The sequence below is a fragment of the Peromyscus maniculatus genome, chromosome X, assembly GCF_049852395.1.
Source record: "Peromyscus maniculatus bairdii isolate BWxNUB_F1_BW_parent chromosome X, HU_Pman_BW_mat_3.1, whole genome shotgun sequence".
Lineage (NCBI taxonomy): Eukaryota > Metazoa > Chordata > Mammalia > Rodentia > Cricetidae > Peromyscus > Peromyscus maniculatus.
Genome location: NC_134875.1, coordinates 74,159,372 through 74,303,550, shown reverse-complemented (window position 1 = coordinate 74,303,550; position 144,179 = coordinate 74,159,372). Strand labels below are relative to the sequence as shown.

Sequence of the window (144,179 nt, the reverse complement as noted above, 5' to 3'; positions counted from 1 at the left end):
TATAAAATACCCTGGGGTATCTCTAACTAAGCAAGTGAAGGACCTGTATAAGAACTTTAAGTCTCTGAAGAAAGAAATTGAAGAAGATATCAGAAAATGGAAAGATCTCCCCTGCTCATGGATAGGTATGATTAACATAGTAAAAATGGCAATGTTACCAAAAAGCAATCTATAGGTTCAATACAATCCCCATCAAAACCCTAACACAATTCTTCACAGACCTGGAAAGAACAATGCTCAACTTCATATGGAAAAACAAAAAACCTAGGATAGCTAAAAGAATCCTGTATAGAAAAGCAACCTCTGGAGGCATCATCTATATCTATATATCTATATATCTATATATCTATATCTATATCTATATCTATATCTATATATATATATATATATATATATATATAGAGAGAGAGAGAGAGAGAGAGCTATAGTAATAACAACAGGTTGGTATTGGCATAAAAGCTGACATGTAGACCAATGGAATTAAATTGAAGATCCTGACATTAACCCACACCTGATTTTTGACAAAGAAGCCAAAACTGTACAATGGAAAAAAGAATGCATCTTCAACAAATGGTGCTGGCATAACTGGATGGCAATATGTAGAAGATTGCAAATAGATTCATATCTACTGCCTTGCACAAAACACAAGAGTAAGTGGATCAAAGACTTCAACATAAATCCAGTTACACTGAACTTGATAGAAAAGAAACTATGCATTGGCACAGGAGATCACTTCCTAAATATAACACCAGTTGCACAGATACTGAGAGCAGCAATTAATAAATGGGACCTCCTGAAACTGAGAAACTTCTGTAAGGCAAAGGACATAATGAAGAAAGGAAAGCATCTTCAACAAATGGTGCTGGATGTTGGTATGCAGAAGAATGTAAATAAATGGGACCATGTGAAACTGAAAAGCTTCTGAAAAGCAAAGGACACTGTCAATAAGACAAAATGGCAGCCTACACAATGGGAAAAGATCTTCACCAACCCCACATCTGACAGAGGGCTGATCTCCAAAATATATAAAGAACTCAAGAAACTAGACATTAAAATGCTGAACAACCTAACTTAAAAAAATGGGCTGCAGAGCTAAACAGAAAATTTCAAGTGGATAAAAAACTTTTTTAAGGAATTGCTCAACATCCTTAGTCATCAAGGAAATGCAAATCAAAATGACTCTGAGATACCATCTTATACCTGTCAGAATGGCTAAGATCAAAAACACTGAAGACAGCTTATGTTGGAGAGGATGTGGAGCAAGGGGAACACTCTTCCACTGTTGGTGGGAGTGCAAACTTGTGCAGCCACTTTGGAAATCAGTATGGCCATTTCTCAGAAATTTTCAGGCGAATGGATGGAACTAGAAAATATCATCCTGAGTGAGTAACCAAGAGTGAAAAGGACAAACATGGTATGTACTCACTCATAAGTGATTACTAGATGCAAAGCAAAGGATAACCAGACTACAACCCACAGCTCCAAAGAAGCTAGCTAACAAGGAGAACTCTAAGGGAACACATGTATATCCCAAGAAGGGGAAATAAATGAGATCTCCATGAGTAAACTGGAGTCAGGGCTGGGGGTGAGCAATGGAGGTAGGGGATTGGGGTTGAAAACATACAGGAATGGGATGGTCGACCTGGAACAGGGATGGAGTGAGAAAGCCAGGAAAGAGATACCATGATAGAGGAAGACATCATGTCTATATGGAGAAACAGGGTGCTAGAGAATTTCCCAGGAATCCACAATGATGACCCTAGCTTAGACTACTAGCAATAGTGGAGAGGGTGCCTGACCTGGCTTACTCTGGTAATCAGATTGGCGAATACCCCATCCATGATCATAGAGCCTTTATCCAGTAACTGATGGAAGCAGATGCAGTGATCCACAGCCAAGCACTAGGCAGAGATCTAGGAGTCCAGTTTAAGAGAGAGAAGAAGGATTCTATGAGAAAGGGGCATCAAGATTATGATGAGGAAATGTACAAAGACAACCAAACCAAACTAGTGGGAACTCATGAATTGTGAAGCCTCTATGGGACTGGACTAGGCCCTCTGTGTAGGTGAGACAGTTGTGTAGCTTGACCTGCTTAAGGGGCCCTCTGGCAGTGGGATCAGGATCCATGTCTCTTGCATGAATGTGGTTTTTGGAGCCCAGTACCTACGGTGGGACTTCTCACACAGCCTTGAGGCAGCGGGGGAGGGGCTTGGACCTGTCTCAACTGCATGTAACAGGCTCTGCTGATACCTCATGGGAGGCCTGGCCTTGGAGGAGGTGGGGATGGGGGTTGAGTTGCTGGGTAATGCTGGGGGGCAGGAGGAGGGAAGAGGGGGATCTGTGGTTGATATGTAAAATGAATAAAACATGTCTTAATAATAATAAAAAGAAAAGAAAAAAGAACACACAGACTAAATATAAAAACAAGTTTCTGCTTCATAATTGACTGTTGTAATAACTGAGAACTATGATTTTGCAAAAGTTTTAATAGAAATTGGCATTTCTCAGGAATAATTGAAGAAAACTGTGCACAATATAGAAATTTTTACTTTTGTTTATTCAACTACCTCTGAGATGTTTTGCTATATTTTATTTCTTTCAATCGCAACAAAATCACATTGAGCAGATAGTGAAACAATAGACTAGAGTAAAGAATACAAACTAGCCTTGAAGTCTAAGAGTCCTTACTTCCAATTCAGGTACAGTGATTTCATTGTTGTTTTCCTGTTTTTAAAGTGCCTAAGGAGCTCACCTTCCTGGAACTGTTGTAAAGAATGAATGAATGTAAGATGAATTGCTAAACAGTCTGATCAAAAAAAAAAAAACAAAACCCAGAGCCAGATACTGTGGTGAAAACTGAAAGGTCAGAGGAATAAGACAAACCACAACCAATCTCACCTTATCCGCTCCTCAACCTCCAGAGAGAGCTACTTCCTGTATACTCATGCCTATATACCTTTCTGTGCCCTGCCATCTTATTTCCTCTCTCCACCCAGCTATATCACTTCCTCTTTCCGCCCAGCTCTATCACTTCCTGTCTGTCTGTACAGACCTTCAGACCTCTATGTTTAACTAGCACTGGGATTAAAGGCATGTGCCACTACACCTGGCTCTCTTCCCAGTGTTGCCTTGAACTTGCAGAGTTCAGGATGGATCTGTGCCTCCTGAATGCTGGGATTAAAGGCATGTGCTACTACTGCCTGACCTCTATGTTTAATATATTGGCTGGCTTTTTTCTCTGACCCCCAAATAAGCTTTAATGGGGTGCACAAATGAACTATCACCACATGAACTATGGGTTTATGTGTTAAATGTCTTTCATGAGGAAAAAATGTTACATGAATGCAAGTTTTCTTCACTTTGTTAGTTAAGCAAATATACACTAAATACCTACATGCTGTATAGCAGATTTACGAATTGCCAGCCTAAAAGAAACATTCCCACTACCTGGAAGATAGTAAATATAATAACTATACCGACTATCAAGAATATGAAGGCAAAAATTCTGCTTATTGTATTTGGACTACAATTTTTTCAGAGGGTGGTTCAAGACAAGGTTTCTCTGTATAACAGCTCTGGCTGACCTGGAACTCACTTTGTAGACCAGGTTAGCCTGAAATTCACAGGGATCTGCCTGCCTTTTCTCTCAAGTTCTGGGATTAAAGGCATGTGCCACCACACCTGGCTTGGACTAAAATTTTATCAATTATCTGAGTCTAGTGAGACAGAACATACTCTCAGGTAGACAGTTATATGAAGAGGACTTATTGCTTACAGATATACAGCAAGGTACTAAAGAAGCCTAAGATGCATTTTGGGACAGTCTTCCAAGGCTCATGTACATCACGTGGTGGATATTATCTTTAATGTATGTGTACTATTTGTACCATAGCCTAATAAACCCCAAAGCCAAACACCTTAAGTTTTATGCCTTGGGGTTAATATAATTCATTGGACAAAAATTTAACAGATGTCCTGTTTTTAAGGGGAAAGGATAAAATATGATTTATCTTGGACAGTTACCTGTAATTCTCAAGCAGTTACCTGCCTTAGAAGAAAAAGGAACAAGGCCCAAGCAGTTTGGGACAGTTCTTGCTTATGCGAGGATATTGTTATTACTATATTGAACAGTTTCTTTTTCAGAATCATAAGCAAGAAGAAGGGGAGACTGGGTCAGCGAAGGCTATCTGAAAACTATTTAGCTCATGCTACACATTGCGTTATGAACTGGTGATATACAGATACACAAACCTGCCATGGCAACTGAACTTTAAGAGGCAGCAGTAGAGTGAGGAAAGCAGACAAATTACACCCAGCAGTCTACCCAGTGGAAATGTCCAATAGGTCCATTAAGAACAATGAAGTACAAGGGGAAAGTATAAGAGAACTATTTTATTTCTTTTTGTTTTTGCTTTAATGCATTAAAGTGGATACTTTCCCTAAGGAATAGAAGTTTGCTAGGCAGAATATAAAGAGAAAGCAAAAATAACACTGTATATCTTCAATCTTAAACACCTGTACTTCTTCCAATTGAAGTTAAAAGCGTGTGGGAGCCGGGCAGTGGTGGCGCACGCCTTTAATCCCAGCACTCGGGAGGCAGAGGCAGGTGGATCTCTGTGAGTTCGAGGCCAGCCTGATCTCCAAAGCGAGTTCCAGGAAAGGCGCAAAGCTACACAGAGAAACCCTGTCTCGAAAAACAAACAAACAAACAAACAAACAAAAAAAAAAGCGTGTGGGAAAGTCGGGGTATTTTTTGTTTGTTTGTTTTTTGTTTTTGGTGTGTGTGTGTGTGTGTGTGTGTGTGTGTGTGTGTGTGTAGAAGAATGGTAGAATGATTGTCCAGTGCTATGTGTAAATATCAGTATCACTTCTGAACTCTGAACATGCAAGAACTTATCTCAAAGTCAATCTGTACTGAGGCCTTGGGAATTTGCTTAACTAAGTAGTTAAGAGTATCATAAAATTCACTGAAGAGATTTCAGATGTCTAAGAATGTGTCTATATGCAAATACACATTTAAAAAGTGATTGAATGCTCAAGTACCTTTGAACCCTTTTTATTACCGAATTATGTTTTCTTTAGAATGCATCATTGTGATGAAACTTAAAGTACTAAAACTGTCCTTACAGCAACCATTAATTTCATTCTTGAATTACTCCTTTAAGGATCTCACCAAATTTGAGGTCCATTGTTAAGCAGTGTTTTATATTTCAATATCTATTTTTTCAAATGTGAACTACTTGTTGAAATAATTAGTAGACTTGAGATGTAAAGAATTGCTTTTCCAGTGATTTCTCCAGCCCATACAACTCCTAACACAGATTAGGCACTTAGTAACATAGAAACCAGCTTCTAGAGGAGGAAATACCCCACAGTGACTTTTATTCTTTAATCACAAGTTCACCTTCCTGTTTTGGTTAGGCCAATATATGCCATTGTAAGAACCTTATCACTCACTGCAATTAAAATGACTCAATAATCAAAGGTCAACATTATTTTGAAGCATTAGATAAATGACTCAGGGAATATTTTAATTTATCTGCTCAAGGTGCTCAAAATTTTCCATTAAATAATACTAATAAAAAATAAAATACAAAAGTTTATTTCTGTTCATACCTGATGACTTAGATTTCTACGTAATATATTGTTATTTAGTATACAATTGAAGAGTTAAAAGCCTTGAATTAGATTTCTAGATCCAACCTGTTTCCTATAATGTTAAATACTTATCTAATCCCTCTGAGTCTTTCCTGCCATCCTCCTCTCCCTTCTACTTTCGTTTTCTTCTGTCTTTGAAGTTCGGGACAATATTTTCCTTACTGCAAAGATATTTTTTCACAATCAAATAAAATAATATATCTATTTCAAAGAACTACACAAGCATAGGTTTTATTACTCCTAATATGACATCTCAGAAACAAGACTATTAAGATTTTTTTCTTATCCAAGCTGTGTGAGCTACATGTAGGTTTCTTCAAATGTTATTCTATTTCTAGAGTGTAACACCTTGTAGTTTTAAAATTTTATGAACTAATGATCTGAATTTCTTCTGTACATTGCTACCAAATAGCAAAATCTCATAAAAATCTATTTTAGTGAAGAAAATTATTTTATACTTTACCATGTATATTTCATAGTACTTTATACTACATAGTACTTAAATAAATAAATCTGTTACATGAGTAAATGATTTTACTTCTTTCTGTTTTCTATAATTATAAATCTCTATGGCCATACCACAGTAAATGTACCCTATCTCATTGATAATTATCAATGATGACATAGCAAATGCTGTATGTAAGTTTTAATTCATGGAAAGAGCAATTACTTTCTTTTCATTCCTCAAAAACCAACTAAAAAGAAATACATGATTTAGCGAGTGTTAGAAGTAAACAAAAGAATTTTGCAAAGGAGCTAGAATATTGCTTCTTTGTTAAGAATTAAATCTTAGTAGTACTTGTTTATAAATAAATGAGTATTTAATTACAATAGTAATAACATAATACTCTACAAACCTATAATACACACACACACACACACACACACACACACACACACACACACACACAAAATAGAAAACCTCAAGATGGTCATCTTTAAAGCACATTAAAACAAAAAAGTGATATTTATCTGATTCATGAGAAAGAAATAGCGTAATTAGATAATATAGAAATTTGGTGATTAATCCCAAGGAAGTAAAAAATATTGATTCAGACTTTCGCTAAAGCAAATTTATCAGTTGCCTATTGTGTGCCATGTAGGTATTATATCAGATTCTTTGAAGATAGGCAAACAGATAAATCTCTGTTCTAAGTGGTTTCATTGTTGGTTCAGGGAAAGCCATGTGCTGAATTTAAAGTGGGAACAGCAGTTACTCGTTCAAGAGAATAGGATGTATATGCAATTAAAGTTCTTTATGAAAGCAAAGAGAATTTTGGTGGTTGGTTAAGTGGATCCAACGTTTAGAATGTTAGTGAATTAATATCAATACATAAAGCTGAAGCTATAGGCAGAAACTAGAATTTGAAAAAACTTGGTAAGCTTCTCAATAACTCTGACTTGAAGTGACTGAGAACCATTAAAGGAATCTAAGCAAAATAATTCCATGATAACTTGTGTGTTTTAGATAGGTAAATGCAAAGGAGAACCTGTATAATTACTAAATATCGAGTCACAGTGCAAATGTATGTAGTATCAGCTCCTTGGGTGGCTGAAGCAGGAGTAATAATTGAGCCCAAGAATTCAAGGCCCTTCTGGGAAACATAGCAAGACTCTCATGACAAGGAAGAATTGTGTTTTGAAATAAAGTAGTGCATGGAAAGAAGGAAAAGGACACATTCAAGAATGATTTATGAAGGACAGGTAAGTGAAGAGACTTGGTGACTATATGTGATGACAATGCAGGTAGTAGGACATAGGGAAACATGTTTTGGGAGAGTAATTTGAGGTGAAATGTCATATAGGAGGAGCAGATATGTATAAAACATTATGGATTAGAATTGTCATATCAAATTTGAGATGGTTTTGAAAATTTCCATGACAGATACCTGGGCTGAAGATAGATATGCCTTTAGAGAGATGGTACATGAGGACAAACACAGTGAGGTAACTCAACAGAGTGCTGGAATTGATATCAGAATGGAGAAGTACCACTATTTATGGACTAAATGGAAGGAGAAGAGCACACAATGAAAACCGAAAGATTGTTTATAGAGATATGAACAAAGAAGATCGCCATTTCTCATAGAAGACAAATGAGTTGACTTCACAGAAGGGAACAGTCATTTTTGTCAAGTGCTATAAATATTCAATGAAGATAAAGATGGGAAATTACCCAAGGGAGTTAATAACTGATAAGTTATACATAATCTTATTGAGCACACTTTCATTTTCAATGAAGTAAAGAGAATGGAATCAAACCGCAGTAGGCCAAGCAGTAAACAGGAGGTGAAATAGCTCAGTACCTCCTTTCCCAACCTAAAAAAAAAATGTCAGGAGACCACAGAAAATTTCATTAATTGCATCCTCATTACATATAATTATAATGGTAGGAGTTATTAAAGGAATTCACGGGAAAACGAGGAAGTACAGACAAGGAGTTAATAGTATTCTTCCAACTATCTGTAATATAAAGGAGATAAATTGTGATAACCTGAATGAGCAAGTGATGTAGAACCCCTGACAGTATTGGGTTTGTCAGTTTTACTCTTCCTTCTCCTTTTGCTCTTCATGCCCCCCTCTCTGAAAGGATTTAAACCTATTTAAATAGTCATATAAAAAAGTCAATGGCATGTAAGAGAGGGGCTAGTCAATGTTTATAAATAAGGATTGACTATGGAGCACAAGTGGAAAGATGGGATGTAGTAAGATTGGGAAACATCATTTCTAATGAAATGAGACTGAAGGAGATAAGGATGCAAGCCAAAGATTCAAAATTTATAGGTGAGGGCTGAATGGCAAGGGTCAGGAAGTTTTGCTTCATGACATCAATTACACTCCTTAAGAATTTTGCTTTGAATAGTGGAAGTCTGAGATAATAGAAGAAAATAGTTGAAGGAGAGGATTATGGTTAGGAATTCACGAACAGTCTGAGGCCAGAGGTCATTCTGTCTACTTATTATTCCTTTATTTTTATGTCACATTTCCAGCCTACAGGAAACTGAGTAAATTTGATCTTCAAAATTTCACCCTAATTCAACCACTTTTCACCAACTCTACTAGTACCAGCCTAATTTGATTCATCAGAATCTCTCTGTTACTACCTTTCCCTTCTTACTCCCATCCACTATGCCTACTCTCAAGAATTTCTTTTCCTTTTGTTTTCTGCAATGTGAATATAAACCTATATATAGATGTAGAGATATTTCTCATTTTTAGTCGTCTCTTATCCTCCTCAGTGTTTTGTTCAAAATTTCTTCTGGATCTCTGGGGTAATGTCAGTCACTATAGACAATTCTCAGCCATTGTTACTCCAAATACATCATTTTTTTTCAGTCTGTCTTCTTTTACTACTGTTTCAATTATGTATATTTCACATGTTTTTGGTAATTGCTCTACAAGTCTTAGGTACTCTGTTCTTTTTATTCATTTTCCCTTATTACATTTCCGTTTGGCAGGATTCTATCAACATATTTTCATAATATGATTCTTTCCTGAGCCAATCTATAGTTTAATAAGTCTACCAAAGCTATTTGTCATTCATTTTACAATATTTTATATGTAGAATTTTATTTTTATTCTTCCTTAGGGTGCTTATTTCTATGTTCAAATTACCCACCTATTCTTGAATGCTATCTCCTTTTTACAATGGGACTTTTATCATCTTCATAATGGTGGTTTAAGTTCTTGGCTTGATAATATCAACACCTATGCCATATCTGATTGGAATTCTGATGTTCACTTTTTCTATTCAGACTTTACTTTCCAGTCTTTTATCATGACTTGTAAGGTTTCATTGAAAACTAGAAATTCTATCAGATAAAATCTCCTCCTGTCTCTGCTTTTCTCTAACCTGGTATGAGTCTCCCAAAGACTCATTAAACTAAGTCTGTGTCTTAAAACTGATGAGTAATTAATTACTATTACACTTTAACCTCATTGATGAGGTATTAAGATATTGAAAGTATGACCTCCCCCAAACAGGATGCAAGGGTCCTAAGTTTTCTATAATTGATACATTATACTTGTACAATATGATATCATCTCAGGCATTTGTCATGATGTTGTGTCAAAAACATTCAAAGTGCCGGATGGTGGTGGTGTGTGCCTTTAATCCCAGCACTCGGGAGACAGAGCCAGGCAGATCTCTATAAGTTCAAGGCCAGCCTGGTCTACAGATCAAGATCCAGGGCAGGCACCAAAACTACTCATTGAAACTCTGTCTCAAAAAAAAAAACATTCAAAGAAATTTCTTTAATTTATTTTAAAATCTCTAATATATTCTTTTTGACTATAGTATCTCTCCACTGTGCTAAATATCCAATACTAGGATCTGCTCCTCCTAAGTTTTTACTCAGTAACTGACCTTTCCTCAAGTCCCTCTGCCACTTTCACACTCCACTTTTATAAAATCAGCTACTTTACCTCCCTACACAATTGAGAACATATAGTGCTTATCCTTTTAGTATTTGCTGTGAGATGTCTTTCTGTATGCTGTGAATATATGTTGTTCTGAGTGATTGATAAATAAAACTGCTTTGGCCTATGGCAAGGCAGCTTAGAGGCAGGTGGAAAATCCAAGGAAAGAGACAGAAAAGAGAAAGGCAGAGTCTGGAGAGACGTGAGCCTGCTGCCCAAGGAGCAACATGCCAGCAGACCAGTAAAGCCATGGAACATGTGGTACAAATAGGAAAAAATAGAAATGGGTTAATTTAAGATATAAGAGCTATCTAGCAAGAGGCTTGCCATAGGCCATAAAGTTTGTAAATAATATTAAGCCTCTGAGTGATTGTTTTATAAGCAGCTGTGGGACCACGGGGCTGGGCAGAACCACAGAAAACTTCTGACTACATTTGGCTGCTCAACATGTTGGCTTGAGTTTCCACCTAAAATCTGAGAGAACTTAATAAGAGATTCTAAAACAGAGCCAAAAACAGCTTCCTACTTCATGTCTCATGTGGGCCGTAAGACGCCACAGTATTCAGGCTTGAGCACAGCATAGTAGATTCCTGCTTTGGTACACAGAAGTGTCTCCAAGCTGCACAGCACATTGCATGATGGTTTTAGCTTTTACTTATACAGACAAAAAGGGTTTATGGGCCAGCTGCATGCTACTTGATGGCAGCATGGACCCCAGAGTTGTCAGGGTAAGCATGACTCTCCTGAGTACCTCCACCATGTTGAAAAGCTCAAGTGAGTGGAATCACAGCCAGGGCTGCCACTTCAATCTTAGCCAAACTGCAGTTTGCAATGATCAGAAAAGGGTTATAGATACACAAAACATAGATTCAGATGGAATAAACCTCTAAATTGTTTACAGTATGTGTAAAAATGTACATAGGCTTGGAAGAGAGAGGAAACGTAGGATAAACAGTTATATAAAGAAATAGATAATTTTAAAAAATAGTCTTTAACGAGACAGTAAAAGTAATATAAAAAAAGGCAGGTAAAGATGGAAATCACACAGAGAGTCTGGGTTATATTGTCTTTGGGATTTTTTTTTTCGAGACAGGGTTTCTCTGTGTAGCTTTGCGCCTTTCCTGGAGCTCACTTGGTAGCCCAGGCTGGCCTTGAACTCACAGAGATCCTCCTGGCTCTGCCTCCCGAGTGCTGGGATTAAAGGCGTGCACCACCACACCCGGCGTCTTTGGGATTTTTTAACTGCAGAAAGATACTAGATTATAAAGGCTACTCAGTTAAACCAATATGTATATTTTAAAGGTATCTCGACTTCAAAATGCATGTCTAAGGATACATTGCTTTGGAAAAGAGGTTCTGCTTCTGTTTCCACAGAAGATGACAACCTGTGGATTCCTTCCAGATTAATATGGTTTCATCAAGGAAGACCCCTGAGAGGTTTCCAGATGATCCAACATCCAGAACAGCTTCCAAGGCAACTGGCTCAGAGAATTCAGCCTCCCAGACTACTCCAGTCAGGACTTGACCATAACTCTAAAATTTTCTTTGTGTCTTCATTAGACTACCAGTGCCCCCAATCAGCAGGAAGGAGCCTAGAAAACTATCCCCACATTCCCAAAAAATGGATTATGGATGTTTATCTTTGTTAGGGGTTGGTTACAAATTGTTATTTGTCATAGTCAATCTCTTTCTAAAAGAAAAAAAGGGGATATGATATAGATATGATAGGATAAAAGGGTAGATTATTGAATCTACTTTTAAAGAGCAACTACTTGTTTAAAATGTTTTACATTGCTATGGATTTTAGTTTATTGATACAAATTTAAAATTAATTTTGTCATACTGTATGTGTATTTCTAATTTTGTTTAAGGTATTATGTTATACAGTTCATTTAAAATTTTAATATATAATTAAGAAATACAGAATAATTCGTCATTTATCATAATCAAACTTATAGTCACATTAGTTAAGTTTTTAGGTATACATAGATATATTTCAATTAGATAGTAATCTTCAAACACTTCAAAGACCCACAGAATATGGCATTTAAAATGTTTCAATAACTTTGATTTTCTGAACATTGAGACATGTCTGAAACTGTCAGCACCAATCTACTTCAGAGAAGATAATGGGCATAGAAGAAACTCAATATGGAATTTGCTTTCTTTATGGCAAAACTTGGCCATTCGGGCAAGAAACTATTCTTGCCTTGACTGACAAAATGTTGTATCGACTAGACATGCAGGACCCATGGAAAAATGACCATTAAATTTTGCCAAAACAAGGTGAAATGGTCCTTTAGGTTCCTGCTTCACAGAGGAGACTGCCAGACATTCTACAGAACACAGGGAGAAGCAACTGAGAAATTCTAGACCTATAGGCTGAAGATGGATGCCCTAGCATTGCAGAGAAACTTTGAATGACTGTCCAGGCAGCCAGCTATCTCTGTAATTCTAGATTTTTGCAAGTTGCTTGCAAAGTACTTCTTGTCTACTTAGGTAATATTATATCATTCTGGAGTCTTTGATGTAGTTGAAGACTAGATAGTTATAATTATAATTTTCTTTGGTTATGATAAAAGATAAATTAGATATGAAACTTTAGACTCACAAATATAGGATAGATGATAGAATATTTTCTTTAATTTTGCCAAATATAAATAGACTAGATATTGTAATTATAGTTATTGCTTGATAACTGTTCTAGTATATGTAATTTTGCTATGTTAAAGTTAAAACCTTCCTGTTTGATTAGATAGAAAGGGGAAGTGCTATGGGATGTCCTTCTATATGCTGTGAATATATGTTGTTCCCATTGTTTGATAAATAAGCTGCTTTGGCCTATGGCAAGGCAGCTTAGAGGCAGGCAGGAAATCCAAGGAGAGAGACAGGAAAGAGAAAGGCAGAGTTTGGAAGACATGAGCCTGCTGCCCAAGGAGCAACATGCCAGCAGACTGGTAAAGCTATGGAACACATGGCAAAACATAGATTAATAGAAATGGGTTAATTTAAGATATAAGAGCTAGCTAGGAAGAGGCCTACTATCATAGGTCATATAGTTTGTAAATAATATTAAGCCTCTAAGTGATTATTTCATAAGTGGTTGAGGGACCACGGGCCTAGGTGGGACCAAAGAAAACTTTTGACTTCAAGTACTATGTATTTTTACTGAAAATAGATTTTTCATACCATATATTCTGATTAGAGTTTTTTCTGCTCAAACTTTTCCCAGATTCCCCCCAAACCTACTTCCTTTCTTTTTCTCTCTCTCATTAGATAACAAAAAGGTATCTAAAAATTTTTAAAAATAAAGACAAACAAAGCAGATTAGGACAAAACAAAGAAGCACACAAATAAGCAGAAAAAAGAGACAAAGAAAAGCAGAAGAAACACATACAGATGCAGAGACACCCTCCCCCAGAAATTCCTTAAAAACGAAATCTGAAAGGAAAATATACTAAGTAAAAGACCCATAAGATTTTTAAAAATTTCCAAACAAAGTATAATGAGACATAAACAAACAACAACAATAACAAAAAAAAAACCAAACTCAACAGCAACAACAACAAATCCCTAAATCCCATTGAGTTCTTTTTATATTGACCATTTCCTGCTGGTCATCTGGCCTGGTTTGGAATGTTATCTGTATACCCAATGATACTCCATTGTAGAAAACTAATTTTTTTCCTTTGTGATCAGTTATCAATTGTAGATAGCCTCTGGATAGGGGATGGGGGCTTGTGTTCACTTCTTCTATATTAGGATCCATCTGGTGTAGACTCTTGCAGGCCATGGGCATGTTGCTAGGGTCTCTGTGAGTTCATATAAGTGTCAAACCTGTTGTGTCTAGATTGTCTCCTTGGTGTCTTCCATGCAGCTGGATCTTATGATCTTTTCATCTCCTTCCTGTGAAGTTCCCTGAAGTTACATTAGATAGCTAGAGATGTCTAGTCAGGCTTTTACTCTCCTATAATTTGGAGGGTCCTTTTAGTTTTCATTCCTATTATATATATTTTAAGAATCTTCTACTGTTGGTTTGCAAGTGATCCCTTAAATGACCCTTAGTGTTATCTAGCTCTCATACTCTCTCCAAACCCCTCTCTTTCCTCCCCATCTTCATTTAATTCTCCCATTCTCTACATTTAGTATATTGATTATTATATTTCATGCAAAATTTTTTTCTGGTCCAGTCTATTTGGTAGTCTGTATGCTTTTTGTATGTTGATAGTCCCTCCATTCTTTAGGCTAGGGATATTTTCTTCTATAATTTTTTTTGAAAATATTTTCTTGCAGATTTAGTCTTTTGATAGTGTCCCAGATTTCCTGGATGTTTTGTATCTGGAAATTTTTGTACTCAACATTTTCTTTGACTGAAGTATGCATTTATTCTACTTTTTTCAATGCCTGGGAGTCTCTCTTTCATGTTTTGTACTCTGTTGGTGGACTTACCTCTGAGGTTTTTGACATTAAAATTTTCATTTCCAGTTTTACCTCATTTTGTGTTCTCTTTAGTGATTCTGTTTCTACTTTCATGTCTTGAACTGTTTTCATCATTTCATTCCACTGTTTGTGTTTTCATAGATTTCATTGGGAGTTTAGTCATTTTGTCTTTAAGGTCCTTGAGTATATTCATAATAGCCATTTTGAAGTCCTTGTCTTGTGCCTTAGCTATATTGCTCTTCTCAGGGCTTACCGTAGTAGGGTTTCTGGGTTCTGGTAGAGACATATGGTCATGAGTGTTTAATGAGTGTGCTTTCAGGCTAGTGCATAATCATTTGGGTTTGGGGGTGTTTGCAATTCTATGTGTTGCTATCTAAGCTTGTCTTTGTTGGGTAAGTGTCCTGTTCCTTTGTTTCTGTTGCACTATCATAGGACAAACTGTATTGGTTGTGTGTTGCCTTGTAGGGGATGCTTCTGACTCCCTGCTAAGGGTAGCCACTTGGAGGTTCCCAGTTGGAACATGTTTCTAGGTATTGGGGGCAGATATGATGGAACAGGAATTGTCTAGAAACGGGGTTGGGAAGTTGTCTGAAAGAGTCCCTGGGAGAAGAAAATCTGGTTCTGCCATGAGATTTGAGGGAGTTTATAGAAAGTAGAGTCAGATAGGGAAGAAAGACCCTTGACATTTCATTTAACATCATGTCTCCCTCTGGATGCAAATGGCAGGATTCCAATTACTTTTTCTGGACAAAGAGTATTTTGTTTATACAGATCACAGTTTATCTATTTGTGAAGTAATAACTATAATTTGTTTAGATTTTTTTTCAGCTGACAGAAATGAAAAGAGGGTGTACACATCGCTTAAACATTCTGATTCTGATTCTTTTTGTAAATTTGCCTAATAGAATTGTTATATGATATGGTAGTTCTACCTTTCTTTTAGGAGTCACAATAGTGTGTTTTATAATGGTTAGAATTTTTCATTCCCAAAAGCAGTGTTTAAGATATACCCTTTTCCTACATTGTTACTAACATCTGCTTTTTGTCTCTTTGATGATAGTCTTTGAAAGTAAGATGGGATGATATTTTATTACAGTTTTTGTTTCAATTTCTCTGATGTCTAATGTCTTGGAACATTTAAAATTACATTTATTGGTCATTTGTGTTGCATCTTTTCTGAAATATCTATTCAGATAATTTTCAGTCAGATTTCTGTTGTTGTTGAGATGTATGACTTCCATTTAAAATTATTTTGTTACATTTATAAGTTTGCTTTGTGTGTTCGTGTGTGTGTGTGTGTGTGTGTGTGTGTGTGTGTGTGTGTGTGTGATCAGGTGTGTGATCAAGTGTGTGACATGACACTCATGTGGAAATCAAAGGACAATTTGTCATCATTGGTTCCCTCCCTTCCAGCATGTAGGCCCTGAAATGTCCTTTACTCACTGAACAGTCTCACAGGCCCTGACTTCTATTTATAGTCTAGATGTTAGTCTCTTACGAGATTAATATTTTGGAAATTTTTCCTATTATCTTGGCTATCTCTTCACTGTTATTTCCTTTATTATATAGAAACTTTTAAGTTTGTGTATTTTCTATTTTGTTACCTGCACTTTTGGAATTTTTCCCAAAGAAGATATTGTCTATATTGTCAATGGAAGATCTCAGAAAGAAGCTTCACTTTTATCTCAACCTTCTGAAAGGCTGATTAACTGATTAGAACATCAACACTTGTGGGGAAGTTGGGATGTTGCAGGTCCAGAGCCTAATTACAATCCTGGGCTATCTTCAGCACTCGTTGTCATGCTTTTCTCTCCATTGTGTCTGGCCTAACATCCTTACAAGAATCAGATAAAACTGTTTCAAATATGTTAACTTAGCAGTCCACTAGCTTACAACAACCTGAAAGCTAAGAGTGGTGTCCAATAGAATCTGAGGCTTATAATAGGTTTTCCTACTTTGCTATCCAGGCCAAATTAGTGCTGGCTATGCTCCTGTATTAAATTGTCATACAGCTCACATAGTTTGCAAGTTTGATGAGCTTAGAGAAAAGATGGATCTCTCTTATGGTAAGAAGCTAGAAGATGGCCCCAAATTCTCAAAATCTGGTAATGCACCCATTGTTGATATGGTTGTAGGCAAGCTGATGTTTGTTGAGTTTCTCTGACCATCTTTCACTGGGTTATTTTGCTGTTCATCACATGAGGCAGACAGTTGCTGTGGGTGTCATCAAAGCTGTGGACAAGAAAGCTGCTGGAGCTGGTAAAGCCACAAAATTTGCCCAGAAAGCTCAGAAGGCTACATCTAACATCTGCCTCTCAACTCTTAATCAGTGGTGAAAGGTCTCAGAACTATTTGGCTCAATTGGCCATTAAATTTTAATAGTAAAATACTGGTTAATGATCACAATGCATCATAAAACAACATTGCTGGTGACAGCAAAAATAAGTCACCGATGGAAGGAGCTGGGTTTACTGATCAGATGAGTTTCTTCAGAAGGAAAGGAGAATGTTCTGTAGACCATTTTTGTGTATGGGGTTGTGTTATTAGTTTTCAAAAGTTATTAATTTTCAAAATCAGTGCTTTTTAATAGAAACAACTTGACCGAAAATCTGTCACAGAGTTTTGAGACCCATTAAAACAAGTTTAATGAGAAAAAAAAATTGTATGGCTTATTGTCAGGTTTTTTTTTCTTTCAGAAAACATAGCTTAGACAAAAGAATAGAGTCTGAATCCTGGAAAAATATGAATCTATTAGTGTTTAAGATGAATTTTAAATGGAGGGGAGGCTAGAAAGCATGGTAATTGGTTCCCTACAATGGTGGTGTTGCTTATACTATTTGCCAGATATTGTTCTAATATAAATATATGTATATTTAGATAAATAGATATAGGTATAGAAATTTGATTATTACCATAATTCAACAGGGTAAATGGTATATATAATTACTCCCATTTTACGGAAGGGTAAATTGACATTTACTGCTTGTCTTAGAGTTTCTATTACTGTGCAGAGACACCATAACCATGGCAATTCTTATAAAGGAAAACATTTAACTGGGGTGGCTTACAGTTTCAGAGGTTTAGTCCATTATCATCATGGTGGGACATGGTGTTATGCAGACAGACCTATCTATATTTGATCTGCAGGCAACAGGAAGTGAAGTAACTCACTAGACATCATTTGAGCCTAGGAGACATCAAAACCCATCCCCCACAGTGATACACTTTCTACAACAAGGCCATACCTTCTCCAACAAAGCCACACCTCCTAATAGTACCACTCTCTGTGAGCTTATGGGGGCCGATTACATACAAACTACCACAGTGCTAGTATCAAGGGAACCAATATATGTTGTCAGAATATTGCAGAGACAGAACATTGGACACTGGAGTCTATACACTTAAAACTATCAGTCTTGTCTCCTTTTGAGTAGGAATTCACTAAACATCCTGATGATTATTTCAAAGTATGCTGAACATAGTTAAATCTGTAAAGAGAAAAAACAAGGCTAAAGTTACTTATTGCAGTCTTGACCTATTTTCATTAATCTTAGAAAGACTTCTTAAATTACTCTTGCCCCCTTATGATTTATTGATTGATTTTCCTTGTTAATATATAGTTAAAATGAAAATTAAAACTAGATACATGTCCTTAATCCTACAAAAAGATCAAATCTTAGTGTATCACAATGCCTTAATAAAATACCTGAGACTGTGGACCAATTAGAGTAATGACTTCCTGGATATGACTCCAGTAGTACTGGAGATAATCCCAATAATTCACAAATGGGTTATTGCTGTGGGATGGTCTGTATGTCAAATTGCTCTCATTGGTCAATAAATAAAACACTGATTGGCCAGTGGCTAGGCAGGAAGTATAGGCAGGACCAACAGAGAGGAGAAAAGAAAGAACAGGAAGGCAGAAGGAGACACTGCCAGCCACTGCCATGAAAAGAAGCACGTGAATACGCACGCCTGTAAGCCACGAGTCACGTGGCAAGGTATAGATTTATGAAAATGGATTAATTTAAGCTATAAGAACAGTTAGCAAGAAGCCTGCCATGGCCATACAGTTTGTAAGCAATATAAGTCTCTGTGTTTACTTGGTTGGGTCTTAGCAGCTGTGGGACTGGCGGGTGATTTGTCCTGACTATGGGTAAGGCAGGAAAACTCTAGCTACAGGCTATATCAAAATAAGTCTTCTTTATTCTTGCACAGCAGGGAAGAGAAAGACCTACTGGTTAGGAGAAAGTCTTTGTTAGCTATTCGTTTCACACAAGCTAAAATCTACTGTGTATACACACACACACACATACATACATACATACATACATACATACATATATACATAAAATCTGAAAAGAAAAATGAACATCAAAAGGAAAGGCAATGCAGCTAATAAACAGTTACATGAGCTAAACATAACCTTCAAAGGAACCTTGATTGCGTATGGAGAGATGGCTCAGTGGTTAAGAGTACTGGCTGCTGTTACAGAAGACTAAAGTTCAATTTCCAGGAGCCACATGGTAACTAGCAACTCTTTGTACTTCCTGTTCCAGGGAATTCGGTGCCCTCTTCTGAGCTCTGTAGGAACCAGGCATGCATGTGTTGTATAGACACACATGTAGGCAAAACACTCATATAGATTTTTTTAAAAAAAAATCTTTATATTCCCCAAAGCAATATACAGATTCAATGCAATAACCATCAAATTTCCAATGCAATTCTTCACAGAAATAGAAAAAATTCAAAATTCATTTGAAAGAACAAAAGATCTTGAATAGTCTTAATCCTGAGCAAATGATGATGATGACAACAGAAATATCACCACACTTGATTTCAAGTAATATAGAGCCATGGTAACAAAACAGCATGGTACCAACAGATAAAAAGACATGTAGATTGATGGAACAGAGTAGATGATCAAGATACCAACTTATGTATCTTTAGCCACATGAGTTTTGGCAAGACTGCCAAAAAAACACACTTTAGGGAATAAACAGCTTCTTCAACACATGACATTGGGAAAATTAGACATTTCTACATAGAAAAGTCAAACTATATGTTTAGTTTTTACCATAACAGACACCTGAAAATCTGAAGTTGTTAGAGAGAAAAGTAGATTGTACATTTCAAGACACAGCCATAGGTAAAGACTGCCTGAATAAGAGCCCTGTAGCTCAGAAGCATGGTCAACAATTGAAACTAGAAAGTAAAATACAGCCAAGGAGAAATAAGTCATTAGATAGTTTATAGGATGAGATAAAATCTTTGCCAACTAACTACACCTCTTACAGAAGACTGCTATCTTGAATATACAAATAAAAAACTAAATGAGAAACACAAAACCCAAGTACAACATGGGCTAATGAACTGAATAGAGAATTCTCTAAAGAAGAAATAGATATGGCAAAATAGGTGTTCAATATTCTTAGTCATCAAGGAAACACATTTAAAAACTTTTCTGAGATTCCAATTCATGCCAGTCAGAACAACTATCATTAAGAAAACAAGTGAAGTGTATGCTAGCAAGGATATGAAGAAAGACAAACACTTCTTCACTTTTGGAGAGAATGTAAACTGGTAAAGTGAGACAGATAACCATAGATAATAGTCAGTAACAGGGACTTCACTTGGTTTGGGCTATGTGATCATTCCACTTCAAATAATGTACTTGGTACCTTAGGACTCTCTCCTGTATGTACTATCCACACACATTACTTTCTAAACCTAATAATCTGTCAGCAACCTAGGACCTCTACTTGCATTCAGCAAAATGCATACCTCTCTGTGAATAATGGAATATTTCTCTTTTATGACCATAAAATTTATTACAGTTTCTATTAAATATATCTGAGTGCAAAAGTGTGCATGTGTGGCATTTCAGCTCCAACTGGTTTTGAATGAATTCACAGTAAGTTAAAACTGTGTCACCAACTGAACTTTTAGGGAAACTCTATCCGTATAATTAAATAAGATGCACTATGCGTAGTAGAGAAATGCTTATATAACATAATGTGTCAATCAAAATGGAGAGCTACTCAAACTGTATCTGTAGTAACCAAATTCTTCTTTCTTTTGAATCCTGTAAAGGAAATCCCAAGCAGTAATTCAACTCTTGAGTACCTTCATTTATATGGCCTGATGTTGGTCTTGACAATGTATGTTCCATTCTTGTTTTTAATCTAAAAATACTTTCCTTACCTCCTTCCTACCTATTCAACTTCAGACTCTCTCTCTCTCTCTCTCTCTCTCTCTCTCTCTCTCTCTCTCTCTCTCTCTCTCTCTCTCTTAAAACCAAAATTTAAAACAGCAACTACTAAAACAGAAAAAAAGTATTAAGACAAAAAAATACAAAAGCAAAACAACACCCCCTGCTTTCACATATGTGAAAGAAACATTACTAAAGCTTAAATCACACATCAAATCCCACACATTAATAGTGGGAGACTTCAACACTCCACTCTCATCAATGGACAAATCTGCCAGACAGAAACTTAACAGAGAAATAAGGGATCTAACAGATGTTATGACTCACATGGACTTAATAGATATCTACGGAACATTCCACCCAAACACAAAAGAATATACCTTCTTCTCAGCACCTCATGGAACCTTCTCTAAAATCAACCACATACTTGGTCACTATTGGAGCCCACTTTTAAATTTCCTAGTAGCTTTACCAGCAGGTCTGCATAAAGAAAATGATTGGACCATGGGCCTGAGTGCAGGTGTCTGAGATGGTCTGCTCTTGGCTGTGTTGGGGGGGAGGTCTTTTGCTCCACCCCTTGGCATTCCTTTAAATAGCCTAGGGCAGAGAGAGTCAGGGCCTGATGGATTCAGATCCAGGCCCTCTCGAGTCTATCCTGTATTTTCTATCACTTTCTCTCCCCTCTATCCTTCTAACTAATATTTCCTGCTGTTCCTACTCAAGAGTACGCTGGGGAAATGTGGGGGTAAGGGATGGTCCCCAACAAGTCACAAAGCAAATCTCAACAGATACAAAAAAATTAGAATAACTTCCTGTATTCTATTGGACCACAATGGCTTAAACTTAGATTTCAGCAACAACAAAAATAATGGAAAGCCTACAATCACATGGAAACTGAATAATGCTCAACTGAATCACCAAAAGTTCAAGGAAGAAATAAAGAAATTAAAGACTTCCTAGAATTCAATCAAAATGAATGTACTACATATCCAAACTTAAGGGACACTATATGAAAGCAGTGCTAAGAAAAACATTAATAGCACTAAATGCCCACATAAAGAAATTGGTCCAAGAAAGGCACAAAGCTACACAGAGAAACCCTGTCTTGGAAAACCAAAAAAAAAAAAAAAAAAGGAAATTGGAGAAATCTCACACAAACAACTTAATGGCACACCTAAAAGCTCTAGAACAACGTGGCAAACTCACCAAGGAGGATCAGATGCCAGGAAATAATCAAATTTAGGGCTGAAATCAGTAAAATAGAAATAAAGAGAACAATACAAAGAATCAATGAAACAAAGAGTTGGTTCTTTGAGAAAATCAACAAAATAGACAAGATGTAGCTGAAGTTTTCCTGTGTCCCAACTGGCCCATGGTCAGGACAAATCTCTCTCACCTGCCAGTCATGCAACCGCTTGAACCCAAATAAACACACAGAAGCTTTTATTAATTAAAACTGCTCAGCCATTAGCTCAGGCTAACTATTGACTAGCTCTTACACTTAAATTAACCCAAAATTCTTATTTATGTTTAGCCACATTGCTTGGTACCTTTTCTCAGGTCTGCCTTCACATCTTGCTTCCTCTGTGTCTGGCTGGTGACTCCTGACTCTTCCCAGAATTCTCTTCTCTCTAGTTCCACCTATACTTCCTGCCTGGCTACTGGCCAATCAGCATTTTATTTACTAACCAATCAGAGTAACACATTAACAGCATACAAAGTGATATCCACAGCAACAAGCCATTATTCAAACTAACAAAAAGACAGAGATAGAACATCCAAATTAAGAAAATCAGAAATGAAAAGGGAAACATAACAACAGACAACGAGGAAATACAGAAAATCATCAGGCCATACTTCAAAAATCTGTACTCCACAAAATTGGAAAATCTAAAAGAAATGGACAATTTTCTGGATAGGTAGCACATACTAAAATTAAATCAACACAAGATAAACAATTTAAATAGATCTATAACCCCTAAGGAAATAGAAATAGTCATTAAAAATCTCCCAACCAAAAAAGCCCAAGACCAGATGGTTTCAGTGCAGAATTCTACCAGAATTTCAAAGAACAGTTAATACCAATACTCTTCAAATTGTTACACACAATAGAAACAGAAGGAATATTAGTAAAATCTTTTTATGTAAAATGAAAAAAATAAAATAACATAAAAAATTAAAAAAAAAAATCTTTTTATGAGGCTACAGTTACCCTGATACTCAAACCACACAAAGATACAACAAAGAAAGAGTATTATAGACAAATCTCCCTCATAAACATTGATACAAAACATGCTCAATAAAATATTGGCAAACTGAATCCAAGAACACATCAAAGAAATTATCCACCATGATCAAGTAGGCTTCATCCCAGAGATGCAAGGATGGTTCAACATACAAAAATTTGTCAATGTAATACATCATATAAACAAACTGAAAGAAAAAACCCACATGATCATCTCATTAGATGCTGAAAAAGCCTTTGACAAAATTCAACACTCCTTCATGATAAAGATCTTGGAGAGATCAGGAATACAAGGAACATACCTAAACATAATAAAGGCAATTTACAGCAAGCTGACAGTCAACATCAAATTAAATGGAGAGAAATCTAATGTGATTCCACTAAAATCAGGAACAAGACAAGGCTCTCAACTCTCCCCATATGTATTCAATATAGCACTTGAAATTCTAGCTAGAGCTAGATAAATAAAACAACAAAAGGAGATCAAGGGAATACAAACGAAAAAAGAAGAAGTCAATTTTTCATGATTTTCAGATAATATGATAGTGACCCCCAAATTTCTACCAGGGAATTCCTATAGCTGATAAACACCTTCAGAAATGTGGCAGATCCAAAACTAACTAAAAAAAAATCAGTAGCTCTCCTATATACAAATGATAAATGGGCTAAGAAAGAAATCAGAGAAACATAGCCACAAATAATATAAATTACCTTGGGGTAACTCTAACTAAGCAGGTAAAAGACCTGTATGACAAGTTCTTTAAATCTCAAGAAAGAAATTGAAGAAGATATCAGAAAATAGAAAAATCTCCCATGCTCAAACACAGGTAGGATTAACTTAGTAAAAATTGCAATCTTATCAAAGCAATCTGCAGATTCAATGCAATCCCCATCAAAATCCCAACATAATTCTTCACAGACCTGGAAAGAACAATGCTCAACTTCATATTGAAAAGCAAACAACCCAGGATAGCTAAAAACAATCCTATAAAATAAAGACACCTCTGGAGGCATCACCATCCGTGACCAGAAGCTCTCCTTTAGAGCTATAGTAATAAAAACAGCATGGTATTGGAATAAAAACTGACATGTGGACAAATAAAATCAACATGAAGACCCTGACATTAACCTACACACCTATGAGCACCTGGTTTTTGACAAAGAAGCCAAAACTGTACAATGGAAAAAAGAAAGCATCTTCAACAAATGGTGCTGGCATAACTAGCATAACTTCAACATGCAGAAGATTGCAAATAGATCCATATCTGTCACTGTACATAAAACTCAAGTCCATGTGGATCAAAGACCTCAACATAAATCAGTTACACTGAACTTGATAGAAGAGAAAGTAGGAAGTAGTCTTGAAGGCATTGGCCCTGGAGACTACTTCCTAAATGTAGCACCAGTAGCACGGACACTGAGAGCAACAATTAATAAATGGGACCTCCTGAAACTGAGAAGCTTCTATAAGGCAAAGGACATGGTCCATAAGACAAAATGGCAGCCTACAGAATGGGAAAAGATCTTCAGTAACCCCACAGCTGACAGAGGGCTGATCTTCAAAATATATAGAGAATTCAAGAAACTAGACATCAAAATTTTGAACAATCCAATAATAAAAAAAAAAAATGGGCTACAGATCAAAACAGATAATTCTCAACAGAAGAATCTCAAATTGCCAAAAGACCTCTAAGAAATTGCTCAACATCCTTAGTCATTGGGGAAATACAAATCAGAATGACTCTGAGATACCATCTTATACCTGTCAGAGTGGCTAAGATCAAAAACAGTGAAGACAGCTTATGTTGCAGTGGATGTGGAGCATGGGGAATACTCCTCCACTGTTGCTGGGAGTGCAAATGTCTACAACCACCTTGGAAATCAGTATGGTGGTTTCTCAGAAAATTGAGAATCAATCTTCATCAAGTTCCAGCTTTACTACTTTTGGGCATATACCCAAAGAATGCTTAATTATACCACAAGGACACATGCTGAACTATGTTCATAGTAGCATTATTTGTAATAGTCAGTACCTGGAAACAATCTAGATGCCCCTCAACCAAAGAATGGATTAAGAAAATGTGGTGCATACACACAATGGAGTACTATTACTACACAACAGTAAAAATCAATGACATCATGAAATTTTCAGGCAAGTGGATGGAAGTAGAAAATGTCATCCTGAGTGAGGTAACCCAGAGTCAGAAGGACAAACATGGTATGTACTCATTCATAAGTGGATGCTAGATATAAAGCAAAGGATAACCAGACTATAATCCATAGCTCCAAAGAAGCTAGCTAACAAGGAGGACCCAAAGAGGTACTTGTGAATTGCCCTAGGAAGGAGAAATAGATGAGATCTCCATGAATAAACTGGGGCTGGGGGGGCAATGGAGGGTAGGGGATGGGGGCTGAGAACATAAGGGAAGATGGTCAAGCTTGAACAGGGATGGAGTGGGAGAGCCAGGAAAGAGATACCATGATAGAGGTAGACATCATAGGGATAGGGAGAAACTGGGTGCTAGGGAAGTTCCCAGGAATCCATGAGGATGACCCCAGCTTAGACTACTAGCAATAGTGGAGAGGATGCCTGAACTGGTTTACACCAGTAATCAGATCAGTGAATACCCTAACTGTTATCATAGAGCCTCCATCCAGTAACTGATGGAAGCAGAGGCATAGATCTACAGCCAAATACCAGGCCAAGCTCCAGGAGTTCAAAGAGAGAAGAGGGATTCTATGAGCAAGGGGCATCAAGATCATGATGGAGAAAGTACAGAGACAACCAAACCAAACTAGTGGAAACTCATGAAATTTAGACCAACACCTGTAGAGACTTCATGGGACTGGACTAGGCCTTCTGCATATGGGAGGCAGTTGTGTAGCTTGATCTTCTTAATGGGCCCCCTGGCAGTAGGATCAGGATCCCTGGTACATGAGCTGGCTTTTTGGAGCCCACTATCTATGGTGGGACGCCTTGTACAAACTTGAGGCAGGGGGAGGGTCTTGGACCTGCCTCTACTGAATGTACCAGGTTCTGCTGACTCCCCATGGGAGGCCTTACCTTGTTGTAGGAGAGAATCGGGGTGGGGGGGGGGGGAGGAGGGAAGAGGGGAATCTGTGATTGGTATGTAAAATGTATAAAAAAATTCTTAATGAAAAAGAAAACTTGATCCATCTTTCTGATTCATCTAAGAAACATACCTTACCATCAAAATATACATTATTTTAAGTTAAAAGGGTGGGAAAACATATTCTAAGCAAATAGACCCAAGAAGCAAGCAGGTGAGGCTACTTTAATGTCTGACAAAACAGACTTCAAAACAAAAGTAACAAAGAGACAGGAAAGACCATATATACATTTTAAAAGGAAAATCCATCAATGGTATAAAGCAATTTTAAACATCTGTGCCCCAAACAGGGCACCCAAGTTCATAAAAGAAATACTACTATGGCTAAAATCATATATTGACCCTCACTGATAGTGGGTGACTTCAATACCCAATTCTTTAATAGTTTATCCAGACAAAAACAAAACAGAGAAATCCTGCAGTTAAAAAAGGCCATTATTAAAATAGACCTAGTAAATATTTATTCCACCCAAACAATAAAGAATATACTTTCTTCTCAGATTCTCTTACAACTTTATCCAAATTTGGTCATGTATAAGGACACGAACCAAGTCTCAAAGGTTATATGAAAATTGAAATAACTCAGTGTATCCCAACACACCACCATGGATTAAAGCTGGGTATCAATAACAGTAGAAATGGCTAATAGTAAAATAACCCATGGAAACTGAACAACTCACTACTGAATGAAAATTGAGTGATGAAAATGGAAAAACTCACTACTGAATAAAAATTGATTCGAGATAGAATCCAGAAGGGAATTAAAATTTTCAGAATTGAATGAAAATGAAAACACAGCATATTAAAACACAGAACACAGTGAGAGCAGGTCTAAAAGACACATTTACAGCACTGGGTGACTACATTTAAAAAAAGTTGGAGAGATTTCATATTAGTAACTTAACAATACATCAGAAAGTGTTAGAAAAACAGAAACAAAATAATACTCCAAAGCATAGAAAGCAAGAAATAATCATATATAGGGCTGAAATAAATGAAAAAAAAACCAGCAACAACCAAATGATACAAAGAACAATGAAACAAATGACTGGTTCTTTGAGAAAATCAACAAGACTGACAAACCTTAGCCAAATTAACAAAGAAAAATGGAGAGAGAAGATCCAAATTAATAAAATTAGAGATGAAAAGGGAAACATTACAACAGACAACAAATAAATTCAGGAACTCATAAGGATATGTATTTAAATGCTGTATTCTGCCAAATTAGAAATCCTAAAAGAAATGTATGAATTTTTGGATATATATGACTTACCAAAGTCAAATTAAGATGAAATGAGCATTTTAAATAGATTTATAATACCTAGTGAAATACAAATCCAGATGGATTCAGAACAGAATTCTACTAGGCCTTCTAAAAGAATTAATGTGAATACTCTTCAAATTATTCTGCAAAATAGACACTGAAGGAATACTGCCTAATTCTTTTTATTGAGGCCACAATTACCCTGATACATAAACCTCACAAAGACCCAATAAAAATTACAGTCCAATATCCCATATGAATATAGATGAAAAAGTCTCAGTAAAATACTGGCAAGCCAAATGCAAAAATTCATAAGAGAGATTATCTACCATGAAATAACTTGGCTTCATATCAGAGATGGAGGGATGGTTCAACATACATGAATCAGCCAAGGTAATGTAACACATAAATAGTCTGATATGGGGCATTTACCCACCAACCTCACAGTTCCCCAGAGTTTTCTTGAGTGAGAGCAACAGGAAATATTAGATAGAAGGATTTAGAGTGTGGAGATAAACAGATAGAAAATAAAGGATAGCCTCAGAGGGCCTGGAACCTATTCCAAGTAACCCTGACTGTCTCTGCCCTAAGGTATTTATAGAAACACCAAGGGGTGGAGCAAAAGACCTCCCTGCAGCACAGCCAAGTGCAGACCATCTCAGACTCCTGCACTCAGGCCTGTAGTCCAATCATCCTCTCTGTGCAGACCTGCTAGGTTAAGCCATGACGAACCTGAAAACAAGCTCCCACAGGTCCCCCTTTCTTAATATATAAAAAATAACTCATTATTAAAAACTCATAGCAATCTTCATAGGTGTTAACCTCCCAGTATGGGAGTAGAGGATGACAAAGATGGCATTTCTTTTTTGGATTGGGTTCAAGGTGACTGACTATAGCAGTCTTCAGCTGCATTAAACCCTTTCTAAACCAAAAACTCTTAATGCAATTGCAAACTTAAAGAATCCCTTAGCTTCCTCTTTACCATTAACAGGTTAACAGAAATATTGCTGTACATAGTTACAGTTCTTGCAATCTTACATCGCAAAGAAAACTCTTAACAGAACCATCTGAATTAACATAAATGGTGCTATATATAGTTAACAATTTTCTCAGTCTTACAACTTTAAGTCTTAATAGGACCATTTGAATTTTCTTGCTAACAGGACACAGGAAGAACTTGTGATGTTTTCACGTCAAAGTTAAATATTTCCTTAACTTCAAACCAGGGCACATTAATATCAATAGGTTAACATAATTTCTGCAAACATACATTCAACCTTAATTCACTCATAACTCTTTCTTTATAATTTTTTTAAACAAATTCTTGAACCTAGTTAGAAAAACCCAAACTTACACAATTCCTACAAACCCATATTGAAAAGCAATATTCTCAATCTAACCATTAACACTTTAAAAACTTTTAGCAAAACATCCAAAATCAGTTTCTTAATAAAACTCTTTACACTTTAAAGTAATCTCTTAGTATACCCATTTGCATTTCTTATTAACATAACATTAATTCACTCAAATAACAAAATGATTTTTAAGTTAAATAAACCAAGGAATATTACTTCTCCTTTTTCTTTATAATTTTTTTAAACCAAAATCTCAAGCCTAGCTAGAAAACTTAAACTTTTCCATTTAAACAGTTCCATTTATAACACAAAACTAGTTCCATAAGTAATTCCATTTTTCATAAACAGTTCCATAAAACAGTCCCATTTTTAACACAAAAACAATTCATGAATCAGTTAATAAAGCATATATGCATACACAAAACTGCATCTTGAGTCTGGGTAGAAACAATAAATTTCTTCATTTAAACAGTTCCATTTCTAACACAAATAATTCCAGAAAAAGGTTCTTAAGTCATTACTATAAGTAAACTCAAAATTGTCCCATAGCAATGAAATTACTATTGTTTATTTCATTTCTTAAGTCCCCAAATTCAAACAATAAATTCTGGTATTAGCCTTCCAAATATGAAGAAATCCATAACAAAGACCTTTTTGTAGTTTTATCTCATTTTTTAAATTCAAAAAGTTCAAAAAAAAGTAAATTCTGGTATCAGACTTTTACTTCCAAATATGAAGAGACGTTTTGCAACCAAAATTTTGCAGTTAACAATTTTAGTTCAAACAAGCGTCTCTACAACTTTTATTCTCAAGCCAGAGACCTTTTTAGTTACACTAATATTTTAAACCGCACCGATTTTTGCTGTTAGCTCAGGGTTTTCTGTGTTGCGTTGATTTTTTCATGGATCTCAGCTGCCTTCTTGTCTGTGGTTGTTATGGTATCCATCATTCTTAGCTTCTTAGCGGCTTCTGGAGCTTTTGAAATTCACTCAGACTGTCTGCTTTGCAGTCTGCTAGGATACTAACTTCTGTACCTCAGGTTTTTTTTTAACCATATACATTAAGCATAGACTAATACTCAACATTTACCCCTTTCACAAACTCACATATAACATATTTATATAATTCTTACTTACTTATATCATTAAGGAAACTCTATAAGACTACCTTAGCAAATATACTTATTTACTTCTTATATTCATCTTATATTCTTCTTATTTAAACTTACATTTAAAAACTAGCATCTTTACTTCTTACAAGTTTATTACTACATGTCTTAGGACTACCTTAAATACTTCTTGCAAGCTTATATTCTTTTTTAAAAAAAGATTTATTTATTTATTATGTATATTGTGTTCTTTCTGCATGTACTCCTGCATGCCGGAAGAGGGCACCAGATCTCATTACAGATGGTTGTGATCCACCATATGGGTGCTGGGAATTGAACTCAGGACCTCTGGGAGAGCACCCAGTGCTCTTAACCTCTGTGCCATCTCTCCAAACCCTAACTTATAGTCTTAAAGAAATTCTATAGATTTTACAAATTATAGTCATAAGAACTATAAAGCAAACTCTACAGGGCTACCATTAGCATATACTCCTTGCAAGCTTATATTCTTTAGCATAGATCTAACTTAGCAAACACATAAAGATTTCTTAACACTTAGAAGAGATTTAACATTTTCTAACAAGACAGAATAATTCTATTTCTTACCCTTAATTATCATCACTATCTCTATTAGAAAGATTCTCTTAACTAGACAAGAAGTATGCAAATCATTTCTAAAGTTCAGAGCTTATAATTCTGAAAGTTCTTAAGAAACAGGAGTTTAGTTCTTTAATGGCTCTCTCAACTCTGGGATTCAGTGACTTCTGTTGCTATGCATTTCAAATGTTTTATAACAACTCTATTAAGAGCTATGTCAGTTTACAGCAAACCCAAAAAGAAAGAAAAGAGAAGAGAAGATAAACCTTGTAAGAAATATTCTGTTTCTGAATTGCTTACCTGGCAACTCAACTGTCAGTTTCCCAACAGGAGAAGATAGTTGTCTAAATTGGTGTCAGGTTCCAGACCTGCAGCTTTCAGTAGGTCTGAAAAAATTGCTGAAACTTAGTTATAGTAGTCTCAAACTCCTCAGCAGTCTGGAGGCCTCCTTATACTCCTACTATCCCAGACTGCAAGATGGAACCCTTAATATTAAGAGCTTTGTTTTAGCTGCTTTTTGCACTCATCATCAAACTCTGATACAATTTTCCCCCTTCTTAATTTTTTTAAAGCTGTATTTGCCATGAGTTCTTTAACAATGCTGTTTCTGATAGATTTATATTAGCCCAATATTTCTTAGCAAGATTCAAGAACATAGTTCCTTCATGAAACATATCCTTCATTAGCTTACTCTGAGAAAAAGCATTTTCATAATTTAGTATTTTTACTTCATTAGCTTTAACTCCTGATGTTATTGTTAGCAGCTGTGATATTTAGCATTGATTTCTCATAAGGAACTTTTAGGTGAAGCAACTCTATTTCATAAGACAGCTAGATTTTCTGAAGTTTGTTTCCCATCTATAAAGCAGTCATTTATTTTTGAGTGCCCATTTCTTTGTCTCCTTATTAGATTTGCAAAGGAATCATTCATTGCAGGTTGTTTGTTCAAAAGGCAAAGAACTTTTTTATTTTCACATAAGTTTCTTCATATCTAAAACATTGTTCAGTGTATAAACTGCTTTCTCAAGGATTTTAAAGTGGCTTTTTTGCTCTTATAGGTAGCTTTTTTCATCCAACTACCGTAAAAACTTTGCACAGCTATTAGGGTAAATAAGGCATTTTCTCAAGGAGCCGGTAAAGCCAAAAAGCTGCACAGAGTTTCGTATTCTTACAGTCTTTCCTTGGAACTAACATTCAAGAAACTCTAGATGATTTTCCTCCTTATTCTTTTAAAAGCTGTATTTTAAATTTACTATGAATGTATTTTCAAGCTGACAAAAGTCTTTCAGGGCAATTTCGCCATATTTAGCAGAAAAACTACCTTTCCCAGGATGCATTTCTCTTATATCAGTCTTTTGTTGCAAGCTACATTATGGACTTCATTTCCCATAGTTTTATTCGGGTCTAAAAGTCAACTTCTAGTTCTCTTTTACTGGGCTTACATTCAAAGTTTTTTGCCTGGGAGGTTTGAACCAAGCTTTTTGCATTTTCAATTATGGGACATAGGGAGATTTCTGTTCTCAGACACTGGCCCTGGATCAGAACCACACCTGCTTCATTATCATTCATTGAGGTGGGCATTCCTGATCTCAACTTTCCTCAGGGCTTATGTTTGCCTTAGCAAGTCAGTGAAAAACAAAAGCATTTACAACAGAGCTTTCCCATAGGTCCTTCAGAGAGATTTTCTCCCACTGATAGACCTTTATCTGATTTTGCTTGTTCCTTCCCCCCACCCCCCACCCCCAGATGCAGAGCTTCAGATATCTCAGGCTGTGGCTCTGTTCCTCTGCTAGCTGCCCCTGTAGGTAGGGGCTCCCCCCTGCCCCCCCCCCCCGAATCTGCCTCAAACCCTTAGCAGCTTTCATTTTCTGGGGAGGAATCTGTCCCTTCTCCATTTCTTCAGAGTCTTTCTCCCTGACAGTTCCCAGTTTGGTTTCAGTTTATCCCCTCTGTCCCAGAAACATTTTCTGACACTAAAGTGGCGGCTTTTCCTGTTACTGAAGATAGGGGCTTTAGTCTGTCTTTTTTTTCAGGGTCTGTGTGGTTTGCGTACAGACTGAAAATCAATCTTTTCTTCTTTTAATAAGGGTCTCTAAGCTCACATTAGGACAGATGCACTTCCCTCATCAGGCCTTTCATTTGACCCAGTCCCCCAGTGGGTTGCATTTGTTTGTCCATGTGCTCAAGGACAGAGCAGAAGCAATCACCCCTTAGGGCTACACTCCCTCATCTCACTGTGAGTCAGTTGAAACAAAGCTTTTTTCAGAAAGATGCTTTCTCTTATAGAAAAGAACTTTACTACTTGTAAGTTCTACTGCTGACCTGGCTGGGCTCTTTACCCAGACAGCGTTCCTGACTTGGCAGCACAACTGCTTCAGACAGTTCAGCTTTATTGCTTTCCCAGAAAGGTCTTTTCTCTGATAGGACAGCTACTCTCAGAGAGATTTCTTTTTGCAGCTGTGGACACTGCATAGGCCCACCTAACAACCAGGGACTTGTGCTGTGGATATCACTCTATATAAATAAAACACTGAAGGCCAGTGACCAGACAGGAAGTATAGGCGGGACAAAGAGAGAGAAGAATTGGGGAAACAGGAAGAAGGAGGAGAGACATTGCAGCCACTGCCAGGACAAGCAGCATGTAAAGACACCGGTTAGCCACAAGCGATGTGGCAAGGTATAGATTTATAGAAATGGGTTAATTTAAGATATAAGAACAGTTAGCAAGAAGCCTGCCATGGCCATACTGTTTATAAGTAATATAAGTGTCTGAGTGATTATTTTATACGTGGATTGTGGGACTGCGGGGCTTGGTGGAACCTGGGGATAAGCCCTCCAGCAACAAATGGCGCCCAACGGCTCGAGTTTCCACCTTAAACCTGAGAATATTTAATAACCAATTCTAAACAGAGCCAAAACCAGGTTCCTGCTTCATGTCTCATACAGGCAGCTAGACACCGTAAAATGCAGTTTGAACACTGGCGGGTTCCTGGCGTGTGCGTTTGACCGGCAGTATGGTAGGAATGAGGCATCTGCCTACGACACATTACGCTGTGTGGTAGATTTAGTCTTTACTAGTATTTAAAAAAAAAAAGGTTTCTGGGCTACACGCTGCTTTGATAAAAGCTTAGACCCACTATTTCTGAGACTTGATGACTCACAGAACTGGCAGAAAACACCATGTTGGTAAGCTGAAATGGGCAGAGCCATCAGCCACAGTGCCGTTTCAGTCTTAGAATACTGCAGTTTAAATCAATAGATTCACAATGCATAGGCTTCAAAGAGACAAAAAAGATAAATTAATATAAAAAAAGCCACATAAAGATGAATATTACACAGACAATCTGGATTGTGCTGTCTTTGGAATTTTTAACTACAAAAAAACATTTGATTGAGCCGGGCAGTGGTGGCACATGCCTTTAATCCCAGCACTCAGGAGGCAGAGCCAGGTGGATCTCTGTGAGTTCGAGGCCAGCCTGGGCTTCCAAGTGAGTTCCAGGAAAGGCGCAAAGCTACACAGAGAAACCCCGTCTTGAAAAAAAACAAAAAACAAAAACAAAAACAACAACAACAAAAAAAAAACCAACAACAACAAAAAAAACATTTGATTGAAAAAGATGTTGAATTAAACCAATATGTATATCTTAAAGGTAACTTGACTTCAAAATTTGGATATAAGGATATGTTACTTTGGAAAAGAGGTTCTGCTTTTGTTTTCACAGAAAGCCAGAGGCTATGGATTTGTTCCATATTAAGATACATCAGGTTTGACCAGCCAAGACCCCCTGAAAGATCTCCGGTGACACCATGGCCCAGATGATCCAACATCCAGAACGGTTTCAAGGCAACTGGCTCCCACAATACAGCCTCAAGGACTACCCCATAGGCCTAAAATTTTCTTTGCATCCCCATAAGATACAGTGCCCCCCCCCAGCAGGAAATCGTAAGAGATGCTATGCCCAAATTCTCAAATATACCAAGCTGGCATTAGAGGTGGAATTGGCTCACTCCCCCTCTAAACCCAGACATACTGCTTTTAAAAAAAGGTTAAGAGATTCTTGTGTCCCAAATCAGAAGAGCCCTCTGGTGTGGGACAGAGAAAAACCAATATTTTTATTTAAAACAAGTTGATTATAAATGTGATCTCTTTCTAAAAAAGAAAAGGGGATATGATATAGATATATAGGAGGATATAGAGATGTTAAGATAAAAGGGTGGTTTAATCAACCTACTTTTAAAGAACAACTTGTTTAAAATGTTTTACATTGGTATAGATTTTAGTTTATGTTTAAAATGTTTTACATTGGTATAAATTTTAGTTTATTGATACAAACTTGAAGTTAATTTTGTTATACTGTATATATATATATATATATATATATATATATATATATATATATATTTCTATTCTTGTTTGAGGTATTATGTTTATGCAACTCATTTAAAATTGTAATGGATAATTAAAAATAGATTAATAATTAGTCATCCATGATAATCATATTTGTAGCCAAGTTAGTTAAGTCTTCTAGGTATACATAGATATATTTCAGATAGATAGGTAATCTTCAAACACTTCATAGACCTAGAGAATATGGCATTTAAATAACTTAGAATTCTGTTGACGTGAGACACAATTGCTCCTGGCTGCACCAAATTGATCCCGAGAGAATGTTGGGCTTCTAAGACATTTCCATTTGGAAGTTTGTCTTTTTGGCACAAAATGGCCTACTGGGCAAAGAACTGCCCTTGCCTTGATGGCTGACAGTACAAATGCAATGCTGTCCTTTCTGGACAAGCAGGACACAAGGAAAGTGACCACTGTACTCTGCCAAGACAGGGTAAGATGGTCTTTCAGAATTCCTGCTTCTGAAATGGTCTGTCAGATACCCTAGGCCTGTAGCCAATTCGAATGCAACAACAATGCTGAGAAACATTAGGTGACTGTCCAGGCTACCAGCTGTCTTGGACTACTTTTGCAAGATTCCCGAAAGTTGTTTGCATCCATCTACCATTTCCCAGGTCTTTGATGTGGTTAAAGACTAGATAGTTATAATTTCCTCAGTTATAATAAAAGATAAGTTAGATATAAAACCTTAAACTCACAAATATAAGATAGATAGGACATCTTTAATATTGTAACTGTAATTCTTGCTTGATAATTGTTTTGTTATATGTAATTTTACCATGTTAAAGTTAAAACCTTCCTTTTTAAAAAAAGAAGAAAAGGGGAAGTGCTGTGGATATCACTCTGTATAAATAAAACACTGATGGCCAGTGTGGGGCGTTTACCCACCACCCCCACAGCTTCCCAGAGTTTTCTTGAGTGCGATCAGCAGGAAATATTAGATAGAAGGATTTATAGCAGAGAATGTTGCGGAGATAAACAGATAGAAAACACAGGATAGCCTCGAGAGGGCCTGGAACCTATTCCAATGGGCCCCGACTGTCTCTGGCCCAGGGTTTTTATAGAGACGCCAAGTGGTGGAGCAAAAGACCTCCTCCCCCAGCACAGCCAAGTGCAGACCATCTCAGACACCTGCACTCAGGCCCGTGGTCCTGATCATCCTCTATGAGGACCTGCTGGGTAAGCCACGAGGAACCCAAGAACGGGCTCCCACAGGCCAGTGACCAGGCAGGAAGTATAGGTGGGACAAAGAGAGAGGAGAATTGGGGAAACAGGAAGAAGGAGGGGAGACACTGCAGCCACCACCAAGACAAGCAGCACATAAAGACTCTGGTAAGCCACCAGCCATCTGGCAAGGTATAGATTTATAGAAATGGGTTAATTTAAGATATAAGAACAGTTAGCAAGAAGCCTGCCATGGCCATACAGTTTATAAGTAATATAAGTGTCTGAGTGATTATTTTATATGTGGATTGTGGGACTGCGGGGCTTGGTGGAACCTGGAGAGACGCTCTCCAGCAACAGACTTGCAGGAAAACCAGCAACTGTACTGTTCCTGCTGGCTTTAGAATTTTTTTGTTGTTCATTAGCAGTTTTCTCCTGGGTCCTACACCTTCCTGCCTCAGATCTGTGCTCCAGGAAGTTGTTCAAAACTGCAGGAACTCTAGTATCCCCGGAATGCATTCAAGCTAGGAGGTATTGGCTAGTTGCTTCTCAGTTGTTGGTTAGAAGCTAGGATACAATGCTTAACAGAGTTTGCATTCTTCAGGAGATCTTTGCATAAGGTCAATTAGGAGCACCCTTTCATTTGGACAAGTCCTCAAACAAAACTCTTGATGCCTCAATTCAGCTGTAACTGAAAAGCTTGGCTTTTTTGCTTTTCCCATGTAAACAGTTTCCTGCCCTATTGGGCTCCTTGTGGCTCTTTACCTACACTCTCCCAAGTGTTTCCTCAGGGTATTCTGACCCACTGCCTTTTATTAGCTTGAAGAGACAGAGCTTAGAGGAGAGGTTTTTAGGAACTTGTCCCTGCCTCCTGCGTTGCAGGGAGAATTTTAAAGCTTGAAAGAAAGAACTTAGAGAGGTTTTGCTGTCTTAAGATGTTTATTGTTTTCCCTTAGAGCTAATCACAGGTGATTCTCATACTAACGTCTTCAGGTGATTCTAATTTTTGTCCTTCTGCGAGAGAAAGTTAAAGGCTTTAGTTTTTAAGTTTTTTAAGAGAGCTTTTAGTTTGAGAAAGACAAACACTTTTTAGAGAGATTTTTTTCACCAAATTTTTCTTTTTTCTTTTCTTTTCTTTCTTTTTTTTTTTTTTTTTTTTTTTTTTTTTTTTTTTTTGGTTTTTTCGAGACAGGGTTTCTCTGCGTAGTTTTGCACCTTTCCTGGAGCTCACTTGGTAGCCCAGGCTGTCCTTGAACTCACAGCGATCTGCCTGGCTCTGCCTCCCGAGTGCTGGGATTAAAGGCGTGTGCCACCACCACCCGGCAAATTTTTCAATCAAAGCTTTTTAGTTTAAGAGAAAGATTTTTTTTCCCAAGAGAGAGAAAGACCAACTTTCCCCAAAACTTCTGAACTTTAACCTTTTAGCTTCTTACACCTGCATTTTTGCCTCAGGGTGAAATCACTTTCTCCTGCCGCTTGAACTTAGTGTTTTAGCTGTCCCCAGGCCAAAAGCTTCCATAGGAAACTTTTTTCTGACTGATAAGCTGAAAGAAGAGCCTTTTTACTACCAATAAAGCTTAAGGATTTTTTTTCCCCAGTTTCCGTTCATAGCCCCAAAGTTAGAAAATTGAAGAGTTTTTCTGTCTAGTTGCCTTACTTATCTTTAATAATTTTTCTTTATACAATCTTACACTTTTAAGTTTTCCTACAGTATATTACTACACTCTACATTATACTTATTTTCCACAGATAGAAATTAAGAGATAGAAGATAGAAATCTTGATAGAGGAGATTTTTGCGCTGCAATATTAGACATCCTTCCAGTCCAGTTTTTCCTTTTCTCTCGAGGATAAACCCCCCTGCCCTTATTAATATATATTCCATTACAACACTGGACATACCCCTTTTTCCACTGGCAGGATCTGACTCAACACTTTCAACAAAAACTCTGTATAAAACTATTATTTTCCTTAGTTTTTAGTCCCTATTCTTTTTGTCTCTAGTCCCTATTTCTTTGTCTCTAGTCCCTATTCATTTGTCTCTAGTCCCTGTTCATGGCACCATTCTGTGAGATGATTACCCACCGACCTCACAGTTCCCCAGAGTTTTTTTGAGTGAGAGCAGCAGAAAATATTAGATAGAAGGATTTAGAGTATGGAGATAAGCAGATAGAAAATACAGGATAGCCTGGAGAGGGCCTGGAATCTATTCCAATGGGCCCTGACTGTCTCTGCCCTAAGGTATTTATGGAAACACCAAGGGGCAGAGCAAAAGACCTCCCCCCAGCACAGCCAAGTGCAGACCATCTCAGACACCTACACTCAGACCTGTGGTATAATCATCCTCTCTATGCAGACCTTCTGGTAAAGCCATTAGGAACCTGAAAACAGGTGCCCACAGTCTGAGTGACAAAAAAAATGATCATCTCACTACTAAGAAGAAAGAACTTTGACATAATCCAACATCCTTTCATGCTAAAATCCTGGAAAGACTGAGCATAAAAGGGGCATATGTCAACATGATAAAGGCAAATTACAGTAAGCCCACATTCAGCATCAAACTAAACACAGAAAAGCTCAAAGTATTTCCACTAAAATCAGCAACAAGAAAAGGATTTCCACTCTCCTCATGCCTGTTTAACATAGTACTTGAAGTTTTGGCTAGAGCAATAAGACAGCCGAAGGAGATCAAGGGATACAAATCAAAAAGGAAGAAGTCAATGTATCACTATTTGCAGATGATATGATAGTATACATGGAAAACCTAAAAAGTCTACCAATAAATTTCTACAGCTGATAATCATTTTCAGAGAAGTAGCACGATACAAAATTAACACAAAAAAATCAAGAACTTTTCTATGTAAAAATGACCAATGGATTGAAAAAGTCAGGGAAACAGTGCCTTTCATAATAGCCTCAAATAAAATATCTTGAGATAACTCTAGCAAACCAAGTAAAGGAGTTATATAATAAAAACATAAAGACATTGAAGAAGACACCAGAGGTTAGAAATATCTCCCATGTTCATAGATTAGTAGGATTAATATTGTGAGAATGATCATCCTACCTTAGGGTTTCTATTGCTGTGATGAGAAATTGTGACCATGGCAACTCATAAAGGAAAGCATGTGATTGGGGCTGGCATATAGTTCAGAGGTTTAGTCCATTATCACCATGGTGGGCATGGAAGCATGCAGGCAGATGGTGCTGGCAGAGATCTACATCTTGGCAGGCAGCAGGAAGAAAAAGGAACAGTGAGCCTGACTTGGGCTTTTGAAACCCCAAAGTCCCTCAGTCACAGGCTTCTTCCAACAAGGCCACACTCATTACAATAAAGCCATACCTCCTAATAGTGTCACCCTCTATGAGCTTCTGGGAGCCATTTACATTCAAACCACTAGCCTACCAAAAGCCATCTGCAGATTCAATGCAATCTCCATTAACATTCTAACACAATATTTCCCAGGAATTAAAAGAACAATTTTCAGCTTCATATGGAAACACACACACACACACCAAACAAACAAACAAACAAACAAACAAACAAACAAACAAACAAACAAAAGACTAAATAAAACAATTCTGAATAATAAAAGAACATCTAAGGGCATCACCATTTCCAATTGAATAGAATTGATTACCCACCTAAAAAGCTAATAATTTTACAGCCACCTGATTTTGATAAAAAAAAAATACAACACACATTGGAAAAAGGCTGCATATTCGACAAATGATGCTCATCAAATTATGACTACATATAGAAGCATGAAATTGAGTTCTTTTTTTCTTACCCTGCACAAAACTGAAGTCCAAATGGATCAAAGGCTTCAATATAATACTGAATACGCTGACTCTAAATTGAGAAGAAAGTAGATAATATACTTTAAATCATTGGAACAGGAAAATATTTTCTGAAAATGACTGCAATAATGCAGATATTAAAACTAACAATTAAGAAATATGAATCTAAAGAACATTTGTGTACAGCAAAGGACAGAATTGCTCTAGTAATAAGGCAGGCTATAAAATATGAATAAAATTTTTACCAGCTCTGCACTTAAGAGAAGGTTAGTATCTAGAATATATGAAGAACTCACAAAATTAAACAAGAAAACAGGGGGTTGGTAGGGAGATAGCTTGGATCTAAGAGAAGTTTTGGGAAGAGAAAACCAGGATCAAAATATAAAAATACATGGTCCATCCAGCCAAACATTAGGCAGAGAGAGAGAGAGAGAGAGAGAGAGAGAGAGAGAGAGAGAGAGAGAGAGAGAGAGAGAAAGAGAAAGACCTTAGAACTCAGAAAGAGTGTAAGAGCCAGAGGAGATGGAGTACAACAGGAGAAAGGGGCCCTCTAAATCAACTAAACAAGGTGCATATGAACTCACAGAGACTGAGAGCACCAAGCACAGAGCACCCATGGGTCTTTACTAGATCCTCTGTGTATGTATTATAGCTTTCAGTTTAGTATTTTTATGTGACCCCCTAAGAGTGTGAATCAGTGTGTCCCTGATTCTAATGCTTTGTCTTAGATCTCTTTCCTTCTGTTGGTTTGCCTTGTCTGCTGTGGGATGTTCTGTATGTCAAATGTGTTGCTCTGATTGGTTAATAAATAAAACACTGATTGGCCAGTAGCCAGGCAGGAAGTATAGGCAAGACAAGCAGAGAAGAGAATTCTGGGAAGTGGAAGGCTGAGTCAGAGAGATGCTGCCAGCCGCCACCGCCATGAAAAGCAAGATGTAAGGTACCAGTAAGCCATAAGCCACATGGCAACTTATAGATTAAGAGAAATGGGTTAATTTCAGATATAAGAACTAAATAGCAAGAAGCCTGAGCCATTAGGCCAAACAGTTTAAATAATATAAGCGTCTATGTGTTTATTTTATAAGTGGGCTGTCAGACTGCTGGGGCTTGGTGGGACCTGAGAGAAAACACTCTACCTACACTTGTCCAACTTCAATGTGGTGGTTTTTGTTTTGTCTTATTATATTCCATTTTGTTATGTTTTCTTGTTATCTCTTAGAAGCCTGGGTTTTTTTTTTCCTAATGAGAGACAGAAAGGGAATGCATCCACATGGGCGAGGAAGTGTAGAGGAACTGGGAGGAGCAGAGGGAGAGGAAACTGTATAAGAATATGTTGTATGAGAAAAGAATCTATTTTTATAAAAGGGGAAAATGAACTTGAGTTCCATTGAAATAAATCAGTAGGTAACTGCTTGCTGACTAGATTATATAAATTGGGTTCCAGAACACACATGTTAGAAGAGATTGACTCTTGCAAATTGTCCTTTGACCTCCACATTCACAACTTAGTGCATGCACAACACACACATACACCACCACCACCACCACCACCACCACCACCACCACCACCCCACATTAAATAATAAATAAAAAATGTAAAAAGTAAAAATAAACTTGAAACACACAATTCTGTATATAAAGTGAGGTTAGTATTTTGACTGAATGAAAGGTACTATATATCTAATGAATCACAGACTTGCTATTTAATTCTTAAAAAGGCTTTATTACACATGCAAAGCGCATAGTTGAATAAAGTATTATTTCCTTTGGATATTTTGTCTATCATTTGCATCAACATGTTTTAGTTTAAAATGCAGACATCTGATCATAAAGCATATGTGATATTTCTATAATCCCTGTTCTACCAGATGGAATATGCAAAGTGAAGTTAAATTGTTTTTCAGCTTCCTCAAAAATTTCTCCTATTTTACTTGATCATAGTTTCAATATATTTTAGTTACTGAAATTGAATATGATTCCAAAAAGTTTTAAGTAACCAGGAAAACATTATTACAAACCAAATTTTAAACAAAAAAGATGAAGAGGAATCATAATTATTTTAAAAATAGTGTATTTTTGCAGAATACACAATATCCAAGTTCCTATTATTAAGGAATATTCTAACTATGACTTCCTGGGTACAATATTTAACATCCTTGGGTCACAGAGGTAGGATTCAAACTGTGTTTTCTCCCAGGAGTATCACACTGTACAAATCATACTATAAGGAATCTTAAACAGTATGTTGACATACAAGAGAGTAACTTTGTAACTCAGAAATACCATTTAAGATAAATATAACTGAGAAGACCAGGTACCCTGCCTGCAGACCTTCTCTGTTCTCTGTGTTACCCCAGCAAATCCAATCCTTCAGGCTCATCCCAAGTACTGCAGCCTCCCTTCCCCCTCTCCCTGCCTCCTGTGAATCCCACAGACTATCTCATCTTGATCTCCCAGAAATCAGCACCTAGATTTATAATCACTCCTACCCCAAATGCTTAGATGCCAGCATAAAAACACAATCAATAACAGCTGGGACAATATGTTTCCACTAGAGCTCAGCTATCCTACAGCACAGTCCGCCCTAAATATTCCAACACAGCTGAAACACAAGAAAAAGACCTTAAAATCAACTGTATAAAGATGACAGAGGTTCTTAAAGAAGAAATAAATAAACCCCTTGACAAAATCTATGAAAACACCAACAATGGGATGAAGTTAATAAATATCTCAAAGAAAGGAATTAAAAATAAACAATTGAAGGAAATGAGTAAACTTTTAAAGACCTGAAAATGGAAATAGAATAAAGAAACACAAACTATGGGAATTCTGGAAATGAAAAATTAAGAATTTGACCAGTAATATAGAGGTGAGCTTTGCCAACAGAATACAGGAAAGGAAAGAGAAGAGAGGCATTGATGATATGATAGAAGAAATGGGTACATTGGCAAAAGAAAATGTTAAATCTAAAAAAATTCCTGACACAATGCATCCAGGAAATCTAGGAATCTATGAAAAGCCCAATTCAGGAAACTATATATCAAAAAAAAACACAAATAATCTAATTAAAATGTGGGATAGAGATCTAAACAGAGAATTCTCAATAGAGAGAACTCAAATGGCTGAGAAACACTTCAAGAAATGTTCAGCATCCTTAGCCACCAGGGCAATGCAAATCAAAACATCTAACACCTGTCAGAATGACTAAGATCAATAACACATTTGACAACTCATGCCGGTCAGGATGTGGAACAAGGGGACCGACCACTCCTCCATTGCTGTTGAGAGTGCAAATTTGCACAGCCACTGTGGGAATCAATATGGTGGTTCCTCAGAAAGTTGGGAATCAATCTACCTTAAGATCTAGCTATGCCACTCTTGGGAAATACCCAAAGGACACTTCATCCTACCACAAAGACACTGGCTTAACTATGTTCATTTTGTCTTTATTCATAATAACCAGAAACTGGAAACAGTCTATGTGGGGGTCCTCTTTCCCTCTCAGCCTGTCAGCCACCAGGATGAGAGAGAAAGAGGCAGTAGCAGTGACAGAAAGCTTTTTTTTCTTTTTTTTATTAAGAATCTTTTTTATTCATTTTACATACCAATCACAGATCCCCCTCTCCCTTCCTCCCGCCCCTCCAAATGCCCCACCCCCAACAGAAAGCTTTGTATGTGGCCCATGAGCACAAACGGAGACAGCACTCAGGGAGACGGACTTCAGTGAATCAATTCAACTTTATCCCAGAGTATAAGAAACATATAGGCTTAGGGAGCCTAGGGACAAACCTTAATTTGCATAAAGTGCCATGTTCCTATCATAAGGCTCCTAGCACAAGTTTTCGTTATCATATGTGCAGCAAGGGCATCTTCTAGCAGGATTCCGCGCCAGGTTTCAAGCTAAAGATAAATCAGGCATCTGGTTTAGAGACATGCATCTGGTTTAGAGACAGCTTTCAGATAAGGTCAGTCCTCCAGGCCCAGGGACATTCTCCAGATAAGGGCAGATAAAGACAAGAAATTCTGTTAGAGAGAGGGAGCCCCATGTTGCCGATCTATTGAGATAAGCTGCTAGGCCATGGCGAGATTGCAACCTCTTCCAGCCAGCCATGTCTTCTAACAAATCTAGATTTCCCTCAACTGAAGAATGGATAAAGAAATTGTGGTACCAGAATCAACTGACAGGGAGTCATGGGGGTTCGAAGAGATTAGGGAGCCTGTACATATAGGTCCTCTACATATATGTTTCAGCTGAGTAGCTTGGTGTTCTTGTGGAATTCCTAACAGGGGAAGTGGGGCTGTCTCTGACTCTTTTGCCTGCTTGTGGGACACCTTTTTTCCTATTGGATTGCCTCATCCAGCCTTGAAGTTGATGGTATGTGCCTGGTCTTATTGTAGTTTGTTATGTCATGTTTGGTTGATGTCCCTTGAAGACCTGTTCTTTCCTGAGGGGAGGCAGAGAAGTAGTGGATCAAAAGAGAGGGGGGAGTTAGGGTACCCCCCTTACGAGGGGAAGAGGAGGGAGGAAAAACTGCAGTCAGGATGTAGTATATGAGAGAAGTATAAAAGAAAAAAAGGAAATATGGTACATTTACACAATAGAGTATTGCTTAGCTGTTAAAAATGACAACATGAAATTTGCAGAAAAATGGATAAAACTAGAAAAGAATAATTCTGAGTGAGGTAACACAGACCCAAAAAGACAAGTAGGATACTTAGTCACTTATAGGTGGATTTTAGTCATTAAGTAATGATTACCAAGCTACAGTCTCTTGGTGCAGAGAGGTTAGATAAGGGCAGGCGGGGTGGGGGGGTGCTCTCGGATGGATGCAATTATCTCCCAGGGAAGAGGAAGTAGAATAGATTTTGCAGGTGAATTGGGAGCAGGTGAAGGCAGGAGTGGGAGGGATCAGGTTGGGGTATGGGATGGAGGGAGAGAATGCAGGGAGAGATGGCTGGGACAGGGCATTTTGGAGGTGGTGTGGAAACCTAGTGCAGTGGAAACTTCCTGAAATCTATGAGGATGACCCTAGTGAGGACTACTAGTAATGGAGGATACAGAGTCTGAACTGGCCATCTCTTGTAGCCAGGCCAGGCTCCCAGTGGCAGGACTAGGTGAATTTGCTTGAGTTGATGACTGAAATAGTCATGTAGAGATCTCCAAACAACCTAGGCTGATCATCAGACAGAGGGTTGCTCTCTGGAAACTGACAGCTTAGAGCAGAGCCTCTTTGCCAAGAACAACATGCACACAGATCATTGAGTGCAGAGATCAAGCTGGTACCTGCATGGAGCCTTCACCCCTATGTTCTAATTTCTTTGTTGTGAGAAGGTACTCTGCAGGCTATTTAATGGGAAACATGGACACCAACTTAGTCACATAACTTTTGACCCATACAATCTGTCCTGCCTGCAAGATGTGCTGGAGCAATGGCGGCACAGTACTTATGGGATTGGCCAACCAATGTCTGATTTAGTTTGAGGGCTACTTTACTAGAGTGAGTCCATGCCCAGTACTGCTTGGACGGCCAGGAAATAGAGACTGGATAGCCCAGAGACCTAGGGTAGAAACAAACATGAATGCCTCCCACCCCAAATCAATGAAATGATTCCTAATGATAGTTCGCTATACTCATAGATTGGTACCTTGTCCATTTTTTTTAATAGAGAGGCATGCTCCATCAGTAGATGAGAGCAGATCCAGAGACTCACAACCAGACATTATGTAGAGAGAGAGTCTAAATTGGACATCTCCATTAAGTCCCTTCCCTCGGAGATTGGCGATCTCACAGAAGAGGGGGCAGAAAGATTGTAGGAGTCAGAGGGGATGGAGGAGGATTCCTAGGCTGAATCAACTAGGCAGGGCTCATATTGGCTCATAGAGACTGAAGCAGTAAGCATGAAGCCTGCATGGGTCTGTAACAGGTCCTCTGCATATATGTTGTGGCTGTTAGCTTGGTGTTTTGGTGGGACTCCTAATTGTGGGAGCAGGTGTGTCTTTGACTTGTTTGCCTGTTCTTGGGACCCTTTTTATCCTATTGAGTTGCCTTGTCCAGTCTCTGTGTGAGGGCTTTTGTCTTGTTTTATTGTATTTTAGTTTTTCCTGTTTGATTGTTGTCTCTTGGAAGCCTGCTTTTTTCTGAAGGAAAAAGAACGGAGAGTAGATCTGGGGGAGGGGCCATGTGGAGGGGGGCTGGGACAAGTGGAGGGAGGGGAAACTGTGGCTGGGATATATTGTATGACAGAAGTATCTATTTTCAATTAAAAATAAAAATATAATTGCTTTTGTCTTAATGAACTACTTACATTATCAAAGTCCTGAAGAGTTAATTTTACAAATGGAATGCAAACTTTAAATGGAGTGAGACTACTTAGTGTATACTGTACTGTATAGTATATTGTACCATTTAACAAGAGTCATTTCATTTAAAATGTAATAATAAAAGAAAAATAGGGTTATAAAAAAGCAGATGATTGGAGTGCCAGTGGTGGGATGGGTTCAAGTGAAGTGCTTATAAAACAAATTTCTCCTTGAAATAATCATTAGAATACTTATGACCACTGTTTGTTAAATTGGTTTTGAGATGGTTATTTGTAGTTATTTTCTTTGGACTTTTGGATTTTGATCTCCCTACTATAAAAATACAAAGTTCTTTTCATTTTTTTTCTCAGTTGCTCGGATTTCACTATATTCTTCATACTCTCTTTTTCATTATCATTTGAACATTTTTCCATGATCTCCTATTCTCCTAGATGTATTTTTTCATATTTCATCGCCATTTTCTACCTTAATCTCTACTGTCACTGGCTGCTAAGTACCATTAGTTTAGTCCAAAGAGTGCTGTATCAAGACCTCTACTTGCATCATAATGGAGAAATAAGAGCTGCTCTAGGAAAATAGATTTTCTTTTGCTGTAAATCTTATATTTTTAACAACCGTGTGTAAATACTGATCCATTCTTCTCAACTATTCTGTCCATTTTGCAGCAAAACCAAACATACCAAAGGTTTACTAACCTGAAGGTGAATCCTCTCTAAGAATGCCTGCAAAGTCTTGGAGTTCTCTTTCTTTCACTGCTTCCAGTGATTTTCTTAGGAGCCATTTTCTCTTCTGAGATAATATCCACATAAATAAATCTGAAGTTTCCAACTTTATGATTCAGCATTCCTGTCCACATTCCCATCAGTGTTTTGCAGATAATGTCTATGATATCTTATCTCCTTTCTAGGGACAAAGACAAATACAAATCAAATTCCAAATCACCATGATGCTATAGTAAATTGTAAAAAGAAAGGAACTGTTCAAAGCTTAGAGTATTGTGGGTAATGTGCTAAAGGTATTTAAGGATTACAGAAATAGACATGAGCTCTCTTTTTCAATGAAAGTGTTATTTTTAGTGAAGAAAACACCAACATAATTGATTATGTTTTTCATTTCTTTATCATACCAACTCACTAACTTACATTTGTAGGACAATATATATGATAAGTTAAATATACTTATTTTATGCTAGCTACATATGCATTAGGTAAATAGAATAGTCATATTATTTAAGTATTAAAAAAGAAACAATTATGTTAAATGACTTCTCAAGAGCTGAGAAGAAGTTGAGGACAGGGTCAGAACTTGAGTTCAAGTGTGTGTGTGAGCTTAAAAAAAAGATCCCTTCTCATTCCCACTTCTAAATCAATGTACGGATAAAGCATCAAACCATCAAAAAATGGGTCATTAGACTAAACAGAGAGTTCTCTAGAGGTGAAATGCAAATGGTTGAGAAACATTTAAAAATATTTTCAATGTCCTTAGGCTTTAGGGAAATGCAAATTGAAACTGAGATTTCATCTCACTCTATTCAAAATGGTCAAGTTTCAAGAAGTGATGACAAAATGCAGATATGGATGTGAGGGAAAGGAATCACTTATTCATGGATGGTGGGAGTATAAATTGGTGTATCAACTATGTAAATTGAGTGGAGGTTCCTCAAAATGCTAAAAATAGATCTACCATATGGTCCAGCAATAACATCTTTGGGTACAGACTCAAAGGACTTCATATCATACTCTAGATCTACCTGCTCATCTCTGTTTATTTCTTTCCTACTCACAATATCCAGGAAATGGAAATAGCCTAGTGTTCCATTAACTGAATGAATACCTATTGAAAATGCTGTATAGTTATTCAGAAAAAATGAAATTTGCATGTAAATGGATGGATCTAGAAACAATCATTCTGAGTGAGGGAACCCAGACCCAGAGACAAACATGTTTTTTTTCTCATCTGTGGATGTTAACTTTGAATCATCAGATATGTGTGTTTCATTTGAAATACTCATAGAGTCAGGAAATTACCAAGTGGTCATGGAGAGTGGCTTTTGATGAAGGGGAGATAGAAAACACTGGTATAAAGGTTATAAAAGGATCATGGGAATAGAAAGGTTTTAACTGGGTTGGGGAGCGGAGCATAGGGTAGAAGAGGGAGTATAAGGAAGGGTAAGCAACACTAAGGACTTTCAAAAATATATAGAAACCTCCTACTGCAAAGTGTGTGTGTTTGTGTGTGTGTGTGTGTGCGCGCGCACGCGCGCGCGAGTGCGTGCTGTGGTATATTCTGTATGCTGTGAATATGTGTTGCTCTGATTGATTGATAAATAAAATGCTACTTGGCCAGTAGCCAGGCAGGAAGTATATGCAGCATAAGCAGACAAGGAGAATTCTGGGAAGAGGAAGGCTGAGTGAGGAGATGTCAGCCTGTCGTCCAGGGAGCAGCATGTAATGGCACACAGGTAAAGCCATGGAAAACATGGCAACATATAGATTAACAGAAATGGGCTGAGTTTAACTGTAGGAGCTAGTCAGTGGTAGGCCTGAGCTAATGGCAGAGCAGTTTTAATTAATATAAACCTCTGTGTGTTTACTTGGATCTGAGCGGCTGTGGACTGGGCAGGACACAGGAGAAAAACTTCAACTATGCGTGCGTGCATGTGTGAGTGCGTGCGTGCGTGCGTGTAAAGAGTCAAATTAGAGCTACCCTATAAGGGTCAGTAATACCTTTACCAGCTAACAAAGAAAAAGCCCATTGCCAGGAATTGTTTATTTATTTTGGAGCTGTCCAGTGATAACCCATGGATTCCCAAATGTTACTGTCTATTGCCACTGCTTTTTGGTTACCTTCCAGAACTTGATGATAAAACTCCATTGCTGAAGAAATAATATACTTGATTCATAGAACATGGCAAAATCAAGCTGGTACATACCTTGTAGCTTCATCCCTATTGGCTAGCTTTCATAGAGTTGGAAGGTGAGATTAAAGCTACCAGAGGAAAAAAGCAGATACCAGCTATGAACCATCTGAGTTATAATAATGACTGGCCTGGCAAGACATGTCCACTGGTGCAATAGTAGAACAAACATCAAGGGAGTAAACTACAACTTTCGGTTTAGATTTAAGTTCCACTCTACAAGGTGAAATACATACCTGTGATCAGTTTGGGGCCAGGAACCTATGGCTAGACCGGACTACCACTGTTATTCTGCTAAATTGACATAGAATTAAACCAACTCTTTATGACTTATCATTATATCTATAGATCATTGCATCTCCAAATACCCTCTGAAAAGTTTCTATTTGCAGTAGATGGTGATTAACATGGTGACCCACAACTGGCCAAGATTCAGAGAATAAGAGATTACAGAATGCCCAGCCTCAAATGAAAGATATATACCAACCCTCCCATCCAACGCCTTGTGGATCATTTTGGAAAAGGCGGAAGAAAGAGTATAAGAGGTAGAAGAGGTAGATGACTCCATGGAAATATCTTTTGGACATGGCAGGACAGCTGTACACATGAATTCCCAGTGGTTGCAAATATATGCCCAAAACCTGTGCAAAACCAAGCCCGATAAAATCTCAATGTAGAAGGGCAGCTGGGATTACAATCACACCCCATCCCTGGAGACATTGCCAATTGTTAGCTGTTGGGAAAGGGAAAGACAGTTTTCTCTAAACCCCTGGTAATTTGACCATGATCCAATAGATGACCACACACCCAATAATGTTTGGGAAGCACAAATTTACCTTGAAGGATTTAAAAATATAAGATGCAAAGTTGTGTGGATAAAGAAAGGGAGGATGAATTTGGGAAGTGTTTGGGAAGGGAGATGAATATGATCAAAATAGGTTGCATGAAACTCTCAAAGAACCAGTAAAAAAAAAAAAGTAAAGTTGTAATACATTTTCAAAGTAAAATATTGGATTTTAATCTACATTAAACTGATACTATTTCTATGAGGAACTCCAAGCCCCATTTTAATTTCAATTAAGTTTTACATCAACAAAATGTAAGTTCACATTTCAATATATTTCCACAGGTGGAAACCCAATCAAGAAATTTCATTACTACCTCCTTGTTCTTTGCAGTTTTTAGTGGCTACCCCTCTAAAGGCTATCAGCATTAGATGTATGTAATTTTGAACTTATATTTGCCCTACTTTAAATTTTCTCTCTTCTCATCCTCGATCTAGATATTTATTGACTGTTTTTGATGTTTTTAGTTTATTTAAGGATCAAGGCAAAAATATATCATATGTTTATTCCAATGACAAACTTTTGTTCTGAATTTTATTATATTTATTCCATGAAATAAAAAATAATAGCAGTAGCCACACTCAATGAGCACTTAGTATGATCCTCATAAGTGCAGTGTCACTTGTTTAAATATCTCAACAACTTATGAAATAGTTATTATAAGTTCCACTTTTATTTTACTTCCTAATAATAATTTTTATTCTTTGAAAGTTCCATACATTTATATAGTGTATATTGATCATATCCATCTATTGCCACCTTTCTTAGTTCCCCCACTCCATCACCCTACCAGTTTCATGTTCTCATTTTATTTTATTTGTTATCAATAACTCTCTGGGTCCAATTAGTGCTGTAACTATACATACTGATAGGTGGCCATCCACTGTTACATGAGCAATCTATCAATGGCCACATCCCCCAAAGAGTTATACTCCCTTTCCCAGTAGCCATCAACTGCCAATAGTTCTTCAGTTAGGGGTGAGAGCTCATCATTCCCTCTCCCATCTATGCTCTATTTTAAGCAGTCTTGATCTTGTACAGGTCTTGTGTAGGTCACCACAGCTTCTGTTAGTTGATACATGCAATAGTCACATCATGTACAGAAGTCTGTATTTCATAGCTCTCCTACCCATCTGCTAGCTTACTTTCTTTTTGTTCCCTTTCCATGATAGTCCCTGAGTGAGAGGATGATACAGATGACCCATCCAAGCTTAGTAGCACTCAGAGTTCCTAATACCTGGCACTTTGAACAGTTACGAGTCACTAAATTTACCACTACGCATTGCAAAAAGAAGTTGCTTGTAGAAGGCCCCAGTGACCTGTCACTAGACTATGTAAGCAGAATTCTTGAATGACAACAGTAATTTGTAAGTTCTGAATCATGTAGGGCTGGGATTTGTCTTAAAGTCCATTAAAAAATAATTGTGACGGCACACACCTCTAATCCTAACACTTGGTAAGCTATGTTAACTATTGTGTGAGGCCAACTGGGGACATATAGTGAGTCTCTGTCTCAAAAGAAAATTGCAGTGGATAATGCAGAGGAAAATCCCATAATAGGAAGAGAATTAAATTCTATTATTTGTAAATTTTGTTACAAATAACAGAATTTTATGTTTATTTTTGATATATATATATATGGATATATATACACAAGAACTTTGCTTTCACCATAATAGAATCAAACAAATAAAATTGCTTATACTAAAAATGAGTATTTATATTTTCATACTAATACACTAATATCATAAAGTATGTATCTAACTGGCATGGTATTATAATAAAAACAGCTTACTATTAAACTATTAAATAATTTTTTCATAATAAATTATACAGAATTAGGATGAGCAAAGTAGGTAAAAATATTTTTTATTCAGGGTAACAAGAAGTTTCCTCCTTGAGCTCACAGTATTGCCATTTTATTAATAGTCAGAAACCAGGAGTAGGATATAAAATAAAAGAATGGATAAATTCCAAATAGGAAATAGTACATAAAATATATTTGCCAGTAAGCAGGAGAAATAATAAATTTTTGAGATATAAAAGGGTGATACAAGGTGAACTACAGTTTCACTTGGTAGAAGATATATAGCAGATATAGACACTATAGTGCTAATATCCTGATGATGCAAACGTGTGTGTGTGTGTGTGTGTGTGTGTGTGTGTTGTGCGTGTTGTGTGTCTTGTGTGTCTGTGTATAAAAGAGAGGGCCAGAGAGAGAGATACAGAGAGAGATATATTAGGTTTTAGTGAGAAAGAAATATTGTGGCCATGTCTAAGCTTAAGAAATTAATATTGTCAATTATACATTTACTTGATATAATAAAAATCACATGAATTTCTATAAAGTGATGGTTGAAAAAATAAACAATGTAATCATATCTGTCTATAAAATAAATCCTAAATTTTTTTCTAGGCCAGAAACTATATTTCTTTTTCTAAACATTGCCTGTTAGAGTGAAAAGTTCAGTGTCCCAAATGAATTACATTTGCATTTGCTGTCCTAATACTTCCCTCTTCATCCCTTTATTTTCTCTCCCTATCAGCTCTCCTTACCTGTTTCTGTCTTTATTGCATTTTCTAATTTCTCTTTTTCTTATTGCCAATGTTATACACAATTGTGTCTTCTGATTCTTGCTTAGCAATCCCAGTAGCCATGAGGTCAGAGATTCTAAGCAGTGTTGAAAATTGTATTCATAGAAAAATGTTCCAAGTAAAGATTCTTCTTTGGCAATAGTAAAACATTATGAAACATAGTATAAAGATAAACAGATAGTTTTAGGAAATAATACAGAGTTGAGGATAAACACAAACAGTATACAATTCATACAAAAATCTTAGAAGCAGGAACAAGCAGGTACCAGGAACCAGTAAGTCTGCAATGAAAAGTTAATTAGCAATTTACACAGTCTGAAATGAAAAAGTTCAAAATCCATCTTCACTTATCTCCTATATAAGCCACTCACAATCTCTGTTTGCCAGCTGGATATCATAACCAGCAGGAGATCTAAGTTCAGTTGTTAGGACTGCTAAGGGTTCTGCATTTGTCTCACAATGGCGGATTGCACATTTATGCTGACTCAATTTCTGTTCATCTGCTGTTTTTTGATGGTACACTGCACACAACGTAAGAAATTTTTACTTGCTTTATTTCTATAGGTTGAAGATTTAATGAATTAATTAGGTTTCAATGTCCAAGCCTTAGGAATTAACCAGCATTTTAAGCAAAAGTTCTGCTATTAAAAATTTGCAATTTCTGGACATATCTTTTATTTGAGATGTTTACTTTCTGAAGGATGTTTTTCTTCTGAAGCTAATGTGTTTCTTTCTGATTCTTTTAGATAAACATGAAATATGAAAAATTTTGTAGGAAAAGAAGTTAAAATTTTAGTTGAGTGGATGCTGGAAATAGATTTAGGCTACTTATATTTAACAATTTGTTTTTCAGAATGTGTAAATGCTGTAATTTGTTTTTCAGAAGACTTTCAAAGTGCAATATATTAAGTTATATACTTATTTGTTATAATAAAATCATATAGATTGCTATAAAGTGATGGTTAAAGAAATAGAGGATGTAATCATATGTGTCTATAAAATAGTCTAAAATTGTTGCCAAACCAAGAACTATATTTCTTTATCTGAACATTGCCTGGTAAAAACAGATAGGGCTTAAATTTCCCCTAAACAGCAATATTTGGTTCAGTAATTGTGGTAGGGATTTCTGTAATGTGCAGTTAGAGGGAACATTTTGGTCAGCTAAAGTTGCTTTCATATTTAAAAAATGAGAATCAAATTTTCAGTGTACTCTACTGTACTTTTGGTTTTGCTTAATAATTCCATTATGTTTTGTGATGTTTCTCTTTTGTTCCTTTGAATAATATATTTGAATAGTAAAATCAGGAAATGTTTGGTTTCCTTCTTATGGAGTGCCCAGGGTCTGGGGGCAAAGCTATGTCTGGTGTAGGATATCTGAGGGAAAAGATCTACTTACACTATGTTTTTATGTCTGTTAACTTTATTCCTCTAAGACAAAATTACATCAATTCAGCTATAGCTCCACCAGGCATTCAAGGCAGGAACAACTCTAGACATATCAAGCTCTGTATTCATCTACTTTATTTCTCTGGGATGAAATCCTGTCTCCATAACTGAAGTTCCATCCAGCTCCCTAGCTCATAGTTCAGCTAAGGACTAAACTCTTATGCTTCCAGCTTCATCTTTGTCCTCTGTATCCTCTATCTCGATCTCTGCCACTCTCTACTCTTGGCACTCAGAAAATTCTACCCAAGATCTGCTTACCCTCTACCGAACCACTGTTGTCCTCTCTTCTCTCTGACCATGATGTTCTGTCCCTGTCTACAGAAAATGCCTGCCCTTTCTTTCCCTGGACACATGGTTCCCTGCCTCCTCAAGAATGTTGTTTTACCTCTCACCTTGATATGCAAAAACCTCTTTTGTTCTCAGTCAAAATGCTCTGGAGAACCACTAGGCCTCCTCAAGGCAAGGGGATGGTCGCAGCTTCATTAGCACAAGAAACAAAGCTAGGCCTCTCTGTGGGCTTGTTTCCTACCTAAACTCAGTGGGGCTGTTAGTAATTTAGTAGGTTCAGCAGGTCTGGAGAGCTGAACTGTTTACCAATTGGTCTAGGCATGCAAGGATTTCATAGCAGAAGACAGCTGGAATATTAAAGGCTGGGTAACACCAAATATTCATAATAAATATCTTTGCCCTTTTACTGACTCTTGGCCAGTCAAAGTTCAGCTTTAATACACAGCTGAATCTCTATGATATATTCTTGCATCCTGCAAGACCTTCTGGGTTCTACAAGTCTGATCTTCATTATCTACCATCTCCTGTGACAAACAGATACTGTGATTCAGACAGTTGTGAAATCTCACTCTATAAATATTTTGTTTTTGTGTCTGTGCTGGTGGAGGATCAAAATAATTCACCATTTGGTGGGGGAATTAAGATTTTTGTGCTTTATGGGTCCTATGATTTGTAACAAGCTTTCTTCACTTATTTTCAGACTCTAACCTTTTTCTCAGTTCTCAGTGGGAATGAGTTACTGCAGCCATAAGAATAAGTCTTGGCAGAATAAGTTTATTTGGAGGCCTTGAAAAAAATCATTCCGTATTGGGGCTGACGTGCCTGTTACTGTTGGTGGCTTAGTAGTTGGGGTACTTTTTCAAAATATTATTTTTGAAAATAGATTCTTTTCTCATACAATACATCCTGATCACAGTTTCCCCTCTCTCCACTCCTCCAAGCTACCCCTTTCCTCCCCTCTGCCCCTATCCACTCCTCCTCTGTTTCCCTTCAGAAAAGATCAGGCTTCCAAGAGACAACAGCCAAACACAACAAAACATACAATGAGTCAAGGAAAGGCCCTCACACTGAGGCTGGACAAGGCAAATCAATAGGAGGAAAAGAGTCTCAAGAGCAGGAAAAAGAGTGAGAAATACATCCAATGGCTTCTTTAATCTACCTGTGTATATCAGTGTTGTTTTGTCAGGAAGGGGATGCAGTTGTTTTCCAGGATAATAGGAATAAATTGAGGTTAAGCATGCCAGCTGTATACTGCCTCTACCTTTGGATAGGATGCTTTTGTTTCCTATCCAGAAGAGTATACTCAAATTTTGTATGAAAAAAACATTAGCCTGGCCTAGAGTCAGGAGACAGCAAGAGGTGGGTGATTAGGGCATGGGTCCAAGGTTCCCGGTTCCTGTGTAGTTAACCTTTGGCCCTGGCCCTGACTTGTTTCCCTGACGGCTTTGGCCTCTCCTGCTCTTCAATGTGCACTTCTCAGCTGTCACTGCAAACACTCCACTCTCCACCTTCCCTGCTGCTGCTGCAGCATCTCCAGGCCTATTGCTATAGTGCCCACCTGAATGTCAGTAAATAGCAGCTGAAGCACAAAAAAAGAAAAAGAAAAAGAAAAAAAAACATTATATAACCTTTTGCCCATAATGCTATGGTTCAACTTTTAAAGTCATATTTTCAAAATAAGCAGTTTAAAATAGTGTAAAGAAAAGATATTTGGATATTCATCATGAATTTTGAGGCCTAATCCTTATCAAGATAATGTTTGGAAATCTTAAAGTAGCATAAACTTATTTTCATTTTGTATTTAAAATTCTTTTATTCTTTAATGAAAATATAATTTCATTATTTTCCCTCCCATGTCTGTTTCCTCCTGCTCCTTCCCACATGAACAATTTTCTTAACACTCAGAACTTTTGACATGTGTAGTATGTACATTTGAAACATTTTTTTTCCTGTTTTTGAGATGGTTTTAAATTTTACTGTTTACAGCCAACTGTACATCTGTGAGAGACTTTGATGATTGTCTAGGAAACACAACAGATTTCTGCCCAAAGGACATTGTCTGTGCATGCAAAGATGGAAAGCCTTTCTGCAAGTAAGTAGTATTTTATGCTGTAGAAAAAGGAAACATGGAATATTGTAAATAATTTTGTCTGTTTTTATTTGTTTGGTATATGCAATGATGTAACACTTGAAAATAATAATGTAAACAGAAACAGCTTCTATGCACATGAGACAATGGTTGTGGTCTTCCTAGATGCTTTCTTTTGAATTTGTAAAATTAATACCATTTAGATTTGCTTTCTGCAGATAGTCATTTTACAGCTAGATTTTATATTCTTAGTAAACTATTTTATAACTCTAACAAACAAGGAAAAATTAGGTGTGTATCATTTTATTCAGTAATGAATAAAAGTCTTTTGTTTGTAAATCTAGATATGATTTAGATATATTATGACATATGAGAGGCTTTCTTTTTTTCCAGTTTTTAAAGCATCAAAGTATGTTGAGTCATAATTTTTTATTTTAAAATTCAAACAGATTTTCTATTTTTTCTAACCATACAAATAAGAGTGATTAGAAGAAAAGATAGTATATGAATAAGAAAGCTTGCCTCATTGACTGAAAAAGAGGATAGATAGACAGGGAGGACCAATAATGAAAATGAATAATAACATCACTGTGTATAGAAAAAGGCTCTGAAGTTTGAAAAATTTTATAGTTGGACAAGTGCAGATAGATTATGCTGTAGACATTACAAATGACTGTACTTTCATTTCCATATATGTACTATTTTATCTCTCTCCTTTATATAGATGTATTCAATGAATCAATCATTGAGTAGAAGTGTTTGCCTAGTAATACAAAATACTGGAATCACTGAAAACAATGAAAAATGATTTTAAACAGTAAGGCATTGAAGTTGACCCTGGTGGCATGTACATGTATTCTCAGCAGTTCTGGAGTTGGGGGCAGAGGGACCACTTAATCCCATGGGTTCCAAGGTACTCTTGCTGCAAAAGAGCAAGAGCCATATCTCAAAAACAGTAACAACAAAATGAAAACCTTTCCTTTTTTCTGCTTTTATTGAACATAGACTACTTTCTCTTACAACATATCTTGATTACAGTTTCTCCTCCTTCTACTCCTCCCAGTTCCTCCCTGCCTCCCATCCCCTCTGGATCCACCTCCTTTCTGTCTCTCATTAGAAAAGAAAGGGCTTCTGAGAGATAACAATAAAACATGACAAAATAAAATGTAACACGATGAAGGAAAAACTATCATTTTGAAGTTGAACTTGGCAACCTAACAGGAAGAAAAGAGTCCCAAGGGCAAGCACAAGAGTCAGAGACCTATCCATCATTCTCACAGGAGTCCAATAAAAATGCTAAGCTAAAAGCAATAATATATATATACAGATGACCTGGTACAGACCCATGAAGGGCCTGTGCTTGCTACTTCAGTCTCTATGAGTTCATATGAGCCTTACTTAGTTAATTCAGGGGGTCTTATTCTCTTGTTGTCCTCAGTCCCCTCTGTCTCTTAAACTCTTTCCATGTCCTCTTCCTTGGGATTCCCTGAGATTCAAGGGGAGGGATTTGATTGAGATATCCCATCTAGAGTTCTGTGTTTAAAGGTCTCTCTGTGTACTGTCTGGCTGTGATTTTTGTATTTGCTCCTTTCTGCTTCAGGAGGAAGCCTCTCTGATAATGACTGTATAAGGCACTGGTCTATGAATGTAGCAGAATATCATTAGCAGTCATTTTATTGATACTTTTTTAGACTAATAGTGTTTGGTTTTACCCTAGGTCTCTAGGATATGGAGTCTGTTGTTCTTGGCTACCTTAGCAGTGTCGGGTATGGGTTCCTTCTCATGGATTAGGCCTTAAGTTAAATCAGATATTGGTTGGTTACTCCCACAAGTTTTGTGCCACCATTGCCCTAGCATATTTTTCAGGAAGGATAGATTTCAGGTCAAAGGTTTTGTGGCTGTGTTGGTGTTTACATTTCTCTTTCAGTAGTTTTCAGAGTACCTTCCCACACCAAAAAGGCTAGAACATAGGGGTGAAGGTTCCATGTAGGCATCAACTTGATTTGTTCGTGTGTGTGTATGTATGTGGAGTCCTCCATGATAGGGCCCTGATGTAAGTTTTCAGAGAGCAGCCCTTTGGCTTAGCAACAGCCTGGGTTGTTTGGGGATTTCCATAGGATCATCTTTGCCAAAAACTCAACTGAATGCGACCACTGGAAGCCTTGCCTGGCTACAAGAGATGGCCAGTATTAAGATTCTGTATCCTTATGACTAGGAGTCCTCATTAAGATCACCTTCATACATTCCAGGAAGTCCACACATCCCCAAATGTCCCCCAATTCCAGCCTTTTCTCTATTTACCCCATCTCTCCACAACATGACCTCCAGCTTCCATCCTCCTAGAGCCCTTCTCTTTACCTCTCTGGGTTTAGGGGATTACAGCTTGGTTATCATTTACTTAATGACTAATATCCACTTATAAGTGAATATATACCATATTTATCCTTCTGGGTCTTAGTTATCTCACTCAGGATGATTTTTTTTTCTAGATCCATTCATTTGCCTGAAAATTTCATGATGTCATCTTTTTAACAGATGAGTAATACTCCATTGCGTAAATGCACTGTGCTTTCTTTACCCATTTTTCTGTTGAGGGTTGTCTAGGTTGTTTCCAGTTTCTGGCTATTATGAATAAAGCTGCAATGAACATGTTTGAGCAAGTGTCCTTATGGTAGGAAGGAGCATCCATTGGATATATGCCCAAGGTTGGTATACCTGGATCTTGAGGTAAATCAATTCCCAACTTTCTGAGGAACCACATATTAATTTCCATAGTGGCTGTACAAATTTGCACTCCCACCAGCAATGGAGGAGTATTCCTCTTACTCCACAACTTTGTTAGCAGGAATTGTCACATGTGTTATTTATCTTAGCCATTCTGACAGGTGTTAGATGGAATCTCAAAGTAGTTTTGATTTGCATTTCCCTAGTGGCTAAAGATACTGAACATTTAAGTGTTTAATTGAGTTCCCTCTATTGAGAATTCTCTTTTTAGATTTCTACCGTACTTTTTTTTATGTTTTGTTTATATATATATATATATATATATATATATATATATAATTTTACAATACTATTCAGTTCTACATAATAGCCACAGATTCCCTTGTTCTCTCCCTTCCTGCCCCCCCTCCCCCCAGCCCACCCCCCATTCCCACCTCCTCCAGATCAAGGTCTCCTCCAAGGACTGGGATCGACTTGATAGACTCAGTCCAGGCAGGTCCAGTCCCCTCCTCCCAGATTGAGCCAAGCGAGAAAGAGGAGGGTTTATATGAGCAAGAATTGTTGAAACCAATGTTGGATAAAGCACAGGGACAAATAACCAAATGAATGGAAACACATGAACTATGAACCAAAGGCTGAGGGGCCCCCAACTGGATCAAGCCCTCTGAATAGGTGAGACAGTCTATTGGCTTGATCTGTTTGGGAGGCATCTAGGCAGTGGTACCAGGTCCTGGGCTCATTGCATGAGTTAGCTGTTTGAAATCTACCACACTTTTTAATTAGAATATTTGGTGGGTTTTTTTTTTTGATATGTAGTTTCTTGAGTTCTTTATATAGTTTGGATATCAGCCCTTGGTCAGATATGGAGTTGGTAAAAACTTTTCCAATTCTGTAGGCTGCAGCTTTGTCCAATTGACCGTGTCCTTTGCCTTACAGAAGCTTACAGTTTCATGAGGTCCCATTTACTATTTGTTGATCTTAGTATCTGTGCTATTGGTGTTATATTCAGGAAGTCATCTCTTGTGCCAATGTGTTCAAGGCTATTTCCCATTTTCTCTTCTATCTGGTTCAATGTGTCTGGTTTTATGTTGTGGTGTTTAATTCACTTGGACTTGAGTTTTGCGCAAGGTGATAAGTGTGGATTTATTTGCATTCTTCTATGTTTGACCAGTATCATTTGTTTAAGATGATGTCTTTTTTTCAGTGTGTATTTCTGTTTTTTTATCAAAAAACCAAAACTTTTAATGATAAACTTTTTCATAATTATATCTTGCATATTTATTTTTTCTCCTTTTTATTTATTCTTTGTCTTTACATATCATGTATCTCCATCCCATTCTTTTCTGTCTCTTTGTATCCACCCTTTGCCCTTGCAACCTCTCTCCCAAAATAAAATAAAGTAAAATTTAAGAGAAGAAAAAAAGATAAAGAAAAAAATCAATCTTATCATGGAAGCTGTAGTGTGACAAATTGTACCCTTTTATTCATATATCTTTATTTGCAAGTGTTCATTGCAGAGTGTCATTGGTCTGGTTCAAGGGGTCTGTTTTCTGCTACACTATCAATACCATTACTGGAATTCCCCTTGGTTATCCTGCTGTTATCTTGTGTTGTGGAGATCCTGCAGGTTTGGGTCTGCATTACTGGCCCCTTCATGTGCTTCAGCAGATCATAAATGGGGTGCATGTTGGGGTGGGCCAACTCATAACCCTGGTTATGGGCCTGGGTAGTTGCAGGGTTAGTCAGCACACTCCCTTGTCCTTGTCATCAGGGTAAGTTCTTGTCCCTTGTCCCTTGTCATCAGGGTGAGTTCTTGTCCCTTGTCATCAGGGTGAGTTCTTGTCCCTTGTCCCTTGTCATCAGGGTGAGTTCTCCTGCATTGTACTGTTGAGTTCACCCTTTGCAGCAATGAGCTGTGGGCTGGGCCAGTTCTCCTGCTTTTGTGTTCCTAGTGTCAGACCTCACACACCTACACCTTCAGGGTCAGCTCTACTCTGTTGCCCAGGCAAGGTATAGGAGCCACTCTTCTGAGTGCTGAAGCTAATGTGGGGCAGGGCCAACTCCTGTAGTTGTTGTTTTTTACTCTTTGACTCTTGGGGGCCTGCCACCCAACTCCCAAATAAATACACAGAGGCTTATTCTTACTTATAAATGCTCAGCCTTAACTTGGCTTATTTCTAGCCAGCTTCCTTAACTTCAATTATCCCATCTACCTTTTTGCCTCTAGGCTTTTACCTTTCTCTATTTCTGTATATCCTTTCTTTACTTCTTACTCTGTGTTTGGCTGGGTGGCTGGGTGGCTGGGTGGCTAGCCCCTTCTTTTCTCACCCCTCCTCTGCTCCCCCTCTTCCAAGATTTCTCCTCCTATTTATTCTCTCTGCCTGCCAGCTCCACCTATCCTTTCTCCTGCCTTGCTATTGGCCATTCAGTTCTTTATTAGACCATCAGGTGTTTTAGACAGGCACAGTAACACAGCTTTACAGAGTTAAACAAATGCAACATAAAAGAAGGCAACACATCTTTGCATCATTAAACAAATATTCCACAGCATAAACGAATGTAACACATCTTAAAATAATATTCTGCAACACGCTCCTATTCTTATGACCTCAGTGCAGTTCTCCCACTTGCCTTTGGCATTGATGCAGGGAAGGGCATCTCTCCCCTGTCCATGCTGCCATATGACAAATGAGTAAGGGGACAGCTCTCCCATGCTCACAACTTCTGGGCTGGCTCACCCACACCTCTGCCAATGGGGCTGGCTCTATTTTTCTGCCCACATGATGTGCAGAGCCTGCTCTCCTGAGGGTTGCAGCTGTTGGTGGGCAATGACAGCTCTCCCTCTCTTCTGATCTCAGGGCCAGCTCTCCCACCCACCTCTGGCGTTGATAGGGGAGCATCTCTCTCCCTCACCCATACTGCCACATGACAGGTGAGTAATGGAGACAGCTCTCCAATGCTCACAACTTCAGAGTGGGCTCACCACACCTCTGCCAATGGGGTTGACTCTATTATGTTGCTCGTGTGAGGTGCAGGATCTGCTCTCCTGAGTGTTGTAGCTGGTGGTGGGCAGGGGTAGCTTTAGCACTCTTTTGACCTCAAGGCCAGCTCTCCCACCTGCCTCAGGTGTTGATGGGAAGGGGAGACTTCTCTCTCCCACTCATGCCACCATATCCAGATGAGGGGCAGGCCAGGTTTCTCATGCTCACATTCCTGGGTCATCTGACCTGTGTCCAGATCAACCTGGTCAGCTCTGCTGTGTTGCCCTGATGAGTACAGGTCCCACTATCCTGAGTATTGCAGCTGATAACAGGGTCAACTTCCCTGCCAGCTGGAGGTGTTAGGGTCAAGGGGGGAGGAGGGAATGATAACCCTTTTTTAAAAAAAAAAATAAAATAAAATATAATGGCATCATTTCTCCCCACTCTGCTGTGGGACGGTCTATATGTCAAATTGCTCTGATTGGTCAATAAATAAAACACTGGTTGGCCAGTGGCCAGGCAGGAAGTAGGTGGGACAAGGAGAGAGGAGAATTCTGGGAAGCAGAAGGCTGAGGCGGAGAGACACTGCAGCCGCCGCCATGACCAGCAGCATGTGAAGATGCCAGTAAGCCACCAGCCACGTGGCAAGGTATAGATTTATGGAAATGGATTAATTTAAGCTATAAGCACAGTTAGCTAGAAGCCTGCCAAGGCCATACAGTTTGTAAGCAATATAAGTCTCTGTGTTTACTTTGTTGGGTCTGAGCGGCTGTGGGACTGGCGGGTGACAAAGATTTGTCCTGACTGTGGGCAAGGCGGAAAACTCTAGCTACACCACTCCTTCTTCCAACTCCTTCTATCCCTTTCCCTACCATTTTAAATTCCTGGCCTCTTCTTCCTTATTATTATTACCTTTCAAATGTTCTTTTAAGATTAAAGTGGTAATAAATAGCATATTGTAAAATTATACCCAGGGAGTAAGAAGTAAATGTAATACATTAACAAAGGAGTATATTATAGCAATTTTATAATTTTAATAAGATATTTTAAATTGATAGTAGGATTATGGAGGCAATTATTCAACATTTTGACTGACAGCCAACCACACTCTTTCTCCTTAATCTTTATTATAGTTACCCCACCTCATTTGTCCTAAAAAGAGTTTAAACTTGTTATTTGTCACATCATATTAAGGTTACACATATTTTAAGGTTTTCAGCACTAAGTTGCTAAGAATAAGAATAACATCAATTTATTTTCCTGTTGGATCTCATCTTGTACTGGGTTTTGGGTTGCCCAACACAAATAGACCTTTCACTTTCCTTCATTGCCCACATTTTGGAACTACCTGGTCTTTACATATGAGGACTGACCTAAGGTGCCATGAGACCAAAGAAAGAGAGGCACAAAGATGTATGATAAAGTGAAAGAGTTTACCTCTTGTTAGAGGTCAAGGTAGAGGATTATTCATAATTTCATTAAGACCGGTTGGATCTTCACAATTTGGTTCAGGAGGGAAGTAAATATAGGTAAAGGCAAAGATGACTTGATCAAAGGTAGAATTTACTTGATCTATAATAAGCTAACATTGAATTAAGTCATTTCTGTGGCCAGGATAAATTGTAATACTCACCATATCTCTAGACTGTATTTTTCCCCATTTATAGTTTGTTGGGAAGCTATGCAGACAAAACTGAGTTATGATACTCTAGAATAATTGTGGTAGTTAAGAATCAAGATGATTATAATAATGTTAAGCTCAATCCATGCTTGCCACTCCTCATTATCAGCTTTTATATTCTCACATGCCACCTCTTTCTTTGATATAGTGTAGCCATTTGTCAAACTTGTAAGTAGAATTTACAGCAACATTAGAGTTATATACACAGAAAAGACAGGGCAGTTCTGATAATAAAAATTGCTGTGGATATCATTCTATATAAATAAAACACTGATGGCCAGTGACCAGGCAAGAAATAGGTTGCCAGGCAGAAAGTAGGTGGGACAAGGAGAGAGGAGAATTCTGGGAAGCGGAAGGCTGAGGGGAGAGACACTGCAGCCACCGCCAGGACAAGCAGCATGTAGAGACTCTGGTAAGCCACCAGCCACGTGGCAAGTTATAGATTTATAAAAATGGGTTAATTTAAGATAAAAGAACAGTTAGCAAGAAGCCTGCCACGGCCATACAGTTTATAAGTGATATAAGCGTCTGAGTGATTATTTTATACGTGGATTGTGGGACTGCGGGGCTTGGGGAACCTGGAGAGAAGCTCTCCAGCAACAAAAAATAATCATTTTTCCCCATCAAAAGCCACAGGACCAAATCATTGTCTTATCACTTTTTGTATAAGATAAACATTTGTTGATAAAATTCCTCTCAGGGAGAGAAATTATACCCCTACTCTGAAGGTCCAGATGACAAACCAAAGCAGAATTCACCAGAGTTCACTCTGGGGAAACAATGAGTTTATTGGAATTACTTACAGACCATAGGTGAGGGGTTACAGAATGTGGATGCTCTTCTTCAAGAGGATGTACTTGGAAAGCCTTTATCCAATAGGGAAGAAAGCTTCCCTGTATCCTCATAGCTGGTGTCCGTCTCCTTGCTCTTCCTGGACTTTTATACTCTAGCTCTCCATGAGGGCATGTACGATTAAGGCAGAGTTATGTACAACAGGTGGTAGGGATCAGCTAGACATTTGGGTGATGGTCCTGTGACACTCTCTATTCCTCTATGAAGGGATATCAACAGTCAACAAGCCCAGCTGGGATAATCTTTTGTAACGGGATTTGGATGAACATGCAGTTGCTTGGATCAGAAGGCTGCCACACAAGATAATACCTAATAAAGTATTGAGATTCTACAGACTATAGCATTAACAATAAAAATAGCAAGATTTTAGTTATGGATAGAAGAGTAAATGTTTAGTAGCAAATTGTAAAGGTAACTGTGTGCCATCCATGTACATTTAAACAATGCTGTGCAATAATTCCTGTTAGACAATATGCTGGCAGGTGTAGTGGAGCATATAGCACATGCTAGCCAACATGATGGGGCCTGTTAGTAGTACCTAAAACTAAATATAAAGTGTCATACCAGGTTAGGAAGGCAGCTGTAATACTCCAATGTATTTTCTTTGACCCACTCAGTATGTAAGCTGTGTGAAGAGCTCTAAAGTTCACCCAGATCAACATAAAACTTCATGAAGGCTGGAGATTTCTCACACTGTGGCAAAAATTAGCTGATGATTCCAAGGAGATGATGCTATGCATAGTCCCATTGAATTATTGTTTCACTGAATATATTGCTTTTTGTGTTCATAACAGACACATTTTACCTGTTTGTTAACTCTGATTTGTAGCATCTACAAGTAAAGTTTGGACATAGTTCTTTGGCTCAAAAGCCAAAACACACAACCATGCATAAAAGGCGGGCATAGTGGCTACATAAGAGTTTAAATTTGTTAGTGGTTCTTCAAGGAATTCAGGCCAGCTAAACAAGATGAATTTGTCCAATGGGACTTATTTATTTGTTTTTTTAGGAAAAATTTAAATTCAGTTTACATACCAATCACAGATCCCCTTCCTCTCTCCTCTTGTCCCTCCAGCTTTCCCCCTAACTCACCCCCCCATCTCCTCCCACAAGAAGGTGAGGCATCCCATGGGGAGTCAGCAGAGCCTGGTACATTCAGTAGAGGCAGGTCCAAGCCCCTCCCCGTGCCTCAAGGCTGTGTGAGGTGTCCCACCATAGGTAATGGGTTCCAAAAAGCTGGCTCATATTCCAGGGATGGATCCCTATCCTACTGCCAGGGCCCCCCCAAGCAGATCAAGCCACACAACTGCCTTGCTTATGCAGAGGGCCCACCCAGTCCCGTGGAGGCTCCACAGGTGGTGGTCTAAATTTCATGAGTTCCCACTAGTTTGGTCTGGCCATCTTCACAGGCCTGCACATCATGATCTTGATGTCCCTTGCTCATAGAATCCCTTCTCTCTCTCTCCTCAACTGGACTGGCTTACCCTAGAAATCAGATCAGTGAATGCCCTGTCTTTATGGAGCCTTTCTCCAGTAACTGATGGAAGCAGATGCAGAGATCCATGTATTTGTTTTTTAAGACTTAATTTTTATTTCCTGTATATGAGTGTTTTGCCTGCATGTATGCATATCAAATGTGTGTAGTGCCCATAGAAGGAAAACGAGGAAGTTGGATCTCTTGGAACTGGAGTGATAGACAGATGTGAGCTTCCACATAAGTACTGGGAAATGAACCCTGGTCATAATCTTTTATAATCTTTTTTTAGATGTATTTATTTTTATGTGCATTGGTGTTTTGCCTGCATGCATGTCTGTGTGAGGGTGCCAGAAACCCTGGAACTGGAGTTACAGATAGTTGTGAGTTGCCTAGTGGGTGCTGGGAATTGAATCTGGGTCCTCTGGAAGAGCAGCCAGTACTCTTAACCATTGAGCCATCTATCCATCCCCGCCTCTTTTAGAACCCCAGTTCCTCAAGAAAAGCAAGTGCTCTTAATTGCTAAGTCATCTCTCCAGCTCCACAAGTTTTAGGTTAATAAGCCTGTTTTGTTTTGTTTTTTATTTATTCTAACTCTACTTCATGACAGATATATAGTAGATAAAAGTGCCCTGGCACAATATTGGTCACAATACCCTGCAGAATGAATGCTAGGCCATTCATTTTTGATGTGGCACAGGTACCAGTGAGCCACACTTACATTTTAAATACCTCTGAACCTGGAAGTGTGGTTACACTGTTTTATATGCCATTGTGCCATCCAAAGTGTGACACCTCAATACAACTGCTATTATAAATAAAACGGCTATTGTCCAGCTGCTATTACAGATAACCAGTGCTTCAAACCCAGGCCCTTGTCAGACATACTACCCTGGCAGTAAAACTCTGGACATTAGCTACTCTGCTTTTTTATTTTACTCTTAAAATGGGTGACATCAATAGTGAGTTGTACTATAGTGTCAGTCCAGATGCTTGGCTTCCCACTCTTCAACCTTCTGTATATCAAGCACCTCCTGGTTTAGGGGTCAACCCTTCTTAAATTCTTCATACCATAGGTACTAGGGTAACCAGTAGGTGGTGGTGAGACAGTTTCATAGGTAACAGTTCCATCTTGGGAATCAATAACTACTGAAAAGGACACTTGCCTGTTATGAATATGACTACAACTTATTTAGAGGTCTTCCTTATAGCATATTGGAGCTGATGAAATAAGGCATTTACTCACCTCTATTATGAGTAGAATGGTTCACATTATTGATAACAGAGTCTCAGTCTCTAGTAGGCAGTGTACACTGTTAGAAACTCCAATTCTGAAAGAGTACATCTAGCTTCAGTTTCTTTTTTCAGCTATTACTAAAAAGCCATGTATACCTCTTGTTCTTAACCTTACCACAAAGTCTGATTCATGCCAGCTGCTGTACAGATGACCTCTAGCTGCACTGGCATACCTGGCAATTCCCAAAACTTGCTATTAGGTAGTGAGCTAGGTGAGAAATTTTTTGAAGCCCATAGATATCCTAGGAGCCAAACAAAAGCCTGTAAAACTCATAGTATCCTGGTCATTGGAAAGTTTGTGTATAATGTTGCATGTTGTCTGAAATGAAGCTGTCTATATCTGATGAAGCTCCCACACCTAGGAATTGTGTAGATGGCCCAAGACTTTGAATCCTGAAGTAGGCAACCCATAACTTTCTATGTAAGTGAATAATCATTCAAAATATATTAATAACAAACTATATAAATAGTCCCTGAAAAAGAATAGCTTATATGTTTTATGATGTAGTCTCCATTAGTTGGGATATCCATACATACATACATGTGTGTGTAATGGAAATAGATAATATCTAGTATCAGTTATGAACCTGCATTCTTCCTTTCCAAATGAAGGTAACTCAATGTTAAGAGTTTGATTCAAAGAGTGCTGACAAAGTCAAAGGAGGGTTTTTTCCAAGCAGCTGGAAAATGTTAGATACTGTAACGGAAGTAAGAAATACTTAATTCCCAATAGTCAACAATTAGTCTCAAAGTTTCAGCCATAATTTTTACTGGGAATGCAGGACTATGGAAGATGTGGTGAGAGATTTATAACACCCCAGAATACTCTATTTTGTGGTCTCTCCCATTTGAGCTGTCTACCTGAAAGCTCGTGCTACCTGGTATCAGGAGATGCTTTGCTTTCCCTCTCTGTGCCAGAGTTGACTATCTGATCCTTGTGTCTAAATTCCCCCACCAAAGTTTGTAATGTTCTCCTAGTTCTCAAGGACTGGAGAGGTTTCATCACAATCATGGAAAACTTCTGGTTGCCCCTGACAGCCATCAATTTAAAGCAATTGTGGGCCCACTCTTAATCATTTCAAGTCAGAGCAATCCAGGCTGAACATCAGTCAGTGCTGGAATGTGGAAGCTCTTCTTCCTCTGTGTGAAGCAGAACAAAAATTTGCAACTGTTTTTTAGACTTAAGTTCCTTCCAAAAAAGAACCAAGATTGCATTTGAGGTTATCAGTAGAAAGTAAATCATAGCACATCTGCTTTCTTGTTATCTTAACTGGCCCTTACTTCTTTTTTTGCTCTTCTATTCTTAATTGCTTCTTTTTCCTATCAAGCCTTGTTGCAAATTACTTTTGTCCTGGCCATTTTTGATCTTTCCCAGGCCCAAAGTAGCCTCACCCATACAATAAATATTCTGGCTGACTATCAGGATAAAGTTTGTGTGGGGGATTACACATTATCAAAGAGCATTTTGTAACAGCTATTTTTCACTGTGGCTATAAAAATGGCTTTATCATGCCCTTGACAGATTTGAGCACAAATTAAGCTGAATGCTCAATTCCTGCATAATATACTCCCTTCCTCTATATTTTCCCATGGGGATTGTCCTTGTCTTGGAAGATCCTGTCCAACTGGTCATGCCTCTATCCTGCCCAAGATGATCCATTAAGTAAGGACAATATTTCCTTAGATTTGACAGTCATTATGAACATGATACCTAGGGATGCAGAAAAAATAATATAACTATTTTCTCAGCTTCATTTCTTCTTAAAGAAGTGTCATTTTCTTCCTTGCTCCAGAGACCCATAATCCAGGCAGTCAGATTCTCATGGGGCCAAATGTTAAGCTTTTGTAGTATCTAACTCTTCTGGATAATACAAACTTGAACAGTTGTAGTTTTTTGACATGAAGAACTTTTCCTATATTTGCATGTGTTCTGCTTTTTCTGTCTTCTATTAGTTGTCAGGCAGAAAAGCAAAGCTCCGAAGTGTGTGTGTGTGTGTGTGTGTGTGTCTTTCAATCTCAAGTTCCTCCTCATTCTTCTCTTCCCAGGTATCTGAACTCTTTGCTGCTATTCTGATCATGAGAAAGAAGCTCCCATTTTCTCCGCTCATTACTTTCCTCAAATAAGTGATCTGAAGTTTAAATTTTGGCATCTTCATTTACTACTTTCTTAGTTATTTAAGAAACCAAGAGGGGGGAATCCTCTCTTTATTATTTTTGTTTGCTTGGGAGAGAGAATCTAACTATATATCTCAGAATAGCCTTGAACTTGTGATCCTTCTGTCTCTGCCTCCAGAGTTCTGGAACTACCATCATGTGCTACCATGCTCAGTGCCTATCTCCTTCAAATTATAATTCATTTCCAATTTCTTTGTTCTTTCATCTGTAGCCAGATCGGCATCCACAACCAAATAAACTGCTCAAAGAAATGGCCATCACCAGCCTACTGAATAGAAAACAAACAAACAAACAAACAAACAAACAAACAAACAAACAAAAAGCCCCTCAAAAAAACTTTGGATGTATCTATACATTTGCTAGATTAGTGTCTAGAATATACATGAAAATAAAAATTTTAAACACTGAGAAGAAATCAACCCAATTAAAAGTAGAGTATGGAGCTGAGCAGAGTTCTCACATGAAATACAAGTAACTAAGAAATATTTTAAAAAATATTTGTCTTTGGGGGCTGGGTTACCTCACCCGGGATTATTTTTTTCTAGCTCCATCCATTTACCTGCAAATTTCATAATTTCTTATTTTTTTAACAGCTGAATAATATTCCATTGTGTAACTATACAATATTTTCATTCCCCATCATCTGTTGATGGACATATAGGCTGTTTCCAATTTCTGGCTATTATAAGTAGAGTAGCAACAAACATGGATGAACAAGTATCTCTATAATGGGCTGTAGAGTCTTCTGAGTATATGTACATGAGTGAATCTTGAGGAAGATTGATTCCCAGCCTCCTGAGGAACCACAGCACTGACTTGCGGAGTGGCTGTACAAATTTACATTCCCACTAGCAGATAATAAATATTCCCCTTGCATCTTTACCAGCATTGCTATCCTTCATTTTATTGATCTTAGTCATTGTGACTGGGGCAATATAGAATCTCAAAGTAGTTTTAATTTGCATGTCATTGATGGCTATGGGTGCTGAATATTTCTTCAAGTGTTTCTGACTCAATTGGGTTTCATCTTTTGAGAACTCTTTGTATAGTTATGTACCCCATTTTAATTTATTTGTTTTCTTGATTGTTTGTGTTTTAGCTTTTTTGTATACTGTAGATAATAACTCACAGATGTATAATTGTATAATGTCAGATGTGTAATTGGTAAATGAGAGGTACACTAATCTGGGTAGAGAGACACTAAGTTAGAGGTTTGATGCTGTATCCATATAGCAAAATGGTAATAGTAGATTCACTATGGAGCCCTTGAGCTCCCCACCCATGGGTTTTGGCCAGATCTCTAGTGTTAGGCATGTGTCTTGTACTATGGGGTGGGCCTTAAATGCAATTGAAAGTGGTGTATTAACTCCATGACATCTATGCCACTATTGCGCCCATTTTCATATCTTGTATGAAGTTGTAGTTTACAACTAGGTAAAACTGGTGATGATTTTTTCCCCCACAGCAGATTACATAGTACCTTCTGGTACTATGAAACCTAGCCATCCAAGAAAGAAGCTTCCAATCAACATCAACATGATTTTTCTATGTCCTGTGATGAAAGTATGTGGTTTCTTCAATGATAAAGTCTGACCACCAAGTTCTGCCTGTCAACAAAGTGCAATATTAATAGCCTGTATTGTTTTGGGAACTTTTTGGTCACCTCTGACAAACAACCTGAGGGGAAATATTCCACACTTGGCATTGGGCTTTTTATTTGGCAACCTTTGGATTTTAGAAAGAGTATAATCCCCTGTATATATAGGGTGACTCCAACTAAACTTTTATATGAATATTCTCTCTCTCTCTCTCTCTCTCTCTCTCTCTCTCTCTCTCTCTCTCCTCTCTCTCTATGTATGTATGTATGTATGTATGTATGTATAAATATAGGTTCTTATATAGCTTTTCAAACATTCTTTTTTTTTTATTCAGGGTCTCACTATGTAGTTCTGACTGGTGTCAAACTCACTATGTAGACAAGGTTGGCTGCAAATTCAGAGGGCAGCCTGCTTCTGCCTCTCATGTGCTGAATTAAAGGCATGTACCACCATGTCTGCCTCTCCAAACATTCTTAGTATTTGTTATCCCATATCTTACCCTCTCCTCTGGCCTATTCCCCCATCCATTTCTCCACCTAAACCTCCATTACCCTTATCCCACATTTCATATAACCAGTGTTCTACTATGCCATTATCTTAAGATATTTCTTTTTCCTCCCCATGGTCTTTTTCTAGTTTCCTAGATTCTACAAGTCCTCCAAGGTAGGCATACAGATCTAAAAATTTGATGGTAATCATGAAACACTCCAACTTTAAGTAGGTGGGATGAAGACAAGAAACTAAGAAAGGTATTTAGAGATAAACAATGAGCTAGAAAAATGCATAAATAAAAGAATGTTCTGGAAGTCAAGTGAAAATTCAGTGAAGGGAGAGTGATCAGCTATGTTAAATGTTGCTGATAGGATAAGCAAAATGAGGGCTTAAATTAGCTTTAGCACCATGTGGCTAGAGATAAGAAATGAATGAGCTCCAGGAGTCCAGTTGAAGAGAGGGAGGAGGGATTGTATGAGCAAGAGGGGGGGGTCAATATCCTGATGGGAAACACACAGAGATAACTGACCCAAGCTTGTGGGAGCTCACAGACTCTAGACTGACAGCTAGGGAGCCTGCTAGGTGCTCTTCGTATTACTGCCTAACCTAATTGTCATCAGAGAGGCTTCATCCAGCAACTGTTGGAAACAGATTCAAAGACCCACCATCAAACATTAGGCAGAGCTTGGAGAATCCTGCTGAAGAGAGGCAGGAAGGATAGTAGGAGTCAGATGGTTCAAGGACATCACAAGAAATGTCACAGAATCAACTAACCTGGGCTGATAGGAGCTCAGAGACTGAACCAGCAACCAGGGAGCCTGCATGATACTAAACTAGGCCCTCTGCATATATGTGACAGTTGTGTAGCTTGGTCTTTTTGTGGGACTCCTTACAGTGGGAACAGGGGCTGTCACTGACTCTTTTGCTGGCTTTTGGGATGCTATTCCTCATACTGCATAGCCTTGCCCAGCCTTAGTACATGGAGAGTTGCTTAGTCTTACTATAACTTGATATGCCATGTTTTGTTGATATTCATGGGATACCTGTCCTTTCCTGAACAGAGAAGGAAAAGTAGTAGATGGGGATTGGGAGGCAGAAGGGAGGTGTGGAGGAGTGACTAGGAGAAGAGAAAGGGGAAATTGCAGTCAGGATGTAAAAATAAATAAATAAATAAATGAATTTTGAAAAAGAACAGAGTCAGAAAGTTACTATTCTAAATATTTGAAATATTTATTTGTATTGAATTCTCACATTAGTCTTGAGTAGCATATAAAATTATTTGTTTCATATTGTCATTATGGAGTAAAATCTTTATATAAATATTTATTTATTTGACACATGAATCTCTGTATTTAGCATGTAAAATGTGGTATTTTAAAGACACATACATTGTAATATGGTTAAATCTAGTTAATTATCACATGCATGATCTCACTTTTTTGGTGAGAAGATAATAGCCACTCTCTTACAATTTTTCAAGATGATAATATACAATCATTAAATGCATTAATCATGCTGTAAAATCAATGTTTCTTATTTAATTATAATTCTATATTTTGACCAACAACTTCTCAATGTAATCCACATTTTTAATCTCATTCACCAGAAGTTGTATAAGAAACATCAGTGTTAGTTAGAGAGTATATTAATGGTATCAATCCCCCTTAATCCATCCTACTTTACTTAACCCCATAGCACTTCTCAAATTTAAGCACGGTAGATAAATTACTATTTTTGCTTACTTTTTCCTACTTCTCTCTGCTATATTGTAAGTTAATTGAGCACATTGATCATTTTGTTTTATTCGGTGTATTCTCAAATATTGAGAATATCAAATATTCAGATATTTTCAAATATCTGGAATAATATTTAGGACATAGTAGATATGTGTTGAATGAGGGAAATATTATTATAAAATAAATAATTCATTTGTTATTTATGCTAGGCTAAAGAAGAAATATATTCTCACCAAAGTCTTTTTCCAGAAAGAAACGTATGCAAACTCTTCTTTGACTTCCTTAAATGGATGAAAGTATATTACATACTAAAAGACACATCTTATAAGTAGATGACTATTAATTTGAAACCGGCAAATACATTTTCTTAAAGAATCATATGCTGGGCAGTGGTGGCGCACACCTTTAATCCCAGCACTCGGGAGGCAGAGCCAGGCAGATCTCTGTGAGTTCGAGGCCAGCCTGGTCTCCAAAGCGAGTTCCAGGAAAGGCGCAAAGCTACACAGAGAAACCCTGTCTCAAAAAATCAAAAGAAAAAAAATGAATCATAGACCATCAGCGCTATAAAAGATTATAATAACCATCTAATAAATTCCTTCATGTCAACCATGCAGTAATATTTAATGTGTTGGAACAACACAAAAAGGCCACAAGTAGCTTACTTATTAATCACCTTTATTTAACAATGGGGTAATCTCCTATCAGTCCTTTAGGAGACAGTGACGAAATCTCTAAAGACACTATGTCAGCAAACTCTTCCTTTAGTCACTCCCAGGGAGACATGACAAACCCCATTCTCCTGTCTTCACAAACCTGTAGACATTTCTATGTGGGTATATGCCACATCAGTTTCTGGTCTATGCACCAGAGAACCATATTTACATTATTTGGCTGCATCCCAAAACTTATAAAAACATATGTAGTTCATAAATGAGTCACTTCTTGAGAGAGAGAGAGAGAGAGAGAGAGAGAGAGAGAAAGAGAGAGAGAGAGAGAGAGAGAGAGAGAGAGAGAGAGAGAGAGAGAGAGAGAGACTGACTCTGGAGTCCTGGGAAAGATGGGGGCAGGCTTATTTTTCTGGCAGTCTATTCTCTTCTCATGTTTCTTCTTGCATTTGTTGTGGTGTGGTAGAATCAGTCTGTTAACTTGTCTTAAAGAAGTGAGTGAGGGATGGAGGAACACAGTCTGCCCTTAAAGAATGGGAAGCTTACACTGAGTGGAACTCTTACAGAAGCCAGAGAGCTAGAGGAGCCAAAGCAGGGCACTGGTACAAGCAGTGAGCAAAATGTGGATAGTTTTGAAAGCATTCTTAAGACACCTTTCTTCTCTCCCTGTTCCCAAGTGTTAACTGCCACATCTTCATTAGCTGATGGTTAGAAAATCCTGAAATCTTACAGCTTTGGTATTATAACTTAATGTGTTCAAACCTGTAAGTTTAGAACACTTACTCAAATGGAAAAATGGGATGAAGTCAATCTCTTAAGAAGGAGCTTAACGAGAAATTTTGTGGTCGAGCAACAATAAAATGTTTGATTCACTCATATGAGATAACTTGTATTCCCATTGTGTGAGATATTTATTTTATCTACCTAGATGTCAAAATTTCAGAGGCCAGTTGGGAGACTACTGGTACATGGGGGACAAGTGTGAACAACTCTGGAACACTGTGGACCTGATTTTAGTAGCAACATTGCCTGGAATAGCACTGGCTTTAATTGTTGGTGTGGCAATCCAGATTATCCACTACTGTAAAGGGAAGTCAAAGAAGAAGGGAGATCATCACAGGTAAAAGATTTCTAAGTACTTCAAAGAAAAGTAGATAGTCTTTCATTTGATCAGCAAATTAATCAAGATATAGTGAATGGCATTTACCATGCATGCAATGTGTATGTTTTCTTTCCTATTTATCAATATTATAATTCAAAGTCAAATTAACACTGCCAAAGTACACATATTTAGTTTAGAATCTCAGTAGGGAAAAATCTAAAAGTCCCTTCTCCAGATAAAACTCAAATGCAATTGACAAAATGTCCCATTTTAGTGTTTTCTTTCCAGTAAGGCAATGCTTGTGTGCACCGTGCATTCCACCCTGGTGGTGTGGGAACAAATGATCAGGCACTGCTGTGCTAGTTCATCCAACTCCTTTATACCAGCAGCAATATCCAAGACACCAAATATGAATCTAATAGCCTTGTCTTCGATGAGATTCTGTCTTATTTAACTAATTGCACCTCCCTGAGCTTTAATTTCCTCATCCTCAAAATTGAGATGTTTATAATCAGACCTACTCACTTTAGAGACGGTCGGGATAATACTAAAAGCAGCAATCAGGTATTGGCTGTTTATTATGCATGGCAGGATAAGTTACAAATATATCATAACTATTAATTCATTTGATCCTCTCAACAAGCCTATAAAATACTGATGAGACTACCAAGGCATAGAAAGATCAAATAACTTGGTGAAAGTTGTGGTGCTGAATCTGGTTACTAGGCATAAATTCCATGCTATGCTAATGGAATCTGATCAACTAAAACAGTATTAAAGGTGGTATGCCTTGCTGAATCACCTTTATTTCTTTATGTAAAACAAACTCCATCCTTTATAGTTTTCAGTGCTTCTGAACTTTAGAAATATGTGGTTTAAATACCAATGTATAATCTCATGAACTTTCTATCAATTAAAATAATCATCTGCTTTACTTTATCATTCCTCTGTGACAAGATAATGTTACCTTCTAAGCATCATGGGGATACTTTGAAATATTATTTTAAAACTGGAACTAACTGATACTGTTTGCCTCATTTTGATAAGAACTGGCTTTCAATTTGCAACAAAGTCAGCAATTTGAACTGTCATAGGTATTTGTCTGTTGAAAGCATAAGATTAAACTCACCAATTATTTTATCATTTTAAATTTCCAATCTCTGTGCCATTATTCATATTCTTTTAAGTGCTATGTGGTGTATTCGTATACATATGTGTATTCATATGTGTATTTATGGGTATATATAATAAATGTTAATCAACATTAATGTAAATTCAAATTAATATGAAGAATTTCATATTATCAGTTGATATAAGCTGTAACCCCCCCCTTGGACACTAAAGAATCATTATAAGTAACATGTAGGTCACTTTAAAAACAGTCTCTGTAATTTCCCTATCCCAAAGTTCTTTGTTAGATTTATCATTTTTATATATGTGCATGTGTGTCTGGGTATACAATGTGAGGGGGAATGTCCATAGACACTAGAAGAGGGCATCTGATACCCTGTAGCTAAAGTTATACACAGTAGTGAGCTTCAAGACATGGGTGTGGGGAACTGACTTTGGGTCCTTCAGAAGAGGAGCAAGTGCTTTTAACCACTGAGCACTTAATTACAGTCCTCTATACCAAAGTTCTTAATCAATGGACATATATTCCAATTCTCTTTCTTCTGTGACTCTGTGACTTTGAGTAAGCAAAAGCTCACTGTTTCCTCATTTATAGAAAGAGGAGTATATATCTCACTTCTTGATTAGTCAGTGATTTAAATTAAATAACTAATGGTACTGAGAATGACAGAATCAAGATAGTAGTAGCCTTCATAGGATTTGAGCTCATTTCTGGGCTTTCTGTGTACTTAAGCTACTCTATTTTCTTTCACTTAACATGATTTTTAGTTTGAGTTCCTTTTTATAGCTCTTTTATTATCTGCATTGTAAATTGATGAGATAACTCTGAATCTACTCTGTGAAATTATTTAGCTTAGTGGAGAATGTAAAAATTATTGAGCTTAAATAGAGTTCACATCTCTTTCCCACAAATCATTACCTAAGAGGAGAGTTTCTTTAAATTTTCTTAGCCTTAAGTTTCTCATTTATAAATTGAATTTAAAACACCCAACTAGCAGACTTTCTATAATATTCTAATGAGAATGTGTAATTCTTTGTGTAATATCCTGCTTTCTAAAATTTACTTTCAATTGTATAATAAATAATATAGATTAATGGTTGGATAGGAAAATGGATATATAAATATGTATATGTTAATAAATGCAATAAAATGGTAATGGTTGAATCAATTTTGGGAGATATATGAATAATTGCTGAAATTCCTTTTGACTTTGCTATATGCTTGAAAGTTTTTACAATGAAATGTATAGAATCAGATGGAGTAAAGCACCTTGACGATAAAATAGATTCGATGGATTGTAGCTTTTATCAATTCTTTTTCTTGAGTACAGTCTTAAAATGGGAACATTCATAGTGTATTATTTAAAAAATTATTAAGACATTGGTATAATAAGTTATGCAAATGTTTTTCCATAACTGAATTGCGTTTTTATTTTTATGTGCCAGAGAAGAGAGGAATATGTCAGAACTTCGACCTCACCATAATTCTACATATGGTTTTGATACTGATAGGAATCTTCCTCAACCTAATCAAGGCGAGGTAAACACTGAAACTCATTTGTCAAATAAACTAGGTTTACAGAAGACATCAAAGAGAAAAATGCTATAGAGAATGAAAGCAGAGCATACAAATGTTAAAAGTAAATGTTATCAAAAGATAAAATTGCAAAACTATGGGATGTTTGGTGCCAGGTTAGATACCAATTACCAACAGAGTACAGGCCAGGTCTACAGCAGTGACACTGCAAATGCTCTCTACCTCTTCTTCCCATCATTTTCTTCCAGGTAGAATCAAGTTAAAACAGATATTAAAGACAGGCTTGGAGAAAACTAAAATACATAGTAAAAAGGAAACAAAAGTTGCCAGAGGAGGGCAAGGAAGATATGAGTAAAAAGAATTTGCTCTAGACATGAAAATCTTATAGCTAACAGTATATTTTCAAATGCACAGATCATTTAAAAGAAGTCATGTATTGGTGAAATTATTAAGGCAACTCCACGATGGCTACCCACTACAGTCATGTGGAGATCTTGGAGAATCAATGTATTTAAGGAGTCACTCTGAATAAAAAAATAAATAAATAAAAGGGACCTTGCTGTCACATTAGACCGAAAGTATAAGAGGTGTCAGAAGTACTGTTGTTCAAACAAATCATAAAGTACCACTGTTGTGGTTTGAAAGAAAATGCCCCCCAGAGGGAATGGCACTATTAGGAGGTGTGGCCTTGTTGGAGTAGACCTGTGTGGTCTTATTGGAGGAAGTGTGTCACTATGGGGGCAGGCTTTGAGGTCTCTTTTCTCAAGCTTCACTCAGTGTGACAGTTAGTCAACTTGCTGCTGCCTTCTGGTCAAGATGTAGCCAGCACCATGTCTGTCTGCATGCCACCATGCTCCTCATCATTATGATAATGGACTGAACCTCTGAAACTGTAAGTCACCACCTCAATTAAATGTTTTCTTTGTAAGAGTTGCAGTGGTCATGTTGTCTGTTCTCAGCAATAAAAACCCTAACTAAGGCAGATGTTGATATCAGGGACTGGAATATTGCTATGATGCTATGATAGGCCTGACCAATCTTTTGTTTGGAGTAGTATAGACTTTAGTATTTTGGTTTAGGAAAGACTGAAATGCTTTAAGCACTGCTTAATGGGCCATACTAGTGAGATCATAGAAGACAAAGTTGCTGATAATGATTTGAAATGTCAGGAGCTGGCTCAAGAGGATTCAGAGAAGAATTTTAGTATGTTGCCTAGAAATAGTTCTTGTGATTGTTAATTCCACCAATAGATAATAAAAAACTACCACATTTTAAAACCAAATATGAAGCAAGCTTTACTTAAATACTGGCTAAATGGATGGGTTCTGACCAGGTCCATACCCAGGCTCCCAGGAAATGGCCTTGAATCACAATTTACAGCAGCTTAAGAAGGAAAACCCATAATTTATTGCATTTCCCGTCATGTCCAATCATGGGTAAGCATACATCCTGATGTACCTCTAGCCTGTGAATCTCCCACCCATACATGATCAAGCACATCAGCATAGATGAGTCAAACTTGTTTAGGGGGATGAAAAGCATGTGTCTTGTTATCTCCCATAAACAATAGCCTCCAACATTTCAGGAACTATCTGCCTTTGGGTAAGGAGCTTGCAGATCAGAGATATTTTTGTTTCATGAATCTCTTAGGCATAGTAATTAAAACTTAAAATGTAACTTTGGCTCTCACATTCCCTCATTGAGTTGTATCCTGAGTCACATTGTTGACTCTGTAATGTTACCTGTTTATATTGGGATTTAATAACCATCAACTTAATGCTACCCAGACAGGAATTATCATTTAGTTAAGACATCAATGATGCAAGAGCCAACAGCAATTAGCAGAAGCAGAAAAGCCCTGTGATGACTGACAGAGTTACTATTTAGAAGGAACCTAGAAATGAGAATGGGGACCACTTATTTCATCTCAGGTCCCCAATGATAGGGAGTTTCCTTTTGATCTAATATTACAGCTTGTTGGGGGACAATGGGTGATGTACTCTCTTATGTAATTACTTCCTGCTGAAATTTGGACATTTTTGTTAGGGCCCAGGAAGGCTGGAATGCTAGTCAAAGGCAAGAAGGGAATTCAGGCAATGGAGTATTCATCAGAAGCATCTGATTCACTGACCCAGCTGGAGAAACAGGAAGCATTTATATCAGCTGAATTGGTCCATATCAGCTTTCAGCAAGTCCAAGGCTCACAAGCATTTGGAGCAGGTTATAGTCAGCAGCTGATGCTTGGATGTGTCTGTCAGCCAAGTGGAAACCTACTGAGTCAGATATAGACTAAAAACAGAAGTTAAAATTTAGGAACTTAAATAAAATTCTTACACTTAGAACTTTTAGCCCCATAGTCTTAGTAACTGAGGAAGTGGGGAATCTCAAAGACCAGGAGAGAGAAATACCACCCTCAGGAATAGCCAGGTGGGGAAACTTAGGCTGTTATTATCTAGAGTCCTTTTGATCTGTGAGAAGTGGATTCAAGTCTCATGACTCCCCAGATTCTCTGAAACTTATATGAATTTTTAGTTTACAAAAAGACATAAAAGTTTTAGATATATTAACATTATCAATCTGTACTGAATTCCATATTGTAGAAAAAGCAGGTAACAGGTGTCTGTAAAAAAAGTTGGAGTAGGCTCACAACTTTGAGTCCCAGCAAAAGGTATAGATTTGGGTTTAAAAGCATGCACATTTTCTTTGTGTCCAGAGAGCTAGGTATAGATTGTACAGAGATGTCTTCAGCCTGGTGAGAAAGTACCTTTAAGTTCATACTTAGAAGACAACCAAAGAAATCTAAAATCTCGAGTTTGTGACTGAACTCCATTGATCAATGTCAAAACATGGAACTTTTGAAGTCCTAGTGTAACAATAGCATAGAAGGGAAAAGAAATCTGAAACATTTACCATTTTTACAACTTGCATTTATATCTTAAATCATTTTCCAAGACTCTCAAAACTTGCATAGACTTTCATATCCTCAGACCCTTATGTATCTTGAAACATTTTTAGACCTTAGAAACTTGCACAGACTTTAACCCTTTTTTCTTCTATCTAATAATTTACAAGAGACATAAGCAATTATATCTGAGAACAGTCATTTTAAATCATGTCTCTTTAGTGGAAAATTACATCTGAAACCTGTTTATCTTTTCATAGGAAGCCTGTTAGCAAGGCAAACCTGACTACTTTTTCTCTGCAGGAGACCTAGTAGCTCTAGAAAAAGTAAGGTTTGATTTTTTTTTTTACATATGAAATAAGCTAAAGAGGTGACTGTAACCTTGGGGAAGAACTTGGTTGCCTGTTGCTGCTAAGCTGACAACACCATCAGATCTGAGAAGAATAAATTATAGCACAAAGTATAATCCAAATGGCCTATATATCAATTAACATAACAGAGACTAGTCCATTACCTAGATAGCCATCCCAGGTTCCTGTGGTCTTCATGACATGGCATTGGAAGTAGAGGTATCAGTACAGCATCAGTCTTTGTCTGCCAGTACGAGAAGATGAGAGGCTTTCATGTGGAGGAGGAACATGGGAGATATTGACCTTACTTTGTCTAGCCAAAGTAGGGCAATAAACTCTTCAGTGTCCTGCTTCTCCATAGTTTTGGCCTGGTCCTGGTAGCAGATGCTGCATTGGGGCAGTCTTGCTGAGTGGTTAGTGTTACCAAACTCAGGTAGAGTCATTGTGTTGCTCCATCATCTTCCTTGGAGACATTGATGTCACTGCTAGGATCTGAGAATCTCTGTCATAGTATGCTTTTTCCATTAAACATTTTAAATGCCATATTCATCAAATCTCTGACAAGTTTGAAGACCATTATTTTACAGTTAAGTGTATCTGAGCTAAATGAACCTAGGCTTAATCATGAAAACATAACTAACGTGACTACAAGTTTGATTATTATAGACAACTAACTACTAATCTGTATTTCTTAATTATATATTTCATTTTTAAATGAGCTGCATAGGTACAATACCTTAAATAAGAGTAGAAACACACACACACATAGTATAACAAAAATAACTTTAAATGTTTATCAATATACAAAATCCATGCCAATGAGAAATATTTGAGACTAGTAGTTTTTTTTTTTTTAGTTTAAAAGTAGATCCAATAATCTACCCTTTTCCATATCCCCCCATTTTTTGAAATAGATCCCTAAATCTAACCTCCTTCATTCTTTCCTGATCATGGCCAATAACAACTTGCAACCAACCCCCCTAAATAATGACAAACATCCACCAAATGACCAGAAACTATTCACTCAATTCTTGGGAATGTGGGTGCTGTGTTCTCTAGACTGCATCCTGTTGTCTGGATGTGATGGAATCTCCAGGGGAATCTGAGAAAACGGAGACAATGGCTAAGTCCTGGGAAAACTAATTGTAACATTTGCAGTCCAGTCTCAAAACTGTTCCCATGCAGATGGATCAGCATATATGTCATCTGCCCTGTAGTCACTCCTGGATTCCTCCCTCACATCTGTAGCCAAGATCCTCAGGAGGTTTCCCCAGTCAAATCTGATCTTTATTAATTTTGAAGGAATCCATAGCTTTTTGTTTTCTGTAGAAACAAAAGTATAACCTCTCCCCCAAGGCAACACAATACCCAACAACCATTCTGAAGCCAATGCATCCTTAAAGTATATAGGCTGGTTTAAAATTCAGCACTTCTTTCCATAATCCAATGTATCTCAGCAGCTGCTGTTTGCTCATCAGCATTTTTTTTTAAAAAATCAATAAAGCAACATACAGGATCCAGGGGCATCCTTGCATGACTTATTTTTTTTATAGATTACTTTATTCTTTCTTTAAAGACTTTATTTTAGTCAGATTTTTCTTAATTATCCTTAATAGTTTACAATAATTTATTAGCTTTCATAAGACTAGGACTTGCTGGGGTAGGGCTTACCAGCAGGCTGAAGCTTAGAGGTTAGCATTGTCCTTGACAAGTTGATAGGCACCATAGCCATATGTGTAGCTAGAGTTTTCCTGCCTGGCCCACAGTCAGGACAAATCTGTCACCTGCCAGTCCCACAGCCGCTCAGACCCAACCAAGTAAACACAGAGACTTATATTGCTTATAAACTGTATGGCTGTGGCAGGCTTCTTGCTAACTGTTCTTATATCTTAAATTAATCCATTTCTATAAATCTATACCTTGCCATGTGGCTCATGGCTTACTGGCATCTTCACATGCTGCTTGTCATGGCGGCAGCTGGCAGTGTCTCCTTCCTCCACCTTCCGCTTTCCAGAATTCTCCTCTCTCCTTCTCCCACCTATACTTCCTGCCTGGCCACTGGCCAATCAGTGTTTTATTTATAAAGAACGATATCCACAGCACATATGTTAATGGACCACAAGTTCTTTTTGCCAGAGATAAGGAGAATAACTCCCTTTTTAGGGAGTTAAGCAGGAATTTTCTTCAAGCAGCTGAAGGAATGGGGGGTTTATCTAAATGCCTGACCTTGGGAATAGGATTTATACCTCTATCTCTGTGAAGTTTGAGCCTTAAAAAATAATTTCTCAATTGAAGCACCTTTTAGTATCAAAATAAAGCTTTTCACTCAAAGACACAGTCCACAGAGAGACTGAGAAATTTCTTGATCCTTTTAGAGTACACCATTACAGAATATAGCAGCTTTTTATGACTCAGTTTATCAAAATAACTTAAGTTTAACAAAGTAAGCAAAGATAAGGAGGCTAGAAATACATTCTTAAGCATGACTAGACCTTAAATAAGGAGACATTCTCTAAACCAGTGGTTCTTAACCTTCCCAGTGCTTCGACCTTTCTACACAGTTCCCCATGTTGTGGTGAACCCCCGACTACAAAACCATTCCTGTTGCTATCTCACAACTGCATTTTTGCCATTGTTAGGAATTTCAGTGGAAACATCTGACATGCAGGTAGGCCTACACTACCTACCTCTGTCAAAGGCCTTTCAACCCCCAAAGGGTTGAGAAGTTAGGCTGAGAAGCAGCTCAGAGCCCTTTGCCAGACTGCTTAGGTCACCATCTTGCTGTATCATAAGATTGGAATATCCCAATTTCTGGTGTTTAGTGTTTTGTGCTTATATCTATGTCCTTAATTTTTAGTCTTTTATTTTAAGTCCAAATATTAAAAATGTGAAACATTTTATAAATTTAAAATGTTCCATAGCCTTATAAATTTAAATATTTTAAAAATTCTTCCTTAAAACAATACCTATTTTAAATTTTTTTCTGTACAATTTCAAAATTTTCTCTTAAAAAGTTTAAAATTTCTCAACTATGTGTTCCTGCAATATAAAAAATAAAGTACCCCTTTTCACTTCAAGAGAGAGAAAATAGGGCATAACCACAATCTGACTAAGTCATAACCAAGCTCCAACAGTGCAAACAATCCTAAGCTCAATATCTGGGATTTAGTAACAACCTTTTGGGTTTTCTCAAGGAGCCTGGATCACCTCTTTGGCCCCACCTTCAGCACCACATACATAGCTTACTTTCTAGATCTCAGCCTGCTCCATTTCATTGTGGCTGTTGCTTCTGATTGACAATCATATAGCACGAGCATTTCCAAAACCACTAAGGTCCACAAATATGACTAGGCCCTCTTTGAGAACTCTAGCCCTGACAGATATTTGCAAACTTCCCCATAATCTCTTCATGTCTTTAAAACCAGTATCACCTGGGTGACTCTTAAATTACAAAGTTTAGCTGCCAAGCAAGGTACATTCTTGCATATTAAAGCATGGAGGTGAAGCTTTAATGCCTCATTAAGCAAGCATTGTTTTTAAATCCTATCATTCATAAACCTTGTTTTCAAGGGAGGACAGGAATTATCATACAAAAATCTACCCCAATCCAAAATATCTTGGAGACCTGTTGTTGGCTTCTTGGTTATCCCACTCCATGTGATCACCTTTAATCAAGACGCCAGTGAACTCACGTGATATCTGTCTTTTCCAAGCCTAGCAAAGATGGCTACCAGACATGTTGTTGCCCAAAGATGGGGAAATCATGGGATATCCGGCTTCTCCAACCCTAGCAAAGATGGCAACCAGCCATGTGGCTGCCTAAAGATGGTAGCAATCCAAAATGGAATGCCACATGGTTCCTTTAAAGTTACCTATGCATAGATTTGTTCCTTTAAAATTACCCACGCACAGATTTTTAATTATCAACTCTTAGTGCTACTAGTTTTGATGTTTTTTTCAGATTTTTACAGACTTTTAACCATATCCAACAAAATAAACATAAATCTCAAGGTACAGAATGTTCACATAAACCAAGTCTAATTTTTTTGTCTATTCTGCTTTACTTTCTTTCCCCCATCACTGTTAGGCAGCTCAGACTGACACAGAAACACAGAGGACACTTTGAAATAAGCATGCCTGGGTCTGAGAAGGGAGAGCCATAATCCACTCTAGAGCCAGTTTTCCAATAAAGAAGAACAGCATGAAACAACTTTAATGTTATCCACACCCAAAAGACATCTAAATTCCTGCTAACCTGAATCCAGTGACCAGAGAGCTCAGGGATAAATTCTGAGTCACGGCCATAAATGCAGCCATGACCGTGATGGTGACTGGCTGCTGTTAGCAGCAGAGATAGCAAACTATTTGACTCTTTTCTGACTTAGCACCATTATTGCAACAAAACTTTTGGATACACCAAAAAACATAGACAAAACGTTCCAACAAAACAGGGAGACACAACTCTCTTGAGAAACAGACAAAACTTTCATGGGCACACCAGAAAACACAGAGAGTCAAAACTTTCCAACAAAACAAGCATACACAACTTTCTGGAGAAGTAGGCAAATAAAACTTTGCAACAAGACAAAACTTTCCCCAATAAGTAAACAAAAGCTTTCCACTCAGAGCCAGAACCAGATGGGCAGTCAACTTCTTGCTGCTATATGCCCTGGACAGAAGAATATTGGGGTCCTGTGGAACCTCCTCCATGTCCAAGATAGGGATCTTACAGAATAGAACCAGACTACGGCTCACCAGGAGGCTTCAATAGATGGTTGCTGCATTTCTCAGCATGAAAGTTCACTCCAGTAGTCTGCAAACTGTAGGCAGCCTCAGAGCCTTGGAATGTCCCAAAGTACTTGCCTCCTGAAGCAGCCCCTTGGGCCCAGAGCTTTAGAATTTGGATGGGTGGTCTGAATCTCCCTGGAGCCTCCAGAAAATATTAATCTCACCAATTGAGAATAAGACTGTTATGCCCAGATTGTGGGGCCCCCAAAAAGACCACCACAAAGACTGAATCTCATATGTGAAAGCAAAGAGATTTTATTTTCAAGCTTGGAACTTGGACTCCCTGTCTGACACAGAGAAGCCAGAGAGAACAGAGACATAGTTGTGTATACTCTCTGGTGAGAACAGAGAGCCAAGAGCCCAGGCAGGCTGGGGTTTTTATTATAGCAGTGGTTGGGGTGAGGGGATTTCTAGAGTCTAGGACCCTGATTGGCTGACATTTGTCTAAGGGTATCTGAAAAAGGGAAATAAGTGTGCGCTAGGCTCAGGGACATCAGACAATCTTATCTAATGGTTGGAATGTTTGGGATATCAGGTACTTACCCTTAGATGCTGGCCCATTGGCCCATTCCTGGGTGGATCCCTGGGTGGTGTTAGCTTATGGCTTTTCCTGGATCCAGGTATTGCTTGTCAGTAAGCCTGTCACAGCAACTGTGTCTGGGCCCCAAAGCCTGTCATGGTAGCTGTGTGGTCAAGCTGTTTTACGCCCCCCTGCAAGACCACTACCACAGTTTAAAGCCAAATTAAATACTAGCCAGGTGGATGGGATCTGACCAGGTCCATACCCAGGTTCCTGTTGGTTTTAAAAAATAATAAGTGGTGCTGGTTACCATTCTAGAGAGGTCATGAGGCATGAGGCATGACAATACCCCAGTATCAGAGCTTTATTAGGAGGAAGTGGAGGACAGAAGAAAGTGTGGCCAGGCCTGGGGCAGAGACACATGTGGAGAAGAGAGAAGCGGGGAGGAGGAGAGAGCAGAAGAGGGGAGGAGTCTGTGTCTGGCTTTTAAGGATTCCCCTTGCCGGGCGGTGGTGGCGCACGCCTTTAATCCCAGCACTCGGGAGGCAGAGCCAGGCGGATCTCTGTGAGTTCGAGGCCAGCCTGGGCTACCAAGTGAGTTCCAGGAAAGGAAAAAAAAAAAAAAAGGATTCCCCTCAACATGCCCAGCTGGGCTTACAGAGCTATGCTACACATGCGCAGATTGCATGACCATGCTGTGTGTATTACATAACCATCCTGCTCATGATGTAAGATGTAAAACCCCTTGCTTAGTTACTACTGAACAGCCCATGTACAGTCATGCAGCTGGAGGAGTGGCAGAATCCTAACAGTGTGAGACCAAAATGAGCCATCTTAGAAATAAGACCAAAATGCTTTCACCCTAAAATTAAGGCCTCAGATTCCTCCTTTTAGGAATAGGCCACTAGTTACTGAAACCAGTCAGTTTAGATTCCAAAAACCAGGAAGTGTAAAAGTACAGAGTCACAAGGTAGTCACGAGGTAATGCCTGCCAGACTATGGAATGTCCTCTCCCTGGTTTCCAGGTAACTGACCACAAAAATGCCCCCACCTGAGGGCAGCCAATGAGAAATGGTGGCAGGCAACCACTCCCTTAGAAGTAATTTCTAGAAAGCCCCTAGAAGCCAGCCAATCAGAATTGTATCTGTACTAGCACCCCTAAATGATGTAACCTTGTGATTTTTGCCTTTAAAAACTGAGCTTGCAGACAGGCGGGCACTTCCTCCAGCCTCCACTGCGTTGGATGTATTGGACGAAGTCCCTGCCTAGGCTTGTATTGCTTTTGGATATCCAGAATTAAACCTTGCTTTTGCATTCCGGCATGCTCGTCTTTGGTGGTCTCTCTGGGGTTCGTGATCTGGGCACAACAACAGTTCCCAGGACATGACCCAGAATCACAGTTTGCAACAGTTTAAGAAGGAAAACCCATAATTCATTGCATTTCCCATCATTTCCAATCTGGGCCAAGCATACATCCTGATGTACCTCCAGCCTGTGAACTTCCCTCCCACATGTGATCAAGCTCATCTGTGCAGATGGGTCAAAGAAACTTGCTTAGAGGAATGAAAAACATGTATCTTGTTATCTCCCATAAACAATAGCCTCCAGCATTTCAGGAACTATCTGCCTTTGAGCAACAGGCTTGCAGACCAGAGACATTTTTGATTTGGATCTCTTAGGCATAGTAATTAACTTTGGTTCTCTGGGTGATATTTTGGTAATCAGAGTGCCAAAGAGTCTGCCTGTGGCTAAATTGAAGAGTTTTGGATTAATTGTGTTGCCCAAACAGCCTAGTGTAGACTCTGTCATGTGGTTATTGGTGGTAACTCTAATGAAGATTTATAATGAAAAGGAGCAAGCTGAGCAAATAAAAATACAAAATGTACACAGATTGAGAAAAGGGGAATCAGGAAGTGAAATAGACCTAAATCCTATGTTCAAGGAGATAAAGTGATTAAGAAATGGAATAAAGGTATTGGTGACCTCAGAGCAAGAAGCTACCTAGCTAAGTATTCAACTTGTGAAAAAGAACTGAAGAAAAGCTTACAGCTGGGTGTGGTAGGGCACATCTTTAATTCCAGCACTGAAAAGGCAGAGGTTGGTGGATCTCTGAGTTTGAGGCCAGCCTGATCTACAGAGCAAGTTTCAGGATAGTCAAGTTTCTGCTGTGAAAGACAAGAAGCTGGTAAAGATGTAATTGAATGAGGGGACCACAATCCAGACTCAGCAAGCAGCAGAACTTGGCAGCCTTGGCCATGTGGTTCTGGCTTTAGAGTTAAGGATAGAAGAACTAAGATATGGAATAAAGCCACTAAGGCCAGGCATGTGCAAGGGTTGTCCCTGAATGCATGCCTATTAGAAAGGCCATTGTGTGAAGCTGTGAAGTTGAAGCCTGGATTGCCTTGGAGAATCCAAGATGTTAAATATGCCAGAGTCGTGGGATTCCTGCCCAGGAGAACTGCTAACAGGGAGTGGAACCAGCCCAAGAGAAAGAAGTGTGCTGCAATCAACAAAGTTGAATGGAGTTGGAGATATGAAGAGTGTTTCAACATCAGACATGAAGATGCAGAATTTGGGAGTTTGCCCTGTTTTTTTTTCAGTCTTGCTTTGATCCAGTATTTCCTCTCTATGCTCCTTTCCCTGCGTTTTGAATGGTAATATATATCCTGTGCCATTATATGTTGGAAGTACATGATCTGCTTTTTTATTTTAATTTTATTGAGAATTACAGTTAAGAGAATGCATGAGTCTCATAAGAGACTTTGGACTCTGAACTTTGAAACAAGTGTGAGACATTGTTATAGACTATGGGGACTTCTGAAGTTGGAGTGGATGAATTTTTGCATTGTGATATAGCTACAAGCCTTTGGGGGCCAGGGAGTGGAATGTGGTGGTTTGAAAGAAAATGGCCCCCAAAGGGAGTGGCACTATTAGAAAGTGTGGCCTTGTTGGAGTAGGTGTGGTCTTGCTGGAGGAAGTGTGCCACTGTGGGGGCAGGCTTTGAGGTCTCTTTTCTCAAGCTTCACTTGGTGGGACAGTCAGTCAAATTGCTGCTGCCTCTAATCAAGATGTAGCCAGCACCATGTCTGCCCGCATGCCACCATGCTCCTCATCATGATGATAATGAACTGAACCTCTGAAAGTGTAAGCCACCACCTCAATTACATGTTTTCTTTTTAAGAGCTGCAGTGGTCTCTTCACAGCAATAAAAAACCCTAACTAAGACAGCCACAAAATCTTTTTGTTGTCTTTTATTTATCTTTAAATATGCCAATAGCAATCTCTGTATTCTATAGATGTAAGAACTGTACTGAAATTAAATAATCCCAAGCTTTATACTTCTATATACGTGTCTAATCTGATACCATCTCATTATCAAAGCCAGTTAAACATTTTAACACTAAAAGGTTAACATAAACGATTATTGAACAAAAGATTTGTGGCAAGTTATTTTCTACCTAAGTTCAAATAAATTAAATATTTGAACTTTAAAATAGCAACATTAAAGATTTGTTCCAAAGCATCTTTCAAAATGATTAAACTACTCTGGATGAATAACCTAATGTAAATATTGTTCATATCTCCAAAATGGTATTCTCTAAAACTATCAAATGGTTTTGGGCTGGCTGTTTTTCTCTTGAAGTGTGCATTTGTTTTGTAGGAAGAAACTATGCATTAGAAAATCTAGCATACAGAATGCACTTTTGCATTTCTAACAATTTGCTTCTTCTTTGCCCCCATAGTTATAGTTATACCTGTCACCTATCCAGTTTCCAAATCTCCGTGTTGACTTCATATTCTCTACTCCCTTCTCATCTTTTAGAAAATGCCAGGTATACTCTGAGTGTGGGTAAAACTCATGAGGAAGTGCACATGAAATGCTTATCATCTAGGCTATATTCATTATATTTTATTCTCCCTTTCCTCCTCTCAATCTTTGTGTGGATAAATGCTTGCTATTGTTATTATTATGTCTATCTAAATATTTCCTTGACTAGGGAAGCCACAAATGATCCAACATGTCCCAATCTAGCACATTCTTCTTTTTGAAATTGTTTTCTAGTCTGGAGACTTTACAAAATAGAATCGAATAGAAATCAATTAGCTACTTAATAAAGAACTGGGAGACTTTTGCTATTTAGAAAGATGTCTAGATGCACTATACTCTAAGCATACATTTAAAATATTGCCTTTGATAAATACTGGCTTTTTAGATGCTTAATCTCAAATTGTTTCCACTGAATTAAATACGGTTTTCCATTGTTAATTTCTTTATTCAGCTAGAGAACACATATACAAACAGAAGAGTTTGAGTTGATCCTTGAATTGTCCATGTTAATTTTTTTCTAATTGACTTAACAATTAGATTTAAGAGAGTTGTGGTAAGACTTTGTATTTATTAGCTCTTCTTCACCTAACCCCATTCACACCTTTAGATTTAGCACAAAGTAGCTTTCAAAGTTGTTATAATTGCAACATGAGCATATAATTAGAAAGTGCAACATATTCTGAACCTTTGACAGCAAAAGTGTGTATGCTGTATAATTTAGTCCTATGGGAATTCACCACTGAGTTTGCTGGTAATTTTTTGTTAATCTTCTGATCATAAATAATTTTTAAAAATTAATTTGCCTTCTAAAATAAGCTTATTTGCTGGAGTCTTTGCCACAGAATAAACATACTTGAATCATTTTCATATACGAAATCGCACAGTAACTATATTGGGGCATTTTGAATTTATTAGAGTTTCAAAAAATGAATATATTTTGATGATCACAAAACAAATACTGATATAACTGGAAAATAAAACCATAAAATAGTAGCAACACTTCAGGAGAAATGTCCTCCCCCAAAAGAGAATTTTTTTAACAATTAGATTTTCCAAATTTGGAAGTGATACTCACAAAACATACTCAGTTGCCAACTTTGTTATATTTACAAATTGAGTATATTCAAAATAAGAGATGATAAGCCCAGGAAATCATTCATCATAGATAATATATGAAAATATCTAATTAATTAAGGTATTCCATATATATGTGACACTATTATTATGACTTACTTTCTTCTTAGAAGTTAATATCATTTTTCAAATATTTAAATGCCTCCTCTCCATTATAAACAGTTCTGTGAAAATTTTGATGAACTCAAGATCACTACTGCATGTTTAATGTGTAACATCTCTGCATATATTTGACATCAAGAAGGTTACTAATTATTTCACTGATTATAAATAACTAAAATTTTATCTTTTGTCATTTTCCTAATTCATTAATTGCTAAAGGAAATCTACTATGTAAATCCATGGATCCTGATTGGTCTTAATAATAAAAACCCAGAGTCAGATATTGGGGTAAATGCTGAAAGATCAGAGAGACAAAAGAGCCAGCCACAGCCACCACCTCTTACCACACCAAGTCCTCAGTCTGAAAGAGTCGAGCTCCTGTCTCCACTTGCCTTATCGCTTCCTCTCTCCACTCAGCCATGTCACTTCCTGTTTCCCCCTCCCAAGTGCTGGGATTAAAAGTTTGTGCCACCACTGCCTGGCTTCTAGTGGCTACCTCTGCACTCTGATCTCCAGACAAGCTTTGTTTGTTAGAGCACAAACAAAATATCACCATATAAATCAGCAAGGCGAAAACTGTCCTTTTGCCGTGATAACATCTTAGTCCTTTTCCCTTTCTTGAGACAGAGTTTCATGGGTAGTCTTGATTGGCCTCAAGTTTATGGCAATACTCCTGCCTCTGCCTCCCAAATGTTGGGATAATAGGCAATGGTTCAATATTTTACTCTAAAAAGGCATTCTAGAAACACTGAAGAATCTCTTTAATTGAAAAGAGAATATTATTCTTCAAATCTTCCCCCTTGTGGTTTTTAGGTCAATAGGGAAACTTGAAAAATCTTAGTGAAATTGTTTAAAACTTCAAAACCAACCTTGTGCTCTGGTGAAAGGCAAAACGTTTGCTTTAATGTCTTAAGCTTAAATTCATGGCAGAAAATAACAATTAACCAAATTGCACATTATCTTTATATCCACTTGTATTTAAAACTCTTTTTTTTTTACAAAGCTGGGCTTTGTGCCTTGAAGAAAATTGAGAATTTCCACATAAAAGCAACAATTCAGGAATTCAGCAGATACGGTGGTTAAAGACACTAGCACCATCCTATGGTGAAATGAGAGAGACAAACCTCTAACAAGTCTGCCTCTGACTTCCAAACAAAGATTATTATATTGTATATTGTAGAATTGTATATTATATTGTATATTATATTGTATACTGTAGAATTGGCGCAATGATTTGATATGGCTTCTTCCCATTGATCGTGGTCATTGAGGGTAGCTGTCAGAAGATCCCTCCAATGGGCCTATCTGAAAGACCCCAAAAGCACATCAATAATTTCATTTATCTTTTATCATCTCCTTTCTAGTATTTAACAAATGTTTCTTTTTCTATGAGTTGATAATAGAAAAATATCTTTACTTGGTAGAACAAAAATTTGTTGGATAAGTTAAAATTTGATCTTAAAAAGTACAATTTTCATGGCTTTTTTATTTTCTCTGTGACCCAATAATATCTTGTTCTATTTTATTTAGCTATGTTGTGAACTTTTTAGAATTCTCTTTAGCATTTCTCTTAAAGCTTTCTTTTTTCCCTGTCTCTCTGTCCCTTTATCAGTTTGGCTTATGTTCCTAATATGAGTCTCAATCTTCAAGTAACAATTATGTTAATATATCCTTTGACTAAAATACAATGCACAGACAAAGGAAGAATGGGAAGGATTAGATAATAAATTATCTGTCAAAATTTTCATCCTCTGTCTTGGAAATTATTCCAAAATAAGCATGAAGTGTGGACCTAATTCCAGAAAGTCTATGATGAGATAAAGCACAATGATAGTATACTTGTCAGAGCTTGCATCTGTATTCCAAAATAACAGTTTAATTAGTATTTTACTGTAACTTCTTGTTGCCTCAGCAAATTCACCCATCTCTCTGATATAAGCATGGACATACAAAACTATATTTCTGCACCTATCCTTATAGGAACCCTCAATAATGTCATAAAACTATAAGAAAACAACCACAGCCTACTGCATGATAGCAAGGTGGTTTACTGCGTGGTGCCTAGTCCATGACATGTTATACTGGTTTTTAGAAATATAATTACCTTTCAGATGTTGATGGAGTATGATTTATAACCAACTGGACTTCAATACAGTCTCTCTCAGATGCAAGGGCAAGAGATTAATGCTCTGTATCATTTCTCCATGGAATGAAAATGACAGCCATCTCTCTAGATATGCATTACTATAGACCTGGTAATAGAAGGCAGTGTTGTCAAGGATCAATTGACTTGGGAACTCCTGTGTCTTGTATGACCTAAACTAGACTAAAATTAATTGCTAATTGGCAACTGCCTTTGGGAAAACATGATGACACTTTATATAGGAGCCATATAGCTAAACTAGTAAAAACCATTATCTTATTTGTCTTCCTCCTTTACTCACTGATAATTTATGACTGAATCATGACCTACATTTTGATCATATATATTAATAAGGCTTGAAATTTGGGTAACCAACAATGATAGGAACACATGTAAAAGAGCCTTCCAAATATTCCTTAATTTGAATTTGCTGTGCTGTTTTATAGCCTGTGAGATATGAACACTGTTTCTCAGTGATTATTGACTGATACTAATTAACCTTCTTGACAAGTTGATATTTTTTTCTACCTGATTAATATACTGACCTAACCATTGTACCTGGCCCCCAAAACCTTGGCCTCAGGGGGCCCTAGGTAGTTCAGTGTAGCAGGAATCTTAACAGTTCTTATTAATAAAATCCAACCTGAGGCCAGTTATTGGGGTGAACTCTGGAAGATCAGAGAGACAGAACAAGCCACAGCTACCTCACCTCGCCGGATCCTCAGCTGGTCTTGTTTCCTCAGACTGGAGGCCTCTGAGTCCTCATCCAGAATGGGTCTCAGCTGAACTATGCTGCTCAAAACCTAAAAGCTTAACCAGCCAAATGCTTAACCAGCCAAATGCTCTAGTTTCTGGTCCTCACGCCTTATATACCTTTCTGCTTTCTACCACCACTCCTGGGATTAAAGGCTCTCTTTCTGGGATTAAAGGCATGTGTCACCATGCTTGGATGTATCCTTGAACAGATGGATTTCTGCCTCTGGAATGCTAGGATTAAAGGCGTGTGCTACCACTGCCTATCCTTTATGTTTAACATTGTGGCTGCTCTGTCTCTGACCCCAGATAAGTTTATTAGTATGCACAATATTTGGGGGAATACAATACCACAGTTCAGCTTTGAGAAAACTTTGAGCAGTGTGTCTGAGTGTTTGGACATCAAATTATAATATCATCCCAGGGAAGCCCAGAGTGTTAGACAGCAAATTAGTTGTCCATCCTATGGTCAGAGACTCTAAGACCAAAGGACACCAAGGTATTGAGTTGGTGCACTAGTAGACAAGTAGACTAGTAGACCAGGCTGGCCTTGAACTCAGATATCCACCTGCCTTCACTACTCAAGTGCTGGAATTAAACGTGTGCACCACCATGCCTGGCTAAATCTGGCTAATTTTACACACCATGTTCATACTAGACAACTAAACCACTGGAGAGGACCCATGTCTCCTCAGTCAGATCATTTTGAAATCACCTATCAACTTTGTAGCAGTGAGACAAATATACTAACCAAAGAACCTACTCTTCAAGGGTAGCAGGGTGTATATCCCAACCTTTCAATATCACTAATTATTATGTATTTATATGTATGCATGCAATAATTATTAGTGAAAAGAGACCATGAATATTAAAGAGAACTGAGAGGGACATATGGGATGATTTGGAAGTAGGAAAGGGAAGATAGAAGTGCTGTAATTAAATTGTAGTCTCAAAAATTAAAAGAAAAATAATGATGTGGGTGTTTTTACATTACAAACTTAAGTTCTTTTTTAATTCTTTTTTTTTTTTTTTTGGTTTTTTCGAGACAGGGTTTCTCTGTGTAGCTTTGCGCCTTTTCTGGAGCTCACTTGGTAGCCCAGGCTGGCCTCGAACTCACAGAGATCCTCCTGGATCTGCCTCCCGAGTGCTGGGATTAAAGGCCTGTGCCACCAACGCCCGGCTTTAATTCTTAAAATTAAAAAAAATATTGAAAATAGATTCTTCTCTCATATAATAAATAATGACCTCACTTTCCCCTCTGTCCACTCCTCCAAAGCTTCCTCCAGCTCCCTTCTTCCCAAAATCCACTCCCCCTCTGTTTCCTCTTCAGAAAACTGCAGAATTCAAGGGACTTAAAGTGTGCTTTCATCTTAAATACACACCTTACCTTCACTAGATGAAATTTTCTACTTTGACCAGTAGATGGCAGTAATTAACCTTCGCATAGCTATCTTCTCCCAGGTTTGAGGAAAAGCCTATGTGATAACTTGTTTTCGTTTGCCAATGATACAGATAGTGTTTGTGATAACTTGAAACTTAAATTGTGTAAATATTCTTCTAAAGTAGTTTCAGCAAGGGTGAGATGGCCCACTGGGTTAAAGCACTTGATACCAAGCCTGAGTAATTGAGTTTGAACCCTGGAACCCACACTGAAGGAGAGAACTCACTCCTGAGATTTTCCCTCTGATTCCACTTGTGCCATGGCATACACATCCCTCATCAACACACACACACACACACACACACACACACACACACACACACACGCACGCACGCACGCACGCACACGCACACGCACACACATAAGTAAATAAAGTGGTTTTAATCTTTCTCATTGGTAAATATTAGTAAATATTTTCATAATCACAATTTTCTTAAATTCATGAAACTTTCTCAGACTATTACTAAATAATAATTCAACAGACAATAAACTGTTGGCTTAATAAGAGGAAATCAGGCTAACAAAAGGCATGATGTAGAAGGTTCAAAAACCTGCTTTGGGGATTTGTGTAGGACAGTGCAATATACACAGCTTGTTTCTCTTCATTAACAAAATCAGCGTCTTCAGATTGAATCAGAGGCTGTGGTGGTAGGGAGGGGGCCTTGAGAGGTTTAGGGCTCCAATTCCAACATTTTTGACTGCATGCTGGAAACAGTTTGCATTTTTGAGGCAGAAAAAACCTTACCCAATATTTGCTTTAAACATTTTAAAAATGCTAAAGGTTGCAATAGAAGGAATCTGAATTTTGTGTCTATGTGATATTCATGTGTGCTGGTACAGGTATGTGCAAGTATGTGTGTGTGTGTGTGTGTGTGTGTGTGTGTGTGTGTGTGTGTGTGTGCGCGCGCGCGCGCGCGCACGAGCTCGCGCAGAGGCCAGAGGCCAATATCTGGCTATCATTCCTTATGCATCATATACCTTGCTTTTGAAAGATGATTTCTCTCATTTGTTAGCAAGCCTCGGAGATCAGCCTGCCTTTGCCTCCCCAAACTAGGATGACATGTGTCTCACCATGTCAGGCTTTGGGACAAACTTCAGGTTTTTTACTGTATCAGCCAAGCACTTTACTAACAGAACATCTTCTGAGATCAGGAATGTCATTTTTAATTGCTTTAATTTATATGTATGAGTGTTTTGCCTGAATATGTATATCTGTATCACATGTGTGCCTGGTAACTGTGGAGGTCTGTAGCAGGATTTTCTTGTTGAACTTTCTCTTGCTGATGGCCAGCTCACCAAATAATGAAATGGACAATTATTAATTATGGCATCTTGGCCTTTAGCTTAGGCTAGTTCCCTACTAGCCTTTATAACTTAATTAATCTGTTTTCTGTTAATCTATGTTTTGCCAAGCGGCTTCTTACCTCTCTTTCATTCTATATGTCTGACTCCCTCCATGTTTCTCTGGTGTCTCCCTTGTGCATAGATTCCTCCTGAGTTCCTCTCTCTCCCAGGAAGTCCCACCTATTCTTTCCTATCTATCTATTGGTCATTTAGCTCTTCATTAAACCTATCAGAAGGTACTGTAGCAAAGACTCATCTTCACAGTGTAAAAAGATTATCCACAACAGAAGTCAGAAGAGGATATTGAATTCCCTAGATCTGGAGTTAGGGGTGGTTGTGAGCCACCATGTGAGTGCTGGGAACTAAACCTGGTTCCGCTGCAAAGGCAGCAAGTGTTCTTGGCAACTGAGTCATCTCTCCAGCTCTGAGGACTCTAATTATTAAAAGCTTATTAACTGAAATTCAGTTCTTACCCCCAACAAACAATTCTGTTGGCCCAATTATTTCAAGTTGCTGCCTAAACTTTGGTTTTAAAGATTTTCTTATTCATTCACATACGGACATACCTATACTGCTTTCAATAAATATGTTAAACTATTTCACTTTCAAAAAAGAAATGTGTGGTTAAGGTCTCTGAGCCAAATTATTTGGAGGCTATAATACCAATATATTATTATTATTTTAATAAAAATTTGGTTGATTTGCATCAAACAAAGGTATTCTAAAATAAGACTCAAGGAAAATGGAGATGATGAAAGAGTACAACTACTTTCTTAAAAAGAAAACATAAATTACAGACATAAACAGACAAAGAAATTAACCACATCATTATTTAGGCCCAAGACTACAGGCCCTTTTGATTTTTTTGTTACTTTACCTTTTCCATGTTTTTCAAGATTTCCAATTAAAGGGTGCATTTTTTTTTGTTCCTCATTTATTTCACGTAGTATAAAATTCCACAGTTCTGTCTAGGTTGTTCCAAATGATAGGATCTTATTGTTAAGGTTGTATAATATTATTTTATAGATAATTTTAAAACTTAGTAAATATTTGAACTTGGAAAAAAGGCAAAATTATTGGGGATAAGCATAGATTAGTGCTGCAACTATGGAAAACCCCATATAGGTTCTCAAATATTTTGTTACCTCCTTGTTATTAGCAAAAATAATTGAAATTGCTATGATGAAGAAATATATATATGCTCCCACCTTTATTTCAGCATTATTCATGGTAATCAGTATATAAATGTTCCCTTTAAACACCTACTTTGCCTCTAGACTCTGCATTTAACAGCATCAGAGGAAACATTCTGTACATAGTATACATGACATGATTGAAAGCATAGATAGAATATTTCGTGTGGAAGAGTGCCTATATTACTTTTGCATGGATCCAAAAAGCTGAATCAGAACTAATAGCAAAGGCAAACATCGCCTCAATGTAAGACATTTAGTTTCTAACAACTGGAACAATCAATAACAGGTTGTTCTGTTGGGGGAGCAGTGCTTGCAACAAAACTATAAATATTCCAATGAAGTTAAAGTTGATACAAATGAAATATTCGGGTGAAGGAACAGATTAAATGACAGTTAAGATTCCCTGAGTATCAGCTCTAAGCATCTGTATACTTTTTCTGCATGTCATGCTTTAAATTTGATTTAACATCACATGTGAAGGATCAAAAGGATTGCGTGTGTGTGCACCTGCATGTGCAATTGTTTTAAAATTACTTATTAGAGACTTTTGTACATGTTTTGACCATACCCACTCCCCCAGTTGTTCCCAGATTCATCCCCCATTTTGTTTCCTTTTTTCAGAAAACCCATGAAATTCATGAAGTTCATGTTGCCCATATATTATTGGCTATGTGGCATTCCAACAGAAAATGGTTGACTTACTAGGCTTGTGCATTTCAAAACATCCTTTTTGAACTCTGTGTTGTCAGTGAGTTAAATGTCAAGGCTACTCTTTGAAGCCCATTTATTAATGAGTAACATTTAGTTTATTGAACATTATCTGCTGAGCCCTACCCATTCAACTAGCCTTCACTGATCTCTGTGGAGATTATCCTTGACTTAGAAGTTTATTCGTAGCCGGGCGGTGGTGGTGCACGCCTTTAATCCCAGCACTCGGGAGGCAGAGGCAGAGGCAGGCGGATCTCTGTGAGTTCGAGGCCAGCCTGGTCTCTGGCCTCCAAAGCGAGTTCTAGGAAAGGCGCAAAGCTACACAGAGAAACTCTGTCTCGAAAAACCAAAAAAAAAAAAAAAAAAAAAAGGAAGTTTATTCGTAGGAAGAACATCATCAAATGGTAGCCTAGACAAAATTAGGTATTTCTTTAGCAGATCCTTTCTCTAGCCCTATGGTGATCCACATTTAAATAGCTTTTGTTCTGGAAACTTCACATGTTTTTTCAAAGGTCTATTTTGTTACTATCAAAATTGCTCTTAGACAATTTCACACAAGTATACAATGCATACTGACCAATCTCATAGCTTATTCTCTCCCAGCTCCATACCACCCCATCCACCTTCCTCCAACTCCCTAAATCTCTGTCTCTAATGTTCATATCTTTTCATTTTATTATATTACAAATAGAGTTAAACAAAGGCCATTGGGTTTGGCACTATCCTTTGGAGCCTGCTGGGCTCAGCAGTGGGTACAAAATTAAAACAGTGACCTCCAACCAAAATCCACCAATAGCCAATAGCTCAGAAGTAAATGGTAGGACCCCATAAGTCCCTCCTCTTTCCTTGACTAATTGTTGATAGCCAAATCTTATATGAGACCAGGGCAGGTAGGTAACTGCCGATGCCAGTTAATGATTGCAGTGGTTGTGTTAAGTCTAGAGGATTGCATTTTGTGGCCCTTCACCTTTATATTATAGGTCTTAAGTACTTCCCGCTGTTCCCTCTGCAATGTTTCATGAAAGTTATTTAGAACTGAGTCAATGAACTTCACTTTTACTTGTTTTCAGCATCTTGGGATGTCATGAGCCTCTAAGTTTCTACCATTAATTACAAGGAGAGGGTTTTCTGATCAAAGCTGGGAGCACCATTTGCTTTTGAGCATAAGGATAGATTCTTAGAAGGCAGTTTGGTGCCATGTCAATTTAACTGCACTACAGTAACATGTTTCCATCAGGGCCTGCGATCTCCCCAGACATAGACTGTTAGCAACTCTTACAGTAGAAGATACAGGGCCCTTTATTTGAGAGGGCCTCAAAAACCAATCATAGAGCTATTAGTTACCCCACAACAGTGAAGCTGCTCTTGCACAGGTGGGCATACAATGCCTAGCAGATTGGCCTTCCATTTCTGGTTGGGCTGCTGTCAGTACTCCTTATAACCAAGGTGTGGGATATTATTCTAGTTAGGTTTCTAATAACCATAACCAAAGGAATTTATTTGGATTACATGTGTGGACCATAGTTCATCACCGAAGGAAGCCAAGGCAGGAACTCAAGTAGTACAGGGATGAGGAGTAATAAATGAAGCAATGCTGCTTACTGGCTCAATTCCCTAGAGTCTACACAGTCAGCTTTCTCATACTTCCAAAGCCAAGGGGTAGCCCTACATACAGTGGGCTGGGCCTTCCCACATCAGTCAAAAATGTTCTCTAGACTTACCAATATGTCAATCTCATGGAAACATTTTCTCAATTGAGCTTCGCTTGTCCAAGATAATAATGGATTATGTCAAGTTGACAAAAAACTAACCAGGACAGATATCTTCAACAATATGACCTTATCCCCTAATTCTGGCATGCAAGAAAGAGGACTGATTGAGCCTGCATTGTTTTGAGGGCTCCTGGGGCCTCCAGTATCTCATCCTTGGGAATGGGAAAATGTTCAGTTACTCACTGTTTCTAGGAGCAGTGGCATTCATCCATGAAAGGAAAATTATCATATATTTTTTATATAGGCTACAAGATCGCAGGTTTCCATGTAGATTTTCTTTTTCTTTTCTTTCCTTTTATTTTATTTTACAATACCATTCAGTTCTACATATCAGCCACAGATTCTCTTGTTCCCCCCCCTCCTGCCCCCCTCCCCTTCCCCCCAGCCCACCCCCCATTCCCACCTCCTCCAGGGCAAAGCCTCTCCTGAGGACTGAGATCAACCTGGTAGACTCAGTCAGGCAGGTCCAGTCCCTTCCTCCCAGACTAAGCCAAGCGTCATAGTTCATGTCATTGGTTCATAGTTCATGTGTTTCCATGTGTTTGGCTATTTGTCCCTGTGCTTTATCCAGCCTTGGTTTCAACAATTCTCATTCATATAAACCCTCCTCGTTCTCGTAATTGGACTCCCGGAGCTCCACCAGGGGCCTAGGGAGGCTACTGGAAATCCATGTAGATTTTTTAATCTCTTTATACTGGTTACTCCTTGGTACAACCCCATCTTTCACTGCTCTATCATTGCACTCCCTCTCTGCGTCATCCTTTCCACCCATATCCCCTTCCTATTTTATTGGCTTCCACAGGTGCTCCATGTTAAACAAACAGAACAAAAGAATCAGAGCTAGAATCCATATATGAGCAAATAAGTGGTGTTTTTTCTTCAGGGCCTCAGTGACCTCACTCAGTATAGCATTTTCCAGGTACATATATTTTCCAGCAAATGTCATGATTTTATTTTTCCTTACAACCAAAAAAAATTCCATTATATAATGTGTACCACATTTTTATTGTCTATTATCAATTGATGGACTCCTAGGATGCATCTGTTTTTAACATATCTTAAATAGAGCAGCAATGAACATGGATGTGCAGGCATCTCTGTAGTATAATAGGGAGTCCTTTGTGTAGATGCCCAGAAGTAGTATAGCTGAGTTAGAAGGCAGTTTGGGTTTTAGTTATTGAGAAACCTTCAGACTGATTTCCAAAGTATCTTCACTGGTTACATTCCTACCAAAACTGTATAGGGATTCTCCTTTCCCCATATTCGCATCAGTGTTTGTTGTTATTGATGTTCTTGATGAGGGCCATTCTGACTAGAGTGACATAGAATCTTAAAGTGTTTTAATTTGTGTTTTCTGGATAGCTAGGGATGCATAGAACTTTAAAAGTGTTCACTGACCTGTACATTTCTTCCTTTGAGACCTACTTAATTCTGTAGTTCATTTTTAATTGGATTGTTTGCTCTTGGAGGTTTTCTCTTTGTATATGCTAGGCACTGAATCTCTTTCCAATGGAGCTAGCAAAAAATTTCACCATCCTGTCTGATGCCTTTTCATGTGATTGTCAGTTTCCTTTGCTGTACAGTTTTTTTTAATTTCATAAAATCCCATTTGTCAATTGCCATCTTATTTCCTGTGTTTCTAGAGTCCTATTCAGAAAACTACCCTCTCTCTTTGTCCTGCCTATACTTCCTGCCTGGCTCCTGGCCAATCAGTGTTTTATTTATCAATCAATCATAGCAACATATATTCACAGCATACAGGACATCCCACAACAACCACTACCTAAACTTATATGCTTGATACTACAGAATGATACTGGCACAAAACAGATACATAAATCAATCTAATAGAGGACTCACATATTAGTCCACACATGTAGAGCTACTTGATTTTTGACCAAGATGCCAAAAATATCATTGGATAAAGCACAGCATCTTCTACAAATGGTGCTGGGAAACCTAGCATCAAAGTGCAGAAGAATGAAGCTAGACCCCTCTCTTACCTTACACAAAACTCAACTTCAAATGAATCAAAGATCTGAGCATAATACCTCTCTTATAGTGTAAGTAACTTTAAAATATTGGAACACAATTACTAAAAATGCTCAGAAGGTCTTAATTGATTTGATTAGATACAGTTTTTAAAATAGTTTTTATTTATAGAAATGATGATTGCCTTTGCCTCGTGGTCATATTTTATTTGATGCTGTTCTATGCACCATGGACAGATATGGATTATTGTTCTATAGATTGGCAGGTTTTAGGAGTCAATATATCAAAATGTGCTTTTAATCACAAAGCCATCTCTCTAAGACCAGTATCAGTTATTTGGACTTAAAAGGTGGATAGTATGAATGAGGGATGTTTTTTCTTTCATTTAAAAAATTATTTATTAAGGTTGCTTTTCCAGAGAACCTGAGTTTGATTCCCAGTACCCATATGACATCTCTCAACCATCTGTAACTATAGTTCTAGGGTATTCAGCATCCTCTTCTAACCACTGTGGGCATCATACCTGCACATGGTACAATACATATATGTAAGCAAAACACTCATGTAAAGAAAATAATCATAAATAAATCTTCAAAAATTTATTATTATTTTATGTGATGTGTATATGTATTCATGTGTTCATGTCATAGCACATGTGTGGACATAAGGAAACAACTTCAGGATATTCTGCATATTTAAAACAATTTTCTAAACAACTTTGGCCATTTTTTTAGACAAGTACTAGTCTTAATATTTCTTTCAGTAAAATCAATGAAAATAATTTATATAGCTTGTTTTGTAATATTAAAAGTTATTTAGTGTAATTGTTGTATCTTCTTTCTGATATTCCTATTTGGATTATTGTGTTTGGAAGCATGTAATTAGAATTTTAAAAGCATTTTTGGTCTTGATCTTTTCACTTATTGAATTTATTAAAACTGAGTTTTCAAAATATAACTTGAGTGTCTATCCTGAGCAAAGCACCATATTATGTGAGAGGGAGTAAGCAGAATTCAACAATATATACAATGAAGTTCTTGCCACCAAATGTCTTTGATTTCCTTTGTTTTGTTTGTTTTTGATAAAGTCTATCTTCCGCAGTTTTGGTAACAACTCACAATCCACCTGCTTCTGCTTCCTGAATGCATGGATGACAGGGGAGCCCACTACACTTGGCTTACAAAATTTTTTTAGTCTTCCATTTTTTTCAGTTATCTTTGGCCTTCTGTACACATATTCAGAGAATATATTAAAAGGTATTTAGCCTGAAAGCCAAGTGAGTAAAATTTAATATTCATTTCTTGCCAATTTGTATTTTGTAATCTAATAATAGTGGAGTAGGCAGAGCCAAAGTAGAAGATACATATTGATTTAGAGTATTCAATTTAAAATGACCATAACCAGGGCTACTTCTAGTTTATAAGTCCCTGATCTGTTTTCATATCCTGTTTCATCATTTGTGTTTTTGGCTTTGTCACATCTATAAAAATATTCTCTATTTTATTTTAGTTTCTTTTATTTATTCTAGGACATAATTATAAGTAGAATGATTAGATCTATATTAGACAAGATCATAAAAATTACTTAAAAGAGAAAGTTTACATTGATAACTTGAAAAACTAAATATTGAAAAAATATAAATTTATTTAGAAAGAATAGCTGGTATATCATGAAGAGGCTGTGAGTATGTGTGTATGTACACTCTTCTAAAATCAAATATTGAGAAAATGAATATAAATCTACAAAATCAAACTCTTAAATTATTTCAAAAGCTCAGGATAGAGATATGAATTTGTCTGTGTTGAAATATATATATATATATATATATATATATATATATTTGTTGATATATATTGACATTCAATTTATTGATATCATATCATATGTATGATATGCAGCATGAAAACTTATCTTTGTTTGATAAGGGTACTTTGAGTTTTCAATGTGAAAGGAAAGGTAAAGTGCTTCAATTATCAAAATTATGATATAAACTCTTGTTATAGTAGAAAAGAAGAAAAGTTGCTTTTTTAATCATTAAACAGTTAAATGGAGCACATATTTCTTAATTATTTTTACATTAGAAACTATGTCTTCATTTGCACTCCGAAATCCCATAAAAACACTGAACTGATCTGTTGGTTTGTCTTGCCTAACTTTGATGTGATAGTTTTTGATTTGTCTTATATTTTATTTTGATATATTAATAATTGATGAATTAATGAAAACCTTGCTACCATGGTAAAGGTTAACAACTGAACTGTCACTTTTCTCCAATGGAGTGACACTGGGCATATCAACCACTCTAGGACAGGCCTCATTTTAGTAGTAGTTAACCAACATAGAAAGGACTCCACGGGTTTTTGGTTGTTGTTGTTTTGCTTTTGTTTGTTTAAGGCTTTTGTGTGCTTTTATTTGGTTAGTTTGGTGCTTTGTTTCTTTTTTCCTTTCGGCTGTGGTTTTCTTTTCTTTTCTTCACTTTAGGGGGTTTTGTTGTTTTATTGAGTTTTTGTTTCTTGAGAAAGAACTTAAAGTTGGGTGGGTAGGGAAGGGGATAGGATCTGGAAAGACTTAGATGAGGAGAAGAATATGATCAAAATATATTTGAATTTGAAAATTGCTTGAAACATTGAAAAGTAGAATAAAAACATTATCTCTTAAAACAAGACATGGTTTAAAAAATTTAAATCTTAAAAAATATTTTTGGAAGTCACTAATCTCTCAACTCTTTTATTGTAACATGAAACAATTTAGTTCAAAATTTCATTAATTGTTTATCTTATAAAATAATAATATCATCCAGTAAAAGTTCACAGAAAAATTTTTTAGTGTACTCTATCATTCATAATCTCTTTGGAAGTAAAATTTTAACTTCCTTGCATGGAAAATATGTCAAATATAAAAGAGTATTGAGCCACAGTATACAAATAAAAAATGTCAAAGGTATAGTTAAATAGCTTTCTTGCTTTTTGTATTTTCCATAAAAATAATTAACTGATACATTTTCCACATACCATAGTCTTAATGATCTTTATAAATGTGAAGTGAAGCATGGGGAAATATAATGACCTAAGGCAGTTAGGAAGAGGTGTGTATAACTGTATTTTATGATGTTATGGTGAAGTATGAAAGGAAATGCCTAGATGAAAGTCTTTGTTTATATATTAACTATGAACTATGAAGAGAAAGAATTCTCAAACCTGTTTGTACATGAAAAACTGCAAATGTCACTGCAAAATATTTGGATAATTATACTTTCATTACTTTTCTATTAGAATTACAATTTTAATTTTTAATTAATTAATTAATCAATTTTCCCAAGCCCATTCAGTTTCCCCTCCCTCCCTCCTCTTCTCTCAGTCCCTCTCCAAATTCTCCTTTTCATCCCCTTAAACACTCCTCCTTTCTCTTCAGAAAATGGCATGCCTCCCATGGGTATCAGCCATTCATAGCATATCAGGTTGCATTAAGACTAGGTACCTCCTGTCCTATTAAGGTTGGACAAGGTGACCCAATAGGAAGAAAGGGTCCCAAAATCAGGTAACAGAGTCAGAGACAGCCCTTGCTACTACTGTTAGGAGTCCCACAAGGAGAACAAGCTACACAATGGTAACACATGTGCAGAGGGCCTAGATCAGACCCATGTAGGCTCCCTAGTTGTTGGTTCAGTCTTTGTGAACTACTATGAGGCCAGGTTTGTAGCTAGAGTTTTCCTGCCTGGCCCATAGCCAGGTGACAAATCTCTGTCACCCACCAGTCCCACAGCTGCTCAGACCCAACCAAGTAAACACAGAGACTTACTTACCTTGCCACGTGGCTCGTGGCTTACCAGTGTCTTCACATGCTGCTTGTCATGGCGGCAGCTGACAAAGTCTCTCTCACTCAGCCTTCCACTTCCCACAATTCTCCTCTCTGTTAGTCCCGCCTATACTTCCTGCCTGGCCACTGGCCAATCAGTGTTTTATTTATTGACCAATCAGAGCAACAGATTTGACATACAGACCACCCCACAGCACAGGTTAATTGATACTGTAGGTTTTCTTGTGATGACTTGGCTCCTCTGCCTGCTATAATCCTTCCTACCCTTCTTCCACAGGATTCCAGGAGGTCCACCTAATGTTTGGCTATGGGTCTCTGCATCAGTTTACATCAGAGAACTGGATGAATGTTCTCTGATGACAATTAGGGTAGCCATCAATCTATGTATAGCAGAATGTTGTTAGGGCATCATTACATTGACTTTTTTTTGCCAGTCATGTTTAGTTCTATCCTAGGTCTCTGGGCTGTCCAGCCTCTGGGTCCTGGCCCCCAAGGCAGTGTCAAGGGTGGACTCCTTCTCATGGTATGGATCTCAAGCTGGACCAGTCATTGGTTGTTCACTCCCATAATTTCTTTCCCACCTTTACCCAGCATATCCTGTAGGCAGGGCAAATTCTTGGTCAGATTATGTGGCTGGGTTGTGGTCTCAATCCCTCCACTGGAAGTTTTGCCTGATTACAGGAGATGGCCAGTTCAGACTTCATATCTCCCATTGCTAGGAGTCATAGCTAGGGGTCACCCACACAGATTCCTGGGAGTTTCCATTGCACTAGGTTTCTAGTTCACCTCAGAGATGTCCCTGATTCCAGTTGATTTTCCCAGTACTCCTTCCCTCCTCCACCTGATCCCTCCTGATCCCATCCAGATCCCTCTCCTCCCAACCTCCCATCCACCTGTGATGTCCATTCTATTTCCCCTTCTCAGTGAGATTCATGCATTCCCCCTTGAGCCATCCTTGTTACTTAGCTTCTTTGGGTCTGTGGATTGTAGCATGGTTATCCTTTACAGCTTATATCCACTTATAAGTGAGTACATACCATGTTTGTCTTTCTGGGTCTGGGTTACCTCACTCAGGATGGATGATCATTTCTAGTTCCATTCATTTTCCATCAAATTTCATTGCTTTTAACAGCTGAGTAATAATCCATTGTATAAATGTACCAAATTTTCTTTATCCATTCTTCAGTTGAGGTACATCTAGGTTGTTTTCAGTTTCTATATACTACAAATAAAGCTACTATGTACATAGCTGAGCAAGTTTCCTTGTGGTATGATTGAGCATCCTTTGCATATATGCCCAAGAGTGGTATAGCTGGGTCTTGAAGTAGATTGATTTTCAATTTTCTGAAAAACCACCATATTGATTTCCAAAATGGCTGTGTATTTTTGCACTCCCACCAGCAATGCAGGAGTGTTCCTCTTGCTCCATATCCTTTCCAGCATAAACTGTCACTTGTGTTTTTTATCTTAGCCATTTTGATAGTTATAAGATGGAACCTCAGAGTGTTTTTTTGCATTTCCCTGATGGCTAAGGATGTTGAACATTTCTGTAAGTGCTTCTCAGCCATTTGAGATTCCTCTGTTCAGAATTCTCTGTTTAGATCTGTACCCCATTCATAAATTGGATTATTTGGCTTGTTGATGTCTAGTTTCATGAGTTCTTTTTTTCTTTCATTTTTCTTTATTAAGAAATTTTCTACTCACTCTACATACTGTCCGCAGATCCTTCCTCCTCCCTCCTCCCTCCTCCCAGCCCTCTTTCCCAAGCCACCCCACATCCCCACATCCCCCAAATTGAGGTCTCCCATAGGGAGTCGGCAGAGCCCAGCAAACTGAGCCTAGGCAGGTCCAAGGCCCTTCCGACTGCAAGGCTGTGCAAGGTGTCACACCACAGGCACTGGGTTCCAGAAGCCTGCCCATATACCAGGAACAGGAGTTCTTATATATTTTGGAAATTAACCCTCTGTCACATGTGGGATTGGTGGAGATCTTTCCCAATTTTTAGGCTACTGTTTTGTTCTTTTGATGGCATCCTTTATCTTACATAACCTTTTCAGTTTCATGAGATCCCATTTATTATTTGTTGATCTTAGTATCTGCCCTTTTTGAGCTCTATTCAGGAAGTTGCCTCTTGTGCTAATGCATTAAAAGTTATTTCCCAATTTTTCTTCTATCAGGTTCAGTGTATCTGGATTTATGTTGAGGTCTTTGATCCATTTGGTTTTGAGTTTTGTGCAGGATGATAGATATAGATCTATTTTCATTTTCTACATGCTGACAACTAGTTGAACCAGCACCATTTGTTGAAGATGCTTTCTTTTTTCCATTGTGCATTTCTGGCTTCTTTATAAAAAAATCTGGCGTCCATAGGTATGTGAATTTATGTATGGGTCCCCTGATTAAGCAATGGGGATGGAGAGATGGGCTCAGTGGCTAAGAGCTCTTTGTTATTCCAGAGGACTCAGATTCAACTTCCAGCACCCACATGGCAGCTCACAATCATCTGTAACTCCAGTTCCAGGGGATCTGAAACATGATATTCAGGCTTCATGGATACTAGGCACATGGGTGGTGCACATACACACGTTTAGGCAGGCAAAACACCTGTACTCATAAAAAATTATTACTTTTCAAATGAAATTTAGCCTTTAATTTATTTATATCAAGGCATACCTTTTTATGAAGTTAAAATAAGTAATTATAATGTCCAGTTTCAGATTTTATACTTACTACATTTTTATACTAATAAAATTATTTTAAAACAACTTATTCTAAAATATGGGTAAAACAAAACTTTAATGAACCTATTGCATATACTTTTGTTATGATAAGGACTAAAATAGATTAGTCTATAAATTAGATACATAAAAATAAGTGTCTCATGAATTCTTTGTTTCAATAGAAAAGTTCTATTTTAATAAACAATTTTTATCTATTTGGATCTGTCCTCAAATTAACAAAATAATTCTAGTTACAACTTAACCAGGATGAATAAAAATGCTCAGGAATAAATTTCACAAAAACAAAAAGATTGAAAGAAAGTTAACAAGACCTTAATAATGAAATATATCACGTATTCATGGGCTAGAAACCTTAATGATGTTAAAGTGGTAAGAGCTTTCAACTGCATATACAGATTAAGTGCTTTTACTCAAAGATATATTTTGCCCTAAAATGTATATTTCAAGGGACCCAGGATAGCTGAAGCAATTTCGTAGAAGAGCAAGTTGGAGAGCACATTAACAATGTGTACAAGTCCCCTTTCTCCATGTCCCAGCCAGCATTTATTTCTTTTTTGTATATAAAAGAAATTCTAGGGGGTTGAGATGCTGTATCTCCTTGCAGGTTTGACTCACTAGTGATTTTGATCACATTTATTTAAGTTTGTTGGGAATTTAAATTTCTTCTTTTGAAAAGTACATATTCATATAATTTTATCATTCTTAAATTAGGTTATATATTTTGTAACTAATTGTTTTTCTTTCTTTTTAGAGTGTAATGTAATTACATCATTTCCCCCTTCCTTTTCCTTCCTTCAAACCCTCCTATATATTTTTCCTTACTCTCTTTCAAATTCATGGCCTCTCTTTGCATTAATTGTTATTAGATGCATACATACATACATACATACATACATACATATATATATATGTGTGTGTGTGTGTGTGTGTGTGTGTGTGTGTATACATGCATTCCTAAAATAAATGCTCAGTTTGTATAATTTTATCTGTATGTATGTTTTCAGGACTGACCATTTGATACTGAACAACCAATAGTTCTGCTCTTCTCTTGGAAAAGATTATTTGTCCCATTCTGTGCATTCCTCAGTTGCCTACAGTTCTTTGCGTAGGCTTGGGGCCTCCTGGTCTTTCCTTTGTCCACTTTGGCATATCTACTGTTGTTGTCCTTGTTCAGCTCATGTTTAGGCAGTCATGTTTGGTGAGACTTTATGGGTCTAATTTCTGACATACCTGGGAGACACAATCTCGTTTTGAACTCCATCATCCCTTGGCTCTTAAAACTCTTTCCACCTCCACTTCCACATTGTTCCTTGAACCTTAGGTGCAGGCATGGTCTTGTAGATGTATCAGTTGGAACCAGGATCCACAAATCTGCATTCTGATTGGTGTAGTTTTCTATAGTGGTCTCTATCTGTAGCAAAGGGAAGTTTTCTTTATTAGGGATAAAGATTACTCTTAACTGTAGGTATAAGGATAAATGAATCGATAAAGAAAATGTGGTATATATATGCATGGTGGTATTTATTTCGCCATAAAAGACAACAAAATTATGTCATTTGCATAAGAATGGGAGGAAATGTAAATCATCATACTAAGCTAAATAAGTCACACCTAGGAATATAAATGTTGTATGTATTTTATCATATGTAGAACCTAGTTGATACAGATACATAAAAACATATATATATACACATACATATGGCACAAAAATAGAAAATATACACATACATATGGCATGAAAATAGAGAGGGGTCTATTTGAGAAGAGATAGAGGATGAGCAAAGAGGGGGGTGGGGTATATAAAAGGGTGACTGGGAGTGAATATGTTCAAAGTATATTATATACTTCATCAAAAAATGCATACTAGTACAACTTGAAAAATCATTTGGTTATAAATACCTCACAGAGCTTACTGGAGACTCAGTTCTAACTCGTGCTTCAGTATGTCTGCTTTGGTACAAGTGGCAATGATACTATTACTATCACTTTGTAGCATATTTTCAATTTTTAAACTTAATTAATTTATTGTATATGAACATGTGTATGCTTGAGTGCACACATTCCACAGCAAGTATGTGGTTGTCAGAGGGCAACCTGAGGGAGTCAATTCTCTCCTTCCACCATGTGGGTTCTGGGGATCAAACTCTGGTCATCAGGCTTGGCAGCAAGATCTCTTATCTGTTTCACCATCTCGCCAGCTACTTGGTCTTACATTTTAAAATTAGATAGTGTTGTGCTTCCAGTTTTATTCTTGCTTAAGATTGCTTAAGCCATTTGAGGGGTGTGTGTGTGTGTGTGTGTGTGTGTGTGTGTGTGTGTGTGTGTTCCTGTCAGAAATACACAATTACAGGATTTCTTAAAAACATGAGGGGTACTAATGGTCTTTTTTAAGAAAAGTACTTTGAATCTGTGGGTTGAACATAGAAGGCCTTTCCTTTCTGTGTCCTCATTGAGTCCTTTCATTGGGGTATTTTTTATTATTCAATATAAAGATATTACACTTCTTTAGTTAAATTTTTCTCAAGATAATTTTTCTGTACCTTCTATAACTAGGATTATTTTTTTTGCAATCTGGTTTATTTCTATCTATTACAAATGTATAAAAGATCCTCCATCAATGCTGCTGATCGCAGCAGAACCTTGAGAAATATACCTTTGGTTTGCCTCAGAAAAGGAACACATATTGCACTGTAAAGTTTATAAAATTGGCACAAAACATTGTGGTAATGTTACAATACCAGTTTTAAGAGTTCAGTAACTAATGGGGAGCCGATGGGATACATGCAGAACTGTGAAAGCGATCTCACTTAGCCAGCTGTATGCGTAGACTGTAAATCTACATTCAGATCATTTCTGAACTAAGACTATCATCTTAGTTTGTCTGTTGAGGTCAACCAGGAAACCCTAGAATATACCTTGATTTTTGCAAAAAACAAAATAGGGGGAGGGGTTTCTTCAGCATTTCAGTCCACGAGTAACAGTATCCTAACAGGCAAAGTGTTCTCTCACTGTCAACATAGAATAAACTGCTGCTGGAGGTCAACTTGGGCTTTAATTTGCATTAGTATTTATATGCATAGTAGTCCAAGTTGTTGACCTCATGACTTTAAAAAGTAACTCTAAAAAAGTAAAATGGCCCTTCTTGGAAGACTAAAGAAAGACATCCAGCCACAGTTGTAAAAAGTCTCATCAAAACAATGTACCCTTTTATGAATTACGCCTCAATTTAAAAAAAAAAAAGTAGCCCCAAATAAGAAGCAGCTCTGAAAAAGAAAATATAACTTAAGATATTTGAAAAAAACAAGGTGAATACAGGTTCAAAAATAATTAAGATACATTTTCCTAAGGCTACCTAGAATTAGGCTTTAAAGAATTCTACCATTTCAAGTTTACCACTAGTTACTAGATACCAATTTACAAACAAGATGTCCACTTTTTTTGTTCCTTTATCAAGAGAAAAATCTACCTTCAGACTATGAGGGTGGTGATGGGGAGGGACTAGAAAACAAGATTCAAACAATCCCATGCAAATATCACATTTTTCAAATGGAAGAACTCCAAACTGCACTAGAAGTTCCAATCACTAAGACACTTCCCATTGAAATGATTTAAGTACAAATACATGGCACCAAGGTTTAGGCCTAATATAGGCCTGACAACCAAGTCCTTGTTTTCTGGAAGAAAGGCCTCAAAAGTCCCACTCAATTCCACATAACAATGCTTCAAAGATCAATTAGGTTTTCATTTCCTTAATATTTTTGTTTTTGACTTCTAATCTTAAAGACTAGATTAAAACTTAGCTCAATTCCCAGAAGGCATTGCTTCCCTTTGCTCTATGAAAGAGTCCACCAAGACCTCTTCCTCAAAACCATCTAGCCCCCAGCCTCCAGCCTGTGCTTGTGATGCATCTTTCTCAACATCCTGAAAAGGTAATGTAGGTAAAATATGCTCATAAACATTAAAACTAGTTGTTAGAAAGACGTAACTAGCTTTATAATTCAAGTTTTAAAACATAAATACTTGCAGCTTGATCTGCACTGACAATGATTGTCGGAGCCTAGAATTCAACATTTACAAATTCTCATTCACACACACAAAACACACTATTATCACACAACTTGTGTCTTGAGAGAATCTTCTGCTTTTTAGATCTTTGGCCTCCCAGTCAATCCCAAGTTCAACCAACTTTAACTAAAACTTCACTCAGAATTTTACCAAGCTTTTCACCCACACATTAATGCTTGTCGTATCTTTCATCAACTATCAAAATCTGAAGCCTGCTCAGAGATTGCCAGGTAAAAGAAAATAAATGAAATACACAGAGGTTATTTCAAAACAGAACATGACCATCAAAAAAAAAAAAAAGTCACGATTCCCGATTGGGATCATCCTTTGTTTACTACCAGTAAGAAAAATCCCACGTTGGACTATTTCACACTCCAGCATTGGCCAAAGGACACGAGAGCTGGTTCTGGAGCATGCAGTTTCTCACACAGATGTCCCCAGAGGAACACCAAGGACAAAGTCACGTGATGCCTCTCCCGTACAGAGGCTGTCTCACAGGGGCATCGAGGACACCCACTAGTTTGTGGAGATCCCTGAGAAAGTATGATTCTTAAAATCTGGACTGTACATAATTCACATCAGCCTTGTTCAGGTACTCACTGGAAGAAAGATGCAGCTGTTTGCCAGAACTCAGCACTCCACTCTAGATCAGCCATGTGGCCATGATGGCTTTCTCACAAGTGATATTCTCTAGTTTAAAGGATAATTATGTTGGGCTACAGATTTGCTATTTCCAAGGATGACTTGGAGTTCATCACTCATCACTTGATTTGAGTAACCATCCTAACATCAACCATCTATTGAAAAAAGAAACTCTTCAAAGAATGACTTCTCACTCTGTAAGAAATAAGCTAGAAACAGCAAAGTAAAAAAAATCTAATGGCTGATACTGAGATTAAATTGTGTTCAATATGGGAGATAGTTGCTTACTGCAAAAACCAGACCCGGAGAGCTGTAGAATTACACATATGCTCACCATCAAAATAACTTACATGAAACTGCTTCTGGCATAGATCAAGAGGTTAAGATTAAAAAAATAAAAACAATGGATTGAACCTGCATGTTCCATTGCTCATAAACTTGCACACACTATTGTTCTGCAAAAAAGACAACTGCAGCAAAGAAAAATGGCCCTTTTGCAAACAAGCCTAAAAGTAATCCCCAAAAAGAAAAAAAAATAACATGCATATATGTATAAAGTGTTACTATTAAACACAATGCTATCTCTAGGGGGGGGGAATTAACTGCATAGGTTAAAAAAGAAAAACAAAAAACCATGTGCAACATCTTAAGCCAGTAAAGCACCAAAATAAAAAAAAATTTAAAAACCCACCAAAAATCACTTTTCATAATGATTAACATAGAAGCACAAAATATCGACCATAAGTCAGGAAGTAATTACCTGGACAGATACAATGTCCACTGTTGAAAGAATTTTTCTTCAATTTAAATGTCTTTTCTCATCTCTAAAGAAACCTTAAAGTGCTAACTTTACTTATATAAAACAGGCAAATTCTTCAAGTAATTTGCTACGCCAATTTTTATCAGCCTAAACAAGGAACTAAAAATAGCAAGTGAAGTGAAAAGGGCAGAACACCCGACCGGTTCCACATAGATAGACACCACGGAGAACGTCACCTACCATCCCGCCTTTCTTCACTGCACTGCACAAGCTAACAGATTAAGTATCTGTTTTCTTACATTAACTCCCTAGGATTTGCTAAGGTTTTTGCAAGTCACTAGGTAACACATACAGTCCTAAGGAAATAATGTCACTTAAAAATCAGCACTGGAATACTTACCTGGCAGGGGAGATACCATGATCACGAAGGTGGTTTTCCCAGGGCGAGGCTTATCCATTGCACTCCGGATGTGCTGACCCCTGCGATTTCCCCAAATGCGGGAAACTCGACTGCATAATTTGTGGTAGTGGGGGACTGCGTTCGCACTCTCCCCTGTCAAAAAAAAAAAAAAAAATCAGCACTGGACACTAATTAAAGCGAGCTTGTGCATGTCTACTGCCTTAAACTAAAAGTGAGGCATTGCTTACAAACTGTGACGAGCCGCCCTCCACTGGCCGGCTCACTACTCCTGCTCCTCGGCTGCTTTTTCAAGGAAGTATACATTAACCAGATGGCGATTGAGGTGCTTGCTGTAATCCTTTTCCTTTCTGAAAGACCGATCACAGAAAATACAAACAAACTCTCCCTCGGTTATTTTAACTGCCAACCCCTCCTTCCCACTTTTTGAACTTGCTTCTTGTGGCACTGGCCGAGCCCCATGCAGCCCAGAATCATCACTTCCCTTGGACATATTATCACTCAGGTCACTTCCATCATGGCTGTGGATGCCTTCGTCTTCATCAATGTCCGGTGACTCGTTTTCAGCCAAAGTGATAGGAGGCGAGGCCGTTACGGTTGGTGATGGGACAGGAGGCAATGGTGACGCTGGTTCGGGTGCTGAGGCTTTCACAGGGACACTGTCTGGGTTCTGCTCAGTGTCCACTTCCATTTCACAAAGCCCAGCTGAACCAGTCTGACACTTAGCATGTAACGTTTCACCACCTGACCCATTTGAGTTTTGTTCCGAGGATAAGACACTGGTAGGTTCCTTTGGAGCAGCAAGCGTAGCTAGACTCTTGCCAGCTTCCTCTGTTCCCACTTTCTTGAGAGGGGCCATTTAATTTCCTTCCCCATCAGAGCCAATTTCTTGGTCCTTGGGTGTCTCGCCTCTTCTTGAGTTTCCCTTTGGAAGATCCTGTGCGCACCTGCTTCCCTTCAGAAGCTGGCTATCTCTAACAGGCACTAAGCCAACTTCAATAAGGACTTGCTCCTGCCGCACCACCTCACTCCTCATGCCCGACTTCTCCTTGGTACTCTCTTTTTGGGGAGAAGACCTTTTGGTGATTGGTTTCACTTGAAGAGGTGGCTCCATGACAGCAGGAGGCTCCTTCTGAACAGATCCCATGTGAGGAGGCCCTGTCTGAGCAACCTCCACCTGAGCATGGTCCAAAGGACAAAGCAGCTTCTTCTGACAATGTCCCCACTGAGACTCCATGGGAGAAGGCGGCTCCATCTGATCAGGCTCCATGGAAGGAGGTAGCTCCATCTGATCTGGCTCCAGGGGAGGAGGAGGCTCCCTCTGAGCAGGCTCCGTGGGAGGAGGAGGCTCCCTCTGAGCAGGCTCCGTGGGAGGAGGAGGCTCCATCTGATCAGGCTCCATGGGAGGAGGCTGTTCCATCTGAGAAAGCTCCATGGGAAGAGGCTGCTCCATCTTTGGAGGCTCCGTGGGAGGAGGCAGCTCCCTCTGAGGAAGCTCCAGGGGAGAAGGCAGCTCCCTCTGAGCAGGCTCCAGGGGAGGAGGCGGCTCCCTCTGAGGAGGCTCCAGGGCAGAAGGCAGCTCCATCTGAGCAGGCCCAGTCTGAGCAATATCAATGGGAGAAGGAAGCCGGGCTGAGTAGAGCCTGTAGGGGTGACCACCACCTGAGTGAGTGCAGGACCGGAAGAGACCTCCTCCTGAGCCAGCTCCATGGAAGGAGGCTCTGCCTGAGCCCTCTCCATCTGCGTCTCCTGAGCAGGTCTGCTGCCTTTCTTACTTGATTTACCTTTTTGAGATTTCTTCTTTGCACCTTTTTTAATGGAAGTATTTTGCTTTTTATTGTCCCCCTTAGTCTCCTCCTTCTTGCTGTCATCCTTTGGCACCTCAGTACTATTTTTGGATTTGCTTTCCATCTTTTTTTTCTTTTTTGTCACTGGTTCCTCGTTCACAGGCTCATTTGACGGATGGGCTTCAGCATCCACCTTTCTTTTGTTCTTCTTGGCTTTACTGACATTTTTTTTATTATTTCCTGTATGTACATCTGTGTGTTTCGTCTCTGCTGCCTTAGTCCCCGTTGCGGATTTCCGAGTTCTGGTAGTTACCTGGTCCACTGAGGCATTGCCACAAGACTTCTTCTCTTTTCAAACATCCTTTTTCTCTAGATATTAGGATAGCTACACCAGCTTGTTTCTTAGGTCCATTTGCTTGGAAAGCCTTTTCCCAGCCCTTTACTCGGAGGTAGTGTCTGTCTTTGAAGTTAAGGTGTGTTTCTTGTATGCAGCAGATGGATGGGTTCTATTTTCTTATCCATTCTGTTAGCCTGTGTCTTTTTATAGGTGAGTTGAGACTATTGATATTGATGGATATTAATAACCAGTGATTGTTAATTCCTGTTATGTTTTGTGGTTGTGTTGTGTTGTCCTTCTGTGGTGTATGTTGGTGTGGGATTATCTATTGCTTGATTTTTCATGGATGTGTTTAGCTTCTTTGGGTTGAATTTTCCCTTCTAGTGCTTTCTGTAGGGCTGGGTTTGTGGACAGGTATTGATTAAATCTGGTTTTATCCTGGAATATTTTGTTTACTCCGCCTATGGTGATTGAGAGTTTTGCTGGGTATAATAGTCTGGGTTGGCATCTGTGGTCTCTTAGTGTCTGCATGAGATTTGTCCATGATCTTCTAGCTTTCATAGTCTCTATTGAGTAGTCTGGTGTTATTCTGATGGGTTTGCCTTTATATGTTACTTGGTCTTTTTCCTTTGCGGCTCTTAATATTTTTTCTTTGTTCTGTGTGTTTAGTGTTTTGATTATTATGTGGCACGGGGACTTTTTTTTTGGATCCAGCCTATTCGGTGTTCTGTAAGCTTCTTGTATCTTCATAGGTATTTCTTTCTTTAGGTTAGGAAAGTTTTATTCTATGATTTTGTTGAATATATTTTCTGTGCCTTTGAGTTGGTATTCTTCTATCCCTATTATTCTTAGGTTTGGTCTTTTCATGGTGTCCCAAATTTCCTGGACGTTTTGTGTTATGACATTTTTGTCTTTAGTGTTTTCTTTGACTGATGAATCTATTTTCTCTATCGTGTCTTCAGTGTCAGAGATTCTCTGTTCCATCTCTTGCAATCAGTTGGTTATGCTTGTTTCTGTAGTTCCTGTTCATTTAGTCAGGATTTCTATTTCCAGCATTCCCTCAGCATGTGTTTTCTTTATTGTCTCAAATTCATTTTTCAGATCTTGGAATGTTTCTTTCATCTGTTTAATTGCTTTTTCTTGGCTTGATTTGATTTCTTCCCATTTTTTTGTTTGTTTTTTTCTTCCATTTCTTTAAGGGAGTTTTTTATTTCCTCTTTAATGGAGTTTTTCATTTCCTCTTTAAGGGAAGTTTTTATTTCCTCTTTAAGAGAGTTTTTCATTTCCTTTTTAAGGAAAGTTTTTATTTCCTCTTTAAGGTAGTTTTTCATTTCCTCTTTAAGGAAAGTTTTTATTTCCTCTTTGAGGGAATGTTTTATTTCTTCTTTAAGAGCCTCTATCATCTTCTTAAAGTCATTTTTAGGGTTGATTTCTTCTGTTTCTTCTGTCATGGTATGTTTAGGTCTTGCAGGTGTAGAATCACTAGGTTCTGATGTTGCCATATAGGTCTTTATGTTGTTGCCTGTATTTTTGCACTGGCGTGAACTCATCTCTTCCTCTGTGCAGTGCAGGTGGTGTCTGTGTCTGAGAGTGCCTCTCTTGTTCTAATTTTTAGTCTTGGTTTAGTAGGGGTTCTTGGTTAAATTGGTGCTATTGGGCTGTTTCTTCAGGGACAGCTGATTTCAGTCAGTGAATTATATACTTATGATTCTGGTGATCTAACTAGGATTATTTTAAAATTTATTTCAAACAAATGTTGCTGATATATGAGAATGCTTCTTATTTTCATATGATGATTTTGGACTCTCCAATTTTATATATTCATACAGCCTCTATGGAGTACTTTCAGGAGGCTTCTAAAAATTGTAAACATTAGATCTATTATATGATGCAACTATTTAAGCATCTATCTATGTCTCTCTCTATATATATGTATTTTTCTGGGTATTTATAAAAAATGATATCAGTATATTTAGGAGATATCAGTGAGTCATAGTTATTGTGTATCTATCAACAATGGTTAAGATACAAATTGACTTAGATGTTCATCAATGGATGAGTAGCTATATATCAGTTGTAGAAAGTTGGAGTTCCATGTCTCATATGTGGATTGTCTGAAAAATCTACCTCAAGTAGACTAGTAAATTATAAGAGGTTGGAAATTTGGAGTTTTAGGCATTATAGAAGGGGATTGAATAACAGGTATCAAAACCCAGATGGAGGAATTAAGTTGTAGGTTTCAAAGCACAGTGTGATAAATATACTTCATGATAACCTATTGCATATCTTTTGAACATCTAGAAAATAAGAGCTCAAAGATTCCAGACAAAAATCAATAATAAAGAGAAGGTAGCCTTATTGATCCCGACTTAAGTATATCTTACATATTGGCATTGTCCATTGCACACTGTATCTCATAAATGTGTACAATGAAATGATAATTTTAAAAGTTGGAGGATTAATAATCTGAATATAGCTACTGTGATTTGGATGATGAAGAATTGGCACAGATGTCAATACAATTAAATTGGTAGTTCTAAAACAAGCCTTCATATTTATAATAAATATCATATACAAATTAACTCAGAATTGGTGAAAAATCTAAATATAAGAGTTAAAATACAATTTTTAGTAGATTACAGTTATACATTTTCATGGCTTGTGTTTAAACTGATTTCTTAGCTGTGAAATCAAGTATGGATCTGACAAAAAAAATGGATAAACAAGAAATAGACAAAATGTAAATCATAGTGCTTGAAAGGACACCAGGAAGAAAGTAGCCATAACAGAAAACTTAGAAACATCATTTGTTTGATGATGAACTTGTACATAGAATCACAACTCAAACTGAAAAAAAAATACATTTAAAACTTGGCAAAGTCTCTGAATAAAATTCTCACTAAGCAATATATGCAAATGAACAATAAATGCATGAAAAGATGCTCAACATCAATAGTTATCTGAGGTCTGAGAACTAGAACCATAATAAGAAACTATGTCATACACTCTAGGATACATAAAATGAAAGAGAAAAGAACAGGTTTGATGAGGATATTCTTTTTGTTTGCTTTGTTTTTTGAGACAAAGTTTCTCTGTGTAGCTTTGGAGCCTGTCCTGAAACTCTCTGTAGCTCAGGCTGGCCTTGAACTCACAGAGATTTGCCTGTCTCTGCCTCCCCAGTTCTAGGACTAAAGGTGTGAACCACCACTGATGGGCTCAGTGAGGACATTCTTAAATTGGAATTTTCTCCCACTGCTATTGGGAATGTACAATAACACAGCTACATTAGAAACACAGTTTGGTACTTGTTTAAAAAGTTAAACACATTGTTACCATAGGACCTGCAATTATATTTCTAGGTATATAACCAGGAGAATAGGGAAAAATCAAATAATATGTTATTCAGGAATGTTTATAGCAAACCCAAGATAGACAAAATAAGGAACTAAAACCTCTATCAATCAATAGATACAAAATACAGCATATTTGTGTAATGAAATATCATAGAAATCCTGATATTTGTTACAACAGAGATGAACCTTGAAATAATTTCAGTATGTGAAAATGTCAATAAGTCTTACAGCATTATATATTTCATGATTCCATTTATATAAAATTTCCAGAAGTTTCACATAGTCAGAAAGTAGATTGCTAGCTTTCTAGGGCAAGGGAATGGGGTAAGATTTGATAAGAATGAGGGATGATGGCTTATGAGTACAGAGCTTTGTTTTGTTTTGGAGATGATGAAAATTATACTGACAAATCTGTGGCTATACTGAAAACAATGAATTATTTACTTTAACTGGATGTATTCTATACTATATAAATAATAATAAAACTATTTTTATAAAAATTATTTTAAATGACCAAGAACCTTTTACTTTTATATTGCAAGTCCCATCCCATTTTTCTTTTTTATTAAGAGATTTTTCTATTCATTTTACATACCAACCACAAATTCCCCTGTCCTCCCTCCTCCCACCCCCCAGGCTTCCTCCCCAATCCATCCCCCCATTCCCACCTCCTCCAAAGCAAGGTCTCCCATGGGAAGTCAGCAGAGCCTGGTATATTCAGCTGAGGCAGGTCCAAGACCCTCCTCTCTGAGCTAGGCTGTGCAGTGTCTCAGTATAGGCACTAGGCTCCCAAAAGCTAGCTCATGCACTAGGGACAGGTCCCAATTCCACTGCCTGGGAGCCCCCTATACAGTTCAAGCTCATCAACTGTCTCCGCTTATCCAGAGGGCCTAGTCTAGTACCATGGGGGCGCCTCAGCTATTGGTCCACAGTTCATGCCTTTCAGCTAGTTTGGCTAGTTGTCTCTGTACTTTTAACAGATGTGGTCTCAATATCCCTTGCTCATGGAATCGCTCCTCTCTCTCATTGATTGGACTGCCTGGGACCCGGCCGTGGATCTCTGTACCTGCTTCCATCAGTCAGTGGATGAGGGTTCTATGATGAAAGTTAGGGTATTCAGTCATCCGATTACCAGAGAAGGCCAGCTCAGGCATCCTCTCGACCATTGCCAGTAGTCTATGGTGGAGTCATCTTTGTGGATTCCTGGGAACCTCCCTAGCACTCGGCTTCTCCCTATTCCCATGGTGTCTTCATTTATCATGGTATCTCTTTCCTTCCTCTTCCACTTTGTTCCCCTTCCAGCTTGAACCTCCCGCTCCTCTAAGCCCTCATCCCCCGTCCTTTGCCCTCCATTACCCGCCCCTTACCCCCAGTTTGCTCATGTAGACCTCATCCATTTCTTCATCACTGGGCGATCCATGTGTCCTTCCTAGGGTCCTTCTTACTAGCTAGCTTTCCTGAAGCTGTGGGTTGTAGTCTGCTTATCCTTTGCTTTACATCTAGTTTCCACTTATGAGTGAGTACATACCATGTTTGTCTTTCTGAGTCTGGGTTACCTCACTGAGGATGATATTTTCTAGTTCCATACATTTGTAAACCTTATGATGTCATTGTTTTTCTCTGATGAGTAGTATTCCATTGTGTATATGTACCACATTTTCTTTATCCATTCTTCAGTTGAGGGGCATCTAGGTTGTTTTCAAGTTGTGGCTATTACAGTTAATGCTGCTATGAACATAGCTGAGCATGTGTCCTTATGGTATGATGGAGCATTCCCTGGGTATATGCCCAAGAGTGGTAGAACTGGGTCTTGAGGAATATTGATTCCCAATTTTCTGAGAAACTGGCATACTGATTTCCAAAGTGTCTCTACAAGTTTGCATTCCCACCAATAGTGGAGTGTTCCTCTTGCTCCACATCCTCTCCAACATAAGCTGTCTTCAGTGTTTTTGATCTTAGCCAATCTGACAGGTGTAAGATGGTATCTCAGAGTCCTTTTGATTTTCATTTCCTTGATGACTAAGGATGCTGAGCAATTCATTAAATGTCTTTCAGCGATTTGCAATTCTTCTGTTGAGAATTATCTGTTTATCTCTGTAGGCCATTTTTAATTGGACTGTTGGGTATTTTGATGTCTAGTTTCTTGAGTTCTTTATATATTCTGGAGATCGGCCCTCTGTCAGATGTGGGATTGGTGAAGATCTTTTCCCATTCTGTAGGCTGTTGTTTTGTCTTATTGACCTTGTCCTTTGCCCTACAAAAGCTGCTCAGTTTCAAGAGGTCCCATTGATTAATTGTTGCTCTCAGTGTCTGTGCTACTGGTGTTATATTTAGGAAGTGATCTCCAGTGCCAATGCATTCAAGACATTCTCTTCTATCAGGTTCAGAGTAACTGAACTGCCTTTATATGTTACTTGGCCATTTTCCTTTGCAGCTCTTAATATTTTTCTTTATTCTAAATGTTTAATGGTTTGATTATTATGTGGTGAGGGGTCTTTTTTTGGATCCATTCTATTTGGTGTTCTGTAACCTTCTTGTATCTTTATAGGCATTTCCTTCTTTAAATTTTCTTCTATGATTTTTTTGAATATATTTCCTATGCCTTTGGGTTGGTATTCTCTTTCTTCTGTCCCTATTATTCTTAGGTTTGGTCTTTTCATGGTGTCCCAAATTTCCTGGATGTTTTGTGTTATGACATTTTTGGCTTTAGTGTTTTCTTTGACTGATGAATCTATTTCCTCTATTGTATTTTCAACACCAGAGATTCTCTCTTCCATCTCTTGCATTCTGTTGGTTATGCTTGCATTTGCAGTTCCTGTCTGTTTACTCAGATTTTCCATTTCCAGCCTTCCCTCAGTTTGTGTCTTCTTTATTGCCTCTATTTCAGTTTTCAAATCTTGGACTTTTTCATTAACCTGCTTAATTGCTTTTATTCTTGACTTTCTATGAGAGATTTATTGATTTCTTCCATTTTTTTGTTTGTCTTTTCTTTGAATTCTTTAAGTATAGTTTTCATTTCATCTTTAAAAGCTTCTATCATCTTCTTAAAGTCATTTTTAAGGTCTATTTCTTCTGCTTCTTCTACTTTGGGATGTTCAGGTCTTGCTGATGTAGCACCACTAGGTTCTGATGGTGCCATATTGGTCTTATATTGTTGACTGTGTTTTTACACTGGCATCTACCAATCTCTTCCTTCACTCCATGCAAGTGTTATCTGTGTCTGAGGGAGCCTCTTGTGGTCCAGTTGACACTCTTGGTCTAATGGGATCTCTTGATCTAATCCGGGCTCTTGGTCCAATCTGTGCTGTTCCCAACCAGTGCAGGGTCTGCTTATTTCTCTGGTTTTCACTGGTGTCACAGGGGGTTGTTTTCTTGGTGAGGAGGTGGGGGAAGGGACAGCTGGCAGGTCCCTGGGGCTCCAATTGTCCAACCCCATTTTAAAGATTTATTTACTTTTATGTGTATGAATGCTTTGCCTGAATGCATGTCTGTGCAACATGTGCATGCACATGGGACCCCTGGAATTGGAGTTACAGTTTGTTATGAGCTGCCATGTGATCATAACCCAGGTCCTCTGGAAGAGTAGCCAATGCTCTTAACTGCTGAGCCATCTCTCCAGCACTCTATCTGGTGTTTAAAGCTTTCAATTTATCTGCTCACTATCCTTTGGAAAGAGAGACTAGAGTATTTTTTTTTGCCTGAGATCCTTTTCATCTGGACTACAATTCTGTGTCTTGCCTGACTCTGTGTTCATATCAATAAAATATAGAATATACTTAGAGGAAAGTATGGTATGAATAATTGAGGAAGTTAGAGCCCTACATTAAAAACATTCTTTGAGACAATTTCAGCAAAATGGTATACGTCACTAGGTATTGGGCTCAGGATTTCACATATTTTCTATCTCATTTAATTCTCATAAAAGAAACTTCAGTAGCTGATACTATTATTAATATTTTGAAATAAAATACCTGAGACTTGAAAGATTAAATAGTACAGAACTTGAACTCAAATCTTGGGAACATATGTGATCACCCAAAGATTAAAATATTAATGTGATGATAAATAGACTTATTCTAGCAAATTTTGTGTTCTTTTCTTCATCATGGACCCATGAGACAATTATTTTAAAAGATGATATTTGTAAAAAAATTATATTTTTAATAGAAAAATATATAATATATTAAAACTTTTAAACAACTTTATATTTACATTAAAATCCTTGCATATGAATGAGATTACTTTAGGTAATATATTTAACAAATTTCCATTATTGAAAACAGTTACATGAAATTAATGTTCTTTTTTAAAAACCCAAGATACATAGTCTCTTTATTAGGTGTTACCCCAGTGGAAGAAATTGTAGCATGAGTAAGATGAGAGACTTAATTAATGCAATAGTTATAAAGGGTGTACCTTTGATACATTCATTCACTGTTTTTTTTTTCCTACAATCCCCTCAGGTTGTTGTTAATGGTAGCACAGAAAGCAAACATCTTAATGGACCTTACAATACATTCACAAAATATGTATTTATGTGAGCAGGTGCAAGCATGAATGCATGCATCTGAATATAATTTAGATCAAAGGAATAGTAAAAAGTTTTGGCCAATACCTAAATACTTAATTCTATTATATTTCTGGCCTTGTGGCTAGAGAGAATCACAACATAGAAAAGGAGAGTATAAATTAGCAAGAATGTTTTTAGAAGATCCTGCCACTATTTTGCTGATTTTACAAGGCCTATCTCTAATATTTTATTGTATGTCAATGCATACCTGATGTATTTTAGGTTTTCCTCCCACAAGTTTATTTTAGCCACTTTATGAGTTTTTCAGTCATGATTGTGAAATTTTTCTCTAAATATCACAAGCCAATTGGCATATACTTAAAAATATTAGAAAGGTTAAAACCTATTTCACAATTGTTTCAAAATGCATCTAAGGAAACTCGGGGTTATTAATTTTGGTGGCTAATGCTATGCAGTAGAAGCAAGAAACAATTTCTTCCTAGCTTTTAGATTAATCCTATCTTAGATGGTTTAAGACCACCCTCTCCTTTTCATCTATTTCCTTGACTCATTTATTCTTTGGGTAGCTAAACAATAGTCACTAGATTTTAAGCACTCTATGCTTAATTATTTTCAGTCCTGAAGAAGTTAGAGTAAAAGAAATGTGGATATGCTAAATCTTCAAACAAAAACTAATCAAATTTTGTTCAGTATGCCTTCTTTTTATTGATTTCTTCTTTTTACTAAAATTGTTAATAGAAGCAGAGACATTTGAGTGAAACACTTGTTTTTAATTGATATTCTCTTTATGGAAATGTGATACCTACACACAATGGGATTTTATTAAGCTGTAAATAAAAATGAAATTATGAACTTTGCAGGTAAATAGATGGAACTTGAAAATATTATACTGAGTGAGGTTAAACAGACCCCATAAGACAAATCTCACATGTTCTCATTCATACATTGAGCCTAACCTTCTTTAGATTTGTGTATTTAACTTGGTGTACCTGTGGATGTCAGGAAACTAGAAAAGGCCCATTGTGGGCAAAGTAGAAAAAAGATCTTAAGAGAGTGAGGATAGCAGAGCATAGTTGACATGAAAGAGAAAAGGGGAACATTGGGGAATAAATTTTAAATGAGTTCAGGAATTGGAGAGTAGCGGAGAGGAAGAATAGGAAGAGAAATAATTAACACCAAGAATGTTTGAAAACATATGGAGAGCTACTATATTATATATATACTCCCAGAACCTATAAACTGTCAAACAAAAATTCATATGCCAGGGTTGGAGAGATGATTCAGCAGCTATGAGCACTTGGGGTTCTTGTAGAGGACCTAGGTTCAGTTTCTAGCACCCATATTGAGTATATTACAACAAATCTCCCAGCTGCAGAAGACTGACACATTCTTCTGGCCTATGCAGGCACTTACATGCACACACACACACACACACACACACACACACACACACACACACACACAAACACATAAATAAAAATATTTTTAAGGCATTTTAGTGCCAAGTGTGGACTATCTTCCCTTTAGTTGTTGATTAGGAGTATCACAGATCCTCCCCCTCAATCCAAAAAAACAATGCAGGTTACAGATATTGCTCTTGGTTGCCCACAAGAATCTGGTGGAATGAGTCTATTGCTGAAGACACCAAATACTTTGGTCACAGGATATAGAGAAATCAAGTTGGTATTGACTATGAAGCTTCTTTCCTGCCAGCTAGGTTTCATATTACAAGAGGGGGCTATACAGGCTAGTAGAGCAAAGAAATCATCAATAGTCATACCCACTTGTGAACTCTGAGAGAGCTAAAATAATAACTGGTATGCCTAGAATGCCTCTGGCTGCAATAGTGGCATGAATGTTATGGAATTAGCCAACTACTTTCTGATTGAATTTAAGGCCAACTACACAGGAGGAAATATATGCCTGGTACTAAAAATCTGGCCAAAAACTCATGGCTGGGGAGCCCATGGGCCCCAGAGGTGAACATACTCTTATTTTGTTAAATGGACATAGCATTAAATTCCCTCTAAATTTGTAGATTAATGCAGCTCTCAGATCTCATCAGAGAAGCTGAAACTTATAACTTCCAAACACACAGAAGAAATATCTGTGTAAATAAGACGTCTATATCATACTCCCTTCCTCCAAGGCTCATGTATTATCTTGGAAGACAGAACAGAAAAATTGTAAGATCCAAAGACTTGGGAGGACTGGAATAGTCAATCGAGAAGGAAGAGGAGTAGACATGAAACAAATAAGTAAATAAGGCAATTTCAGATTGTGATAAAAATGTGTCACTAAAATGCATAAATATATAAATACAACCCGATGAGTTCATTTTTGTTGTTTGTTTGTATGTGGTTGCAGGACTCACCACTTTGTATTAGACAATTAGGGGCACATACCTAGAATAGACTAACTCTCCTCAGAGAAGTCATAAGTTGCCTACAGTTTTTTGTCTAGGTGTGTGACCCCATGAGAGTTTTCTTCTTCCACATTAACATGTCTATTGATGTTGTCATTGTCAGATCTTATTTATGCAGCCATTTCTATGATAGACTGTTTCATGGAAGACTTCCTGGTAGTTTAGTTCTTAAAATCTTTTTATCCCTTTTCTGAGAAGTTCCCTGAGCCATAGATGCAGGAGCTGTGATATAGATGTATCCACTGGGGTTGGGCTGTTGTGACCTGGTTGATCTCTGTTTTGTTTTCAGCTGTGGTTTTCTTTTCTTTTTTCTTCTTTCTTTCTTTCTTTCTTTCTTTTTCTTTCCTTTCTTCCTTCCTTCCTTCCTTCCTTCCTTCCTTCCTTCCTTCCTTCCTTCCTTCCTTCCTTCTTTCTTTCTCTTTCTTTTTTTTTTTTCGAGACAGGGTTTCTCTGTGTAGCTTTGCACCTTTCCTGGAACTCACTTTAGAGACCAGGCTGGCCTCGAACTCACAGAGATCCGCCTGCCTCTGCCTCCCAAGTGCTGGAATTAAAGGCGTGCACCACTACCGCCTGGCTCCAGCTGTGGTTTTCTGTGATGGTCTCCATTTGCTGCAAAGAAAAGCTTCTTCTTATCAGAGGTGATCTACACACCATTTGTGGGTAAAAGAACAAAATTCAGATTGTAGACAGGTATTAATGTTGGTCTAGAAAAGTGGCAGATCTCTTTTAGATACAGGACTTCATTAGCCCCAGGTTAGGTTTCTAGTACCAGACATGGTTTCCCTCCTGTTGAGTTGACCTTAAGTTCAAATAAACAACTATTTTTTACTGCACCTTTATGGGTATCTTGCCATCCTGGTCATTGTTGTGGTTCATAGGTGTCACAGATAAATAGGAATGACTATTAATTACTTCCCTTCTTGGCAGCTTGTACACTATTTTCTGGTACTATGGAAGCTAGACCACAGAATGGAAGCTTTCAGATTAGAATCAGATCATATAATCTGGGTCCTGTGTCCTAAATGTAAAGTATCTTGAGCAATAAGAGCTTTCCTTCAACATCTGAGAGGCAACCAAGGGCAATAACCATAGTCAATATTATTTTAAAGGAGGTTTTTTTGTGCCTAGTACTGAGGTTTCTGTCAGTCTATAGTTCTTTATGGGGACATTGACAGCTCTAGCTCTTAAAAATCTTTTAAGATATATACACCTATATATGCATACACTTATATGTATAATTTTTGGTAACTGTAAAATAATGATTCCTTGAAGTTTTTTCAAACAACCTTGGTGTTTATCCCTTCCCATCCTTCTTTTGTATTGACCTCCCTTCCCCATCCCATTTGGAGCCTACCTCCCCATTTTTCATTTTCTACTTTCTATGTATCATTCCAATTTTAGTATATGTGCTGCCGAAGCGAGCACCATTTTCTACTCTCTATCACCTGCATCCTGCTTTTTTCTACATGGTTCTTTTATATTTGTGGTTTCTGTGGTTGATCCATGTTAAATAGTCAACATCTGAAGATTTGGGACTAGGAACAGTAAACAAGAGAATATGTATTGTTTATCTTCTTGAGTCTGGGTTACCTCATTCAATATGCTCTTTAAGAAGTAAAGTTATCAAGTGATAATAAATACCATGGAGAAGGATTTGGAAACTTGAGGAGAGTATAAAAAATAAGGCAATTGTAGGATAGGCTGAATATTGCTTCGGGACCTCTGAAGATTTTTTTTTTTAAATCACGAATTTTAAAAGATGAACTTCTTTTGAGAAACTTGGGTCTTCTCTCCATGATACAGTGTTCTCCTGTTTCCAGGTATTATTATCATAGAGATGGCCCATATTATTTAAAATTTTGCAAAACATCATTGACATTGAAGAGGAGAAAAAAACAAGCCAGCTTCTTTGTCCGTGATTTTCACTAGATAGGCTCCTAGTCAGACTGTTCTGGTTAGATTAGATGTACCACCATATCTTCAAGCACATGATGATTTAGTTCTTCATAATACTACTACGAGTTTCACTTTTTCTTAATTTCTTTCATTTTTGTGACACACAGATGGTGTTTACACTCTTTGATTATTTATTTAAATGTTTAATCTGGTGGTTCATGTACTCTTGTACCCTAATGGATTCCTCCTCATGGCCTTTTCTTATTTAAAATTAAGGCAGGCCATGACTTGTTTCATGGTGTATTGGGCAAATTCACTCCCTACTCTCTCTGCATCAACATGGAGGGAAAACAATAAATCCCTAATGCTGATTATGGTCTTTCAAATTTTTCTGAAATATGATATAAAAGAAACGTTTTTCATGGAGAAAGTAAAACCCACATTTTTCATGCTTCTGGAGTATGTAAAGAGGTTCAGCTTTGGGTTCAACTACTGTTAGACTTCAAAGCAGAGTGACTACATTACTTATGTCTGCTTGTAATTTTCCTGGAATCATTAATAGTTTCATCATTTCTACAAGTTTTTTGGTTTGAAATAGATGGCACTGACTGATAGTTAATAATAGATAATTCTGAAAAAAACAAACAAACAAACATGTCTTTACTAACTTGCTGGTGATCTCTCTTGACTCCCAAGTGCATATAATAGTGGATTGCCACAATTTCTCCAGTGATAGCATTACTAACACACCAAAGGCCTGAGTTTAAAAAATGCAATCTCACCATTTCAGTTTCTCTCTGGCCTTAATTATTCTATATATCTTTACTTTCAAGTTTTGTCTAAAGTACTTTGCTGTATCTGCTTACTTGGAATAAGGCTAAGTGTAGACTAATGAGTTTAAATTAAGCTGATGGCTGGAGTGATGACTCAGCGGTTAAGAGCACTGGTTGTACTTCCAAAGGACCTGAGTTTGATTCCCAGTACCCATGTGACAGTTCACAACTATTTGTACATCCAGTTCCAGGGCATCTGACACCCTTTCTGTCCTGCACAGACTCTACACACATGTTGTGCACAGACATACATACAGGCAAAATCATTAATACACATAAATATTAAAAAAATAAAAAATAGGCCCCAAATGGATAAGTCAAAGTGTATAAGAGTACAATAATTCTATATCTTTAGGCATCTTTGCAGTTTGTTTGAGGATCCTTCCCCTCAAAGCATCCATGTTACTCAATCTAAAAATTCTTTTATGACCATGAGTCCAAACTTTAACCACAAGAAATGCACTCTTCCCTCTTGCCTGAGAGAGGAAAAGGCATGAACCAAAGAAATTACATCCACCATGAAAAGAAACGTGGCCCCTTTAAGACCTGAGACCAGGAATACTCTGACATTATGACTCTGCCCATTGTGATATCAGAGGCTTAGTAAGAAGGTTACAGGCACAAGCTCACTTGTCTGAACAAGGTTCACCAGAGTTTTCCCAGGATTTATGGCCTTTCTATTATGCTTTATCATTGCCTTGTATTTCCTCCTGAGGAGGTTTTTTAAGTCGAAGAAGAAGAAGAAAAAGCCCAGAGACAGAAGAGACAATTTTAAACAGTAAAAGAAAAATACAGGGTTAGTAGGCCTTTTCAGGTGATATTTAATCTCTTTCTTATCTTTCATATTATTATTACTCTAAGATTCTTTACCACTCTAAGGTGATTGTGCATAGGATCTGAAAACTGGGGATGGATCTTCATGTATAATTCATATCATTTAACCATTTCAATGTCAAAGTACATATGTAGCTTTATAGACTATCTGAAGCTTCCTATTGTCAAATTAATTGTATGAAAGTGGTTATGTAAACTATCCGTGATTTTGAAATGGCTATCTAAATAGCCACAATGATTTCCATGGATTGTTTTTTTCTTAAAAATTCATTCTAGCCGGGCGTTGGTGGCGCACGTCTTTAATCCCAGCACTCGGGAGGCAGAGCCAGGTGGATCTCTGTGAGTTCGAGGCCAGCCTGGACTACCAAGTGAGTCCCAGGAAAGGCGCAAAGCGACACAGAGAAACCCTGTCTCGAAAAACCAAAAAAAAAAAAAAAAAAAAATTCATCCTAGTATACTGTAGCTGGCTCATGCTGTAGTTCTGTATTCAACCTAAATTTAGTCTCCTTGAGTTATCGTCAGTTGTGTTTTATCTATGAAATTGTTCACATTATGACAGTTGAAAGATGGGCTTAAGCTTAATCTTTGGTTAAAAGCATTACTTAATGCTCAGATTGTGTCTGAAGTGTAACTCCCATTTACACATCTTCAGAATACCATTCTCTATCACTAGATGGGTGACAGGCAGATGATAGCAGATAGCTAGATTAATAGATGCTTGCAAAGTTCCTAGTGCCTTTACTTACTTTTGTTCACTTGTCATATTGTAGGAAGTGGCTTAAAACTATCATGGTACTTACATATTAGCATGGAGATGCAGTGTGAGCAATTATACACTGTATTTTACATTTCCTTCAAACCATGACTAACCACTGTTTTTCCTCTTATAAAAATCTCTGTGTAGAGTCCCTGGAGTCTATCCCACCAAGAAGCCTTTTCTGGAAATTCTTTTCTTCCATCATCAAAATTTTCCAGAATAAATTCCAAGTAAGTTATTTATACTATAAAAGGGAAGTGGAAAGTACAAATACTGAAAAAGAAAGAAAAGAGTATCTCATTTGGAAATAATTGCTTTGAGCATTTTAAATGTACGTGTGCGTGTGCGTGTGTATGTGTGTGTATTTGTAGGAGGCAAAGTTGCAGAGATAAACAGGCATATAGATAACACTGTTTCTAACTGTGAATATTTATATAATGATATTTTTGTCAGAGTAAAAGATAGCTCTTTAGCATATTTCCCAAGGAAAATTAAACTGTAGAGCTTTAAATGCCGTGTTTCCCATTGATCTAAGTATCACAATTTTGTAGAGATTCTGAGAAAGAACATCAGGACTATTGCATATCAAGCCTCTAGTTTTTGCAATATAATTTAAACAAAAATTGTTTAGTACTTTCTATCTTATGAATACACCATTATTTCATTATGCCTCTTATTTCAGTCTAATGACTTCTGCATGACTTCATTCATTTCATATAGAATACATTCATAGTAATCTTTGCATTATAATTCTTTAACAATATATGTTATATTTTAAAATATTTTAATTTTTTATTCTTAAAATAGCTATATGGCTCAAAAACTCAAAGAAGGTACTTTTTACAACTATCCACCTCGTAATTGGGATGACTCTCCAGGACCAACTAAGCCTGCAATAAACTATGGGAACAACTTGTCAACTGCACACATGAAGCCAATCTTCGTATGTAGAAAACATTTCAATTTCTATTTATGGTCACAATCATCATAATTCCAGTGCAGATGACATAGTGAACATTGGCATTCATTATGCTAAAATGATAAAACAAAATTAGTTCAGATATAGGTTTGGAAAATTGACTTTATATGAATCACTATACCTTCTCCTTAAGTTTGTATAATGGGATTAGGAAATGAGAGTCAAAGATAATAGAATACATAAAATATAATAGGTATTCATGTATATATAAATAAATGTAGTGTTTTTTATTAATTTGTATATTATCATTTATATATATTTAAATTTGCAATCATTAGAAAGGAGATTTGAAACCAATGAGAACTGATTAAATGCTAGGAGACTTATTTAAGGATGTACTAACATCCATCTTTACAGCAACAAAATGAACTTTGGAACTATAATATCACAAAACTACTTGTTTTTCTTACATGCATACCATCCAGCAATGTTTGTTTCTTATTGTAGTGAAGAGATTCTGGATTGCATAGTAGCTAAGCCGGTTCAGAAGAGTTGCAGTACATGTATTTAGTGGCTATTTAAAAGAAGCTCTCATTAATTAACTAAAATAAATATTTTATTTTAAAAATAATTATGAACTTGTAATAGCAGCTAAACAGTTTTCTAAAATGACACATAATATATGCTAAATTTTCTGATACATTAGCATATCTAAGCAAGCTTAGATATTTTATGAAATGTCATGTAATTACTTTGATATTTTTAACTTCCTTGCAGGATTTTTCCACATCTGGGCCCCCAAGACCAGCCTATTCTTCAAAAGAAAAGAAATACTCAGCTTATGAAGAACTAGAAATACCTTACAAAATAGGCCGGGCTCACATGAAATCCAACTATTGATTTCCAAATGGAAAAATAAATGTTTATGCAAATCTGTGTGTGTATGATTTCATGATCATTTTGATAGCATTCTTGTTACATTCCAAGAAAACACTACAAATATGATTTATATTCTTTAAATACTTTTCCCTATAATTCTGCTAATTTTTCTCTTTATGCCTTTAATTTTTTCTTTGCTGACCCCTCCTGATGACCATAATGCAAAACTTTAATTTCTTATGTCCAATTTCATTAATTCAGCAGATTCCAGACTTCTGTTTCTGTAAACTCGAAATTTTTTTTGAAGTTGCTTGCATGCACTTCCTGTTTTTATTTTGTTAGGTAATATTATTTCCTTCTTGGGTCTCTGAGGGGGTTGAAGATTAGTTATAGTTGAAGACTATGTAGTCATAGTTGAAGATTAGTTAGGATAGAAAGTGAATTAGGTACATTTTGGACTTACCAAAATAGGATAGATAATGGAATTATTTTCTCTGAATTTGTCAAATACAAATGGACTAGACATTGTTTAGGTGGTTATTATTTGTATATGTGGTATATAGTTATTGTACTTTTGTATATAGTTTTTCTTATATTAGTTATAACCTTTTTCCTTTTATTTAAATAGAAAAGGGGAAATATGGTGATATTTTATTTGTACTGAAATGTGGTTTTATTTGTATGTTAATAAAGTTGCCTGGGAGTCAGAGCTAATTGCAAGCCATAGCAGAAGTCTGGCAGTGATAGCACATGCCCTTAATCCTGATCACATGACAGGCAGATATCTGTATGTTCAAGGATACTACCAGCATGGGGACACACGCCTTTAATCTCAATACCAACCATAGAAGACCTCGAGGTCTGTATAAATGGGCAGTGACGAGGAGGTCTTGTGGTTGGGTTTACAACCAATGAAAAGACAGAACAGAAAGTCTATAAAAGGACAGATTCACAGGAAGTAGGTCTCTTTCAGAGAGGTAGGACAGCAGCAGCAGTGAAGAGTAAGGTTTTTAGTCTCACCTCTTAGCTATTGCTCTGACCTCTTGGCTTTTAACTGTATTTGGCTCTGTGTTTCTTATTTAATAAGACTGTTCATCTACAATACATTATGTATACTAATATACTTATATGATACATATATTATATATTCCTAAATATATTTATATATTGATTAAAATATAGATCACATACACACATATATAATACATATATAATAAATAATGAGAAAGAGGCCACAGATTTGAAAGAGAGCAAGGAGTGTATATGGGAACATTTGGATGATGGAAAGGAAAGGGAGAAATGATGTAATTATAATTTCAAAAAATTAAAAAATTGTTTTTAAAAATCCATTTCTTATCTGACACTTAATGATTTCTAACTGACAGCCCTACAACACCACAAAAAGGAAGTTATGTACTTCTGACACACAATTGTACAAACTAACCATTGCTATTCCAAAAGAAAAGAATGAAGCCAGGGGGCTGGAGAGATGGCTCAGAGGTTAAGAGCACTGGCTGCTCTTCCAGAGGTCCCGAGTTCAATTCCCAGCAACCACATGGCGGCTCATAGCCATCTACAATGAGATCCCGTGCCCTCTTCTGGCTTGCAGGCATACATGCAGGCAGAATACTGTATACATAATAAATAAATTAATTAATTAAAAAAAGAATGAAGCCAGAGCAAAGCAAGATTGAAAACGAGAGAAAATGCTAAGTCCTATAACTCTATATCCATGTCATCTCAGGCTCCTGATGCAATCTTCTGAGCTCCAAAGGGCTTAGGTAGCTCAATCCCTCCAGCTTTACTTCCTGAAGCACACCATAGACTCTCTTGAACTTGATTTATTCTATGTCATTAGCATTTCTCTGTGGACCTCCCATGGTTGTGGCATCTCCAACATCCTGAGGTCTCCAGTACAACTTAGATCACCTTTACAGGTTCATGCATTTGCCTCCCAATGACTCCCTCTTAGAGGATCAAATCTTGCTACATGTTGCCTGACATTAGTGTCTTTCTGTAACTGTTTTGTGACTTCATTAGACCATCAATTTTGCTTTTTTTATTCCTGTAGCACCACATGGATGATGCTGCCAAGTTCTACTGGCATCTCATGATGGATCTTGTTCCCTTTAGTCCATAGTTGGGTCTGCTTCTGACCATGGGGAAACATTTGATTAGTAAGGAAATTCCTTTCCAGAAGGATTTGCCCACAGTAGAATTTTGTATTTTCAGCTTAAGCATTTTCCTTTCAAATGAACATACATTTTTGCAGAGTGTAGCCTTTAATAGGTGGTGCATTCCCTTCAGGACACTTTTTCCTCTTAGTACAAAATGTCAAATTTCTCTTTAATGGTTTTCCCTTTAATCTCCGTATCAGTTACAGAAACTTTCAAATCTACCTTGTTTGTATGGTTGAATTTGTTCACATTCTTTTCCCCACCAAAATTTATATTTTTACTATCTTTCAGCCTTATGGTTTGCTCACTTGCACACTTGACCTGAGTGACAGCAGTAAACACTAGCCATGCCATTCTCTGAAAGGTATCTTGTCTCAAAATTCTCTCCACTAACCCGATTTGTCCATTAAGTTTAAATTCAATCTCACTTGAGACCTTAAAACATGGATATAATATAGCAGGATTATTTGACAGACTATTACATAAGTGGCCCTTAGACCAGATCCTGATAGGATAATCCTTGTTCTGCTGTGGATATCACGCTGTATAAATAAAATGCTGATTGGCCAGTAACCAGGCAGGAAATATAGGCGGGACAAGCAAAGAAGAGAATTCTGGGAAGTGGAGGCTGAGGCAGGGAGACACTGCCAGCTGCTGTGAGGAGAAGCAACATGTTAAGACACCGATAAGCCAAAAGCCACATGGCAACTTATAGATTAATAGAAATGGGTTAATTTAAGATATAAGAACAGTTAGCAAGAAGTTTGCTATGGCCATACAGTTTGTAAGCAATATAAGTGTCTGTGTGTTTATTTTATAAGTGGGCTGTCGGACTGCCAGTGCTTGGTGGGACCCAGAGAGAAAACTCCAGCTACAAATGGCGCCCAACAGCTCGAGTTTCCACCTTAAACCTGAGAATATTTAATAACCAATTCTAAACGAAGCCAAAACCAAGTTCCTGCTTCATGTCTCATATGGGCAGCTAGACACTGCAACATGCGTTTTAGCTATGGCAGGTTCTTGGTGTGCATGCGGGCTTGACCTAGGCTATGTTACACAGAGGTGTCTCAAAGCTGTGCACTATGCTCTGTGTTGGATATAGTTTTACTAGTTAAAAAAAAGAAGTTTCTGGGCTACATGCTGCCTTGATAAAAGCTTAGACCCACTGCTTCTGCTTCTGATAGTTGATGGAACACATGGCTCCAGATGCACAGCTGGCAGTAAACTGTACCACCGCCATATTGGGAAGCAGAGGTGGGTGGAGCCAGCAGCCACAGTGGCAGTTTCAGTCTTACAAATGCTGTAGTTTAAAGCAATAGGTTCACAATAAGACAGATTCAGATGTAGTAGTTTACAATGTGTATAAAAAATATGTAGGCTTGAAAGAGACAAAAAACGTGATATATACAGTTATATAAACAAATACATAGTTTTAAAAAAATAAAGTCTTTAAAAAGACAGTAAAATTAATATAAAAAATAAGCCATGTAAAGATGGATATTACACAGAGAATCTGGATTGTGTTATCTTCGGAATTTTTAACTGTAGAAAAACATTTGATGTTAAAAGCTGTTGAGTTAAACAAAAATGTATATTTTAAAGGTACTTTGACTTCAAAATTTGGATGTAAGGATATGTTGCTTTGGAAAGGAGGCTCTGCTTTTGTTTCCACAGAAAGCCAGAGGCTGTGGATTTGTTCCAGATTAAGATACATCAGGTTTAACCAGCCAAGACCCCCTGAAAGGTCTCTGATGACACCATGGCCCAGGTGATCCAACATCCAGAATGGTTTCAAGACAACCAGCTCAGATAATACAGCCTCATGGACTACCCCATAAGCCTAAAATTTTCTTTGTGTCCCCATAAGATACAGCGCCCCCCTCCAGCAGGCAGTAGTAAGAAAAACTACACCCAAATTCCCAAATGTAACAAGCTCGCTTTGGAGATGGAATAGGCTCACTCCTTCTCTAAACCCAGGCATATTGCTAAAACAAAAGGTTAAGAGATTCTTGTGTCCTGTATCAGAAGAGCCCTCTGGTGTGGAACAGAGAAAAACTAGTATTTTTATTAAATCAGGTTGATTATAAATACAATATCTTTCTAAAGAAAATGGGATAGTTTAGATATGATAGAATAAAAGGATAGATTAATGAACCTACTTTTAAAAAGCAACAACTTATTTGAAATGTTTTACATTGGTATAGATTTTAGTTTACTGATACAAGTTTAAACTTAATTATAATTATACTATATATATATATTTCTATACTCGTTTGAGATATTATGTTTATGTAACTCATTTAGATTGTAATGGATAATTAAGAAATACAAATTAATAATTAGTCTTCTATGATAGTCAAACTTGTAACATGTTAGTCAAGTTTTCTAGGTATACATAGATATATTTCAGATAGACAGGTAATCTTCAAACACTTCAAAGACCTACAGAATATGGCACTTAAAATGTTTTTAAAAATTTAGACTTTCTGGACAGTGAGACATGTCTGCTCCTGGCAGCACCAATTTACTTCAGAGAGGAGGATGGGCATTGAAGACACTCCATATGGAGTTATATTGTTTCTGACAGTGCTTGTTGTGGGCTTTAATGTCCTCCTCAGTAGAGGATGACTTTAGGCCTTCAATTATGGACAACAAAATGGACATAACAAATAATTGGAGAGTTACTCCTGAGGCCACTTCCCTTTTTCTGGCCAGGAACAGAATTCTTATCCACAGATCAGGTTTCCACATGTTCTCTGAAAAGATCTCTGGAGCAAGCATTATTAACTACTGATCCATCTCTCCAGGCATCACAACCCACAAGCACATGCATGCATTCCCGTATACATACACATATACAACTAAAAAAATTGTCAGACTGTCACCATTGTTTCATGAGGGTCCAGCCCTTATGTGGAAATGCTAGACAGGCCTGAACAAAAGCATGTGCCACCCTACCATACAGACAGACTCACAAACAAGACAAACAGAAAGAAGAAAGTGGGGGTTCCAGCATTTACCTGCTGAAGGGCCCGAATTTACACAACATAGAGAGGCCTACTCACCAAAATATACTGCTCAAGGGGGCTTCTCAACCAGTGCCACACATGAGTAAAGGGAGACAAACAGACCCTGTTCAAATACCAAATGTCCCGGGTTTCGGCACCAGATGTAGCAGAGTCCTTGCTGTTGTTCCCTTTGGGGGTGGGGGCCAAGTAGGTGCAGAGTCAACCACATAGACTCTGGGAGAATGTTGAAACAACAAGCTCAGTTTATTCAGGAAGAGGCAAGCCTTATATACCCTCCACCCCACCCTTGGGGGAGGTCTGATGGATATGTATCTGTTGGTGTGACATGGCTGTCTCTCATTGGTCCAAGTCATCTCCAGATCATGTTTCAGCTGCTGTTGCTAAGACCATCAGGCAGACCCAAGCTGGCTCTTAGAAAGTATCTTTTTTACTTGTTTGGGCCTTCTGGCCCTCAAGCCAGGTTAGGGATGAGTCATACCACAATTGTCTATTTATGTCCCAGCCTGGTTTTACCTCTGTAGGTCCCAGGTAGGAAGGGTTTCTGGGTATTCATGGACTGACACAATGGAATGGGAATCAGCTGGAAGAGAGGGCTGTGAAGGTCCATGGGAAGTAGGCTAACTGAGTCCAAATCTAGGTTCTGTGGAGTCCCAAGAAATGGAGGAAATATGAGAGGAGAGACACCTGTAAGCTGATGTCTACTGGGTTGAGGTGAGATTAAATAAGTACTAATGAATGACAGGAAGTGAAAATCACCTACCTGGTAATCAGCTTGTTGTGGCCACTTCCTTCTTTGTAATGTAAATAAGTGGAACCCTCCAAAAAGAAACTACCAAAACTAAAAACAGTCTATCATCTTGTTTCAATGTGTCTCACATTCCATCAAAAATGTAGTGTTTTTGTAAATTTAATTCTCTAGTACATGTGCCTAGATCTTGCTCCATAAATCATCCTTCTTTCTACGGTATCTGTCCTATTTATTCACTCTGTCTCATAATCTAGAATATACACTAAACTTTTAAAACAAAGTCAAATGAGAAAACTTTTCTCACGAGCACTATGAGAATGTGACCACAGCCTCTAACTAGTGGTCCCATCCTTTGAGCTCAGAATTCCATCTCTGTGTTTGCCTAGAGATCACACTTATTTCCATTTCAGGTTTATTTTTGTTACTTTTAATTATGTGGGTGTGTGCTAGGAGGTATGAATACCTGAATGCAGGCATCGGAGGAGGTCATAGGTGTTGGCTATCCCCACGACAGCAATTATAGGCAGCTTTGAAACACCTGACATGAGTGTTGAGATCTGAATTGCAGTCTTTCGTAAGAGCAATACCTGCTCTTAACAGCTGAGCCATCTCTCCAGCCCCAAATCTCCATTTTTGTCATCACTACTAACTCAGTTTTAAATCTGCATTTTACATATCTTCTTTACCTATGTGGGATACCTCAAAAGTATTAAAGTTCAATATTACCAAAAATGAGTTCTTCTAATTAACCAGTTATTTGTGTCAGTGTCCTATGGTATTATAACAAATTATCATAAATTTATTTGGTTTGCATTCCAGATTCATTCTCTTATAATTCTACAGATCAGAACTCTGATAATGTGTCTCACTGAACTAAAAACTAGATATAGGCATGGCTATATTTCATGTGAAGCAATCTTTTCCCAAGTTTCTCCAGATATTAGTGGCTGCCTATATTCCTTGACTTTTGGTCCTTCCTTCCATCTTCAAAGCCTACAACAGTGGGTTGTCTTTCTCCCTTCCTCTATTTATTGAAATAGGTCTCACTATGTAGTCCAGACTGGTCTTAAACTCAAGGTCATCTTGTCTCATCCTTCCCAATACTATGATTACAGGTATGTGCTGCCATACCTGGCCTTAATAATTCTTTATTAAAATAACACATATATTACTTTCAAAGTTGAGGGAGAATGAACTCAGCATAATATTTCTAGGAGCTACTTTACTGTCTCACATAACATTTATTTTTGCCTCCATTTTGGAGGCGAGGGGAACATATAGCACCTATTCCTTAAATTTGTGAAAGGTGGACCTAACGGACCTCTCTTAGTCCCTAATCAGTTTCTCTCCTTATGTTCTTCTATTGCTTCATCTCCAATTTCTTTATATCTGTCTAGTCTCTCAAACCTCTTTCTCTTTTTACTCTCCCTACTCCTAGCTAACTTCCTGGATCATTCTATCTCAAGAAGAGCACCTATATAGTAGAGACAAAATATTGACTCTGTTCAGTTTTTCAAATTTCATGACCTTCACTGTTTGAAGGTAGCATCTGCTCAGATACAATGGGGACAAGAGAGAGTGAAAAATTAGAGGTTTTCTAATAGCATATTGTAAATCTAGTTTTTTCTTAGAGGGTATAAAATAAAATAAATTTCTTCAACCAAACTGGTATACTGGCATATTAGCCAGATTCTAGGAAAAGAACAGGACCTTTCTCTAGGATCTAAGATGCACTACAAAGTATCATACACTAATACTTAAACTAACATGATGTTATTCTCCAATCTTTCTTCATCCCCTTGGAAGGAGATAGGAAAATCAGCTTCCAGTTCAATTGTGATGTAATTGGCCCTTTCTGTGTCCCAAATATGTCTCAAATATGTCCCTTTTAACATCTTCATCACTCTCCATTCTGTCACTACATTTGTTTAAGACACTACACACTACCATCTATTGCTTAGACAATTTTAACAGAATGCCATTGGGTTTCCCCATAGCCACACTTGCCTCCCCATACATTCATATTGCCATGTTACATTTAGAGTGTTTTAGCATACCAATCTAAATTCATTACATCTATCCTTAAATCCTTTAATATCTCCAACTTACTCCAGAGTAAAACCTTAGATTTCCTTTAAATGTTAGACCTTCTAAGACTCCAAAGCATGAGTCTCTGTATTTTTCTGTTTCTTTTCATCTCGGTTTACACTGACATCTACCATGTGTATTTATACATATTAGAGAATACCATTTATAGAATATTTTCCACAAAAAATGCAAATTGCTTTGTATTAATTTACTTATGACATTCTTATAGCTCATCTGTGATATGAGTGCTAGTATTTTCCCCAGGTACCAATGAGAAATTGACATTTTGAATTATTTAATAAGTTACCCAAGACGATACAAAGTATAAAAACCAGAATTATTTTGATAATTACTCTGACTCCAAAATCTGCAACTATTGCAACGTGTATTTTCTTTTGTCTTTACAAACCACTCTTGTTCTTTTTGAGGTGGAGGATCTTCATACATATTATAACTTTTTAGATAGGTTGATAAAAATATTTTACATTCAGATATTTCTTCTCTGGAAGATGTGGCAATCTTAGGAAAGTATCTAAACTGGGTCTGCCCTGAAAGGAATACTGGGTGGTCAAATGTTTCCTGTGAAAGTCATGAGGTCCAGAATAAGAACAGACTACAGGTTGTTAACAATTTCTGTGATTCATTCTTAGAGATATGTGGGACCAGACCTGGGTAATATGACATCTGTAGGTATTTAATAGAAAATCAACCTCTTTCTGGCTCCTTTAGGCCTAAGCAGTAATATACTTTGAATGTTTAGTGTATTGGTGTCACTGCTAAGGCTGGCCTAAGAATAGAATCTGGGTGGTTGTTCCCTATCTGTACAAACTGTCTGAACTGTCTGAGACTTCACCTGTGATTACCCACATCAGTGTGGGAATAGACCCAGGATAACCAAAGCCATAGTCTAGATATAGAAGTTACTTTGCATAATGATTAATAGACTGCACAAGTCTGTGGTTGTTCTATTTAAAATCCTACCTTCTACACTTACTCTGCTGTGGAATATTGGGCAACTAACAACTATTATGTTACCATTTCATGCCATTACAACAATCACAGTAATTTTGTATTTCACAGGGATTTTTTATGAAATGACATAAAACATACAAAAACACTTAAGAGAGTATTCAGGAAATACTAAATTGTCAATTAATCATAGTTATTCTCTTCTCTGCCAATTATGGAACTTGGGCTAATGAAAACAAATTCCATGTTTTTTTTTTAATATATTTACCTCACTTGACCTTTCCAAACCTTCTACCCACCTCTCTCTCTCTCTCTCTCTCTCTCTCTCTCTTCTCTCTCTCTCTCTCTCTCTCTCTCTCTCTCTCTCTCTCTCTCTCTCTCTCTCTCTCTCTCTCTCTCTTTCCAAATATAAGTATTCTTTTGACATATGTCCCTTGGACTGCCTAATTTGATTGTGTAATTATGACATCAGGTCTGCTTGTTGATTCTTAGATCTATGCTATAGTGAGAAGGTTTAATTTTCACCTGCTTCTTGTTGGATACAGAAGTGAGTTTAGTTTGCTTTTCTGATACTATCAAGCATGATTACAAGTCTTTATGACATTTGTTCCTACTGACTATAGGAGAGAGACAAAATATGTCAAAGAAAACTATATGTTAATAGAATAAGTACTCTAAAAAAAATAAACCAGGAGAGAAGTTGCACTGAATTTTTTTTCCCATGCAACAGATGGAACCTAAGATTCCACACATGCCAGGTAAGCACTTTACCAATAAGCCACAGTCGCAGCTGTTACTGAATTCTTAAAGAATGGAATCTACCAGGCTGGGCTGAATCCCCAGGGGAGACCTTGCCTTGGAGGAGGTGGGACTGGGGGGTGGATTGGGAGGAAGGCTGGGGGGTGGGAGGAGGGAGGACAGGGGAATCCGTGGCTGATATGTAAAATTAAATTAATTATAAAATAAAAATATGTATAATATATATATTTAAAAAGAGAATAGAATGCTCGACTTTACCATTACTTTTTTTTAATTAATTTTATTTTATTTTACAATATAATTTAATTCTACATATCGGCCACGGATTCCCTTGTTCTCCCCTCTCCTGGCCTCCTCCTCTTCCCCCCAGCCCACCCTCCATTCCCACCTCCTCCAGGGCAAAGACTCCCCCGAGGATTGAGATCAACCTGGTAGACTCAGTCCAGGCAGGTCCAGTCCCCTCCTCCCAGGCTGAGCCAAGCGTCCCTGCAGAAGCCCCAGGTTTCAAACAGCCAACTCATGCACTGAGCACAGAACCCGGTCCCACTGCCTGGATGCCTCCCAAACAGAACAAGCAATCAACTGTCTCACCTGTTCAGAGGGCCTGATCCAGTTGAGGGCCCCTCAGCCATTGATTTCATGGTTCATGTGTTTCCATTCCTTTGGCTATTTATCCCTGTGCTTTATCCAACCTTGGTC

The 144,179-nt window shown here is 37.6% G+C and overlaps 1 protein-coding gene and 1 non-coding gene across 4 annotated transcripts; both read left to right on the top strand.

Moving 5' to 3' along the window:
• The first annotated feature begins 52,935 nt into the window (after nucleotides 1-52,935).
• LOC102910536 (uncharacterized) lies at nucleotides 52,936-133,763 on the top strand. Of its 3 annotated transcripts, XM_042269045.2 has the most exons (8): nucleotides 52,936-53,008; nucleotides 56,197-56,302; nucleotides 74,902-75,093; nucleotides 77,653-77,766; nucleotides 125,226-125,237; nucleotides 132,062-132,142; nucleotides 132,720-132,855; nucleotides 133,609-133,763. In XM_042269045.2, exons 1-8 carry the CDS (start codon nucleotides 52,936-52,938, stop codon nucleotides 133,729-133,731), a joined length of 837 nt encoding a protein of 278 aa, XP_042124979.1. In that variant the 3' UTR covers nucleotides 133,732-133,763. The 3 variants fall into 3 exon arrangements, 2 of the variants coding, with proteins under 2 accessions (XP_042124979.1, XP_006995708.1); XM_006995646.4 differs by lacking the exon at nucleotides 125,226-125,237 and having other exon boundaries at nucleotides 77,653-77,746; nucleotides 132,060-132,142; XR_006068039.2 differs by lacking the exons at nucleotides 52,936-53,008; nucleotides 56,197-56,302; nucleotides 74,902-75,093; ... (1 more) ...; nucleotides 125,226-125,237; nucleotides 133,609-133,763 and adding an exon at nucleotides 130,920-131,117 and having other exon boundaries at nucleotides 132,060-132,142; nucleotides 132,720-132,776.
• Nucleotides 115,134-115,297, top strand: LOC143271118 (U1 spliceosomal RNA). Its single transcript, XR_013048343.1, has one exon. It is a non-coding gene; the product is annotated as a U1 spliceosomal RNA (small nuclear RNA).
• Nucleotides 133,764-144,179: the final 10,416 nt, after the last annotated feature.

Bases quoted from the DNA above. Each gene is read 5' to 3' on its own strand.
- LOC102910536 (XM_042269045.2), top strand. From the start codon at position 52,936: ATGGCGGATTGCACATTTATGCTGACTCAATTTCTGTTCATCTGCTGT. The intron at 56,303-74,901 runs GTAAGTAGTATT...TTATCTACCTAG, and splicing joins GATGGAAAGCCTTTCTGCAA to ATGTCAAAATTTCAGAGGCC. The intron at 132,856-133,608 runs GTATGTAGAAAA...ACTTCCTTGCAG, and splicing joins CACACATGAAGCCAATCTTC to GATTTTTCCACATCTGGGCC.